This window comes from Biomphalaria glabrata, chromosome 9, assembly GCF_947242115.1.
Source record: "Biomphalaria glabrata chromosome 9, xgBioGlab47.1, whole genome shotgun sequence".
Classification (NCBI taxonomy): Eukaryota; Metazoa; Mollusca; class Gastropoda; family Planorbidae; genus Biomphalaria; species Biomphalaria glabrata.
In genome coordinates, this window is record NC_074719.1 from 34944764 (window position 1) to 35088942 (window position 144179).

At 36.2% G+C, this 144179-nt stretch overlaps 2 protein-coding genes across 2 annotated transcripts; one reads left to right on the forward strand and one right to left on the reverse strand.

The window, feature by feature from the left end:
• Nucleotides 1-68513: 68513 nt before the first annotated feature.
• LOC106067656 (adipokinetic hormone/corazonin-related peptide receptor variant I-like) lies at nt 68514-114595 on the reverse strand. Its single transcript, XM_056042615.1, has 10 exons — nt 114137-114595; nt 107759-107849; nt 98260-98720; nt 90609-90786; nt 89196-89372; nt 88440-88515; nt 73147-73236; nt 70371-70434; nt 70077-70179; nt 68514-68555 (listed from the first exon to the last, which is right to left on the reverse strand). Exons 2-10 carry the CDS (start codon nt 107771-107773, stop codon nt 68514-68516), a joined length of 1206 nt encoding a protein of 401 aa, XP_055898590.1. The 5' UTR covers nt 107774-107849; nt 114137-114595.
• A 21106-nt stretch (nt 114596-135701) lies between these two features.
• LOC129928391 (uncharacterized) lies at nt 135702-136349 on the forward strand. Its single transcript, XM_056042616.1, has one exon. The coding sequence runs from the start codon at nt 135702-135704 to the stop codon at nt 136347-136349; it is 648 nt and encodes a 215-aa protein (XP_055898591.1).
• Nucleotides 136350-144179: the final 7830 nt, after the last annotated feature.

The following is a 144179-nucleotide window of genomic DNA, read 5'->3' on the forward strand; positions in this document are numbered from 1 at the left end:
TACCGAAGAGGAAGACACACAGCAATGAGTCTGTCTAGAGATATCAAGCATGGAAGAAACATTGACGCAATTTTCCCAGTTATTTCCACAGCCACCTGAGCCAGGTAAAAATAGTACGCCCATGTCGCGTTAGCCTCGGTGTACCTAAATCCGTATATATCGCCTTGGGAGTACAAGAACATCGAGATATTATTGGCGCCAAGCAAATACATGGTGTCGGCTACAGCAAGGGAGAATATGAGGCAAGTTGAGCTTTTGTTCCAGTTGCCCTTGCTCAGAACGATCATATTGACTGTATTGCCCACGACGCCAACAAAAGATGTGATAGGAGTTACAATGTTTGCCATGGTCATCTCATAACCTCTCCACAATGGATCAGAATCATGGCCATAGGGTAGGGGGAAAAAACTCTCCACTGTCGTTTCACACACTGTTGAATTTTAATAAATATCCATTGAAGTATAGCTTAAAAATATAACACTTAAGAAACAAACAAAATAATAATTTTTAGTTTGTGAGTTATGCCTTAAAACGAAAGAATATAATACACTCGTAACTTAGCACTCTCAAATAGTGTATAGATTGCTAGTTCGATACATATTCACGACTGATCAATTTTATATACATCTTATAGTGGCACATTCCAAGCAGAATATTATCGTATAAATGCTATTGAATGTTATATACTTTAGCATGGCTGCTGGCACTTTTTCCTCACCTTTGTTCTAAAGCAATGAGAGCTTTTAACATAATCAATAAACATATTTAGTTGGCCAAAGTAACGATTACAATGTAAACAACAGGGACAAGCTTTTACTAGTTCAATTTCTGTACGTTCATACAGTTTATTTTGAAAGCGAGAGATTACAAACTTTTATAGCACAAGGACAGCGATACTAGATTTGCTAGATGTACTAGATTTTTTGTTATGTATTGACATCATGCAGTGATTATATCATGTTACACACATATGCAAACACACTCCCATTCGTTTGATCAGGATGTTTAATTTTCTCGCGGTGCTAATGCACTGGCTGATAAACTTTGTTAATGCTGCTTAATTGTGTGGGTACATAATGGCGTGTAGTTTTGTTTTTCTTTATTATTATTTTTTTTTTTTTCTGACTCAATCATGTTCTTTGTTAAATCAATTTAACAGAATGTAATTTTGCTATGTAAATATTGAATATCCAATAACAGTTTACGGATTGATATACTTTAGTCAATTCACTAGATTTTGAAAGTGTCAAGGTTTATTAATGGGGGTTTCGAATAATTAAACATAAGATTTTGTCAACAATAGAAAATATAGAAATCAATAAGAAATGGTCAGTGCTTGAGAATTAAATATACTAATGGGACACACCTTCAGGGGAGTTGTCAATACTAAACACTTCACAACATAGATAACTTAAGAGAGAATCTGGATTTAGCATAGGAAAGTCAGACACAAACAAGAGTATTCTTTTGTTTTAAAATAATATTTATCAGTAATGCAAAAGTGTATTCAACATGCGAGTCAATTTCATTTTTTTGTAAATTTGAAGTTGGTGAATGAGATGTTCTAATTATTATCTGAATGCAACTTGAGAATATCTTGCAGCACAAATGAGACACAAAGTTGGAGCAATGAACCAATATGTTCATCTGTTATCTGGCTATTAGGTACCATGAGTTTGTTGCCGTATTATCATGAAAAATTAAGTGTTCATTTTAACTTCCCTTTTTTTTTTGTTTATTCCAAGAAGTTTTTGCAGGCAAATTTGATCATTATTTCTTTTTGAACTTCAGTTACTGATCATGAAGTAGAGACACTTTCCAACCTCTGAATGACACTTTCCAACCTCTGAATGACAACCGTTAGGATAGAGCTAATGTTCTCGTACGCATTCAAAATCATCCAGGCTTTCCATTGTAGTTTAGTTTTTAATTCGATCAGATGTTATACACATAGAAATATACATAATTAGATTAGAAATAATGGAAATTTTTACATTTGATGAATATCGTTGGAAAAAGAACTACTAGCTCGATGGCCACACTGGGAAAACTCTAGTCTGACTGTTACAATTTTTTTAAAGATTAAAAAAAAAGAATGTATATTTGCCTAGAGAACTAGAAAATCTTAAACACACTCTACGTTTTTGGGAATTTTCTCATGTAGCCCTATTCGTTAAAGTGTAAAATGAATTAATGTTTAGGAACATTTTGCCTTGAGCACATATGCTCTAGACTTTTGCAAAACTTCAATGTCGATATCATTGACTTATATATTATACTAGACTGGAAACCGAAAATAAATTCTTATCCGCGACTGATCGATTCACAGGCCTATATATATATATTTATATATTTATGTACGTAAACTCTTTTTTCAGGCTCTAAGGGGTGTCACCCTTAATCAATCTTTTCTGTCTTTGAAAAGTAATGATCTTTAGTTTTCAAAGTTTAGAAATAATGCAAAATCATTTCTCTGATATTCACGCAAATATATGAAACAAAGCAATTTCCTTTTTGTTACCATTGAGATGGAAATAATTCATGTTGATTTAAATCATTTTATGTACATTTAAATAGACTGATTACCTAGATCTTTCTAGATTATGTATCTAAAAATTGCAAAATAAAAATTATGAGACGAGAGTACTCTTATTTTTGATGTTCAATTACTACATCTAGATCTAAAATTTAAATAATATGTTACATAGGTTAGGGTTGAAAAAAAAACTTCTTCAAACTACTTTACGAAACAACGCCTTGATCCAACTTTCTAAAAAAAATTTCACGACATTTTTGTAGTGTTAAAAAATCTCCATGGCCAGTCTTGTATAAGTCTATGGTCAATATCCTTCTCAGTCTAGTTTCTAACAGTACGCACTTTCTGTACTGGCTAGGATGGCATGTGCATGGCAGGGTTATAACAATACTATAAAGTCTAGTTGCACTAGATAGATAAATAAATAAATAGATAGATAGATAGATAGATAGATAGATAGATAGATAGATAGATAGATAGATAGATAGATAGATAGAATTTGACATTCCTCATTATTGCTATTAAGGACACAGAAATGTCACCTTAGAAATCAAGTACCCTAGAGCTATTGTAAGTTTTGTTTGTCAGCTCATTTGTAAAGCAATCAATGTTTGACCAGGAAGTTGTCGACCTCCTAAAATACTGTTTCACATCAAACAACGCTAAGCAAGGAAAGGGTTAAACATGTTATTTTCTCGTTGTTTGTGCTTTACGATGACACCAAATCTGGACATGACCTAGCGAGAAGTGACTTCTTCAAAATGGCATTGTCACGTTGACATCAATTTTACAAAACGCATACACAATTTCAATTCTATTTTATGACATAACTGTTTGATGTACTTGATTCAAGATTTTTGTTTAATAAAAATACAATTTTGAAGTTTAAAACATAGAATGCCAGACAGTAAAGGCTACTGGCAATGTCTTCGATTTCGAAGATAATCATACGTTAATTGTTTCACGTAACTACGCAAACCCTGTTGCGAACTGCACATTTCCACACACCTAATGCTGACAAAGCAATTGTTCGCCAGGGTTTAATAAATAAGAACTCGTTAAAAACAAACTACAAAAAAAAAAACAAAAAAAAAAAACACGAAAATGAGAACGATTTTCATTGCTTATTCTCTATCTCGGAAATATATTTTTAGAATAATGTCTTTGGTAAAAGCGTTAAAACTCTTTCTGTAAGGTAGAGAAACAAGAGTTTTAAAGTGAATCGTAATGTTGTGAAGTATACCTCAAGGATTCTACTTAATGCTTCTATGATTCTAGTTCCAGGTGTTTTGTATTTGCAGCTAAACATCCATCCAATAAGTTTTTGAATCCATTGGCAGAACATTTTCCTAAATGTTGCTTTGAAATAAAAGACGCGTATGTAACTGACAAGAAAACATTTGCCTTGCTATACACTACAGCAGTGTGAAGTAAAAGTAATTTATACAATAAGTTATAGAAATGTTTTCTTTCATATCTGTTTCTTAGCTCTCGGTAATCTATATTCTTCTGACTAGATCTAGTTTTCGTTAAAAGGAGAGATAGTAATTATCATGCAACAATGCATAAAATGTATGTAAAATGTAGTCAAGGGAGAAAACTTTAAATATAAAATTAAACAAAAAAATGGAAGGCTTAAGTAACTTTGATTTTAAACAAGAAGTGTGCATTTATGAAGATAAAAGTATGTTATAAAATTTTACAACCGTGAGACACTTAGTTAGAATTATTAGTTTGTATAGAGACGCACCATAGTTGACGGACTTTGAACGCGACATTTAGTAATGTCATGACGTAGTTGGGTTAGAGAATATTTATATAAATAAAGTCAGTTGGTGGTTGGACTATCGAAAGAGAACGTGATATTACTGACAGAGACTCGACCCCGGTCTTTTCAATATTAAAAATCATCAGAGTATATAAAGGTTTAGACTTGCTCGTCTTCTCTACTTGTTACATGTGTAGGTCTTGTTACTTGTTATATGTGTAGGTCTAGTTACTTGTTATATGTGTAGGTCTAGTTACTTGCTACATGTGTATGTCTTGTTACTTGCTACATTTGTGGGTCTTGTTACTTGTTACATGTGTAGGTCTTGTTACTTGCTACATGTGTAGGTCTTGTTACTTGTTACATGTGTAGGTCTTGTTACTTGCTACATGTGTAGGTCTTGTTAATGGCTACATGTGTAGGTTTTTTTTCTTGCTACATGTGTAGGTCTTGTTACTTGCTACATGTGTAGGTCTTGTTACTTGCTACATATGTAGGTCTTGTTACTTGCTACATGTGTAGGTCTTGTTACTTGTTACATGTGTAGGTCTTGTTACATGCTACATGTGTAGGTCTTTTTACTTGCTACATGTGTAGGTCTTGTTACTTGCTACATGTGTAGATCTTGTTACTTGTTACATGTGTAGGTCTTGTTATTAGTTAGTTAGTACGTCGAATAGAAGTACAAGAAACCCAGACATCTCCAGAGTAATTTGTTCAAGTCATACAGCCATCGACAACTACAAGGACAAGGCCGTTCACAGATTGTATTTATATAGCTTACATTTAGAGGTATTCATATAGTTTAGAATAAGAGGTAAGCATATAATTTATATTTAGAAGTAATCACATAATTTAGATTTTGAGGTAATCATATAGTTTTGATTTATTTATGGATGGATATACAGGTTATTATATAATTTAGAGATAATCATATCAGTTAGATTTAGATATGATCATATAGTTAAAATTTACATATAGTCATATAATTTAGATTTAGAATAAATAATATAGTTTAGATTTTGATGTAATGGTATAGTTTAGATTTAGATGTAATGATATAGTTTAGATTTAGATGTTATCATATAGTTCACATTTAGTGATTAATGGTAATCGAAAAAAATTATGAATATTGGCAATCAGATTGTTTAGATCTTGTGGTTATAAAATTGTTTAGTTTTAGTAGTAGTGTGGTACTTAGAAATACTAGTAATCAAAAACAATAGATATAGAGATAGATATGTTCTTTTTTTTTAATATAGTAGTAATATTTTACATGAATAAATCATGAAAAGAGTTAGATATAGTGTTAATTAACAATAGTGTTACTATTGAAGATAATATTTAAGGGTAATATTGAAGGTAATATTGAAGGTAATATTGAAGGTAATATTCAAGGTAATATTGAAGGTAATATTAAATGTAATATTGAAGGGTAATCTTGAAGGTAATATTGAAAGTAATATTGAAGGTAATATTGAAGGAAATATTGAAGGGTAATATTGAAGGGTAATATTGAAGGTAATATTCAAGGTAATATTAAAGGGTAATATTGAAGGTAATATTGAAGGGTAATATTGAATGTAATATTGAAGGTAATATTGAAGGTAATATTGAAGGTAATATTGAAGGTAATATTGAAGGTAATATTGAAGGTAATATTGAAGGTAATATTGAAGGGTAATATTGAAGATAATATTGAAGGTAATTTTTAATGTATTGAAGATAATATTGAAGGTATTAAACGTAACATTGAAAATAATATTAAAGATTATATTGAAGGTAATATTGAAAGTAATTTTGAAGGTAATATTGAATGTAATTTTGAAGGTAATATTGAATGTAATATTGAAGGTAACATTAGAGTAATATTGAAGCTGATATATATGTTAATATTGAAGGTAATATTGATAGTAATTTTAAAGGTAATATTAAAGGTAATATTGAAGTTAATATTAATGGTAATATTAATGGTAAGGGCTAGGTAATAAAGGTAATATTGAAGATATATTGAAGATAATATTGAAGATAATATTAAAGGTAGTATTAAAGGTGATATTAAAGGTAATATTGAAGATAATTTTGAAAGTATTAGGAAGGAAATATTGAAGGTATTAAAGGTAATATTTTTATTATCGAACAGCTCATGAAAACGGATTTGAAAGAAGATAACTTGATGAAAAGAAAAGAAAATTCCGATTAGAAAAAGAAATTAAACGTTATGGTCTGGCTGAGCGGTTAAGCGCTTTGATTCCAAACCAGGGTCCGGGGTTTGAATCATGATGAATACTGAGATCTTTAATTTCGGGAACTTCAGGCGCCTCAGCTCTAATGGGTACCTGACATTAGATGTGGAAAAGTAAAGGCGGTTGATTGCTGTGATGGACAAATGGCACCCTCGTTAACCGTAGGCCACAAAAACAGATGATCTTTACATCGTCTACCCTATAGACCACAAGGTATGACGGGGAAAACTTTACTTTCAAAAGTTTAGACAGGAATTAAAACCCCCCGTGCGTCATGTGTAATGAAGTTCAATAAGCCGCATCTATAAAGACGAAAGAAATGGAACCTTATTTAGATAGCAAACACCCAAGCTTTGCCAGCAAGGATACTTAGAATTTTATATGTAAGGTCTGTTATATAAATGGTTGCGATATAAAAGACAAACTTCTCTTTTCCAAACCTCTTGAAATTAATAGAATAGTACATGATGTATAAGGGAAAAAAAGACGGTTCAATTTTTTTTTTTTAATGTAAGTGTTGTCTGCACAGATGGTGCTCTAAATATGTTTGTCTAGATATTGTTATAAACCTGGTGGTGGCACAAACGGGGGTAGTGGTGTGTGTGTAGTCAGCCGACGCAAATTGCCCCAGGCCAGCGCTAGACGAGCGGTCAACCGTGACAAGTTACGACTGTCAGACGAGACGAGTGTCAACACGGCGGTTCGGGAAGGATCGACGGCGGTCCGGGAAGGATCGACGTCGTGAACAGAGCTCAGGAGCGTCACGAGAGTTGTAGTCATCTGACCACCTAGAAACGTCGAGCGGCGTTCTGTCCGGTTCGAGAAGGCCAGTAAGGACCCTATATAAGAGCGGAGGTGTCGCAGTCAAGACGGTTCACGGCAGGGGTTCAGAGCCCGGTTCACTACAGTCCGGTCGACTACAGCACAGTTCAGCGGTGTGGTTCTGTACGGAGCATTACGACGGTTCAGTGCGGAGTACTGTCAAGTACAGTTGAGACGGCTGGCGTCTTGATCTTGGTCTGCGATCGAGTCCGACACAACGAGCCTAGTGTGTGAAGTCAGTCCTGAACTGTTGAACCCAGTGCAAGCCCGGAACGAGACGGAGAGGCCAGTGCAAGAGTTGATTCTGCGGAACAGTGTTATCGGAGAGATATTTGTACAGTGTACGTGTTGCCAATTGTACAGTATTGGCTGTTATTTATTCAACTATTAAAGTGTTACGTTACTTTGGAGCCCTGAGTTGTCAAGTTCTTTACGTTGGTTGTGTAAGGTGCAGTTTGCAGAGAGCCTGAATAGTGAGATTCGTAACAACTGGTGTCAGAAGTGGGATCGGATCGGAATCGGATTGGATCGGATCTACTATGGCTCGTCTGAAACTGATGTACGAACTTGAATTTAGAGAACTGAAGCAAGAACTCCGTGGACGAAGACTGAAGGTATGTGGAAACAAGGAAACTTTACAAGCACGCCTCCGAGAAGACATGTTGGAAGAAAGAGAAGATCCGGACACATATCGTTTTGAAGTCGAACCTAACTTGCTGGAACAGCTCACCAGTAGTATGCAGCAACAGATCACCAGTACCCGTATCATGCTAGACGAGATGAATGTGACATTGAAGAAGAACACCGAGGAGTTCTGCAGAGAGATTAAAAAGATGGGTACCTCTGTGAAGGAAGTGACGACGATGGACGTGGTGGAAGAAACCTTGTACGACCAAGGAGACTTGAAAGATGAAGGAGATTCACAATCGTTGGACATTGAACAATTACCCACCCAATACTGTAATAATCAGTAACAATGGCAATGCTGATGAAGGTGGTGCTGCCTGTGAATCCGAAAACAAGGAGTACAGACTTGTGGAGCCGAAAGAGACAGATCAAGAGAACGCTGAGTTTGCCTACAAGCCTGTAGCTGAGGGACGTTTACATGATGAAAGCTACCGACGAGGCTTGGACTCTAAAGACGTTCGTCCAGATGATAAGATCAGCGAGAGAAGCCCTGATGGTGATCATGAGAACCCAATGATACCTGATGAAGTCGTTGAGAGACAATTGCAAGTCGGAAGATACCAGCCAGACCGGCACCCAAAAGACGTTGGTCAGGCTGCCAAGACTGGAGAGGAAAGTCCTGATGGTGGTGAAAAGAATCCAAAGAAAGCTTGACGTTGAAGTTGATGGACATTCGCACGATGAAAGTCATCGACCAGGTCTGAAACCAACAGGCGATTGGCCCGATACTGAGACGAGAGAGAGAGAGGTCCTGATGGTGGTGAAGAAAGCCAAATGGAGCCTGAAGCCGAAGACGAGGGACCTTTGCACGAGGAGTGTTACCAACCTGCCCCACAAGCATGCCCCCAAGACAAGGCTGAAGATGATGACTTGTCCCACAAGTCCCTGTCCTGTGGATTTGAAGCCCATCCCAGTCCTTCTTCGCAAAGCCCTATGAAGCCACCTCTTTGGTCAACAATCTTGGTAATCCCTGCCCTTACATCCTTTACCTCTCTATGTGTCAAGTGGCTTTCGTCAGTACCGACAGACAAGAGAGCGATGCAACCAAAACGTCACTGCAACAAGAGGACGATCAACTGGAGGAAAAAAAGAAGAAGGCGGCGTTTGCGTAGTCCAACGTGCATTCAACCAAGAAATAACTGCAGCCACATGAAGACCAACTGGCGGAGAAGAAGAAGAAGGCGACTTTTCCTGAGTGCAACATGGATGACGATGCGCTCACGACATCAATGCAACCAGATGAAGGCTAACTGGAGGAAAAGAAGAAAACGTTTACTAAATTCAACGTGGGTGGCGATAAAAGCACGCCGCCGAGGCAAACAGATGAAGGCCAACTGGAGGAGAAGAAGGAATTGACTGCAACATCAAGCTCAAGAGGCAAGCCAACTGCCACTGATCGACCCCCGCCTGCAGCGATGAAACTTTACAGCCAATGTCATGATGTCGATTCTGTCCGGGACGGACAGATCTAAAGGGGGGGGGGCAGTGTTATAAACCTGGTGGTAGCACAAACGGGGGTAGTGGTGTGTGTGTAGTCAGCCGACGCAAATCGCCCCAGGCCAGCGCTAGACGAGCGGTCAACAGTGACAAGTTACGACTGTCAGCCGAGACGAGTGTCAACACGGCGGTTCGGGAAGGATCGACGACGATCTGGGAAGGATCGACGTCGTGAACAGAGCTTAGGAGCGTCACGAGAGTTGTAGTCATCTGACCACCTAGAAACGTCGAGCGGCGTTCTGTCCGGTTCGAGAAGGCCTGTAGGGACACTATATAAGAGCGGAGGTGTCGCAGTCAAGACGGTTCACGGCAGGGGTTCAGAGCCCGGTTCACTACAGTCCGGTCGACTACAGCACAGTTCAGCGGTGTGGTTCTGTACGGAGCATTACGACGGTTCAGTGCGGAGTACAGTCAATACGCTTCAGAGCCCGGTTCACTACAGTCCGGTCGACTACAGCACAGTTCAGCGGTGTGGTTCTGTACGGAGCATTACGACGGTTCAGTGCGGAGTACTGTCAAGTACAGTTGAGACGACTGGCGTCTTGATCTTGGTCTGCGATCGAGTCTGACACAACGAGCCTAGTGTGTGAAGTCAGTCCTGAACTGTCGAACCCAGTGCAAGCCCGGAACGAGACGGAGAGGCCAGTGCAAGAGTTGATACTGCGGAACAGTGTTATCGGAGAGATATTTGTACAGTGTACGTGTTGCCAATTGTACAGTATTGGCTGTTATTTATTTAACTATTAAAGTGTTACGTTACTTTGTAGCCCTGAGTTGTCAAGTTCTTTACGTTGGTTGTGTAAGGTGCAGTTAGAAGAGAGCCTGAATAGTGAGATTCGTAACAATATTGACGTTTGGTAAAGAATGAGTCACCAAAAGTCATCGGAATTACTGCGTGATTCATCGATGAATGTGTGACGTATGGCTGAGAGACAAAACCCGCTTGACTAACTAATAAGAGGGCTTGAGTATGAATCCTGTGACCAGAAATTTCATCATTATTTCCAAATGTCTTGACATAACCTTGGCACTTGACAGAAGTCTATTCAAAGTCAAAGATCTTCTGTAGGCATCACTGAGAGTTTATTGAACGCAGAGATAGCGATGCAGCGAAAAATGCTTTCTTTTTACTGTCAGTAACACAAATTAAGTGTTTGCGACTTCATTTTCCATTAATATATTTTAAGAAAAACAATTTATTCAGCCTGTTAGTTATAAAGTCTAAATACAGAAGAAGAAAACAATTGATGCAGAAGATGAAATGAATTATAATATCTCCGAGACTGTCCCGAGATTTGTCACTCTGATGTAACAGAAAGAAGTGCAGACTGTCAACACTATTGTACCATCGACGTTTGTTAGTTCATGTCTCTGCTTCAAACATTTTTTTAAATTCTCACAAAAGTATGCACTATGTAAATGGTGCATTTAAAATTGAAAAGTAAACAAATACAAGTCAAATATTAAATTTCATTTCTTTATAATTTGATTATAATTAGGATTACAATTTTATAATATTACAAATAGCACAGTTAATTATCCTTGTGAACAAAACAGATTTCACGGTTAGGGTCGCCGCATAATGGGAAATTGTAAAAATGTGTGGCTGAGCTAAAAGGGTTGAGAAAAGCTGTTGTAAGTGATGGCACATTATTACAGGGGCGGACTGGCTAAATGCTCAACTGGGCAAATGCCCGGTGGGCCCACACCAAACCGGCCTGTCGTGTCTTGACATAGACATAATTTAGATTTATTTTTTATTTAAATACTGATAGCTTTAAAAAAATTGACAAGATGCCCAAATACGCTTTTTTTAGTTTTCGACAATTAACTCTTTCTCTCCTGATCAACGATGCCATCGTTGATTTGACTCCATTAAATTAATTTAATTTTAGGGTTTGTAAACTTTGATTCGTTTTATATAAAAAGGGCATGCAATCATCTATTCCAATGATAACATTTTCAGATTAGAAGAGAACCATTATTAAAGTTTAACCCTAACATGCTAGTGAAATACAAATATAAAGAATACTTCCTTCTGAACATGGAAAATAATTACGGTGAGATAGAGTTAATTTTTTTGAAATTCAACAAGAATATCAAAAATGTTTACACTATGTGCTGTACTGTTCTTAATTTGAATACTTTCAATTTCAAATTTGAAAAAAAAAAAGATTACAAAGTGTCGATATAGCAAATAGAATGTAGATAAAAGGAACAATAATAATGATGATGAAAAAAACTTTTATTTAATAAGTGACATCTAGATCTATCTCTCTAACCAAATAAATCAAACTCTAACGAAATCGATTAGCTTCTTCCGCCTTTATATATTTTCTATCCGAGATACTAGACATCACGTCAGCCCATAACCTTGGCTACGATTTTTTTTCTTTTTAGCAAATTATGTCCGGTATTATTTTCGCTCTTATATGGCGTGACGTTACTTAAATTGAGTGCAGCCAACCTTGAGCAGTCCTACATCTGTGACGGGCTTTGAACTGTCTATACTTCAAAGTGTGACAGGAACTAAGACCTAACGAAAACTGAGCTTAACAAAAGTTCTTCCTTCATGTTCCCAGATTTCTCGTAAGAATGGCAATGTTTCTAGAATTAGCAACACGTATCATCCTCAAAGTAACGCTTTCATTTAAAATAGTCGTTAGATAGACACGATTAGGCCAATAGGCTAGAAAACATAACTCCCGTTAGTGTGTCAAAAGATCGAGTCCATTTTAATGGCATTAATGGAAGAAAACATCAAAAAACGTGTTAGGACAATCACTTGGACAAGTAGAGAAAAGGTGGTGGGTGGTGAGGAAGAATGGGGTATCCGTAGGACTTGAATTCGGACCCAGAGACCAAGAATCCTCAAGGAGAGTAGTTCAACTTATACTACCACATCTGTCTAGTAATATTTATTTCCCTTGCTCCATACCAAACAATAAAATTATCAACAGTACATATTTTCTTCTAAACAAATAATGGACCAATAGTTTCAATCAAAAGCTAAAAAAAAAGGACTCGACAACGGCTTTCTAGACTGTAAAGTTTTATATAATCGCCATGTACACTTACTTTTGGAACACGTAGAACGTAAGGTCAACTCTTCGAATTGGTAAGTATTTCCCAATAGATCATTTTGATCATTTCAAAAATGTTCCCAAATATCTTCCATGCTTACCTAACATTTATTCAATCGAATTGGTAATACAAAATTACACCCATCTATATAAAACAAACTTATTTGAAAAAAAAAATTAATACCCCCAACTGACATATACAAGTTGTATATTTTTAAAAATGTGTTTAATTGTTTTAATGAATACCTACTTTATGAAACTGATGATGGTTTATAATATCTGTATTTATTTTATGTTATCCATCAATGTGGCTAGAAGTCTTTCCAGTGACCTCTGCACAATTAATTTTTTCTATTCAACTATTAACATTCAAGCTAATTACTTTACGAGTATATGTGGACGAGAACTTTATATCTAAAATAAATAAATTGATTATGTAAGTCTATTTAGAAGTCTATAAATGTATTCAGCTGTACCAAATACAAGAAACACGGGAATTGAGTGCAAGTCATACTGGCTGAAGCCGTGTTAAATAGAACTAAAACACATAAACATGTAGTATTATTAAAAAACAAAAACAAAAAAAGAAAAACTTTGTATACATGTTACAGTACTAATACAAAAGCAACCTATTATCGATAATAGGTTGGCTGCCTGGTCGTGCGGTTTGCGCGCTGGACTGTCGTTCAGATTTATCGATGGTCCAGGGTTCAAACCCTGCCCGCTACCATCCCCCGTCATTCTGCGGGAGGTTTGGAATAGGAAGTAATTATCTTCAACTCTGAAGGAACATCCGAAACATGTAAAACAAACAAATAACTTTTTAAAGGCGTATAATCAAGATTATTAAATATTCTATAAGTCAAAAGAGTTATTTCGCATCATTTTCTTTTACCATAAATGTTTTAGTAATCGAAAACAACTTTTTTTTTTCTCGACAATGACATATTTTAGCTAGAAAATAAAACATAAGTCAATTTCTAACAATGATTAGACGATAGATTATTCCATTGAAAATATGGAACAATTTTAATATCGATATTTAGATAAAATGCACTTCTTGCATAAAAATTTAGTGTTATTTAATATCACTCATCTAATAAAAATATATATGTTTAAAAACCTGGTTTTTCTATTCCGACAAAATACAAAAAAAAAAAAAAATACTAATAAAACTTTGAATCGTTCCAGCTTATCATTTACAATTATACAGTAGATTTTTAGTAGATGATATATACTGGACTTCTCAGCACCACAAAAATGTTTCTTTTTTTTTTTTTAGTTTTTTTTTTTCGCTTTGGTTGGTATAAATAGACAAGAATATATGATACTTTTATTAACATACGGCTCTATTAGAGAAAAAAAATATCAGCAGCTCTACTTTTATTGCCAAATATCAATTAATAATCTTGTTTTTTTTTCTACCATTAGCACCAAGCATTGCCCACAACTTTTACCCATTTTGTTTTCTTCCCTTTGAGTGCACTAAGGTTAAGACTTGTGAGGGGGAGGAGGAGAGGAGGAGAGTGAGGAAAAGAGAGGAGTGAGTGAATAACGGAAACGATTGTTTACATTTTATTTAATGATGAAAGTAGAGAGGCCCATGTTGTTCTCTCCCCAGCATCCCAAACTCGCTCGTCAGTCAATAGTCAGTAGTCTTGAGAGCAGGACCATTTCAGTCCAACAATAAAAAACAAGGATTAGATGGTAGCTCTCCACCAAGATAAGGTTGTGTCAATATAGTGTCATAAAAAATTAACGGAATGGGTTATGATGATTCTTGCAAAAATGTTATTTTCAAGGTCACATCCAACGTGTTATTAAGGTCACTGTCAAGTTTATTATCAACTTTATCTTCAAGGCCATTATTATGATTTATAATCCTATACACTTAAGCGAGCAATTCTTGTATATATATATATATATATATATATATATATATATATATATATATATATATATATATATATATATATATATACATTTATATATTTATTTATATATATATATAGTACCTGGTGACCAAGCCTTGCTCGGATGAATAATTTGTTAAGGAAGGATATATGCCCGAAGTTATTTTGGGAATATTTTTGTAATTATGAAAAGTCCTCCTACAGACTAGACAAACCACAACTCACGTCGTGTCGTTTTACAATGCATCTTTTGCGTCAAACTATTGGGTTATTATTGGCTTGGAAGAAAGTCTTTGCAGTGTAACTTCTAAAATGGTTATGTTCTGACATTTAATATTGCAATTAGTATATTCATTATGGCTTTAGTTCGAAGCCTCAAGTGATGCAGAATCTCTACGTTATAGGGTAAAACGTGCACCTTGTAACAAAGTAAAATAGCGCATTTTTTCCTTAGACACTTAAACACAACGCGTTAGTATTTTAAAGAAGTGTTATTGTGGGGCATCTCTGTTATGCTGACCACCTTTCAGCTCATTAAAAAAAGTGCCCTGCCCAGCGTGACTGACGGACTATAAGAAGTTCATACCATTTCGCAAGAATATCGCTGTTTTTTTTAGTGCGGCCTTGCCACCGTATGTCCATGATGATGTGCAATTATCTTTGGTGAAGGTGTTCTGGAACATGGTTTCCCCGAACTTTCATAAGCCACGCGCTAATTCTAGGTGTAAATCATTAAATTAAACCATTATAACTTATAATAGGGTTCCCGTGATCTCCTTGTTTTCAAGGAGCTCCTGGAAATCTCCTGAAACTCATAAAAATGTCCTTAAAATAGACAAAATTGTCATTTTGGGGTGTCAATCAATATGGTAAACGCCAGTCCTAGCCGTGATATAAACAAAACGGCATCGTCAGCTTTCATTTAATAAAAATGTAATGCAAATGTAATGCAAATACGAATTTATTTTCTAATTCAAAATCTTTATTTTCGCTTATTATCCTTATCCCTACCCTTACTGGTCCGCTCGTAATCCATTTGACATAGGGCCCCGCAAATGTTAGGGCCGGCCCTGGTTGTGCAAGTAAGGCGTAGATAAGCTGTGTTATGACCATTTCCTATGTTTTGGTATGGGACAGTAGACTTCGAAGCTTAAACACATTGCAATAATTCACCAGCAAAATAATAACAAAGTAAAAGCTACCTACGGGTGTACGCATTAAAGTGTAAACAATTTATAAAGCCTTTAAAACACAATAACTAATCATACATAAAGATATTTAATCTCATTATTTTTTTCCATAGTTTCATAATGGATCAATGTACAATATGATGGTGCGCAAATGTTTAATTACGCCAATTGAAAGTGAAAATACAGATTTTGTATTAGAAAAGAAATTCGTATTTGCATTACATCTTTATTAAATGAAAGCGGACGATGCCGTTTTTTTATACCAAACGTACGACTGGCGTTTACCATATTGATTGACAACCCAAAATGACATTTTAGTCTTTTTTAGGATTTTATGAGTTTTAGATTTCCAGGAGCTCCTTGAAAACAAGCAGACCACGAGAACCCTATTATAAATTATAATGGTTTAATTTACACCTAGAATAAGCGCGGGACTTTTGAACCTTCGGGGTCCACTGCGGCAGCATATGCCTAAGGCTGGCCTTGATGATATCCAGCTCGCGGTCAACGAATTTTCATCACGCTGCTGCTTTTTTTGGTTAACCTATAAACCTCGGTAAAACAGAAGTCATGTTCCAGAAGTCACCCAATAAAACCTACTCAGCCCAAAGATCACCTTAAAGTGGTAGATAACTTCACATTATCTGGGAAGTATAGTATCAAATGACGCATTGCTTGAAAGAGAGGTTGATATGTGATCAGGGATAGTCGTGCTTTTGAACGCCTCCAAGCGAGAGTGTGGCGAAATAAATAGCTCCGCCTGTCTACAAAAATCAGTGTCAACCAGTGATTCTCTCAACCCCTCTATGTGGATCTGAGACATGAGTACTTTATAGAAAGCAACTAAGACTTCTTGAACGACTTTACCAAAGACCGCAATACAAACAGCGATATTCTTGCCAAATGGTATGAACTTCTTATACTCCGACAGTAACGCTTTGCAGGGCTCTTATTCCGTATGGGGGACGAACATATTTTTAGCAATCTTTTTTTTCAGTAAGCTGAAAGGTTGTCGTAGTAACAGAGATGCCCACAATAACGCTTCTTTAGAATACTGACGCGATGTTTTTAAGTCTCTAAGGAAAAAATGCGCGATTTTACCTTGTTACTAGGTGCAAGTTTTACTCTATAATATAGAGATTTTGCATAACTTTATGATTCTTACTAAAGCCATAATAATAGGGCTTGTCTTCGAGTCCGAAGATTAGTGAGGAATGCAGTATTTCCAGTGGCTGCACAGCCCCAGCTGTGACCTACATATTTTGCCACATCCAGGGCAAGCATAACTATTGTCCGCAGATGGTCGATTTAGACTTTCTTTTCGCCGTCTGCGTTTGTCCTCGGCAGCAGATTTTCTTTTGGTCTCAAATGTGTATCCCGCGGCCTTCGTGAGTGACCTCCAGCTGTTTCGTTCTTAGGCCGCATGCAACCAGGTGCTCTCTTCTATGTCAGCCAAGGAAAGTTGACACCTAAGCTGGTCTTTGAAGCGTTTCCGTGAGGTGCCTCTGTTACGTCGACCACCTTTTAGCTCACCAAAAAAAACTCCCTTTGGCATACATTTGTCTCCCATACGGGATACGTGCCCTACCCAGTGCAACTGTCGGACCACCGTTTGTCCTTGATGGAGCGCAAGCATCTTTGGTGAAAGCACTCAAGAAGTCTCAGTTGTTTTCTGTAAAGTGTCCATGTCTCAGAGCCATAATGAATATATTAATTGCAATATTAAATGTCAGAAACTAACCATTTTAGAAGTTACACTGCAAAGACTTTCTTCGAAGCCTATAATAGCCCAATAGTTTTACACGAAAGAAGCAATGTAAAACGTTAAGACGTGAGCTGTGGTTTTCTATAGGCCTACTGTTGGGGGGGGACTTTCTATTCTAATCGCCATGTACAATTACATTGAGAACTGACGTAACGAAAAAGCAACTCTTCGGATTGATAGTCTTACCCGATCGTTCATTTTCGTAATTACAACAATATTCCCAAAATGACTTCGGGTTAATATCCTTCCTTAACAAATTATTCATCCGAGCGAGGTTCGGTCACCTGATATTAAGTATATTATCAAGTCAAGTTCCCCACTTTCAGACCTATTGATTTATCTGGCAGATCATGTAAAGCTCATTTGTTTCTGTGGCTGATTGATAATGAGGCAGGTATGTGTCAGCAACCGTCTTTACTTATCTCCAGCTTATGTCAGTTAACCCTTTAGAGCAGGATGGACTCAGATACACCCAAAGATCTCGAAATTAAAAATCACATTCTTCACCAGAATTCGAACCAGGGTTCCCATCGGGTTGGAAGCGAAGCGCCTTATCAGTTAGCCACCGCGCTTGGTATCAAGTTTAATTGAAATGTTATTATGAAGGTTTTTATTAAGATTATATTGAGCCCGAAACATTACTTGAAAAGCTTAAAGTGAGCTCCCGAAATGACAATTTCTATTGTTTCTCATTGCTAGCTTTCGAAATATGTCTTCCAGACCGTTATAATTTTGGAAAGATCGTGGGAACATGTTTTTCCTTATCCCTTATTGAGAAGTTGTCTCTCTGTTACTTCCTACTGTCAATCCTTTTTTATAAAAAGTTAAAATATGTAACATGTGAAATACTATACATAGATTTAGTCATTGGTAACATCATTTAATTACAAAACCTCTTAGTTAATTTTGTTTAATGAAAACAAAACAAATTCATTTGGTTTATACGTTTACACATTGTTATATATTGTAAAATATGAAATAATGTTTAAATGTTCACTTTAACCAATAGCCAATCTATATGTCAAAACTGTTTTGAAATAGTTTTTACTAAATGCTATTAGAGAACTATTTTTGTTTTCATTTATATGTGAATGAATTCTAGCTCAGAATAAGGTTGACATTAAATAGAAAACGTGGATTCATAAACAGTTCGCTATATGCTAAAACTCGGGTTGGGGGTTAGGGCATACTCTTGGGAAGTAAAGGCGGTAGGTCACTTCGCTGGCACATTCATTTTTCGTTGCCATAGAAACTGATGAGCCTTTCATCATCTGACTGTAGATCGGAAGGTCTGGGATAAGAAACGCTATCTTTTGGTCAAAGCTAAAATTAACTCAGATGTATTACTTATGGGTTCACTGTAAAGCATCAATAAAATCATTTCTAATAAACAGGGTACGGATTAGTTTTGGTCTTTCTAAGAGTCTTTAATAAGCTTTCTGGGATTCAATACAAGGAATCCAGTAGACTACAAGAACTGGGTACGGATTAGTGGTCTTTCTTAGAGTCTTTAATAAGCTTTCTGAGATTCGATACAAGGAATCTAGTGGACTACAAGAACTGGCTATCCTGTTGTTTATGTCTTTATCCAGTAGAGTGTTGTTGGATATGATGGAGCCAAGGTAACAAAAGTGATCAACAATTTCTAGTGGTTGGCCATTAATGCTTACTTGAGGTGCAGTGTTTGTGTTTTGGACAAGTATCTTAGTCTTGCTTTGACTGATGTTTAAGCCGAACTTCTGGCAAGCAGCAGATAGTTTGTCAACCATGGACTGTAGCTGAATATCAGAATCAGCCACAATAGCTGCATCATCAGCATACAGGAGTTCCCTGACGAGTAGCTTCCTAACCTTGGTTTTTGCCCGCAGCCTTGATACATTAAATAGTTTTCCAGAGGATCTTGTATGGAGAAACACACCTTCGTTTATGTCGCTGTACGCATAATGCAGTAGACAGGAGAAGAATATGCCAAACAGAGTAGGTGCGAGCACACATCCCTGCTTGACACCACTGCAAACCTCAAAAGGTGCTGATTGGGCTCCATTGAATTTGACAGTACATTTAGTTTCCTCGTGAAAACATAAACAACAGGATAGCCAAGGCAATGGCCACCATGTCACGGTTGCAGAAAAGAGTCTGGGACAACATATTGCTGACTAGCAGTACTAAAGCCCTAGTCTACCGGACCTGTGTGTTGAGCACCTTGCTGTACGGAAGTGAAACATGGTCAACCTACTCATGGCAGGAAAAAAAGCTGAATGTCTTCCACCTCCGATGCCTAAGGCGGATCTTTAAAATAAGGTGGCAAGATAAGATAACAAATGAGGAAGTGCTACATAGAGCAGGATGCCAGGACATCCGCTCTGTTATCAGCAGCAGACGCCTTGGCTGGCTTGGCCACGTTCGTAGAATGCCAGTAGGTCGACTTCCACAGGACATCCTGTATGGCGATCTAATTGAAGGCAGGAGAGCCGCTGGTCGCCCACTTTTACGTTATACGGATGTATGCAAACGCGACATGAAGCTCTTCAAAATCGACACTGGCAACTGGGAAGAGGTGGCACTGGACAGATCCACATGGAGAGAGAGCATAAAGGAAGGGTCACAGATTGCAGATGTCATACACAACAGAAGCAGAAAGAAGGGTGAAAATGCAACGGCGCCTGGTGATTTTATATGCCCAACCTGTGATCGCAGCTGTGTATCAAGGATTGGCCTCTTTAGTCACGCAAGAAGTTGCAAAGGGAAAAGATCGTCTCACGAGACGTAAAATGCCACAGACAAGAACTGGGTACGGATTAGTGCTCTTTCTAAGTGTCTTTAATAAGCTTTCTGTGATTCGATACAAGGAATCTAGTGGACTACAAGAACTGGGTACGGATTAGTGGTCTTTCTAAGCGTCTTTAATAAGCTTTCTGGGATTGAATACAAGGAATCCAGTTGAATACAAAAACTGGGTACAGATTAGTGGTCTTTCTTAGAGTCTTTAATAAGCTTTCTGAGATTCGATACAAGGAATCCAGTAGACTACAAGAACTGGGTACGGATTAGTGGTCTTTCTTAGAGTCTTTAATAAGCTTTCTGTGATTGAATACAAGGAATCCAGTTGAATAAAAGACAGTTAAATAATGCCCAGTATAGCTCATTAATGTCCAGTACAGTTCAGTAAGGTCAGGATTCCAGTTGTATACAAGACAGTTCAACAATGCCCAGTATAGTTCAGTAATGTCCAGTACAGTTCAGTAAGGTCAAGCACAGTGAAATAAGTTTCAGTAGAGGTCAGTAACTGACAGTAAGGTCCAGTACAGTTAGTTATTGCTCATCTATAATACAGTCTTTGCACATTGTTAACTTGTTCATTTGTCCTGTTATGAATGTTTTAATCTTTACAACAATAGTTTCACATATACACTTTTAAACTTCATTGTATATGTAAAATTACTTTTAGTAGTTAGAGATAATAAAAGAAATACATTTCAAACAAAGTAAAATCTAGTTAAAGGACCTAAACCATATGTTTTGAGCCATGCTCGGACGCACTATTACACCATCATGGTCACTTCCTGTTCCAAATGCCGTCTGTCGATAAATGAGATTAAGGGTCGTGAAAGATCGTCCAGAGAGATAAATGCTGGTCAGATTTCCAATGATAATGAACTGAAAGTCAGATTTAGATTTTCAGTGATGAAAAATAAAAAATGTTATGTAATTGCCATATGTGCGGTGTTTGGGTTTCTCGTACTCCGATCTAATGAAATAACTTTTCTAGGATTTTATTTGGTTACGTGAAATGTAAAAAAAAAATAGGAGAGAATAGAAACAACAATCCTTATAACTCTCCGCAATGTTAGAGATTTACTTACAACGTTTACCCTGTCTCTCTCTCTCTCTCTCTGTGTTTCTCTGTATCACTCTGCAAGGGCCCTGGAGGGGGGCTTGGCATCTTTAGAGGTCCCTGCATACTGACATTCGACATCTTGACATGTACTTAATAAGTATATAAGTCTTATGCATGAAATACATTCAACATGGTCACTAATTTACATTACAACATGAATAAAACCTATCTTTATCATGCGTGTTTCAAATTGTTCAAAAATGAGGTGATGACTTTTAATAGATTGCTCGCTTTCAAACTTTTACAAGTATTTTTTCTCACATTAAAAAAATCTAATGACAAGTATAGATCAGTCATTGTACTGATAACTGTAAACTTTTATCAAAATGTCATAGTCCTCTCTTGACCGTTGACCCCGTGACTGATAAGATCTGATTAACATAGTTCATTAAAAAAATCCTTAGAATTTGGTCTTTAAATCCAGTTGTCCAGTTTAAGTATCTTATGAGAATCAGTAAATATAAATATTTATACAATTGAATTTTTTTCACCAACTTGACAATTTGTTCAAAAACCAGTATCAATGTTTGTTCATAAAAATATTAAAATATTTAAAATATTTTTAAAAAAAACGCAGTTGGGAAAAGATTCAGATTAAGTTTACATAACATATTTTTCTGAAATTAATGGAAACCATCTGTTTTGTCATGTCATGTATTTAAAAGGAGACACATGTCTTAAGGTTTCACTACTGACGACATCGGATTAGAAGAAAATTGATTACCCTCCAGAAAACGTTTCAGTGATGCAATAAATGAAAGATGTTTCACCTGTTTCTTTCTCCTTCACCTCTCTTTTCTCTTTTTTCTATCTCCTTATTTTTCTCTCTTTTTTTTTCCGTTTTACTTTTATACCAGATCTCTTTGTCTGTTGCCTTTCTGTTTATCTTTCTCTTTTAACTAGTGTTCTCCCTCTCTCTCTCTCTCTCTCTGTTATTTCTTCTATTCATCCTTCTTTAAGAATTAGAAAAACTTTTTGCAAGACGAAAACCCAACAACTTTTATTTTATTTTATTTTATTTTGTAGTTTATTGTGTTTAATGTAAATCGATAGTTAAAAAATATTAATCAATCTACATCATAATATATATATAATATATATTATAATATATAATAATAATAATAATAATAATAATAATCTTTATTATCCGTAAGGAAATTGGTCTTACAATGTGTGCATTACACCAAACAAAAAACATTATAACTATAAGAAACCAAAGTGTACATTCACACCAGACTCACTCATAATTTACATGTGACAAAGTTTATACCAGATTGTTCTTATTTAATGATTTGATTGCCAGGGAAACAAAAGAGTGTTTGTGTCTGTTTGTCTTTGCTATCGGTTTCTTGTATCTCTTTTGTGTTGGTAAAATCACAAAATCCTGACACAATTGGTGATTGTTTATTTCGAGGATCTTGTTAACTTTTTTATAGATGTTTGTCTCAAACAACTGCCCAAATGGGGTTTGTTTTTTTTGCCAATGATTTTGCCAGCAGCATTTAGGATATATATATATCATGGGCGTAACCAGGATTTTTTTTCGGGGGGTGGGGTGGTTGAGGGGGGATTTTTTCTTCCCCCCCCCACACACACAACCCCCCCACACACACACAACCTTCCCCGAATTTTTTTTATATGTATTTATGCGTGTGTGTACATAATCTTTATTACATTCTGACCATTCTTTCGAAAGACGTTTATTGTGCCCTACAATAGGTTCTTCCATGAGTTAGTGGAAAAATTGTAGATTCCCCACAATTACTAGCAAGGGGGTCTTGGGGAGCTCTAGGAGCTCCCCAGCGCGCGCCGCCGCGCTATTTCTGGTATTAAAAGCTAACAAAATGCATATTCTGAGGTATCTACAGTGCATTTTTCTGCTATTAAAAAGTTTTATTTCAAAAACCTAATGTGCCATTCTTACTGACTTAGACCCTCCAGCGCCTTTCGGAGCATTTGCCGTCAAGCCGTTTCCATACAAATCTGTCCCTGGTAATGTCTGAAGCCTCTTCCCACCTGCTCTGAGGACCTCCATGAATATGTGGCGTTTAGTTGTACTAGGATATCATTGCAACTCTTCTTATGCGTAATTCATTTTGATGGAGAACATGTCCCTCAAACCTCTTGCTACGCTCTCTCACAATCTTACTAAGGGGTCGACTACCAGTTCGGCATAGGATTTCCTTGATTTAGACCAGATCTCTATAACTGACTCCTAAAATCTGTCTTAGCCATCTTTGTTGAGCCACATTTAGTGTTTTTCAATTTCGGCAGATGACTATTCACTGCACTTTATTAATGGAGCCCTGCCACTGGTAAAATTGTGTAACCTCCTTTGAATACGCTCTTGGAATTATGTGACTGTAGTTTGCTTTAGATTTTATATCGAAAAGAGATGTTTTATCGTCAAAATCATCTGTTGGGGGTTTTCCACTTCAAAATTCTCTGTAGCGGGGATCCTAAACTCAAAACCATCTGGAGGGGTTTTAAACTTTAAAAAAAAGCCATCTGTAGGAGAGGGGTTTAAACTCTAAACCCCCGATTGGATTGGCTATGCTCAAATAATTTTAGTGTGTAATTTTTCTTTTTTTTATGTTGAAGAGGTATTTTTAGCATCAAACCCCCCTTCAGAAGGGGGGTTTAAACTCAAAACCCCTTTTGGCAACGCTCATAGCATTTTGAGTGCGTAATTTGATTTTTTCTTAAACTCAAAACCCCTTTGGATACGCTCATAGATATCAGAGTGAGTAATTTGCTTTTATTTATATTGAAAAGGTACTTTTTAGCTTCAAACTCCACTGGAGGGGAGTTTAAACTCTAAACCCCTTTGACTACACTCATAACCGTTAAAGTGTATAATTTGCTTTGTTTTTATTATTAAAGAGGTATTTTTTACCTTCCAACCCCGCTGAAGTGGGGTTTAAACTCAAAACTGAGTCAAAACCCATTTAGCTACGCTCATAACATTTTGAGTGTGTAATTTGCAATATTTATATTGAAGAGGGGGTTTATCGTATATTTTGGAGGGGTTTAATAAATCAAAATCTTCATTAACTGTACTCTTGGAATTAGGGGATTTTCGTTTGCATTTTTTTTTTGTTTTATAGAAGAAGGGTAGGGGGTTTTAAACTCAAACCCCTCTGGTAGGGGTTTTTAAACTTGAACCCCCCTGGTAGGGGGGTTTTAAACTCAAAATCCCCTGGTTGTGCTGGGGCAAGTGATGGTTTCTTATTAAAATCTCACCTAAACTAAACAAAATCAAAGCAAAAAATCATTCAATAAATTTCGATCCCCCCCCCCTATATATATATTAAGATGTAGATGTAGTTTATAGTAGGCCTAGTAGTTATTTAGCGACGCACCATAGAAGTCGTATATTGAACGGGACTAGTGACGTTTGGGATATTTTAGGTTAGAGACTGGAGATTAGTTAGCGATAGAATTCTCTAGGGTAAAGACGTGTTTTATTTGACTGTGACATTTACTGTGGCCTTTTTTTGGAATAAATATATTATAAATTGTTCATTAGTGTAGACCACATCTCTTCATTCGTTAAATAGATCGTCTTGTTTATTCTGTATTGTTGATCAACTACATTGAATACACCCGAACAATAAAACTTAAACGCTTGCAGAGTAATTGATTCAAATTAAACAGTCATCTATACTCAGGGCCGGTCTTAGGCCACTGCAACCTATGCGGCCGCAGTCGGCCCCGCACTTTCATAGGCCCCGCGCGAATTGTAGGTGTAAATTATAAAATTAAACCATTTTACCTTATTGTTAAAGGGTTCCTGGAATTCTCCTGAACAACCCCAATCCTACTCGCGATTAAAAAAAAAGGCATATTCAGCTTTAACCAAAACAAGAAGTTCAAATACTTAAAATAGTCACTGGCATCTATCTCGACATCTTAAAAAAAAACAAGGTTACAAAAGACAGTTTGTGTTGAAACACAAACTCAAAATCGGCCCCCGAAGTGGTCTACCCAGGCAGGCTTCAATATTTTCAGAAAGAACATCCGAATGAAATTATATTAAAGACAAATGAGAGATAAGAATGGAGAAAGAAGGTTAACATATCTTGTGTAGTGCCCCAACGGTCCCGCAGATCAAAAGATAGGTGAAAGTGAATGTAAAGTTAGATGTGAACATGGCCTAACTAGTTCCCCTTTCAGACCTTGTGGTCTATAGGGCAGATGATGTAAAGTTCATCTGTTTTTATGGCCTACGGTTAACGAGGGTGTCATGTAGCCAGTACAACGACCAACCTTCTTTACTTTTCCCCAACTAATGTCAGGTACCCATTAGCGCTGAGTGGACTCAGAGGTGCCCAAAGATTCCAAAGTTGAAAATCCCAGTCTTTAACAGGATTCGAACCGGGGAACCCCGGCTCAGAAGCCAAGTGCTTTACCGCTCAGCCACCGCGCCTCCCCTGGCCTAACTGATGTCTTATAATTGATGTAATTGTTTTGAAAAGTCCCAATCTCTTATTCGAAGCCTAAAAAAAAAAAAGGAAAAAAAATCTCTTGGTAGAGGGTTTTAAACTGAAAACTCAAAACACGTTTTGCTGTGCTGGGACAAGTGATGGTTTAGTATTAAAATCTCACCTAAAATAAACAAAATCAAAGCAAATTATCAGTCACTAAATTCCGATGTGGTTTCATTTCGGGGGGGGATGGTTTTAACCCCAACCCCCCCCCCCCTTGGCTACGCCTTTGTATATATATATATATATATATACTTGTAATGAAACAACAGATATCAGTATACCAATAACATGGCTTTATTCGACTAAACTAGACTACAGTGAACCGTGAATGAAACCAACCCGTCTACTGATGAGGTACTATACACTTACACAGACACTGGACATGAAACAGACACACTGGACATGACCTTCTGACACGCTGGACACACGCAGAAAATAAACAATTCAGTTACAATACAATCACTACGCCTAAAAGTTATAGGAACATGAACATGTAAATAATAGTGAAGGACAACAATATAGGAGGCCCTAGTATCCCTACAAAATATTTACAGAGTTACTCTATTGAAATGCATTGTATAACTATAAACAAACACGTTATACACTATAAAATTATTATTTCCTAAGTGCCATATTATGCATACAAATATTAAGTTAGACAAGTAGAGAAAGTAGTCTTGAATAATAATGTAATAAGTAATACAATACAACTCAAAAAACAATAATCTATAAAATGATCAGTTCTAAGTGTCTCATATTAAGCCTACAGATACTGAGTTAAAACTTGTCATATGGAAAAATAAGTATACAAATGTTAGACCTTATAATTAGGTCTGCTTGTTCTTGCTCTTAGGTTATATCTATTAAGAACAATACTGCCGTCGCTTTGAATTGGTGACATCGGTGGCTCTCTAACTTGAGACTCAGCCCCTGCATTTATTTCTTCTTGATGTCCATTTTCCCCCTGTTGTACATATGTGTTAGGAGCAGCCATTGGTTCCATGGTCACATGGTCAGTAGGCACCTGCAATTGTGTGCTAGGGTTTGTCTCCGGCTCAAGGTCTTCATGTTCCATATGTTGATACACCTGTTATTCTCCCTCTCTAGGAGCGGGGCCAAATGTCGCATCAGGAAGTCTGACAAAGGCATACTGTTTGTTGCATGTGATTAAGTTTACAGCTATTGTACCATCGTCAAATTTTGATGTACGGACTCCCTTTTATAACAACACTTTTCCTTGTTGAGTTAACCATATCGAGAGTGATTTGCCGAAGGTGGAACTGCGAAGGATTTAAATATTCTTTCTTACGCTGTCTCGTTTGTAGCGGTACAAGGCAGAGAACGAAGAGAGTGCAGGGCTTGGTTTAACGCCTGCTCCCATTTGGAAACTGGGATTCCTTGAGTTTTTAAGGCCAGAGTTATAGCTTTCCATAATGAGCCGTTTAGCCTTTCTACTTGAGAGTTCCCTCTGGGATTATAAGCGGTCGTCCTGCTTATGGCCACCTCTCTCTCGTTGAAAAATTCCGGCACCTTTCTTGACATGAATGAGGTACCTCTATCAGAGTGTACATAGTCAGGCATTCCGAATAGTCGAAAAAAATTATCTAGACATTTGATTACTGTTGAAGCTGACATGTCAGGAAAGGCGTATGCCAACGGAAATCTTGAAAATTCTTCAACTATGGTTAGCAGGTATGTATTCCGAGATGTAGAAGGGATCGGTCCTATGAAGTCCATACTTAGTCTCTGGAAAGGCTGTATCGCCTTAATTAGAGTTTCATTAGAATTACTTAAACATCTGGGTTTAACTTCGGCACAGATTCTGCACTGGTTGACAACCAGCCTAACATCTTCACAAGAGAAAGATAAGTTTTTCGCTCTGCACTAAATGCCATAGTCTTGTTACTCCCGGATGATACAGATAGTCATGGAGCAGTTTCAATTCATTTCGACTCATAGCTGACACACACACATTTCTAGAAAACGTATCAGCCGCTACATTGTGTTTGCCTGGTCTATACAAGACATCGTAGTGGAAACAACTCAGTTCCAGTCTCCACCTTTGACTTCTCTCATTCTTTATTTTCCCTTTGCTCTATTTGTCGTACATGCCTCAAAGGGTTGATCCGTGACAAGGGTAAAGCGATTTTCTACTTAGTAGTGGTGCCATTTCCTTGAACATTCTACAATAGCGTAGGCTACTTTTTCTATTGCTGAGTGCCGCCTTTCACTTTTTGAGAGTGTTCTTGAAAAGAGCGTGATAATATTGATAAAACAATTTTAAAAAACGTATCATGTGACAGCCTTTATGGATTAAGTATTTTGTATAGAAAAGATAGAGAACCACGTGGCTAAATGTTGTTTGTTTACGATTAATGAATGAGGTCCATTGAGTTTATTTAATTTCCAAGATCAAATAGTATATCCACAGCCCCAAAATTCTCCAAACGAAGATCATTTAACATTTTTCAAATCTGCCAGGATTACAGTCTTGACATCACACCAAACATCACGTCACAAAGCCATCACTCTTCACTTTGTACTCTAGCAGAATCCTGAGTATTTAGTTGTCTAGAGTCCAGCTTTGTTTATAAATTCATTCAGTTTGTCTCAAGGCTAACTCTTGAATTAAAACGCTGGACATTGCCAACAGAGTGCAATAAAATACATTGACCTACTGACCTCTGTTACGTATACGGACTATTAATGAAAGTTCAATAGTTAAAGTAAAGACTTGTAGGACAGAAAACGAATATGTTTATTCAACGGATGTAACAATAAATATGTATATATTTATTTATTGGGGATATTCATAAACCAAAAATATATTTATTTTCAATGTATCATGTGTGCAGAAAGTATGACGTTTTGACTAACTTTATAATTTAAAAGGTTTACGATAAATTTTGTTAGATTTTTACAAAGTGTATATCAAGTCAATCTGTCTGCATGTCTGGTTAAAAGGTTAAACGCATGGTTTTTCCCAAACCCTATCTCAGATAAGTTGAAATTTTGCACAATTATTTCTTGTACCTGACAAAACTAGAATAATAAAAAAAAAATAATTGTTGGTTAGGCCTATAAAACCTTTTGTTTGGTATTGAACAAAGGAAATAAAACGTACACGACAGATGTGGTGCTATGCGTTGAAGTAGTCCACTTTTGCAGGCTTTAGGTGATTGGGAAAAAAAAATAGAGAATTAAAAAAAAAAAAGAAACAACAACAAAAAAAAAAAAAAAAGAAAACTAGGAAGATAGAGAAATGATAAAAGGCAACAACAAAGGAATAGATAAAGATAATTACAAACATAAAGAAGGTAAGACGGCAAAAAGAAAGATAGAGCTAAAGAAATCAAAAGAAAGAAATACAGAGATAAAGGCAACAAGAGAAAAAAGAGATAGAGATAATTACAGCAAGTGGAAGAAATAAATAAGGTAGGAAAAAAGATATATATGTATATATCAGGGAAGTAACTGGGGGGGGGGAGTTTGGGGATCAACCCCCCCCTCCCGAATGACATCCCTTCCCCTTTTGTGTGTGCGGGGGGGGGAGACGAAATTAAGTGATTTCGCTTTGATTTTGTTTATTTTATGTGAGGTTTTAATACTAAACCGTCACTTGTCCCAGTAATAAGGTTGAAAACTCTTCTTCAATATTATTCTAAAGCAAACTACACTCCCCAAATTCTATTTATAAAGTGCCGCAATTGAAAATAACTAAATGTGGCTCAAATAAGATGGCTAAGACGGATTGTAGGAGTCAGTTATAGAGATTGAAATCCTAAGCCCAAATGGGCTTCAACCCCTTTTAAAGTTGCTATAGAGCGTCGCATGAGGTTTAACGGACATGTTCTCCGACAAAATGAATTACGCATAATAAGAGTTGCGATGACATGGAGGCCATTACGAGGAAAGCGCAAACCGGGACACCCTAGTACAACTTGGCGCCACTCTTTCATAGAGGTCCTCATAGCATATGGGAAGAGGTTTCAGACATTGCTAGTGACAGATTTTTGTGGAAACAGATTGCCGCCCAATGCGCCGAACTGCGCGAGAGGATCTAAGTCATTAAGAATAGCACATTAGGTTTTTTAAATAAACTTTTTAATAGCAGGATAATGCACTGTAGATACCTTAGAAAATACATTTTTATTTTGGCTTTCAATACCGGAACGAAAATAGTGCTTGTAAAAAAGAGTAATTATATTTACACACACAAGCATATATATATATATATATATATATATATATATATATATATATATATATATATATATATATATATATATATATATACATTTACGGGGAGGTGGAGAAAAAATCCCCCCTCCCCAAAATAACACTGGCTACGCCCATTATATTTGTACATATAAAATAATTTTTAAAATCGTGTTTCTACTTTTAATTATGAATTTAAGAAAAACAACGTATCACTGACATATAAAAAAACGTCAATCTTAGAAAATCAATACAAATAAAATATGAGGAAACTGAAACCTACAGCGTTGACCCTCATCAGTAAGCCAGACGTCTAAAAGCAGCACTTCAGCTCTATTTCATTCATGATTAATGTACTACTGCTCGGGTCAAATCCAAAACCTTAAGCAGTCAGCAAAATCAATAAGAAGGCAAGTCATTAAAGAGACACAGGCTACACACGCATACAATAACAAGCCTTGTATTTATTTTGGAAATTGCAATACATCTAACACAATACGTTTTAATAAGCTTTAAATAACTATTGATATCATAATAATAATATTAATATTAATATTACAGATTATACTGTCATGCCCGATCCGGTTCTTTCCGTAGTCTTACCATAGCCAGTAGGTTTATAAACCTACACACAAAAGCTCTACCATCACAAATTATTATTAAGCCGCAAATAAAATATTTAGTTTGGATGGTTTTTAGCGGCCCCCGAAAGTGGAAAAGACGCTATTATCCGAATTATGTAAAACATTTTACTTAGGGGGCCGATTTTGAGTTTGTGTTTCCACACAAACTGTCTTTTGTAACCTTGTTTTCTATTGCTGTCATTTTGTTTGTGATTTCCTGAAGAGGGTAGAGTTTTTGGCTGTAGTTTTACGAACATTTTGAGAAGTTATAGAAGACTTAGAGGTATCTATCTATCTATGTCTATCCGTCAAGCTGTTTTCATGACAGTAGCTACCATATACTTGAAAGAGATAGGACTTCAACAAGGTATAATTGCGCTATTGATAGAACATTTCTTTAAGGCTGTGAGGTCTGACCAACTTTATCTATTTAATGTGAGCCTATGGGTGTATTCAACAAAAATGTTCTTCAAATACATTAGATTCTAATCTTTATTAAGAAAAAACAGTTTAAATCCGGTGTTTAAATACATTTCGACATTTTGAAGTAGTTTGTACTAATAAATTGACAGCAGTTAATTTCTATTTATAGACAAACAGATATAGTTATTATTTTCCTGTAAGAATTCCTAGATTATCGTCTTCTAGAACCATCCTATTCTTTAACCGTTAGCCAGTTCTAGTTTTTGACAACCAGCGTTATTAATTAAAAAAAAAACTGACTTTCAACCACGAAGGCTGAAAAAACCAATGCTGTCAGACATTTAGATATTAGTTAGTCGAAATCAGGGTACTTTGGTTTAATGGTACATCTGCTCTAAATAGAAAAATGTTCAGTCAAGAAAAGTGCAGAATAAAAGACAAATGAAAAGCCAGTCTGACAGATAGCGGTCTAATAATTGGCTAATAATTCGGGAAGGAAGAGAAGACTGTATATATATAAATATATTTATGATATATATATATATATATATATATCATGGGCGTAACTAGTGGAGTTTGGGATTCAAACCCTCCTCCCCGAAATGAACCCCCCCCCCCCCCCGCAGGGAGGAGAATAAAATTTAATGACTGATTTTTAGCGGCCCCCGTAAGGGGAAAAAGCCGCTATTAGGTTTGTGCAAAATGTCCGTCTGTCCGTCTGTCCGTCTGTACGTCTGTCCGTCTGACCGTCTGTCCGTCTGTCACACTCAGATCTCGAAAACTAGAAGAGATATGAAAAATATTATTTCATCATTAAATCCGGCTTGAAAAGTTTAATTGCAACGGCTACTTTTGGTTTTCTAAAAGCAAACCGTTTAATTTATAAAATTAATTATGCAAGCGATTTTTTCATAAAAATACACCAATTCTAAAACAATTACGTAAATGTAAGGGAGGCAATGTTACAATATGCTAACAAAGATGGACAATTTTTGTGTATTTTCTGTATCACTAAGTCAAATATATTTTTAAAATGTACAGGAATGTTTACAACAAATACAAATAATAGTTAAAGACGTTTTTTCTGGTCAACTAGCTGCTAAAATTAAAAGAAAACATTTCTGTTTGTTTATAAAGGCTAATAATGCAATTTGTATGTAAATATCACGCACATTTTTTTAAATGGACTTTTTATGCACCGATTTTCGTGCAGTAGCGTAACGTCGCAACATGACCAGGTGCTAAACCAATTCCTTAAACTTTTTTTTAAAAATCAGATTTTATTTATTTTTTGTTTAGTGCCCCCATCCGAATAAAAGAAGCTTATTTTTGTGCGTTTTGTCTGTTGGTCGGTCTGTCCGTCACGATTAGATTTAAAAAACTAGAACTCTAAAAGCTATTGAAAATCTGATTTACCCTTTAATGTTCCTCCCATAACATCTCAATAGTTTTAAGTATCTAAAATTGATTGTTCCGGATTTTTTTGTGCAAAACTAATCAACGCCAACAAATGTTTGTTTGCTCTTCTAACTTATATTACATTCAATTTCCATGCTTAAACGTTGCAAAAACACATTATCAATAATATGTTGTTCCGTTTTTTATGTAAATAGCATATTAATGCTAAATCATAATCTCTATACTGACTTATATTTCATTAAGTGTAAAAATGTTCCGGATATTGTTTTATAAAACATGAATTATGCCTAATGATTGTTTGAAATCGCATAAGGCTTTTAAAAAAAGTAATTTACTAGAATTGATTACTGATAATTACTTTTTAGACATTTCATTTTCTTCTAAAACATAACATAGAAGTTTTGTAATCGATAAAGAAAGTTCCGGATTTTGTTTCTTACAAATCGTCGCCAGAAATTTCCGAATTTATTTAAAAATCTACTAACGCCAAATAATTGTTTGAACTCCCTCTTCTAATTAATAAACAAATAATCTTCTCATTTACGAAATAATGTTTTTACGGATTTTTATGAAAAATATTTAACTCACTACTCTCTTACAGTACATTTAACTTTCTACCTAAAACATTAAAAAATCTAATTATCGTTAATATTATGTTCCGATTTTTAAGGAAAACAGAATCCAAACACCAAAGTAAGGTATGAAAATCTCTCCACGTGGCTGTAGTACATCTAATTTTTATACGAGACCATCCAAAAAATGTAATTAACGGTATTAGATTTATCTGAAATTCTCTTTTTCTTTTACTATTTATACAAACATCCGGAACACTCTATTATATAAACTTTTCAATTGTGTTCATACCTAAAAATTATTGCGATGTTTTGAAACGTAAAATAAAGGTTAATCAATTTTTAATAACTTTTAGTTGTTTTTTTTTATATTGTTAAGACGCCGTTCGTCTCAACTGTACTTGACAGTACTCCGCACTGAACCGTCGTAATGCTCCGAACAGAACCACACCGTTGAACTGTGCTGTAGTCGACCGTGTTCTGAACTCCTGTCGAGAACCCGCTTTCTGAACCTTGCTGTATTGAGCCCCTTTTCTCGACTGTCTTGACTGCGCAACCTCCGCTCTTATATAGGGTCCCTACTGGCCTTCTCGAACCGGACTGAACGCCCCTCGACGTTTCTAGGTGGTGTCTTGATCTTGGTCTGTGATCGAGTCCGACACAACGAGCCCAAGTGTGTGAAGTCAGTCCTGGACTGTTGAACCCAGTGCAAGCCCGGAACGAGACGGAGAGGCCAGTGCAAGACTTGATACGGCGGAACGGTGTTATCGGAGAGATATTTGTTATCGCAGAGCTATTTGTACTGTTCTACGTGCTGCCAATTGTACAGTATTGGCTGTTATTTATGGACATTAAACCTTTAAGTTATTTTGGAGCCCTGACTTGTCAAGTTCTTTAAGTTGAAGGTATATGGTAACAAGGAAACTTTACAAGCACGCCTCCGAGAAGACATGTTGGAAGAAAAAGAAGATCCGGACACATATCTTTTTGAAGTCGAACCTAACTTGCTGGAACAGATCACCAGTATCATGCAGCTGTACCTGATATGAGCACCTCAAACAGCAAGACAGATCAAGTGAACGTTGTGAACACGTCCATGCCTGTTGCTGACGGACTTTTGCAAGCCGAAAGTCACCTACAAAGGTTGGACCCTACTGACGTTTATCAAGATTCTCAGACCAGTGAGAAGAGCCGTGGTGGTGATAATGAGGACCCATTGAAACGTTATTTTGGAGCCCTGACTTGTCAAGTTCTTTAAGTTGGTGGTGTATGGTGCAGTTTGCAGAGAGCCTGGATAGTGAGATTCGTAACAACTGCACCATACACCACCAACTTAAAGAACTTGACAAGTCAGGGCTCCAAAATAACGTAAAGGTTTAATGTCCATAAATAACAGCCAATACTGTACAATTGGCAGCACGTAGAACAGTACAAATAGCTCTGCGATAACAAATATCTCTCCGATAACACCGTTCCGCCGTATCAAGTCTTGCACTGGCCTCTCCGTCTCGTTCCGGGCTTGCACTGGGTTCAACAGTTCAGGACTGACTTCACACACTTGGGCTCGTTGTGTCGGACTCGATCACAGACCAAGATCAAGACGCCGTTCGTCTCAACTGTACTTGACAGTACTCCGCACTGAACCGTCGTAATGCTCTGTACAGAAACACACCGTTGAACTGTGCTGTAGTCGACCGTGTTCTGAACTCCTGTCGAGAACCCGCTTTCTGAACCTTGCTGTATTGAGCCCCTTTTCTCGACTGTCTTGACTGCGCAACCTCCGCTCTTATATAGGGTCCCTACTGGCCTTCTCGAACCGGACTGAACGCCCCTCGACGTTTCTAGGTGGTCAGATGACTATAACTCTCGTGACGCTCCTGAGCTCTGTTCACGTCGGCGATCCTTCCCGAACTGTCCTGTTGACCCTCGACTCGGCTGACAGTCGTAACTCGTCACGCTTGACCGCTCGTCTAGCGCTGGCCTGTGGCGATTTGCGTCGTCTGACTACACACACACCACTACCCCTCTCTGTGCCACCACCAGGTTTATAACAATATCAAGATAACGGACAGACCGACTGACAGACAAAACGCAAAAACAATGTGGCTTTGATCCTTTTTAAAAAATATCTATTAGAACTCAGTGCACCAATGTCTATGAACCCTCGTTAAATATCTCGTGTAAATAAAGACATTTTTTTTTATGGTACCGGTACTAGCCTATTGTGAGGTAATGGAATTTTTTTTCTTTGACGTCATATGAATGGACTCTTTAAATGTAATGTTAAAAGAACGCACTCGGTGCACCAATGTCTATTAACCCTCGAAAAAATTGCTTGTATTAATGAAAACATATTTTAGTCTAACTAAGCCGTGTGACGTAGTGTTTTTTTTTCTTTGACGTCACATGGAATGAATTCTTTAAATGAAATGCTAAAAGAACGCACTCGGTGCACCAATGTCTATGAACACTCGAGAAATGGCTCGTGTTGATAAAGGTGATTTTTAGTCTAGCTAGGCCTTGTGGTGTAGTGTTTTTTTTTCCTTTGACGTCATATGGAATGAATTCTTTAAATGAAATGCTAAAAGAACGCACTCGGTGCACCAATGTCTATGAACACTCGAGAAATGGCTCGTGTTGATAAAGGTGATTTTTATTCTAGCTAGGCCGTGTGACGTAGTGTTTTTTTTTTCCTTTGACGTCATATGGAATGAATTCTTTAAATGAAATGCTTAAAGAACGCACTCGGTGCACCAAAGTCTATGAACACTCAATAAATGGCTCTTATAGATGAAGGCGATTTTTAGTCTAGCTAGGCCGTGTGACGTAGTGTTTTTTTTCCCTCTGACGTTATATGGAATTAATTCTTCAAATGAAATGAAAAAAGAATTCGGTATAGTAATGTTTATTAAGCCTCGTTATGTGACTCGCGTTTAAAAAAGGAATGATATCTTGATTTAGATCTAATCTAGATTTTTTAAACTAGATCTAGATTTTTATTACAGTATATCTAGATCTGGATTTATATTCTAATTAAAATTATTTTAGAGTCTAGATCTAGAATTTCTAGATCTAGTTTAGACTAAAATAGACTAGATTAAGATGTAGAATTTCAATTTCTAAACTTAAAGTGTAAAAAAAAAGGGGTAGATTTTCATTTCCAAACGTTTTGATCAATATTGTAATGTTTTAATATACTAAAATAATCTACTATTTTTTTATTAAATTTAAATTTAAATTTACGGCAAATGAATCTTTGAAACATTATTACTTTTGACCATCGGATGGCTGCCTGGTCGTGCGGTTTGCGCGCTGGACTGTCGTTCAGATTTATGGATGGCCCAGGGTTCAAACCCTGCCCGCTCCCATCCCCCGTCGTCCTGCGGGAGGTTTGGACTAGGAAGTAATTATCTTCAACTCTGAAGGAACATCCGAAACGTGTAAAACATTTTACATCAAAATTAAATCACCTCTTGAATATTATTTGCGAATATGAAGATCCGACAGGGATCCGACTTCGACGGGGGCCGCCTCTGAGTTTGTGTAACACAAACTCTCTTTGTAATCTTGTTTTCTTTGATTTTGTATATTTTAGGTGACATTTTAATACTACAATCACTTGCCTCAGCAAAGCCAATAAATGGTTTTTGAGTTTAAACCCCCCTACCAGGAAGTTTTGAGTTTATAACCCCCTACAAGACTGTTTTAAGTTTAAAACCCCCTACAAAGGGGTTTTGAGTTTAAAACCACCAAAAAGGGTTTTTTCCAGTTTAATTCTCCCCTTCTATAACACAAAACAACAAAAATTAAAACGAAAATCCTCAAATTTCAAGAGCACAGTGAAGGAAGGTTTTGATTTTAAAACACTCTCTAAAATTTACGATAAACTCCCACTTCAATATAAAAAAGCAAAATACATACTCAAAATGTTATGAGCGTAGGTAAAGGGGTTTTAAGTTTACCCCCTCCCTCTCTCTTTTCAGTAGGGTTTGAAGCTAAAAAATACATCTTCAATATAGAACAAGGTTACAAAAGAAAGTTTGTGTGGAAACACAAACTCAAAATCGGCCCCCGAAGTGGTCCACCCAGGCAGGCTTCAATATTTTCAGAAAGAACATCCGAATGAAATTATATCAAAGACAAATGAGAGATAAGAATGGAGAAAGAAGGTTAACAGATCTTGTGTAGTGCCCCAACGGTCCCGCAGATCAAAGGATCGGTGAGTGTAAAGTTAGATGTGGACCTGGCCTAACTAGTTCCCCTTTCCGACCATGTGGTCTATAGGGCAGATGATGTAAAGTTCATCTGTTTTTGTGGCCTACGGTTAACGAGGGTGTCATGTAGCCAGCACAACGACCAACCGCCGTTATTCTTCCCCAACTAATGTTGTAAAATGTTTTACATGTTTCGGAGGTTCCTTCAGAGTTGAAGGTAGTTTACTTCCTAGTCCAAACCTCCCTCAGGACGACGGGGGATGGGAGCGGGCAGGGTTTGAAACCGGGACCATCGATAAATCCGAACGACAGTCCAGTGTGCAAACCGCACGACCAGGCAGCCATCCTGTCAGGTACCCATTAGAGCTGAGTGGACTAAGAGGCGCCCAAAGATTCGAAAGTTGAAAATCCCAGTCTTCACAAGGATTCGAACCCGGGACCCCCGGTTCGGAAGCCAAGTGCTTTACCGCTCAGCCACCGCGCCTCCCCTGGCCTAAATGATGTCTTATAATTGATCTAAATGTTTTGAAAAGGCTCAATCTCCTATTCGAATCCTCAGAAAAAAAATAAAAAAAATGTCCGCATTAAAAAAAAGTTCACAAAAATAAAGTTTACAAGATTACTATTCTTTTTAAATTAGGTCTAACTTGTAATTCATACTAATTAGCTTTTTCTCATAAAAAAAAACTGCTTGCATAACTGATTTTAAAAATTAGATTTTTTCGCTTTAAGAAAAAAAAAAGTAGCCGTTGCATCAGAACTTTGAATGGTCTAAAATATTGTGATGTCCGATTTTTAATATCTTTTCTAGTTTACGAGATCTAAACGGGACGGACGGACAGACGGAAAGACATTTCGCACAAAACTAATAGCGTCTTTTCCCCTTTCGGGGGCCGCTAAAAAGGAAATTACGCACTTAAATTGTCATGAGCGCAGCTAAATGGGTTTAAACTAAGTTTTTAGTTTAAACCCCATACCAAGTTTTTACTTTAAATCCCGTTTTAGCGGGGTTTGAAGGTAAAAAATACCTCTTTAATATTAAATAACAAAGCAAATTATACACTCAAAATTCTATGAATTTAATCAAGTCAAAGGGGTTTTGAGTTTAAACTTTCTTCTAGTTGAGTATGAAGCTAAAAATTACCTTTTCAATATAAAACAATATAGCAAATTACACACTCTAAAATGTATAAGCTTAGCCCAAAGGGTTTTAATTAAAAAGCTACCGCCAGCGGGGATTGAAGCTAAAAAAAAATAATTTTAAATTATTTTACTTTAATATTATTCTAAAGTAAACTACAGTTACCAAACTCTATGACCGTAGCTAAATGAAATTTTGAATAATAAAAAAAAAAACACTTTTAGTTTAAAACCACCAGTAGATGATTTTGAAAATTCAACTTTCTTTTTTATATAAAATCTAAAGCAAACTACAGTCACCTAATTCCAAAAGCGTATTCAAGACAGTTTACACATTTCTACCAGTGGCGGGACTCCATTAATAAAGTGCAATGAATAGTCATCTGCAGAAATTGAAAAACATTAAATGTGGCTCTACAAAGTAGGCTAAGACAGATTTTAGGAGTCAGTTATAGAGAGCGGGTCTAAATCAAGGAAATCCTATGCCTAACTGGGAGTCGACCCCTTAGTAAAATTGTGACAGAGCGTCGCATGAGGTTTGCAGGATTTCGAGAAAACGAATTAAGCATAATAAGAGTTGCGATGACATTCTGGTAAAACTTGGCTCTACACAATCATGGATGTCCTCAGAGCAGATGGGAAGAGGCTTCAGACATTACCATTGACAGATATCTGTGTAAACAGCTGGACGGCAAATGTTCCGAAAGGCGCGGGAAGGTCTAAGTCAGAAAGAATAGTACATTAGGGTTTTCAAATATAAATAGCTGGAAAATGCACTGTAGATACCTCAGAATATGCATTTTGTTGGCTTTCAATAACAAAATGTGTGCTTGGCGGAGGGGCTCCGTCCCGCGCTGGGAGAGCTAATGGCGCTCCCCTAGAAGCCCTTGCTCGTAATGGCTGGGAGTCTACAAGTTTTCCACTAACTCCAGGAAGATTCTATTTTAGGGCACAATAAACGCATTTGAAAGAATGAAGGGTTAGAATGTAATAAAGATTATGTACATACACACACATACATACATATAAATATATTTATTTTCCCGTGAAGGGCGGGGGGGGGGGATGAGAGATAAACAAATCCCCCCTACAACCCCTGCCCGGAAAAAAACCTGGCTACGCCCATGATATATATATATATATATATATATATATATATATATATATATATATATATATATATATATATATATATATATATATATACTATCCTGACATTACCAGGCTGCCTGCGGGTCCTAGTTTGTGTTTACTAATCTAGTGGATTGGATTTAGATGTATGTTAAATGTAGCTAATGATAATTTTAAGTTTTTCTCTTTTGCTACGAAAATAAAAAATTAGTTTTGTGAAAATGGGTTTACCCGAAGACGATACATTCATATCTATTAAAAACGAAAGGAGCGATAGATGAATAGGATATAAAGTACAATTAAAACGAATTTACCTGATTCGTTAAATGAATGGGATTATAGTTAAGTCAGGACGTTCTGAAATCTCAGATATATGGAACTAATTTGTGTAAAAATGCTTTTGAAACACAAATTTGAAGCTTAAGTTTATTAAATAATGAAATCAATAGACTATATGATATATCTTTATGTGTCAAGTAAAAAACGTTATGTGGAAAGTGTAGTTCTTAAAATTAAATCTAGAACTAAATCTTTTCGATCTTTTCTCATGTCAACATTGTAAACAAAGCCTAGATCCATATAATATTATAGCTTTAATACAGTCGGTCAATTCTTTTTAAAGGGTTTTAAGTTTGTTTTACGGCTACAATACATACACTAAGGTCAAAGTTAGTACCCAAGAAACATTTCTGCCAAGTTTTATCAAGATTGGTCAAGCGGTTTTTATTTGTATTCCTAACATACATACATATGCCTTACTTTCTACTTGATAGTATAGATTTACCTTTGCCCGCGGGTCTTAATTTGCGGATAGCTGATATAGTAATAAAAAAAATTTTTAGTAACATTAGAAACAATTAAAGAAAATAATAATGTTATAAGTAAAGCGAATGCATGAATTCATGATTTTAAATATATTATGAATGGAGCTAAAAATAGCTAATTGAAATGAATTCAATTTTTTTATGAAAATAATTGCGAACAAATGTAGACCTATGTAAAAATGCTTTAGAAAAACAAATGTGAATGTTAATTTGAATAAAATATGAAATGAATGGACTATAATAGGGTTTATTGCTGAACATAAAAATTATATATGTGTCAGACGCGAATAGCCCAATTTTCAGTAAAAAAAAATTACAAAAGTCATTTCTCTATAGAAGAAGTTACGAAGGCTATATAAAATACAACTACAGACCTATATATACTACAATAAATATAGGTTTTTGATTGCTAGTTACGATTTATTTAGGTAGGTGCTGTTTTACTATTACATACCAAGTATTACCAAGTATTAGAGTTTAGAAAAACCAAGGTTTTTTTCTTGTGCAACGCTATTAGCTAACACCTCATATCATCTCTCCATTAGTATATTTAGATCTATAATCTAATTCTAGTCTAGATCTATATATAAATTGAATAGATCTAGTAATAGCAGACTTAGATCTATTATAGTTTATTAATAGATTTACTTTTCAATGCCTAGACCTAATAATAAAATTGCGAATGATGTCTTTAATGACTGATTATTATTTTTTTTTTTATAATAATGGGCCTACTAAATCTAGGTCTAGACTCTACTTAAATCTAGTCTAGAATAATGACTGTCTAAGACTCTAGATGATTGAGAAGTTCACATAGAGGTGTTTTTAATAATACAGCATGTCGGCTGAAAATATATAAAGTGCTTTTTTTTTTGTAAAAATAAAAAAGAGGCTCCAGTACTCATTGATAGATTGCCTAACTTTCAACTAATAATAAATTAACAATTAACGTTGAATTACTAGAAAAGTAATCATTTTTCCCGACATTAAAAAAAGGTGCCGGTACCCCCGTACCGGTGCGTACCGTCACAAAAATATATGTATATCTCAATCTTCTTTCATTTATTTTTTTTGCGGGGTTATTGCTACTTAATACATTGATACCGGATCGATTTAAATAGGGCCTAAGTATACAAGCAGGATTTCGAGCATTGGATAAATATATTAGTTGTTTGAAGATTGTAACTTCTTAAATTCAGGCTAAAAATATCGAAGCCTACATTTTTACACTCATTTCTAAATAGTTAGAAGAGATAGACTGACTCATAGTGTAGCTTCCGTACATCTGCAAAAACACAAACTCAGTTAGACTTTCAAAACTATTAAAAGAAAAACTTATTTTTACTGTATAATTTTATTATTATTCCTTTTTAGAATTAGGATATAAACAAAAATTAGCCATATGACTTTATCTAACAGAAAAGAACAATTAAACTTACATCTATTTATGGGTTATTTATAGTTACCTAGTAATATAAAATATATTGAACTAACACGTACATTCATCATAATGCAGCCATGCGATTTTTCGTTTATAAACATAGCATTATTTAGGACCAATATTTTACTAAGGCTGCTTGGAGAAATCAGGTATACCCATTAGGGGAAAAACGACCCCTTTACTCAAGAACAATTTAAGAAACTAGAACAGACACAAAATAAACAGTGACATTCATAACAAAATAATATTCAAATTGATTAGAGTAACATCTTTTTAAGTGATCATTTAAAGTTTAAAATCACTACAATTTTTTTCAACAATTACTTTGTGTATTAAATTGTGTATCGGAAAATGCCGGGTACATGAAATATAAGCTAGTCCAAAAAAAACAACACAGATCTTGGGTAAAATACTCATAAAATAAATAAATAAAAAAGCGACTTCCGGCCCAATACTTTTTAATCAAAGAAACGAAACGGACTAGTCCAACAAACCCTATTAAAATGTTCATGTATTTAATTATAAAACTATCTTTGCAAAGAGAAGTTCTATCATCTTAAAGTTGAATTAGAGTTTTAGAACTAGGAATAGAGAGAGGTGTAACATTTCGCGTAATGTCTAATGAAAGAATGTTTGTCAGGAATTCTAAATTCGGAGATATAAGAAACGAATTTATGTATAAATGCATTTGAACCAAAAATTTGAAGGTTAATTTTATTAAATAATGAAATCAATAGATTATATTTTGTATTTTCATGTGTCAAATTAAAAAAAAACTATCTGGGTAAAGTGTAGTTTATAAAATTAGATCTAGATCTATATCTTTTCGATCTTTTCGTGTAAATATGGTAAACATAGCCTAGATCGATGAAGTTATAATGCTTTCATAGAGGTTGACTACTTTTTCTTTGAGGGTCTTAAGTTTGTTTTAGGGCTACAATACATACACTACAGTCTAAAGTAGTACCCAAGGAACATTTATGTTAAGTTTTATCAAGAGTGGTCAAACGGTTTTTATTTCTATTCTTAACATACATACATACATTCGTCTTACTTTCTACTTTATAGTATAAGATATATGCGCCGAACGACGCGGGAGGATCTAAGTCAGTAAGAATAGCACATTAGGTTTTTGAAATAAAGTTTTTAATAGCAGGAAAATGCACTGTATATACCTCAGAATATACATTTTTTGGGGGCTTTTCTTGCAAGGCAACAGGCTTGATTTAGGTCCATCCAGGGTATTTTATTTTCCCGGTACCCACCATATCTGTAGGGCATTCCCATATCTGCCACCTGGAGATGCGCTCGATGGTAGATCAAAAACTCCATACGAGCTTCGACATGCATTGAAATAAAAACACACGTTGTATCCTGGACGTAACAAATTAAGCCTCTTAACCCTACGAGCCCTCAGGACAAAAATAAAGTATAATACTGTATGTCTGACTGTGTTGTGGTGTATTCAGATGTTGGTCTTCTCCTTCCTCTCTGCTATAAATATTCTTCATGTATCACACCGTATAAAATAAAAGAATCAGGTTCTTATCTTTTTAAATTTATTAATAATTTTAAATATTAGTAATATCCTATATGCTATAAAATATGTGTACAATACCTCTATTCAAGTCATTTCTTCATGGAGTGTGGACGGACGCTGATCTCGAAAATGGCTCTAACGATTTTCCTACAAATTTATTGCGATTGGGAATTTCCGAAATTGATTGAAGAGTTTAATAAATTAATGTTCAAGAAAATTTTGCACCTTGTCAAGTCTAGATCTAAACGCTTATCATCAAATTATTAAAATGTGTACCAGATCTATGCATTCGCTTAACCAGGATTCTTTCTCGGGAAGAAGGGTATAGGGGCGTGGTAAAAAAATATTTAAAATCTGACATTCATTAATTTTTAAGAGAAAAACAATCTCTGAATAAATTGCATAAGGGATGTATTGTCGTTTGAAAAAGAAGTATTTTAGCGGCCACCGAAAGGGAAAAAGATGCTATTAGTTTTACGTGGAATGTATCTCCGTCCGTTCGTCCAGTTTAGATATCGTAAACTAGAAAAGATAGTGAATAGCCGACATCATAATATTTAATACTATTTAAAGTTCTGATGCAACGGCTAGTTTTTTCTTTTTTGGAAGCGAAAACATCTCATTTTTAAATTCAACTATGCATGTAGTTTTTTCATAAAAATACACCACTTTTAGAACTATTCATTATTAATAGTAACAAACACGGGAGGCTCTTTAGTAGGGGTATTGTTCAGTTAGTATATTTTTAACATATTTATGCAAACAGTTTTAGATTTTTTTTTTAAATTTGTATTGCTAAGTTAAGTAAGTTTGGTTCTGTTTTTCATTCTTCAGGAATAAGAGATTGACCCTTTACAAAACAATTAGATCAATTAGATATTTATTATAAGAAATCAGTTATGCTAGGTTCACATGTAACTTCGCATTCACTTTCACCTATCCTTTGGTCTGCTGGACCGCTGGGACACAACACAAAATCTGAAAACACAAACTTAAAATCGGCCTCCATAGTGGTCCACCCATGCAAATCAAACGGCAGATTTTAATATTTTCAGAAAGAGCATCAGAATGAAACTCTATCAAAGACAAATGACAGAGAAGAATGTGGAAAGAAGGTTGACAGATCTTGAGTTGTGCCCAACTGATGTCATATAATGATCATCTAATTGACCTAATTGTTTAGTAAAGGATCAACCTCTTATTCAAACCCTTAAGAAAAAAAAAGTCCGTAAAAGAAAAGGCCTTAAGCTGCTTTAGTGCCTTCTGCATGAGAGATAATGTAAAAAAAAAACTACTTTTTAATTGTTGTTTTAAATTATGTTCACTTAGATGCATATTATCTTATCTTATCTTTTTTTTATTATTTTTTTATTATTTTTGTTTGTATATGTATATACATATGTATATGTTTATTATTATTGTTATTAAAATATTAAATAGATTGTTTCTCTTTAAGTATTACAAAACTTACTTAACAATACACTTGGTTAAAAAAAATATTAATTAAAAAAATTATAAACCGTTTGCGCAAATGATTAAACACTATGCCAAATGTGTATTAACCTGTGTTTGTTACTAAAAGTAGTGAATAGTGAAAATGATGTATTTTTATGAAAAAAACTGATTGCATAGTTGATTTTTAAAAATTAAATTTTTCGCTTTCAGAAAAAAAAGTAGCCGTTGCATCAGAACTTTGAAAAGCCTAAAATATCATGATGTCGGATTTTCAATATCTTTTTTTGTTTACGAGATCTAAACTGAACGGACGGTCAGACAGACTACACAAAACTAATAGCACCTATTCCCTCTTGGAGCTGCTAAAAGGAAAAAAATTCTACTGTAGCATGTAATGGATTTCACACAGATGAACATTGAAAAGCGTGAACCAAAGGTATCAGTAACTTGAGAAATACCTTAAAGGTGTTAGGACACTATTAAGAATTTAACGCGAAAAGATTTTTGTTACATCAAAAGGGTACAGTTTCGACTTAGCGAGAGTGACGTGATTAAAAAAAAAAAAAAAACTAAAGAAAAAATATTGCTTTAAATAAAAAACAAAGTATAGCTAAGGGAAATAACTGTTAATTATTACAGTTTTTCAGACATCGGGTAGGTTTATGCTCCCTTTCTGATATATAAATTACAATGGATTAACTAGTAATCGATTTACTAAATGGTTAATTTTTGGATTGATCGTCATTGGTTACGAATACTTCCCTAAATTTTATCGTGATACGAGAATTGGAAGTGGAAAAATAAACGACTCAAAAGTAAATAAGGTCATTAAATCCAAATATACATACATAAATAGCATTTATTTCCCATATTTCGATATCAAACAAAAAAAACCTAATCACTAATAAATAACTAATTGTTGTTTTTTTAAATTATTCTGTGTTCATGTCTTGTCAGGTTCAATAAATGAGTGTGTAAAGTTTTAACTTGATCCGAGAATGGAAAATGGGAAAAACAAACATGTTTAAAATTTTTTCCAACCAGCCTGACAGATAGACGGACATACAGACCAAGTGATTTGATAAAAACTTTGTTATAACAAGACTAGTGATTAGAGTGTAACGAAATTGAACATATAATACTCTTGGGACCTTTATGGAGAGATGGGCTTCAGTTTCTAGAGTTGATATATGAAATAACTACATTTGATGGTACCTTTCATTATGTGTTGAGCGCCTTATTTGCAAATCATTTATCAGAGTCGGGTTCTTTGTTTTTTGCTGCGAAGTTGGCCTTTCGCCTGCTCTATTAGATTTGGTTATTTGAATGTTACATACGTTGAGACTTATCTACTCAAGACACAGTACGGAGTTGCCTAACAAAGGTATTTAGATTCTTGTATTTATTTATTTTTTATTACTGTTTATTAATCTCATTGTTATTAAAATCCTAAAGCGTGTAGATATTTGTGAATAAAATCTAATAAATAAAAAGTTAAATCTATTCATATATAGGATTTCAAGGTTTTATTCAAATGCCTCCAGGTTTATGCTGGATTGGAAGTCTGGAGTTACAAGCCAAAACACATGCCAAGAAACATTAGACTGATTAAAACACATTTTTATAACCCAGTTTATTAATGGCATTTCGCCCTCGACTGGATCAAATTTAAAGTAAACTTGAAAATTCCTATAGGGCGGCCTGCGCCAATTGTGGCCTTCACTTTGCAACTTTTATCTCTGTACATTGAAGATTACATATGAGCTAGTGGATATAATCTGATGAACATTGTTTCATTCTTTTAAAGCTTGCCATCAAAGTTCAGATATTTAGTTTGAACTTAGCTGTCTGTCACAGTCTCGGTTGACATTGCCTGTTATATGTTCACCTAGGGTCATGAGAGTGAAAGACACGTGAATCCTCTGAGATAGAAAGAGGAAGTAAGAATGACTAACTTGACTTTTAGTCAGTAGTATCTTTTGGTCAGTCGAGGACAGTAATTGAGTTGAGTGAAGTAATTACTTAGAGTCGTTTATGGGACTTGAGACAGAACACGTATTTTGATAGTTATTTTCTGTACATACAGCTGGATTGTTATAAACCTGGTGGTGGCACAGATGGGGGTATTGATGTGTGTGTAGTCAGCCGACGCAAATCGCCCCAGGCCAGCGCTAGACGAGCGGTCAACCGTGACGAACTAGGACGGTCAGCCGTAGTGTCAACATGAAGGTTCGAGTAGGATCGGCGTCGTGAACAGAGCTCAGGAGCGTCATGAGAGTTGTAGTCACCTGACCACTCAGAAACGTCGAGCGGCGTTCTGTCCGGTTCGAGGAGGCCAGTAGGGACCCTATATAAGAGCGGAGGTGTCGCAGTCAAGACGGTTGAGAAAGGAGGTTCACGAGAGAAGGTTCACAACAGGGCTCAGAACACGGTCGACTACAGCACAGTTCAACGGTGTGGTTCTGTACGGAGCATTACGACGGTTCAGTGCGGAGTACTGTCAAGTACAGTTGAGACGACTGGCGTCTTGATCTTGGTCTGAGTTGTCAAGTTCTTTAAGTTGGTGGTGTATGGTGCAGTTTACAGAGAGCCTGGATAGTGAGATTCATAACAATATTATTGAAGTTTATTGTTACCCGCGTGATTCAATAGTAGTTATATATATATATACACATATTCATGAGGCCTTAATATATTGGTTATGTTTGGTATAGCTGTTAAGCCGACATAACTGTATTTCTATGCATTGGATCATTTTTGTAACTACTATGAAGTGCAGCATATTGTGTCATTGAATAAACGTTAGGTTTTAACTGCTACAAGTCAATCTATACCATTCATGTTTGTTAAGTGTAGCTCCAGGAAGCAGGAATCCAGTATTGTACAGCATTCATTGATAGATATACAAGTTTCTACATCTTAGTGACCAGTCCTATGTGTAATATTAATAGTCGTCAAACATAACGATTACACTGTCCAGGTCACGAATAAGTGAAGATATACTATGACGATTATAGATTCTATACATGAGAAACAAAATCTTTTGACTACAGTATTGTGTCATGTTTCCATATAGGTCTAACATTTTCCTCTTTATGTTATCTAAAATGTCATTAATCATTAATTCTGTTTGTTTATTTTTTGTTATTATGTAATCGTATACATTGACATAGTAAATAATGTATTACCAAAAGCAGTCGTTCCCAAACCTTTTCCTTAGCGGAACTGTTCGCACTTTCGGATAATTTAGAGAAACAATTTGAATATTTTTATGGTTTAATATATATATATATATATTTAACTCCATCATTGAAACCTAAGAAACAAAATCCTACTTCAACCAATAAGTTACAAGAAACTAAATTAAAGTAACACTATCTTTATTTGAAATAGTGTGGTACTCTTCAGAATAAATATAGGTCAATATCTCTGCACGGCTATCTTTTTTGGTATCTTTGTTTATAATTAAAGACAGTATCTATATTAGGTCAAAGTTCATAGTGATGTTATAAATTGTATTTGTTGCTCAGAATATATGTTTCTGCCTTTACTTAGAGATTAATTCCCGTGTAGGCCTAGTGTTTGATTATTCCAGTAGTTCGTGGAACACCTAGTGTGGCGATACAAGTGTTCCTCGGAACATAGTTTGGGAAACACCTAGTCTGGCGATACAAGTGTTCCTCGGAATATAGTTTGGGAAACACCTAGTCTGGCGATACAAGTGTTCCTCGGAACATAGTTTGGGAAACACCTAGTCTGGCGATACAAGTGTTCCTCGGAACATAGTTTGGGAAACACCTAGTCTGGCGATACAAGTGTTCCTCGGAACATAGTTTGGGAAACACCTAGTCTGGCAATACAAGTGTTCCTCGGAACATAGTTTGGGAAACACCTAGTCTGGCAATACAAGTGTTCCTCGGAACATAGTTTGGGAAACACCTAGTCTGGCAATACAAGTGTTCCTCGGAACATAGTTTGGGAAACACCTAGTCTGGCAATACAAGTGTTCCTCGGAACATAGTTTGGGAAACACCTAGTCTGGCAATACAAGTGTTCCTCAGAACATAGTTTGGGAAACACCTAGTCTAGCGATACAAGTGTTCCTCGGAACATAGTTTGGGAAACACCTACTCTAGCGATACAAGTGTTCCTCGGAACATAGTTTGGGAAACACCTAGTCTGGCAATACAAGTGTTCCTCGGAACATAGTTTGGGAAACACCTAGTCTGGCGATACAAGTGTTCCTCGGAACATAGTTTTGGAAACACCTAGTCTGGCGATACAAGTGTTCCTCGGAACATAGTTTGGGAAACACCTAGTCTGGCCATACAAGTGTTCCTCGGAACATAGTTTGGGAAACACTTCTCTTAAGGACATAGACGAAATTTTAGAGACACGATTTTAATTTTAAATATAAAATAAATTATATTCAACACTAGTTTTAAATCTTAACAATTAATTTTTTTTTCTAATGTGCAGGTGGTCTAATGGACCTGATGTAATATATGAACGGTCTAATGATTTTAATTCAGTAATTATCAATTAGCTTAAAATGATTCATGAGGTGAACTTAAGTTTAAAAGATACCCCTAAGACGTCAATAAGTTAAACAATTAACTCTTTACTCAGCAATTAACAAAATAATAATTACCTCTAGCGTATCATTTGTACTTAAAGCATGCACAGTGCGCTATGGTGGAATCTTTTTGTAGACCAGTGGGGGGAGGGGATAGCTGGATGAAAGTAAAGGGGCTGCCTTTAGGTGCTCAGCGAACACAGCTTAGCTCACGTCGGGATTGAAACTTGAGTCCCCTTGATACATAGCCAAAACATTAGTTGCCACTTGTCAGGTTCAGGAATTATTTGTGTTGTTAAATAGCTGTACACAATTAAGTTCCCGAGGTTCAACCTGACAAGAACATCATTCACACACTAGCGGATCCAGAACTTGCATTTTTTACTGGAGAGACGCATTTGCCTGACATCTACAGCCCAACATTCATCAATGGAGTTCGGGGCGAAGCCCCGACTGCAAAAGCGTTTTGTTGCATTTCCACTGGAGAAACGCATTCTCCTGACAACTACAGCTCATTAAACATCAGTGGAGTTCGGGGAGAAGCCCCGACGCCATAAGCGTTTTCTGGCATTTTTCATTGGAGAAACGCATTCTCCTGACATCTACAGCCCAACATTCATCAGTGGAGTTCGGGGCGAAGCCCCGACGCCATAAACATTTTCTGGCATTTTTCACTGCAGAAACGCATTCTCTTGACCTCTGCAGCTCATTATTCATCAGTGAATTTCGGGCAAAGCCTCGACGCCAAAAGAGTTTTCTTGCATTCTTCACTGCAGAAACGCATTCTCCTGACTTAAAGCTCATTATTCATCCTATTAAAAAAGGACCTTTTGAATAATGTTGTACTTAAAAATATTCTAATATGAATTTATAGGCTCTTAATACATTGCAAACAAAACCGATTTGTTCCTTGAAAGGATAAGATACCCCACATTTTTAGATTCAGGCGTTGAGGATCGCAGCCGAAAAAAAAAATTCGATAAATAATATTCAATAAAATTCAAGTATAAATTGTGAGTTATAGTCCCAAATTTATTTAAGTAGAAAAATATCAGATTGAGTAAAGGTTGGAAAAAGGCGACTAGGAATGCATTATGTAGGTTTAGTACTCATCTGAATCATGACTCTTATACTGAAAAATTTCGTTTGAATTCTAACTTTTCCAAAGCAAAGTCTTTCTTAAAATAATTATGATAAATTCATGTGAAATTACATAAACTTTGTCTGGAAAGGGAAGGGGCGGTAGAGTGAAAATGATTAATCCTCGCTCCTTTAATAATTTGTTCTATAGATTGCATTTGGCATTAAAGAATAGGGGTGGGGCGCGCGATATAAGAATTTAATTTATAGCATATATAAATTATATTAGTGACAGATTTTTTTAAATTTTGTAATTTCTTAACTATAGTACAAAAAGTAAATGTATTGATTTGTCCGGTGGGGAAAGGCGATTGCATGTATCGCCCCTCCCACCTGGTACAACCCTTTTTCATTTTATATTTGTTAATCATCAAATTTGAGATTAGAGTGTGGTGCGACATAATATACAAATGAGTTCACATATCAATACGTAGTTTATATTATATAGATACTCAACTAATTTTGTTCACAAACTTTGATTTCTCCATAAAAATAGGACGCCCCCCCCCCACTCAGACGGCTAGAGCGGGAAGGGCAGTACATGCAATTGCCCCCACCCCTTTACCCCTCCAAATCGGCCAAGATACCAGAAGGGGAGCGACATAATATAAAATTTATTTATTATTTCAACTAATTTTGTTCACAAACTATGATTTCTTCCTAAAAGTAGGACTTCCCCCCCCCCCCACTCAAAGGGTTTAGGTAGGAAGGGCAGTAGAGGTATTCGCCCCCCTCCCCACCCAACCAACAAGGGAACGACATAATATAAAAATCAGTTAAAATATCATTAACAAGTTTTAATCGTAGAGATATTTAATTAATTCTGTTAGCAAGCTGTGATTTCTACAAATTAAATTGGACCGCCCCCCCTCGAAAGTTTAGGGGGAGGGGGCGGGATTGATGCCATCGCCCGCTCCCGACCCCACCAACTCGGCCAACATATTAGAGGGGGGGGGCGAAATAATTTAAAAATAGGTTGAAATATAATTAGTATATATTATTAACATAAGTAATAAATTCGTATAGAAATTGTGCGATTTCTATACTAAAATTCGTCCGCCCCCCCCCCTTCGGAAGGGGGGGGGTCGGCCGACTGGGGGTGGGGCGATCGCCCATACCGCCCCCCCCCCCCGGGATCCGCCAGCGGTCGTACAAAGAGTGATCAACTACATTGATGGTTTAAATAACAAAAAAAAATTAATTGTATGATACTAATAGATGTATGTGTACAATGAGAATGATAGAATGATGAATAGATAATATATATATATATATATATAATATATATATATATATATATATATATATATATATATATATATATATATATATATATATATATATATATAACATATATAGATAGATATTATTCAATAATTCACATAAGCACCTTGCTACTGCTATCAACCTATCATACTGGTTTCATAGTCCACTAGACGCTGACCGAATGGCGTTACAAAAACTGCCTAGCTCGGCAATAATAAAGTCAGACCTCAGCTGATCCCAACTGATACCAACTGATGTGTAACTGCTCTGACACGCCGTCAATGATCGCCAATCTGACAATGACACTAAAGACTGTGATATATATATAATAATAATAATCGTTTTTATTCATTAAGAAATTTGTCTTAAAAAATGTGTTCATTAAAATAAAATACAACATAACTATAGAAACAAGATATACATTGAGGCTAGTTTCACACAAAACGTAACATGATGAAATGTTTACATCCGATAGATCCATTCAATAATCGTTCTCCTGAAACCCAGCGGCATTGGCCCGTTTGTCGTACCTTGTCTTCATCTGGTCACTGTTGATCTTGATGTTTCTGCGGGCTAGAGCGTGAGTTTTCTCCATCCGTTTTCGGAGATTTGCGACATAGTCTGTTGAGGAGGCTGGCACATCTCCCGGGATCCCGAATAGCAAGTCACATGGTAGTTGCAGCTCTCGGCCGAACAACATCTTTGCTGGAGTGTAACCGGTGGTGTTGTGAATCGACCCTCTATATGCCATAAGGAACATTGGTATATAAGTGTCCCAGTCCTCTTGACGTTCATCGACGACCTTTGACAGATGTTGTTCCAGTGTTCGGTTAAAACGTTCCACCATTCCATCTGACTGGGGGTGAAGAGGGGTTGTGCGTGTCTTTTCGATGCCGAGTACCTGGCACATCTCTTGAAAGATCTTGGATTCGAAGTTTCGGCCTTGGTCGGAGTGTAACTCCCTGGGAGCACCAAATCGGCTAATCCAATTCTCCACAAGTGTTTCCGCTATGGTGGTGGCTTCTTGGTTTGGTATCGCATACGCTTCAGGCCACTTAGTAAAATAGTCTATCACTACTAAAACGTACTTGTTTCCTCTTTGGGACTCAGGGAATGGTCCGGCTACATCGATCGCTATTCGTTCAAAGGGATTACCGACGTTGTATTGCTGCATACGTCCCCTCGTTCTCCTGTGCGGGCCCTTTGCTGCTGCACACGCATCGCACCTTCGGCACCATTCTTCTACATCATCCCGGTAGCCGAACCAGTAAAACCGCTGGCGTACTTTTTCAAGGGTCTTGTTGACACCTAAATGTGACCCACTAGAATTATTATGGATTTCTTGCAACACCTCGGCAACTCTTACTTTAGGCAGCAACAGCTGCAAGCGATTGCTTTCTCCATCTGCGGTTTCCCAGACCCTCTTGAGAACTCCGTTGTCAATTGTCAGTGAGTCCCATTGCGCCCAATATGCCTTGGTAGCAGCTCCTTTATCAGAAAGGTGATGCCATTCCGGTCTTTGTCCGTCTTCCTTCATAAGCAGAATGGGAGCCAGATCTTCATCGTTTAACTGGTCTTCTCGGATTCTTTCGTCGGACCATGATCCACAAGCTTGTACTCCAAGACGTTGGCAATCAATGATACCCCCCTTTTCTTCAACCTTGCTGCAGTGTTTACATTCCATTCTGCAAGGCCGTCGAGACAGCGCGTCAGCATTCTGGTGAGTTTGGCCTTTTCGGTGCTGTGTCTCGAAGTCATAGGTTTGCAAACGTTCAATCCACCTGGCGACTTGTCCTTCAGGATTTTTAAATGACAACAGCCATTGAAGAGCAGCGTGATCTGTCCTAAGGGTGAATTTTTGCCCATATAAGTATTTGTGGAAATGTTGTATGGCATCCACAACTGCCAGTAGCTCACGTCTTGTGACACAGTAGTTTCTCTCGGCTTTCGACAATCTCCGACTAAAGTAAGCTATAACCCTCTCAGTTCCATCTACCTTTTGAGATAAGACAGCGCCTATTCCAGTATTGCTCGCATCGGTGTCAAGTATGAACGTCTCGCCTGGTATCGGGTAGGCCAGAATGGGTGATGAAACAAGAGCCTTTTTAAGTCGCTCAAAGGCCTCCTGGCATTCCGTTGTCCAAATAAACGGCTGCTTCGGTTCTGTCAATTGATAAAGGGCGCTACAGAGGCTAGAGAAGTTTGGTACGAAACGTCTGTAGTACGTGCAGAGTCCAAGAAAGCTTCTTAACTCCTGGATATTAGCGGGGATCGGCCATTCATTTACGGCTTCAACTTTATCCGGGTCTGTGCTGACTCCTTCCTTCGACACGATGTGCCCAAGGTACTTGACGCTCCTTCTGAACAAGGAGCACTTCTTTGGATTCAATTTCATGCCAGCGTTTCTGATTCGTTCGAATACTTCCTTCAGGTTTGCGAGATGTTCCTCGAAGGTTCTGCCTATGACGATAATGTCATCTAAGTAGACAAGACACGTAGTCCAGTTGAGTCCTCTTAACACATGCTCCATTAGTCTTTCAAAGGTGGCTGGGGCGTTGCAGAGTCCAAAAGGCATCACGGTAAATTGCCAGAGACCATTACCAGCAGAGAAGGCCGTTTTATCTCTGTCCTCGGGGTGTAGTCCTACTTGCCAGTAACCGCTCTTCAGGTCAAGGGTAGAAAAGATCTGTGACCCAGCAAGTGTATCCAATGTGTCGTCAATCCTAGGAAGCGGGTAGCTGTCCTTGTGTGTGGCGTCATTTAATAATCTATAGTCGACACAAAATCTCGTGGATCCATCTTTCTTCTTTACCAAGACGATTGGTGAACACCATGGACTATTGGATGGTTCAACAACCCCTTGCTGCCTCATCCGTTCTATGATGTCCATAGCTTCTTGGTGTTTTGCTAGCGGCAGGCGACGTGGTTGCTGTCGTATAGGCCTAGTGTTTCCTGTGTCTATTCGATGCTGGATTAGATTTGTCCGCCCAAAGTCCATTTCATCAGATGGCAATATGTCAGAAAACTCTTTGAGGAATTGTTCTGCTTTGGTGTACTGTTCTTTCGACAATATCGTTTTGACTTCTGTCAGAAATTTAGTAACCTGCGGTTCACTGGACTCGAGTCTTTTGACGGGGTTTTCACTGCTACAGTTTCTTATCATCTCAAGAGCATGGCAACCAGCGATGGTGCTACCTTTCCGAAAGTGTTTCTCCCTTGCACCGAGGTTCATAATTCTTACGGGTACCATTCGGTCTTTCCCAATCGTGACTAGTGCCTTTCCTACTGCTATCCCGTTGTGGTTGGTGTCCAAGCTTTCTACCAGCGCTGTTCCTGTCGTGGGATAGCCGTCCTCAATTTTCCCCCAAATGATCATTTCAGACTTGGCAGGTAAGGTTGTATTTTCTACCAACTTAATCCTTCTGACTCGGCCATCTTCTTCATTCTCGTCGCCAAGTAAGGGTACTTCGAGGTCTCCACATTGTAAAGTGCCTCCGCCGATATTTAAGGAAAAGCCATATTTCAGCATGAAGTCGAGCCCTATTATGCAGTCATCTGTGACGTCAGCAATCAGGAATTCGTGTTTGAATGACTGATTCCCGATCTCGACTGTTATGTCGATCAGGCCTTTTATGGGCATCAGTTCTCCACTGGCTGTTTTCAACGAATAGGCCCTAACTGGCGTTTTCTTGCTATTGTCCACTTTATCCGTCCTGATGACTGATCGTGAGGCACCAGTATCTAGGAGGAAGTGATAGTTCTGACATCCAATTTTCCCGATGACCTTTAGACTCTTACTTTGCCCTAGCACGGCGACCGGGATGATGGTTGCAGGGGCTCTCATTCTCTGTGTCGCCGGGTTCCGCCCCTTGAAGCCGGCGCGTGCTAGTTTCCCTGGTAGCCCCGGGAACTTGGTCTTGCATACCTTTCTGATCTGTGATGGGTTCCGGTTTGTGAAAATCTTCTAGTGCAGCTTCTTTGTATATGACCGAGTTCACCACAATTCCAGCATCGTACAGGAACCCTAGGTTGACTTTCTGGTATCTGGTTTGTTCGTCGTTCATCTACAGATCTCGACCACGGAGCTCTTCCTTCAGTTCCTTCACAAGGAGTTGGTCTAGCGTTTTCGTAGTAGCCATAGCAGATCCGATCCCACTTCTGACACCAGTTGTTACGAATCTCCCTATCTAGGCTCGCTGCAAATTGCACCAAACGACACCACCAACTTAAAGAACTTGACAACTCTGGGCTTCAAAATAACGTAATAATTTAATGTCAATAAATAACAGCCAATACTGTACAATTGGCAGCACGTAACACAAGACTGTACAAATATCTCTCCGCCGTATCAAATCTTGCACTGGTCTCTCTGTCTCGTCTCGGACTTGTACTGAGCCGTTGTAACGAACTGTAGATCGGGAAGTTGTGACTGACTCGTCTCTGATACCTTCGCTCTTTATATAGGGTCCCTGCTGGCCTTCTAGAACCGGGCAGAACGTCGCTCGACCATTCTGGGACGCTCCTGAGCTCTGTTCACAACGCCGATCCTACTCGAACCTTCATGTTGTTAACTCGTCTCGGTTGACCGTCGTAGCTCGTCACGGTTGACCGCTCGTCAACCGTTGGCCTGGGGCGATTTGCGTCGGCTGACTACACACACACCACAACCCCCATCTGTGCCACCACCAGGTTTATAACAATATATATATTTCTGAGACGACAAGCGACGCCCACACTGGCATAGACTCGAGCTCAGTACCTACAACTCCAACACTGGCACCCTATACACGAAATAACACAAAATTCAACCTTTATTCCAAAACTAGAAACAGCGACAACCTCATATAACATACACTAAGAGATATCGCAACGAAGTAACTCACCCTAAGACAGGGGTCCAAAAATCCTACTGAATAATATAAGTCCATGAAACTAGTACAGACTAATACTCTTTTTACGGACTAACACACCGTACGTTTAAACCAAATTCAGAGGGTGAATTGTCTCAGGGTAATGAATGACCAATAAATGTCACAGGATTTTGTAACGTAGCTAAAACAATTTAAAAAAAAATAAACAAAAAACACTCTCGCTCCGTACAAGTAATACGAGTAGAGACAAAAAACAGAGTTTGGACAAAGCCAAAGACACTTGTCTAAACTACGCGACAACCACTCAGACATTCCATAATTTTCTTACCCGAAATACTCCACTGAACAAAGACTAGAACAACGGTCGATTGTAATGATGAAATTGAAACCTTATGGAATCAATTATTATTATTATAGCTTTTATATAGCGCTACTTTCATGCTTATAGCATGCTCAGAGCGCTATGGGCAAATCTCATTTGTGGACCAGTGTGAGGGGGGGGGAGGGGGTATCTAGGAGTTGGTTTTCCATGCTGCCTTTAGGCGCTCAGAAAACACAGCTCTGCCCGAGTCTGGTGTCGAACCTCGAGCCCCCTTTTAGGTAGCCAAGCCAATCCAAGTTCAGCGCACTTAGCCTCTTCTGATAGGGTATCAGAATGTATCATTCTACTATATGACACTAGTCTCACCACTGCATGTGTTAAGTGTTTTTACAGCTACTCTGTCAGCTCAGTAGCCAAAATCTGGTTAGAAGATATACTCTGTTACCTTTCTTCTTGGAGGGCTGTCATTTTGGTCTTTTAAGGTGACGATTTCATGTAGGAAAGAAATCAACAACAAACAGATAATCACTAGATCAGCTGAAAATGTTTTGTAACTGACACGTTCAGCGATATTATACGATTCATTCATTTTCTATGTTGGTTTACAATAAATGAATTAGGTCAAGTCAAGACTCGTTTGTTATGTTGAATTTTGAGTTTGGGTTTTAAAGGAAGAGACAATGACGTCATAGACTAGAGGAAGTAAATACAGTTTATGTTTAGGAGACATTTTTAGGAAACACAGTCTTTATGAGACAGTCTTTAGGAAACACAGTCTTTATGAGACAGACTTTAGGAAACACAGTCTTTATGAGACAGTCTTTAGGAAACACATTCTTTATTAGACAGTCTTTAGGAAACACAGTCTTTATGAGACAGACTTTAGGAAACACAGTCTTTATGAGACAGTCTTTAGGAAACACAGTCTTTATGAGACAGACTTAATGGGAAAGGCACAGACTTTATGAGACAATCTTCATGAGACAGTCTTAAGGAGACAGTAAAGTTTTTTAGAACGTATGTAGTTGGAAAGCGACGAGGTACACGTATTCCCGTCCTTGCAGAGTTTAACTCTGACTAGTCATCACTCTCAATGCTTCGTTTCATTGCTGGCCTTCGCCTGAGTTCAACTGTTAGGTGTAAGTTTAGATATTACCTCCCCTTGAACATAGTGTACTCAACACAATATCACAACAAAACCAAGACTAACGTATGCACACATACAGACTCACAAGCTGGTGATTTTAGCATAATTCTACAATACCTCATTTTTGGTAGCCAATGTCATAAAAATTTCTTGTATACAAATTAGAACACAATAAAGCATGACATTAAATGTTTTTCACGATTTTAATATTTTATTTACAATAATAATGTCAATGCCATTTCTATGAAGTTAACAACATTGTCATAGTCTGAGGAGACTAGGTTTTTATTACCTTTTCCGGTCTTTTCTATTTCCATTGTACTAATTGCCATCTCCGACCCGTCGCGCAGTGCTTTACACATATTCTAACAGCCAGTTACATCAGCATATTAAGTTAATGATCCAGGGGTTCTCAACTTGTGGATAGATTGACGATTTGCCAGAGTCGCCTTAGACGATCCAAAATATGGATTGTTATTGACTACTCTTCTATTGCTGTATGTGTGTGTGCGGGGAGAGGGGTCGAGGCAGAGTGGGAGATTGTAAAAAGGGGTCGCCTAGCATAAAAGGTTGAGAACCGCTGAGCTAATCAGATACAAATTATGAAATAGTACAAAATATTGAACAAAAGCTAACCTGTATCATTTAGTGCATTATGAGACCCCAAATGGATATACCATATCTGATTTAATGAGTATTTAGAATGGAACTAGTAGGGAAACTATACATATTATGTGTATTCTTTTTTCTTTCTTTTCAAATCGTAGATCTTGATCCACCTTTAAGAAAAGTTGTGCGTAGCTGCGGTTGCTTGTTTACATACATGAATACAACGCGACAAGTTTAATGTTTGCTCTTTCTGGATATATTAGTATTTTAGTGTTCCTCAGTGTTAATAAATTCTATTATGAAAGGTAATTATGTTGCCTTGTTGTACACTTAGCGTGTGTGTGAGAGAGAGACAGAGAGAGAGAGAGAGAGAGAAAGAAAGAAAGTTGGAGAGAGCGAAATAGAGAGTGAGAGAAAGAGAGAGACGTATAGGCCATTGAAATAAGGTTCCTATTTTCAGTTTGGAAGAAGCCTCTGTCTCAATCATGTGTTGATATATAATTGTTTAAATAATTGTGGAGGAATATGGGTGGGCTCTTATCGGGTCTGATATTCATCCATGTGACCAAGAATGTCGACAAAGCCTAGATAATCTTACTGACTTGAAGCGTTCTTTTATTAGGGCATATGATGGTAATGTCAGACTTTAGCCTGGTACCGTGTTGCTGCTAAGCATTTTGGGCCGTGCACTTGTTCTTGGTTGGAGTTCTGGTCAGAGCGTATCTATATTCAACCATATTATCTGACCTTATTTCCTTAAAGTCTGTTGTACTGTGCTACTAATATGTCCTACTTATCTAAAGATCTGCATCTACGTTTTGATATGAAACTATTTACCAGTTCATTATGGAATGCTGTCCAAAAAAATCTTAATTCTAAAAGTCACATTTAAAACACAATGATTTATAAATAAAGATTGACGCAGAGGAAAACTAAGAATCCTAAAGTGAATGATGTTATCACCCTTTGAGTAAGTGCAAAAATGTGTATTTCTTTAATTAAATTATTAAATTACCTTTAATGTTGTACGTTATTCTAATCTAGTACATGTAATGACAAGATCATTTTCTAATTCTTAACATAAACAATTACATATTTACTTAATGTTGTCGATATCTAATGTATAAAATTGAAAGTAAGATGTATGTTTGTCCCGCATAGAAATCAAAACCGTTTAACCAATCTTAATAAAACTGGGCATATATGTTCCTTAAATCATGCCAAATATTGTAGTGTGCGTTTAATGTCCCTCCCACCGGAAGGCCCTAAAATTTAAAATAATACCTATATTTATCTTTATCTACAAACGGGTAAAAAATTATTTTTTTTTACAGTTTTTTCATATTTGATATTATTTCGGCTTCAAGGCTAAACCCATTTTCACACTCTACTTTTATTTTTGTTGTAGAATTGTGAAAAAACGAAAGCTTAAAACCTTTGGCCACATTACAAGATCTACGGGGCTCGCAAAGACCTTTCTTCAGGGAACAGTGCCAGGAAAAAGAAGAAGAGGCAGACAGAAAAAGCGATGGGAGGACAACATTAAAGAATGGACAGGCCTGCCATTGAGAGAGGTTCTGATCAAGGCAAAAAAAAGGGAGGAATGGAGAAAGACGGTCGACAAATCTTGCCTGGTGCCCCAACGGTCCAACAGACTAAGGGATAGGTAAAGGTAAAGGTAAAAAAGAATTTTTTTAAAAAAAATTGATAGGAACCTTCGCCATAATTGACATAGATCTAAAAACAATGCTCTAGATGAGTAATAACTTAAGGACCGGGTCATATTCACCTTTTACAAAATAAATTGTGAACTTATGAGCCGACCCCGACCTTTCAGTACGCTGTTATATCCGTTTGCAATGTCCCTATCTTCTGTTAATGAAAAGAGAGTAGAATTTAGAAAGCATTGTGCGTGGTGTTCAGTATAAATTCATATGAGTTCTCAGCTTTGATGAATACATGTCCCAGATATCATTTACTGGGACCGGTGTCTGGAATTCTTCAAGTCCGTCATTAATCATTGAAACTCGCCTACGGTATAATCCACACAGAAGTACACAGAAAAACAAATTAGTTTGAAACTGATATTTTGGTCTATAATAAACACAAGAATAGCTTGAACTCTATCATATTGCGAGCCATTAGAATGATAATGACGCACAGACGAAAAGTGCTGCCCAGTCAGTCATAGGTGTCGCCACAGTTTCAATAAAAGTTAGATATAATCATCACGTTGTTATGGAAGAGTTCAGGAAGCGCCCTTTAGGAAACATCGGGGAGAGGAGCGCCCAGTGGATGGCTACTTCTTAATGCGAGACTTTACTTGTCTAACATTTGAGTAGAGATTCAAAATGCGAATACTGCCAGAGAAGTCCGCCTACGTGCTACATCTGGCAATACGAGATTTAAGTCTTGCCAAGGACAGATGTGATGAAACAATGATGAACTTAATAGATTTATGAGTCAGTGTCCAGTGTACATAAACTTATAAGATAGATTTCAACAGTCATGGCTGAGACCTCAACAGTTCAACGACTCTTTTTTTTTATTATTGAAAAGTTTCGCCACTCTTAATTTATTGTTGTGGAATGGACGGCGTTGAATTTCTGGTTGAAGTACTCTCGCCACTTTTTGAATTTTCTGTGAAATGTTGAGGTAAACATTCCTGTATTTAAAAAAAAAAGAAAACAAAGTGAACGTTAAAATAAAAAGTAAACAAGTCATTTATCCATTATTGAAAAAAAAAAGGAAAATTATTTCTTTTTGTACTTCATGACTTTTGTAATAGCGATTGAAATAAAAGCAAAAATCAGAATACTGCTAGGAAACAAATTCCATTCAGACAACTGTTGATAGAAACATTCGTACGAAGGTAACAAAGATTTTTTGAAATAAAAAAAACAAAAAAAACTCTGAGCACGGATTGAGATTTGCCATCACAGATGAGATACAATATATCGTTTACAAAAACAAACAGACCACAAAAACTAATTTGTTCCCCTGAAAATCTAACTATTGAATGGATCTATCGGATGTAAACATTTCATCATGTTACGTTTTGTGTGAAACTAGCCTCAATGTATATCTTGTTTCTATAGTTATGTTGTATTTTATTTTAATGAACACATTTTTTAAGACAAATTTCTTAATGAATAAAAACGATTATTATTATTATTATGTTAGAAAAGAACGAGTATTCATTCTCTGGTGAAGCCAGGGTCGAGTTGCGTTCACGGAAACATACTTCATTGTAGTCGCTTTATCAGTTTCCACCGATAGATTTTCTGGTGATGTGGCAGGTCTGCAGAAGTACCGCCCTCTGACAGGCAACGAGAATGTTCCTAGGAATGCCAAGGGCCTTGAATGTATCTGTGAGGTCAGTTGTTATTATTATTATTATTATGTTAGAAAAGAGCGAGTATTCCTTCTTTGGTGAAGCCAGGGTCGAGTTTTGTTAAAGGGAAACAAAATTCATCGTAGTCCCTTTATTAGTTTCCACCGAGGAATTTTCTGGTCATGTGGCAGGATGGTGGAAGTACATCCCTCTGACAGGCAACGTGAATGTTCCTAGGAATGTAGCGCATCGTCTTCTAAGTCTAGATCTAAAGACCTATCATTGGATTATTATTAAGTGTACGAGATCTACACATTAGCTTAAACAGAATTCTTTTTCTGGGGATGGGGGATAGGGGGGGGGGATAAAAAAATGTTCTATTGTGTTTTTATCTAACATTCATAAGTAATTAAGATAAAAAAGTGTCGCTCTATAAGTTTTGTAAAGGAGGAGTTGTCTTTTTCAAAAAAAAATTTTTTTGTTTTTATTACAAAAATGTTACTTTGATACGGAAGAGAAAGTTTGAAACTGAGGAATGAGCTGTATACTAAATATACTTGTTGTCATAAAAATTAAGCTCCTTCAAGAATTCAACTTTTAGTTTTGTTAGTTCAAATATAAAATGGAAAAAAAATGATCATAACAATAAAAGAGCTTGCACATATCAAAAGTTCAAGAAATCTCTTTACATTTCAGCTTATGGCAAAAACAGAAATCGTATACAATTGAAGCAGCAACATTTCATTTAGTAGCTCTATCTCATAATAACGTGAAGAAACTATACTCTTGGTAATGAACTTGTCCAGTTATACCAAATATATCATTATATATTACTATTTGTAGCTATATATAGTAGATTCTTTATTTTTCTTTAAAAAAATATTATTTGTTTGTTACGAATTCCCCTTCAGATTTAAAGTCATTCTAGCCCAAACGTCCAGTAGGACGACGGAGGATGTCGGTGGACAGGGTTCGAACCAGGAGTCATCGACATCGATGGACAATCACCTTTCTGACGCATTTCTAGGTAAGAAGTTAAAGGTCCTGATGCTCTTTTGCGCTTCAGTTTAATATTGAAACGGAGGCGACAAGTCATTTATCAAATTAAAGCTAACAAAAAACGAAACATAATTAGATCTTTAATGTCTTTATTATAACGAGATTTGAGCATTAAATTCCTAGGCAATTTAAACTTTATAATACATTTTCTCATTAAAAAAATACTTCTTTCTAAAAAAAACACTATATTTTAATCTAATTTTTTATGGTTTTATTAGTTTATAATAGGTTTTATTAAAGTCTACGCCAAAGGATAGAAACCTTCGTGTCCAAATTTTTAAGACAAACCATTATGTTTTGTTAACCATGAATACAAATCTAGACGATCTTACACCTATTCTCATCACACGAAATGGTCTGCCAAAACGATGCATTTTATCATCTCATCTCTGCATGTGGTCTTTTGGGGCATATGTCACCAACCAGCTTCCTCCAGGCATCTCGGTTCTGGGCTCTCCAACTGTCCCCACGTCTTGCCCATCTGCTTGGCATCTGCTTCCAAAGCCAAATAAAATTAAGCTTCTATATTTTTTTAACTTATTCATTCTTGGCGCTAAATCAGAAGCTCCACATTTTGTACTGGTCAGCCCAATGACCATCTTTATACAAGCCCAACTCATTCCAGACAGCATCCCTATAATGGATTTTGAGGCCTGCTAGAAATTCCAGACAAGGTATCAACTACAAGGACTAGTCAAAGTGAAAAAAAAGTAAAGTTGTGGTCTATAGCGCAGATGATGTAAAGGTCATCTGTTTTAGTGGCCTACTGTTAACGAGGGTGTCATATGGCCAGATTTTCCCAACTAACGCCAAGTAACCATTAGAGCTGGATGGACTCAGAGGCGCCCGAGGATCCTAAAAATTAAAAAATCCCAGTCTTCACCAGGATTCAAACCCAACTACCAGGTTCGGAAGCCAAGCGCTTTTCATTTTAGCTTAATATAATTGTTGCTTACTCTTTGCATATTTATGTTTTAAGATATCTAAAGTGTTTCCTGCAAAATGGCTGAAAAATATTGACTCTAATCATATTATACGATATCTAAATTATTTCTTTCAAAATGGCTAAAAAATATTGTTTGCTCTACTTTGTCGGCGCATTTTGTTTGCGCTATTTTGTCGGCGCTATTTAGTCGGCGCTATTTTGTCCACGTTATTTTGTCGGTCGTATTTCGACCACGCTATTTAGTCGGGGTACCGGGTCATACAGCTGACTTGACGATAAAATGTTTTCTTATAGTATACGTTAGGTAGAGCTTTAGGAGCGATGCAACAACATTAAAGAGTCTGCACCGAATAAAATATTTGATGTGGACATCAATAAGTGTTGATCCTTGTACTAGTCACATAATAAATAAACAGAACCGCATTTTATGATGTGACCTATATATAGTTTTTTAAACTAAATGTCACATTTAAGTTCTCTTTTTGAAGTATACACCTGTTTTTCGTAATCAGTTTAGAATAGGGAAGGAGTTGGTAAATATTTATTTGTAACGCGGCTTTTTGTAACAGTTTTTAATGGAATTCCTTAATAATACAAACATTATTTAATGTGTTTAAAAACATATTTTTTAGTTACCAGCCCTAATGAGAATATTATAGACGGTATAGAGATTGTCAATTGGTTGCAAGCGTGGACTGGGTATAAAAACCGGCCCGAGCATTACCATATAAACCAGCCCACAATTGGCATGTCTCTTGGGCTTAGTCAAAAGTCAAAATCTTTTATTTGTGTGTGTGTGGGGGGGATTCCTCCCCCGTTCCGCACTATAAATATAGATAGATATAGATATATAATACAGATATAGACATATGAGTGTTTGTGTGTTTGTTATTAATCTACATTATATACTGAACTCTCATTCTTTCGGATGTTTTTTTTATACCCTCTTCCTTTAGTTAGTGGAAAGACCGTACACACAGCGATTAACAGTTAGGGGGTCTAGGGGAGTGCTGTGAGCTCCCCCCCCCCAGCGGGACCGGGGTGAAGCCTCGGATCCAAACTTTATTTCAATTATTCTAAGCTTAAAAAATTATATTTTGAGGTATCTACAGTGCTATTAGCCTGCAACTCTTCCGCTAAAAAAAACAAACAAATCTGCTATTCACTGCACTTACTTAATGAAGTTCAGCGGCTGGTAGAAAATGGTTTTGCTTTAGTTATTGTATTGGAGGGGGAGGGGAACCACAAAAACCCTTTTTCGCTACGCTAATGAAATTTGGTGACTGTAGTTTGCTTAATTTTTTTTTTGTTTTATTGAAGAGGGGGGTATTAGCCTTAAATTCTCAAATGAGGAGGCTCAATCCCCCCCCCCTGCTGTACTGGGCCAGTAAGTAAAGTTTCCCTTTCAGACAATGAGGTCTGATGCAAGTGATGGTTTGAACCCCCCACCCCGGCTACGCCCATGTGTCATATTATAGGTGTATGCCTAATATTCTTCAAAATATATAAAGTTTAAAAAATTACTTAAAGAAAAAAAAAGGCAGACGCTATAACGTTTATAGACCGCTTATAACTATTGGGGGAGGATTTAGTCGTACGTGCAATACAATAGCCAATGATTTCACTAATCAAACACAAGAAACCGAAAAATTAATTTTAAAATGACTATGCTGACGTTTGATTCTGAAACTAATCTCTTTGGAAGTCATTTTCTAAGGCTGTTATTGATGAGTGGACTTGCGTAGTGATAAATTGAGTGCTTATAACATTATAACGTTAAAAACAAACAAAACATAACATTGAAAATACAAATGGGTTTGTAGTTATTATATAGTTTAATACAAACTGCTTTTTAAATAAAAAAACAAAAAAAAAACAGTCTTTTACCAATTTTAACACAGTATGCATATTTGAGTAGCATCTCAAGAGACTTTATTGATGCTACAGAAGGATCCTATGCACACAATTAAAGAACGCATCACAAATCAAGACATCATAGACAGGGTTACAACAGCGATATGACCCCATGGCACTGGCGGATCCAGGGGGGGGGGGGCGGTAGGGGCGATCGCTTCCCCACTCGGCCGACCAGGATGGGGTGGAAGAATTTTAGTATAGATTTCACAAAATTTGTATACGAATATATTATATATGTTAATAAAATATACTAATTATTTATATTTCAACCTATTTTTAGATTATTTCGCCCCCCCTCTAGTATATTGGCCGATTTGGTGACGTCGGGAGGGGCGATGGTATCAATCCCGCCCCCCCCTACACTTTCGAGTGGGGGGGGGGCGGTCCAATTTATTTGTAGAAATCACAGCTTGCTAACAGCATCAATTAAATATATGATTATAACTTGTTATTGATACTTTAACCGATCTTTATATATTGTCGTATTGTCGTTCCCCTATTAGCCGATTGGGGGGGGGGGGGCGAATACATCTACTGCCCTTCCAACCTAAGCCCTTTGAGTGGGGGGTGGGCGGTCCGTTTTTATGGAGAAATCATACTTTGTGAAAAAAATTTGTTGAATTAATATATAAATTTTATATTATGTCTCTCCCCTCCTCGTATCTTAGCCGATTCGGTGGAAATTCGGACAAATCATAACTTTTTCTTTTTTTTTATTATACTTAGGAAATTACAAAATTTAAAAAAAAATCTGTCACTAATATAATTTATATATACTCTAAATTAAATTCTTATATCGAGTCGCCCCACCCCTATTTTTTTCAAACTTTAGCAGAAATTATGAAAGGAGCGAATATTAATCATTTTCACTCTACCGCCCCTCCCATTTCCAAACAGAGTTTATGTATTTTCACATGAATTTATCATAATTATTTTAAGAAGGACTTTGCATTGGAAAAGTTAGAATTCAAACGAAATTTTTCAGTATAAGAGTCATGATTGAGATGAGTTCTAAACCCAAATGGTTTTTTCATAGTCGCCTTTTACCAACCTTTACTCAATCATATTTTTCTAGTTCAATAAATTTGGGACTATAACTCACAATTTATACTTCAATTTTTTGTTGAATATTATATATGGAATAATTTTTTTTTCGGCGGCGATCCTCAACTCCAAAATCTAAATATGTGGGGTATCTTATCTTTTCAAGGAACACATCGGTTTTATTTGCAATGTATTAGGGGCCTATAAATTCATATTAGAATATTTTTCAAGTACAACATTATTCAAAAGGTCCTTTTTTAATAGTATAAATAATGAGCTTTAGGTCAGGAGAATGCGTTTCTGTAGTAAAGAATGCAAGAGATCGCTTTTGGCGTCGGGGCTTCGCCCCGAACTCCATTGATGAATAATTAGCTGTAGATGTCAGGAGAATGTGTTTCTGCAGTAAAGAATGCAAGAAAACGCTTTTGGCGTCGGGGCTTCGCCCCGAACTCCATTGATGAATAATGAGCTGTAGATGTCAGGAGAATACGTTTCTGCAGTGAAGAATGCAAGAAAACGCTATTGTCGTTGGGGCTTCGCCCCGAACCCCACAATAGAACCTTATATCGCTGCCCTAGTTTTTTTTTTCGCCGAAGGTTGAGAAATGCTGCTTTTTGTATTCACATATATATATATATATATATATATATATATATATATATATATATATTTATATTTATATATATATATATATGTGTGTGTGTGTGTGTATGTTTGTGTGTGTGCTGTACATATGTTTATGCATAGGGTTAGGGTTTAGTGGGCGTTAGGGATAGGGTTTGAAAAAAAATCGCCCTCCCCCACTCCAAAGTTCTGGATCCGCTAGTGCCCCATGGTGACCTGCAAACTATTGTTAAAAAGCGCAAGCTAAAAATCTATGACCATATTGCAAGGTCTTCGGGGCTCGCAAAGTCCTTAAAAAAAAGGAAACAGTACCAGGAAAAATAAGATGCAGACGGAGAAATAGATAAAAGAAATGGACAGGCCTGCCATTGAAGGAGGTTCTGAAGTAAAAGACAGAGATAAACACGGTCCAACAGACTAAGGCAGTGATGCCCAAAATGCGGTCCACATCCGGCCAACGAGGTGGTTCAATCCGGCCCGGCGCAACGTCGGCACAAATTGTAGAAACCCATCGTCACAAAGAAAAAAAAAATTAAAAATATTTTCCTAAGTTAGGGTAAAAGGATTGGTACGTATAAAAAGCCAACTTAATTGTTGTATAAAGAAAGAGTATCTCTTTTGAAAGAACATAAACAGCTTTATGAAAATCATGAATTAATGTAAGGAAATGTGTCCACGTGTTTCTATTAAAAATGGTTTATTGTCTATTTCCTTTTTTTTTTCAACTTTTTGTTAATGTGGGCCGCGACACGAGTGTTTGAGATTAAAATGCCCCGCAGGCCGAATAAGGTTGAGCATCACTGGACTAAAGGATAGGAAAAGGTCAAAAGGTAATTGCATATTTAGTTGTTAAAAAAATTGCACGATTTCAGAGCATTTAGGCAGATGTCGCCATTGTATAGATAGATCTATCATTTCGTATTTGAATTGTATTCATTCGGTAGCGTGCTGGCTGAGTGTTATAGCGCTTGGCTTTCGTACCGAGTTTTTTCGGACTCGAATTTCAGCGAAGTCAATAGGAACCTGAATGTTCGTTAAAAAATTGGATGTTTTCGCACGTTCATTTAGAAAATTGTTTCGTTCCTGTCCAGACCTCCTGCATGACAGCACGTTTTGGATGTGAATAGGCTCAAACCTTTCACCGTCGTTATGACAGTCAGATGCGCATTCCGCAGCCATTGGAATGGGTAACAAACAAGCAATAGAAAAAAAAGAATGCTTTTAAAATCAAAGCTTACCTACTGGTAAATAAACGCCATTTATATAAAAAAATATAGGGTTTAGCTCCCATTCTGATATATAAAAGAAAATTAATGAATTAGTAATATATATTTATTAGCATGCTCAGAGCGCTTTGGTCCAATCTCATTTGTGGACCAGTGGGGGAGGGGATATCTAGGAGTTGTTTTTCGGTCTGCCTTTATGCGCTCAGTAAACACAACTCGGGTGTCGAACCTCGAGCCTCCTTCTAGGTAGCCAAGCCAAGCTTCTCGACAACGCTTCCCACCATGGTTAACTAATTGGTGAATCTTTGGATTCATTCGTGTATTGTTATCGACAATAAATAATTATGCAGAATTTCAAATTGAGCTGAGAATGGGAAGTGGGAGAAAAAAACAACAGTGTCAAACGTAATATAGAGAATAAATCCATATATATATGGATATATATATATATATATATATATATATAAGTAACATTTATTTCCCTTATTTTGAAATAAAACAACATAATTTAACACTAACATTTAACTGTTTCATTATCTTTTTATTGATTTATGTCTTGTCAGGTTTAATGAATAATTGTGAAAAGTTTTTACTTGATCCGAGAATGGGAAGAGGGTGAAAAAAAACAACATGTTTAAACTTTTTACCACACAGATAAAGTGACGATTAAGTTTGTACAGATAATAAGTATACTTAGTGCGCTCTGGTCCGATCTCTTAAATGCAAAAGTTGGGGAAGGGGAATCTGGGAGGTATCCCAAGGTGCCTTTGGCACTCTGAAGATTTAATAGAAGCTTGTAACGTGCTTTACCCTCTGCATCATGTTAAGTTTATTGTATTTTATAAATTACTTTCGAATTTTTTTTAAATTTTTTTTTTGATTATATGTATATAGAAATATTTTGAAACACATTGAGTCCTTCAATATTTTTAATGTAGTGTTGCTGTTTTTTTTTCTAATATTATATAAATTATGTTAGTAGCCTACATAACTTTCTAAGCATCAATATTTTTTTACCTAAGATTAAAAAAAAAACGGATATATTTAGAAAGCAATCTTTAACAAAACCAGACTATTACGGAATTGTGAAAACTGCAAACCAACAGAATCTTACCATAGACCAGAGGGTCCAGACAGGAACTCGAGACAGCGAAAATAAATAGAACACGCTTAATTTTGCTGTCCATCTGCACTGCCACATCTCTGAGGGACATACAAAAAAAAAGTTTGCTAGAAGTAACCATAATAACAAATACTGATGTTTTTCATGACTGACAAATGGATATAGCATATTAGCAATGCGTTATGTTGTTATAGACTTCTGCTAATGCTATGCATTTGATACACACACGCACACAAATTCTAATTTAATACAAAAAACTCAGGACACTTACTTGGCTAGCCAATGATATAATATCATAAAGAAATAAGGCGTCCAACATAAGATAAAAACACAGACTGAAACCATAAAAAAACTTGTTAGCACAGTATCGGGGTATCACGTGGTTTGGGGGGGTGTATACAATATATAGCTACATTTACATTCAGAATATTACAAAGATTGAAGTCTCATTGGATTTGAATCATTCAGTAGATGGATAGTTAAAAGTCGGCATGACCGACTTCTACTTCTAGAATCTGTATTTGTGAAAGAAAACAGTGTTCTATCTCGGTGAGATGCATAAAAGATTATATGGACGCTATTTATCACGTATTAATGTATAGAACAACACTTTCAACATTGTATGTCGCCCTGGGGAGACTGGTCTAATAACCCTGCCCCAGTATTATAAGTTTTAACAGAATAAGTTATCGTTGCTAAGTTACGCTTATCCAGTAAATTTTCAAGACGCCAACAAAGTCTCAATGGGTTCGAGGTGACTTAGTGGTTAAGCGCTCGGCTTTCGAACCTGGGGTTCTGAGTTTGAATCTCGGTGAAGACTGAAATTTTGAATTTCGGGATTTTAAAGGTAGCCCCTGAATTCACCCAGCTCTAATAGGTACCAGACCTTAGTTGGCAAAGTAAAGGCGATTGGTCGTTGTGCTGGCTACATAACACCCTGCTTGTTAATCGTTGGCCATAGAAACAGATGACCTTAACATTTTCTGCTCCATAGATCGCAAGGTCTAAAAGGGAAACTATCAAAGTCTCAGAGGTTCTCAAACTTTATTGAACCGGCGACCTCTTTACATAGTCAAAACTTAGCCACGGACCCCTAAGTGAAAAATCTACATTAAAGCATAGCATATAAATAAGTTTCTCAAAGAATAGTACGTCAGAGACATACAAAACATCAGTAAGGGGCGAGCAATTCCAATTATGGCTTTTAGCGAAGAGGTTATTTTAATTGTATACAATTTTCATATTTCTTCGGACCTCTTACAGTAGTCTCATGGACCCCAATGGTCCACGTACCACAGTCTGAGAACCACTGGTCTACAATGTTTTGGGTTCTAGATATTTTCCCCCAAAAGGAATTAAAGTTTTCTAAAAAAAAAATGTGAATATGCAAAAAAATAATAATAAAAAATAATAAAAAATTCCCATTTGATTATCAACATCAAGAAATCTTTTCATTTACGTAATTGTATTTTATTTGAGAGGCATGTACACTGCATAACAAAAAAAATATTGATATCAAATGTGCCACATATTCAGCTTAGTATTATAATCTAAATATCTTCAAAAATGTCAAATGATTCAGTTCATCAGCTCACTGATTACGGATACTTTAACCTTAGTCTAATTCTACAAAACAATTTACGACTAGAGGCTCAAGAAATGTTCAAGATATAAATGACGATTGAAAGGATTTCTCATTACCGTTTAGCTTTCAAATAACTTTTTTAGTCTCTTTTATGTATTCTGTCTGTTTCATGTCTGTTTCCTGCCTGTGATAAACTTTCCTGAAAGCCCATCCAACTGAAAGACCCACAACTCTCGCCCCCCCCCTGCCCATTGCTAAACAGACATGACTGACCCAAGTGAGTATGAACTTTTTGTAAGAAGGTCCTTTTTAAAGTTTCATTACAAATGTGAGTTCTTACGCACTTCCAACGTAAGAGAAAATTCTAAATGTCTCAATTTTTGTTTGTTTGAGTCTCCATTGCTGAACTAACAATAGTCCTAGATTAGCGTGCATTTCAAAGAGTGGAGATAAAAATGTTATTTCTTTTAAACAGAAACAATGTTACAGTTATAGCCAATGCAAAGAACAATTGTGAAATTTTAAAACAAATAATAGTACAAGAATTCTGAAAAAAACGAACAATATATGTATAATTATTGAATGGCTGCCTGGTCGTGCGGTTCGCGCGCTGGACTGTCGTTCCCGATTTATCGATGGTCCAGGGTTCAAACCCCGCCAATTCCCATCCCCAGTTATCTTGCGTGAGGTTTGGACTAGAAAGTAATTATCTTCAACTCTGAAGGAACATCTAAAACATGTAAAACATTTTGTATAGGGCCATATATATATATATATATATATATATATATATATATATATATATATATATATAGAGAGAGAGAGAGAGAGAGAGAGAGAGAGAGAGATGCAGTGGCTGAATAGTTAATCACTTGTCTTCCGAACCTGAGGTCCTGGGTTCGAATCTAGCTGAATACTGAGATTTTTAATTTCGGGATTTTTAGGCTCCTGAGGCCACCCAACTTTATGGGTATCTGACTTTAGTTGGGGGAAAGTAAAGGCAGTTGGTCGTTGTGCTGGCCCCATGTCCCTACTCGTTAACCCTTTATTCAAAGAAACAGAAAACGTTAACATCATCTGCCCTATGGATCGCAAGGTCTGAAAGGGGAAATTTACTGTCACTATTTAAATATTTTTGGGATTATTAATTCAAATGATAACTAATCACATTTCTTCTCTTCGTGGATTATTTGAATTTTAATATATCATTTTAGCTTCTAGCAATAAGATTCAGTAAAAGGGTAAAATAATGAAGACTAACATCTAAAAATATGCGATATAGAGTAACCTAAATAAAAACGTAAAAAAGGTACACAAAGAGATATTTTTCTCGTAGGCTAAATATAGCGATAGCTCTATACAGATAATTTAAACATGCTTTCTTTTTATGTGACGACATAAAATACATATTAATATTCATATAGTTCCATGTCTACGACACTGACTTAAATATATCACTTACCTATACATAGCGTCATTTTGAGTGTTCGTAATTTAGCTTTGTACAAGTAATTGGCCCTGGAGCAGCGCAACTGTGTGTGAATAGGCAAACCTTGATGGAAGAGAATATATTGTTCATTTCATCTCATCTATCTCTTGACTTTTATCATAGGAATGCTGTGACTAAGTTAGTTTGAGTAACAATGATTAACATTGAATGTGTAAGCTATGAGAGGTGTTAGCGAAATAAATACTTTCGAAATGATCTGGACACAGTACAAAGTTTCGGCAAAGTTTACATTGCCAGAAGTGGTAGTGATTCTAAATATTTCATTACCTACAAAATGTTTATTAATTTTGGCCAACAGTGAAGCAAAAACAAAACTTTATGTCGGGGTGTATAAACCCTAAGCATGTCTAAACATGTCTAAAGCCTAAACATGTCTAAACATGTCTAAAAATGTCTAAAACCTAAACATGTCTAAACATGTCTAAACCCTAAACATGTCTAAACATGTCTAAAAATGTCTAAACCCTAAACATGTCTAAACATGTCTAAACCCTAAACATGTCTAAACATGTCTAAAAATGTCTAAACCCTAAACATGTCTAAAAATGTCTAAACCCTAAACATGTCTAAACATGTCTAAACCCTGTATCTGTATCCACCCAACGTTTCCTCAAGTGACCCTTTCATGGCGGTCACCTACAAGGCTGATGTGGTTTAGAGAAAGAATATAGGTCTGGCATCTAACCTGAGTGTCCTCGGAAACGAGCGATCAGTAATAGAGATGTAAAAAAAAAATCTGCTTCGATCTTTCCCAGAGAGAATATTTGTTCAGACAGGCGGATGGAGGTGAGTTTCTGTGGGCCTAGAGTTCCAAGAGGGTTAAAGTCTTTGGACGATTATTTCAAACTTGTGACGCTAACGTTCCAGTGTTACGAGTCTGGTGAAATAAAACCCTAAGACTAAGACTGTTTTTTTAACGTAAATTTTAAAAAGTGTTAAAATTGTAAGACTGTCCCATAGAAAAACACTATACAAGAACAGGCATGAAGAAACACGTAGAGACTCATGGCGTAACTGTAAACGAGACAAATCTTCATAATAGGGCTAAGCTAAGAACTATAAAGTAGCAACCTGTGGTCAGTGTAACTGGTTGCCAAATCACAACTCTGTGTTTAGGTTCACAATAACGATTTGTCTCGCTACAACATGCAGTCAGCTTGATATTCTTCATGTTCCCCAGTCAAGGAGCAGTGTTGTAACAACCTCACAGCAACTAGCAGGGCTGTAATAGCCTCACAGCCAGGAACAGCGCTGCTACAATCTCACAGAGCCTAGCAGGGCTGTAAAAGTCTCACAGCAAGGAACAGCATTGTAACAGTCTCACAACAAGGAAAAGCGCTGTAACAGTCTCCCAGCATCTAGCAGCGTTGTAAGTCTCACAACAAAAAAAAACAGCGCTGTGACATTCTCACAGCAACTAGCAGCGTTTTAACAGTCTCACAGTTACTAGTAGCGTTATAACAGTCTCACAGCAACTAGCAGCGTTTTAACAGTCTCACAGTTACTGTAATAGTCTCACAGCCTTGTAATAGTCTCACAACAAGGAACAAGGCTGTAATAGTCTCACAGCAACTAGCAGCGATGTAACGGTCTCATAGCAAGGAGCAATACGGATTTTGTAGATTTTGGTTCTTGCCTTGATGGACAAATGTCAACTACTTGGACACGAATTGACGCAGTCATGATGAAAATATTGTGTTTCGTATTACACAATAAAGTTCAATGCCCCAGCCGTGGCTGGTATGTAGACAAACAAAAATACACACTTGTAATAATTATCTTGGTAAATAGTAACACCTAAGTGTGCCACATACGTTTAATGTTTGAGTTACAAACTTTGTTTCTGAATGTTACAATAACTTGAAACATTCTTTAATGGTATATAACACAAATACAACTCCTCTTGGCTATGTAAATGTGGAGTGTCTCTAGATCACTGGAGGAGTCGGGAGTTGTTTCATTGAGCAAGGTTTCAATGAAGCTTATGAAGGAGCAGTCTCGAAACAAATATCAATGCTCACTTCACAACACACTGTTAACTCCATAGTCTATTGCGTAAGAGCCTGAAGGCCTTGACGACGAAAGAGACTGTCCTTTTTTTTCACCACTAGTTCTCATTTCCGTTGACTTTTTCTGGAAATTGCGCGAGCAGATTTAGGTTTCATCATTTAATTCCAAGATGGCGGTTCTGCTGTTTATACTGTAAAGTTTTCTTTGTCAACTCTATTGAAATACACATTTCAAAGTAAATTCATAGACAAATTAGAATCCAGGTCACACAAAGCACAAACAAATCCCATGGAATATTTAATTATCACTTGAGTTCGGCATAATAAGGTTGTACTGCGGTGCAGCGTCCTGGTAGAAAGTAGAAACTGGTTTCAAATCAAAGTATTCAATAATTTAGTTTCCCAAACTTATGAGTATTAAAAAATGGGCAGAATAATTTCTCCACTTATAAATTAATTAAACCCGAGAATCTTGATATAAATTAAAATCGATTTGTAGCAGCTACCGACTATAAAAATATTTTTTTAATTAAATAATTGCATTAAGAGAACAAGGGAACCATAAATACTATGGAAAATCGAATGTAAGGGAAAGAGCTTAACACTTACAGCCATATATCTAAGACTAAGAGTAAGACTAAGACTAAGAGTAAGACTAAGAGTAAGACTAAGAATAAGACTAAGAGAAAGACTGCTTTATTGATCCTTACGGAAATTTGTTGTGATTACAAGGACTACTTTATCATATCAGACAACACAACAGAAAAATACACATTAATACACAAAAATACAACATTAATACAACAGACACAACATAAAGAGTTCTGTCAGCGACTACACACAGACATCTTGATGCTTTTTATTTTCCTTGATCAACGAGTGGCGGTGATGTAGTCTGACCGAGTGAGGTACGAACGAGTTTTGTATTGCTCTGCTCTTGTTTTAATTAACAGCAGTCGCCCACTTCGCGATGACCTAACGTAGTTCTGATAGATCGGGTGGCCGTTGTCTTCCAATATTTTTTCGATTTTTCTTAGACACTTCTGTTCAAAAAGTTCCTTTAAATATGGTAATTTTTGATGCCCTTTTTATGATGTTTTCTAGACTTTGCAACAGGTTAGATGAAGCGTTGCCTTGCCAACAAGTTATTCCTTATGTTAGCATATTTTTGTTTAGTTGCGCTGTAAAAAGTATCTAGGATCTTCTTGTTTAGTTTAAATCTATTAAGTTTCTATAGAAAAAAGAGTGGTATTCCCATGAAAGTTTGTTGTTGATGATAACGCCTAGATATGTAAATGCCTTTAATTTTTCTATAGGTGTAGTGTTTATTTGTAGTTCACGTATAGTTTGTTTTTTCTTTCTAAAATCTATTATAAGTTCTTTAGTTTTTGTTACATTCAGTTCTAGAAAGTTGTCGGTGCACAAGTTTGTAAACTCTTCTATCGAGTTTTGATAGTGAGTTTCGTCTCCTGAAATAAGACCGACTATGGAAGTATCATCAGCGACTTTAATGAGTTTAACTGAGTCATATATGCTTCTTATGTCATTAGTATAAAGAGTGTACAGTACAGGAGAAAGTACACAACCTTGTGGAGCACCCGTGCATAGTACTCGAGTTGACGATTTTGTGTTGTTGACTTTAATATACTGAGGACATTGAGTTAAAAAGTTTAGAACCCATGCTTGTACGTAAGGGCTGACATTTAAGTTACTGAGTTTGTTTATCATTAGATGTGGCTGTATGGTATTGAAAGCCTTAGGATAAGTCTACAAAGAGGGCTCACGCATATGTTTTTGGTGTATTAAAATACTTTTAAAGCTGGTCCAAAAGCAATAAAATTGCATCCTCAGTTCTTCTAGCTGCCTTATATGCAAATTAGTGAGGGTATAGGATGTTATTGATGTTATTCAATACTTGAATTTAATTTGTTACCATTAATTAACTAATTTTTTATCGGCCCCCGTAAGGAGAAAAAGCCGCTATTAGGTTTGTACAAAATGTCCGTCTGTCCGTCTGTCACACTCAGATCTCGAAAACTAGAAGAGATATGAAAAATATTATTTCATCATTAAATGCGGCTTGAAAAGTTTAGGTGCAACGGCTACTTTTGGTTTTCAAAAATCAAACCGTTTAATTTATAAAATTAACTATGCAAGCGATTTTTTCATAAAAATACAACAATTCTAAAACAATTACGTAAATGTAAGGGAGGCAATGTTACAAAATGCTAACAAAGATTGTCAATTTTTGTGTATTTTCAGTATCACTAAGTCAAATATATTTTAAAAATGTACAGGAAATGTTTACAACAAATATAAATAATAGTTAAAGGTGTTTTTTCTGGTCAACTAGCTGCTAAAATTAAAAGAAAACATTTCTGTTTGTTTATAAAGGCTAATAATGCACTTTGTATGTAAATATCACGCACATTTTTTTTAAATGGACTTTTTATGCAGCGATTTTCGTGCAGTAGCGTAACGTTGCAACATGATCAGGTGCTAAACCAATTCCTTAAACTTTTTTAAATAATCGGATTTTATTTATTTTTTGTTTAGTGCCCCCATCCGAATAAAAGAAGATTGTTTTTGTGCGTTTTGTCTGTTGAACGTCTGTCCGTTACGATTAGATTAAAAAAACTAGAATTTTAAAAGCTATTGAAAATCTGATTAACCCTTAAATGTTCCTCCCGTAACATCTCAATAGTTTTAAGTATCTAAAATTGATTGTTCCGGATTTTTTTGTGCAAAACTAATCAACGCCAACAAATGTTTGTTTGCTCTTCTAACTTATATTACATTCAATTACCATGCTTAAACGTTGCAAAAACACATTATTAATAATATGTTGTTCCGTTTTTTATGTAAATAGCATATTAATGCTAAATAAAAATCTCTATACTGACTTAAATTTCATTAAGTGTAAAAATATTCCAGATATTGTTTTATAAAACATGAATTATGTCTAGTGATTGTTTGAAATCGCATAATTTACTAATATTACACTTATATTATTTGACAATGCGTCACTATAATTTGGTTATCAATATCAAATTGTTCCGTATTTTTATCTTTAAACAAATTTTTAAAATATCGACAATAGGTTGTTCATGGCTTAAAAAAATTAATTTACTAGAATTGATTACTGAAAATTACTTTTTAAACATTTAGTTTTCTTGCTGAAACATAACATAGAAGTTTTGTAATCGATAAAGAATGTTCCGGATTTTCTTTCTTACAAATCGTCGCCAGAAATTTCCGAATTTATTAAAAAATTTACTAACGCCAAATAATTGTTTGAACTCCCTCTTCTAATTAATAAACAAATAATCTTCTCATTTACGAAATAATGTTTTTACGGATTTTTTTAAACTCACTTCTTTCTTACAGTACATTTAACTTTCAACCTAAAACATTAAAAAAATCTAATTATCGTTATTATGGTTCCAGGTCATTTCATCCCCGGTTACTTCATCCCCGGTCACTTCATCCCCGGTCATTTCGTCCCCGAGCACTTCATCCCCGGTCACTTCATCCCCGGTCATTTCATCCCCTGGTCACTTCAACTCCTGGTCACTTCATCCCCCGGTCACTTAATCCCCGGTCATTTCATCCCCTGGTCACTTCATCCCCGGTCATTTCCGGGGATGAAGTGACTGGGGATAAAGTGACCGGCAATGAAATGACAGGTGACCCTTATTATTATGTTCCGATTTTTAAGGAAAACAGAATCCAAACACCAAAGTAAGGTATGAAAATCTCAACACATGGCTGTAGTACATCTAATTTTTATACGAGACCATCCAAAAAAATTTAATTAACGGTATTACATTTATGTGAAATTCTCTTTTTCTTTTACTATTTATACAAACATCCGGAACAATGTATTACATAAACTGTTCAATTGTGTTCATACCTAAAAGTTATTGCGAGGTTTTGAAACGTAAAATAAAGGTTAATCAATTTTTAATAACTTTTAGTTGTTTTTTTTTTTATATCAAGATGACCGAAAGACCGACTGACAGACAAAACGCAAAAACAATGCGGCTTTGATCCTCTTTAAATAAGTTCTATTAGAACTCAGTGCACCAATGTCTATGAACCCTCGTTAAATATCTCGTGTAAATAAAGACATTTTTTTATGGTACCGGTACTAGCATATTGTGAGGTAAAGGAATTTTTTTTTCTTTGACGTCATATGAATGAACTTTTTAAATGTAATGCTAAAAGAACGCATTCGGTGCACCAACCAATGTCTATGAACTCTCGATAAATGGCTCGTATTGGTGAAGGTGATTTTAGTCTAGCTAGACCGTGTGACGTAGGTTTTTTTTTCCTTTGACGTCATATGGAATGAATTCTTTAAAAGAAATGCTAAAAAAACGCTCTCGGTGCACCAATGTCTATGAACACTCGATAAATTGCTCGTAATGATGAAGGCGATTTTTATGCTAGCTAGGCCGTGTGACGTAGTGATTTTTTTTCTTTTGACGTCATATGGAAAGAATTCTTTAAATGAAATGCTTAAAGAACGCACTTGGAGCACCAATGTCTATGAACACTCGATAAATGGCTCGTATTGATGAAGGCGATTTTTAGTCTAGCTAGGCCGTGTGACGTAGTTTTTTTTTTTCCCTCTGAAGTTGTATGGAATTAATTCTTCAAATGAAATGCTAAAAGAATTCGGTATAGTAATGTTTTTAAACCTTTTGCAACTCAACATCTTAGGCCTACAAAACAAGACAACAGAACTCCAACACATACTCAAGAAGCATGATATACACATAGCGCTATTGCAAGAAACACTACTGCCCAAGAAAAAAATAAACATCACAGGCTACACACAGTACAGATGCCTTTGCACCAACTGCCAGGGAATTATGACCCTCATAAGAAACGACACAAAAGCCACAGTAAAACAAATACAGAACAATACAGACATCGACACGCAGGAAATACTTGACACGCAGGAAATACTTCTTTGGAGAGGAGGAACAAAGTACACCATCAAAAACTACTATTGCCCACCATCATAAACAGCAGAAATAGACATACAACTACCACACTACACAAGGACAATAATAGCTGGCGACTTCAATGCACACACACCTTCCCTAGGCTACCCACACTACAACAAGCGTGGCAAAGAAATAGAGGATGTAACAAATGCCTCTAACCTACAATTTCTGCAAAACAAAACTTCACCTCCAACTTTCCTCCACAGAGCATACAACACAACTAGCAGACCTGACCTAACTTTTATCTCTACAGACATTACCGACTCTTCTAAAATAACAGTACTTGAAGACATAGGTAGTGACCACAGGCCTATACTCCTCAATATTGGAACGCCAGGTAGATACTAATCCAACAAAACAACTAGATGGAACTATAAAAAAGCTAACTGGGCAGCTTTTTCACAAGAAACAGACACAAGACTATCAAGCGTAATTGAGACAGACGTCAATTCAACCTACACAACTATAGTCTCCAACATCTTACAAGCAGCAAAAAAATACATCCCTCGAGGCCAAGTTAAGAAATACAAACCTTTTTGGACACCTGAATTAGATAAATTAGTAAAAAGAAAGAAACATGGCCAGGAAGACTATAGAAAAAAATCCTACTAGAGAGAACAAGACAACGTACAACAAATTGACTGGGCTTATAAGATACAAAATTAAAACAGAAAAAAAGAAAAAGTGGACCACAACATGCAAACAACTAGATCTAAAGAAGGATGGTCGAAAGGCCTGGACCCTTCTGCACCGGCTAGCAGGAAAGAAACAAATAACAAACCCCCAACCTATAAAAGACACTGACGACATAATAACAGAAAACCTTAAAAAGGCTGAAACCTTCAATAAATATTTTGCCAGCATTAACAAGTCAAAGCCAAGAAACCAATTGGACCAGGCCTTCAGTAATATCTTAAAGAAAGAAGAAAAAGCTCCAACAGTCAACTGTCAAATCTTTGACACTCCCTTCACTCTACATGAGCTCAATACTGCCCTAAAAAGCCTCAAGTCAAGAAAATCTCTGGACCCGATAAAATAACAATTGAAATGATTCGGGGACTAGGACCACAGGCCCAAAACTGTATACTTAACTTTATCAACCATACATGGAAAACTGGAGAAATACCACAGGAATGGAGAACCGCAAACATAATACCCATCTTAAAGAAAAATAAACCACCTGGAGACCCAAAAAGTTATAGACCAATATATCTAACATCCAACATTGGCAAAATGGCAGAAAAAATGATCAATAACCGACTTTATTGGTGGCTAGAAAGTACTTGCTCACTCCACAATGCACAAGCTGGCTTCAGGAAAGCAAGTAGAACAGAAGACCACCTCTTTCGTTTTATCCAGGACACAGTAGAAGGGTTTCATGAAAACAAGCACACTACAGCAGTATTTATAGATTTGCAGCAAGTCTATGATAGAGTGTGGAGAAAAGGTCTATTTTTGAAGATGAAAAAAATGGGCATCCATGGAAAAATGTACAGCTTGATCAGAGCATTCTTAAAAAACAGAACCATCCAAACCCGATTCGAAGGTGTCATCTCTAGTCAAAAAAGTTTGGAAGAAAAACTACCACAAGGTTCAGCCCTTAGCTGCACTCTCTTTCTAATCTTCATGAAAGACCTCCCGGACCTCATTTCAGTCAATAAGGCACTTTATGCAGACGACCTTTTAATTTGGACTACAGAGATATATCCAGTGCTGACTAGATCCAAACTAAATAGAGCCCTCACAACTATCTCCACATATTCAAAATTATGGAAAATGGGAATAAACAAAGAAAAGTCAGTTTATTCAATCTTTAGCCACAGAAACAAAACAGCAAAAGAAACAACATCCTAAAAATAGACTCTCAGCCAATAAATAAAGAAGAAAATCCAACATATCTTGGTGTAAAACTAGACCAAAGACTGTCTCTAAAACACTTTATGGCAGATTTAAAAGAAAAGGCATCACAAAGATTAAACATAATAAAACACCTAGCAGGAACATCCTGGGGAGCTGAAAAGAAAACCTTAAGACAGTTATACACTGGATATGTCAGATCTGTAATGGATAACTGTCTCTCCATACAAGTAGCTGCCAACAAAACCTATCAATCATCATTAGATACAATCCAAAACCAAGCCTTGCGTTTAATTAGTGGAGGTATGAAAACTACTCCCACAGCAGCCTGTGAAAAAGACTCCAATATTGAACCTCTTAAGTTAAGGCGCAACAGAGCAGCATTAGAAGCTATTGGGAGATACAGAAGGTTGGAGGACGATCATCCAAATAAATTACTAACACAGAGAAATAGGAAAAACAATCAAAAAAAGCAAAGGACTCTGATCCAACTTACTGACGAACTAGCCCTAAAACACCGCCTACCCAATAACAGAGAAAAAATTACCAGGTTTTCAAACATTACACCCGGACTAAATTACAAACAACCAACCATCAAAACACATTTACTAAATAACACCTTAACAAAAGAATCAAATCCACTGGAGCTCAAAGTAGGCACGCTTGAAACAATCGAAAGCTATCAAAAAACAGCTATCCATATTTATACAGACGGATCGTCTTTCAAAGCTACCATCAATGCTGGTCTTGGTGCCTTCCTGGTCTTCCCTAAAAATAAACACTTTGAGATAAGCGCACCTTGTGGTGATTACTGCTCAAACTTCCAAGCCGAAATTGAGGCAATTACCATAGCACTTCAGACAGTGGAAAACAAATTATATGAAGGAGTGCAACCACCATCAGATATTGTTGTCTTTACAGACTCCCAATCCACTCTGCAAGCACTTAACAGCAGCACCTCAAACAGCCCAAGAGAGTTGACAACACTCAGTGTGATAATCTACCAGATAATATAAAAATTAAATATCAATATTACACTACAGTGGATCCCTGGACACATTGGCATCATGGGAAATGAAAAGGCAGATAAGCTATCAAAGGCAGGTTCAACTATGGAACAACCAGATAGACCTGTTGACTACCTCACCTTAAGGTCAATGTTAGTCAACAATCACAAAGAGGAGTGGCTCAACCAATGGGCATCAGGAAACACAGGCAGAGCCATGTACAGAGAAATGACTACGCCTAACAAACTGGACAGTATTAACTTCCTCCCCCGCAAAGAACAATCTACAATCTTCCAACTAAGAACAGGACACACACCACTATTAAATTACCACCTGAACAAAATAAACTCCACACAACTACCCCTTTGCAGACATTGCGCCCACCCCTTTGAAACCGTAAACCATATCCTCTTTGAATGCCCCTCCCTAATCCACCTTAGGCAGACCCTACTTCCACTACAGCCCAACATAACCAACTCCCTGTACGGCAGTGCTGAACAACTGAAGAAAACAGCACACTTTTTTCCTTGGCACAGTCTGCAAAAGAGCTCACAGCTCAGCAGCAATAAAGCTGGCTAGAAGAAGAAGAAGCCTTGTTATGTGACTCGCGTTTAAAAAAGGAATAATATCTTGATTTAGATCTAATCTAAATTTTTAAAACTAGATCTAGATTTTTATTACACTATATCTAGATCTGGATTTATATTCTAATTAAAATTATTTTAAAGTTAGTTTTGACTGAAATAGACTAGATTAAAGTGTAAAAAAAAAGTGTAGATTTTCATTTCCAAAAGTTTTGATCAATATTGCAATGTTTTAATATACTAAAACTAATCTACTATTTTTTACTTAATTTAAATTTAAATTTACGGCAAATGAATCTTTGAAACATTATTACTTTTGACCATCAAAATTAAATCACCTCTTGAATATTATTTGCGAATATGCAGATCCGACAGGGATCCGACTTTGACGTGGGCCGCCTCTGAGTTTGTAATCTTGTTTTATTTATGTATCTTTTGTTAGGTAAATAAATAATTTCGCTAAGTTTCAGCTTGATCCGAGAATGGGATGGTGGAGCAATAACGTGATCAAAGTTTATACAAGACAGACAGACGGAGTGTGTTGATATGGTGCGCAAAGGTGCACGCGTTCAATATAATAAAGTATCATTCTCCGCCATGACACTAATGGTTGTTGTTTGTTTATTGCTGACTGTGAACCTAGATCATAATTAACATGGTGGCAGCGGTATATTAATGATCAGAGGTAATCATTAATCAGTATATAAAGGTTAATTGTTTGCATTAATAAATAGACAACAATTCAAGGCTACGCCGTGCAATGGCAGCTAGAAATTTCCTTCCTGTACCCGAGCCGCTCGAGGTAGAAGGAAACATGGCCGCTAATTGGCAAAAGTTTCACCGGAGCTGGCGAAACTATGAGTTAGCCATTAAATTGTCGGAAGAATCAGAGGAGGTCAGAGTGGCCACCTTTCTAACAATTATAGGAACAAAAGCGATGGACATATATGATGGTCTTGAAATTGAGAAGGGAAAAGAAAGAAAGATGGAAGAAATAGTGAACAAATTTGAAAGTTTTTGCATTGGAAAAACGAATGAAACTTATGAGCGCTATGTGTTCAATACGCGTGAACAGCAAGAAGGCGAGGACATTGAAAAGTACATAACAAATCTGAGAAGACTAGCAAAAACGTGTAGTTTTGAACGCCTGGAAGATAGCTTGATTAGAGACAGAGTAGTTCTTGGTATTAGACATGAATGCCTCAAAATGAAATTGCTACAAGATAGTAGTCTCACATTGGAAAGGTGCAGAGATATTTGCAGAGCATACGAGACCGCCAACAAACAGTTGAGACAAATACAAGCCGACCCTCCAATCATTGAGAAAGTATCAACACCTTCAAGAACAAACATTCAGAAAGGTAAATGCAGGTATTGTGGAAGGATTCACGAATACATTAAAGAAAAGTGCCCTGCATGGGGTAAAATGTGCCTAGCATGCAAGGGGAGACATCATTTTGCTGTGATGTGCAAAAAGAAAATTCAGCAGGTGTCAGATGATATGTCTAACGATGAAAGACAGCTACAGTCGGACACAAGAGATGATGTCATGATGGTAAAAAATGAATGGGTGATGTCTTTGGAGAACCACAAAACGAAAAGGATGACAGCAGTTATGACAGTAAATGGTCACCGTGTAAGGTTTCAAATGGATAGTGGAGCTGATGTAAATACCATCCAGGAAAAATACGTAAATAAGAATCAGATTGAAAAGGCAACGCAAAGATTACTAATGTGGAATAAGACTGAAATGAGACCCATAGGGAAAGCCACTCTAACGACGAGAAATGAGAAAACTAACGAAACATTTGAGGTGGAATATATAGTTGTACCAAATAATCTAGCATGCCTTCTAGGTCATGAAACTTTAACAAGAATGAAGTTAATCAAAGTCAATAAAGATAGGTTCATAGCATCAGTAGTGAATAACCAAGAAGAAGACTATAGTCCAAAGTTTACTGGTGATTTGGGTGACTTAGGAGAAGTGTCTTTAAAGATTGATAGCAGCATTAAGCCCAAGGTTCTGCCGTGTAGAAAGATCACTATTGCTTTACAAGAAAGAGTTAAGGAGGAGTTAAAGACCCTAGTGCAGAGAGGAATCATAGAATTAGTGAAAGAGCCTACAGAGTGGGTGAGTCAGATGGCAATTGTGGAAAAAGCTAATGGAAAAATTAGGATCTGCATAGATCCACAAGCCCTGAATAAAGTTTTACTAAGGGAATTCTATAATCTTACTACTTTAGATGACATATTGGCAGATTTGAACGATGCCAAAATATTCAGCAAATTGGATGTGCAAGAAGCTTTCTGGCATGTCAGACTAGACACAGCGTCATCTAATTTGACAGCAATGATAACCCCTTTTGGTAGATACAAATGGAAACGATTACCATTTGGACTGAAAGTGAGTTCAGAAATTTTTCAGAGACGATTAAATCTAGCACTAGAAGGACTGAAAGGCTGTTTCAATTACGTTGATGATATTATAGTGGTAGGAAGAGGAAGAACGAAAGAAGAAGCACTCAGAAATCATGATATTAACCTAAGAGAGCTGATGAAGAGATGTCAAGAAAAGAAGATTAAACTGAACCATGAAAAGTCTGTTTTTAGAACAGCTGAGATTAATTTTTTGGGTCATATTACTACAGAAGCAGGAATAAAACCAGACCCGAACAAAGTATCTGCGATTTTGAGTTTGAATGCTCCAAAAGATATTTCATCAGTCCGAAGATTCTGTGGCATGGTTCAATATCTTGCAAGATTTGTTCCAGATTTGTCGACAGATTTACAGCCCATAACAGAGTTGATCAGAAAGAACACACCATTTGTTTGGTCTGATCAATGCACACGAGCTTTCAACAAGATAAAACAGAAAATATAGACTCATGCACATTGATATATTTTGACCCTAACAAAGAGCTTAGATTACAAGCAGATAGTAGCCAAAATGGGTTAGGAGCAGCGTTATTACAAGATGGCAGTCCAATAGCATATGCTTCTAGATCATTAACTGATACTCAGAAAAGATGGGCACAGATTGAAAAAGAATTGTTAGCAGTGGTTGTTGGTTTGGAACGTTTTGACCAGTATACGTATGGCAGGACAGTTATAGTTCAGAATGACCATAAACCACTGGAAAACATCCTTCAAAAACCACTCAGTTCTGCTCCGAGAAGGCTACAAAGTCTAATGATGCGTCTTTATCGTTACGATATCCAGTTTCAATATGTCAAAGGCAAAAATTTGTTCATAGCTGATACTTTGAGTAGAGACCCATCAGAGGAAAAGAGTGATATCCCTGATGTTTGTGTCAATACAGTCGGACTGGCAATACCAGATGCAGTGCTGGAGAAAGTCAGAATCGAGACAGAGAAAGATAGAACAATGCAAACACTTATTCAGTATATCCTAAATGGATGGCCAGACAAACATAATAGTTTACCTGAACTCAAACAATATTTTTCACTAAGAGACATGTTAACATACGAAGACGGACTCCTGTTGAAAGGAGAACAAATAATCATACCGATATCACTTCGCAAGGAAATAGAAGAAAAACTCCATGCAGCACATCTGGGAGTAGACTCAATGAAAAGAAGAGCAAAAAAAAACAGTTTTCTGGCCTGGATTATCAGCTCGAATACAGGAAATAGCCAACTCATGCTACATTTGTCAGAAAAATAAACCAGCAAACCAGAGAGAAGAATTAATACATCACGAAATAGGTTCTAATCCGTGGGACAAGATTGGAATTGATTTATTTCAAATGTGTGACCAACAATATCTAGCCATAGTGGACTATTATTCAAATTTCATAGAGGTAGAAAACATGCAGTTGACAACAACACATGCAATTATAAAGAAACTGAAAGTTTTATTTGCAAGATATGGGGTGCCCAAAGTTTGTATATCTGATAGCGGACCTCAATTCACGTCGGAATATTTTTCCAAATTTATGATGGAATGGGGAGTGACTCATTTGAAATCTTCTCCAGGACACCATCAATCCAATGGAAAGGCTGAGTCAGCAGTTAAAATTTTGAAGAACATAATGAAGAAATCTAGAGAATCAAAGTCAGATGCTTATGAAGCTCTTCTGGAATTTAGAAATACTCCAAGGCAAGACACAAATCTAAGCCCAGTTCAGATGTTTTTTGGTCGGATGACTCGAACACTGATACCAAACAAAAGAAGTAACATTAAGATTTCTACATGTCAAGAGAACATTATGAGAAGGAAAGAAAAACGTCAGATGAGTGTAAAAACATCTTATGATAAGAGGTCAAGAAATTTAAGTCAGCTGAAAACTGGACAGTTTTATTACACTATATTATTATTCATATATTACACTATTATTTTACACTATATTTCCAATCTCCTAATGACCCTACATGGAGACGTGGAAGAATCCAGTCTCAAGTCAATCAGAGAGCTTACATTATTCGAGGTGACAATGGTGCAGTGTACCAAAGAAACACAGTGCATATTAACCCGAACAGAGAAACAGAAGAATATATATTACCCGATACTGGTGACAACTTACAGGACAATAGAACTCATGATCAACACGTTCGCCACTCATCAACTCATCATTCCCTGCGACCAAGGGATCAGTTGAAGAAACCGACAAGATTCAATGACTATGTGTCTTAATGAACTATTGAATGTTGATTTTTAAATGTGATATGTTTCATATTGATTGAAGCGTATACATGTATGTTACGTTTAGTTGTTTATGTTGTTGATTTAGACAAAAACAAGTTCGCCACTTACAGTTATGTTTCCATCGTCGCAAGTGTCTGCTGGATAACATTGGCCTTACTTCGTGCTTGTATTGTTGGTGAGACAACTGAGGAAGAGACCAGATGGCAAAAGGATATTTAAACAAATTATGTACATATTTCCAATCTTTTAATGGAAATCTCAGTTATAAAAGTGTATGTATTTTAGGTGAAACAAATAAACTATCTTGCTAGCTTGTTAGTCAAATCACTAGAACCTCAGCAGCGTGTTCTTTCTAAAATTAATTGTGTGTCCGCCTCAACTGTTCGTGAGGCCTGACATCTGACGAATTCAAAGAAATCAGATTTACAGGAATCTTATTTTGAACAGCGTTGAAGATCGTGACTCAATGATTTAAAAAAAAAACCCGGAATAAATCTAATCCTGACTGTTTCATAAGCCCAGAATAGAAGCAGATAATGGCATGGTCAGATGGACGTCAAACCTTTAAACTACTTCTTCTATCAGACCAAACAGAGCTGTCTCATTCTAGCCAATGGTAATGATTTTTTTTTTGTTTATGATATAAAAGACAATGGTCTATTAGCTTCCTCGTCATTAGACCTAAATCAAAGTAATTGGTCCATTAGTCAATGGATACTTTGGTCCTGAAGGGATGTTATAAGAAACAAGGACATTCAACTCGTTCATTAGCGGCAGGATAAGATGTATACACTGTTATGGCACGATTAGGAATTAATTATTTCTTTTATTAAATATTTTTTGTTTAATTTAGGCCAAACTGACCTTGACAAAGATGCGTGTGTACATCACAACCATTATAAACAGAGGCGTGACATACACGGCTGCACAGCTGAAGATGTCATAGGCCAGCTCATGAAAGTCACTTTCGAAGAAGTTGAAGGTCACGCACTGAGAGAACCAAGAGTAGACCGGATGGTACTCGACGTGGAAAATAATGCTCTGAAATTGAAAACGATTTGATCATTTGTCTTAGGAAGCATGTACATTTTATGTTTGCTGTTCAGTTGTTTTTTTTTAATGCAGAACTAGATAAGTCTGAGTCGTAAAAGTTTCTGTTTGAGGAGGGTCTAAGTTATGATGTAAAACAAAATAAATATATTTTTTTTAATCGATCCTCGTGTTGTCATCGACAATCAACTTGATCGAAGAATGGAAAGTGGAAGATATAACGTGTGATAAGACCGACAAACAGACATTTGGAGTGAGATTATATAACCGACGGGAAAACAAATTAATCTTGTATTAAAACAAAGTTGCATACGAAAAACAAACACATAATAAAAGAGGGAACAAAGGGGGGGGGGTATCTTGGTGAATGTTTACATGATTGTTTTTAAATGCATAAAAATGTTCACTCAGGGCTCAAGTGTCCTCAAGGGGAGTTATTCAACTTACAAATACTTACAACTAAATCTCTCAATAATGTGGAACTTATTGCCCTTATTTAATATTAAAGAACACAGTTAATTGATTAATTGGTTAATTTAATTGGTTCATGTTTTATTAGGTACAACAAATAATTGTGTACATTTTCATCTTAATACAATAAAAAGGTGTAGGGACAACAACGTGTTCAGTTATCTTTGGGGACAAAACCCTACATATTTAGCTGTATATTTGAATGCTGAAGGATTAATTTTCCTTTGTTGATATGAAAGGAAATTATTAATAATCAGTTATTGATTAACAAATTGGTTACTTTTTTAATTCACTCAGGCTTTGTAAAGTACAACTAATAATTGTGCAAAGTTTTAACTTAATCCTAGATTGGGCGTTGGAGAAATAACTTGTTCAAAATTTTACTAGACAGACAGTGTTGATATAAGCTTTGTAATGAAAAAAATAATCAGAGGATGAAAGATCATACACTAGAAAGAAATGCAGTTTTTATAAATGCATTTTCAAAGCTATCACCAAGATACTCCCTTCTTTCTTCCCCCCCCCCCCCTCCCAATCTCTTTGTCACTGGTCCAGACAAGTGAAAGGAGCAAAGCGTATTGAGAAAGTTAAAAGTATGAAATTGCGCTAAAAAAAACAATTAGTAAACATATTTCTATCCACATATTTTTTTATTGATAGTCTAGATCTATTACTAATTGATACACTAATATAAGTATTGTTTTTTTTAAAAGTACTTTTTGTATTTTGCTGGTTTAATGTTGAGCTTGATCTCACCTGAGGAAGACTGAAGAAAAAGCTGATGACGTAAGCTGAAGCCAGCATAAATTTGCATCTTTTAAAAGAGCCATGAAACACAAGAGGATGAACGATAGACATGTATCGGTCAATAGCAATGACCACTGTGATATAGGATGATAAATAGAAGCCAAAGGCCCGCAACAACATGCAGATCCTGTAAAAGACCCAAAAAAAATTTCTAGCATCAAACGGAACATTTGTTTTTATTTTTGAGATCTGAATATTTTCTTTACATTCTCTTTCATTGACCTAAAGATTTTCATCACTTTTGTACATTGTCAATAGCCCAGGAGAGTAATAAACAATATATATATATATATATATATATATATATATATATATATATATATATATATATATATATATATATATATATATATATATATATATATATATGTTTTGTATGTTTTTAAAAATAGCCACATTAAACCTATACTAGAAAGAGCTTGGTTTATTCATTGTGATAGAATCAAACGTAGAAATTTCAACGTTCTCCACACATCTGTCATTAATAAATAAACAAGAAGTCACTTGATTTCAACACAGTTCATCGATACCAGGTTCGGATCATTGATTTCGACAAGGCTGTGAAAGTTTAATGAAGTGATGGACAAACTTTGTTTAGGAGCAGGCAAACAATTTAAAGGAATACTTTTTAAATAATATATTCGGAATAAAAAGAAGATACTGACATGTCTCATTAAATGTAACGATATCCAAAGCTTATGCTATGTATGAATTCCAGCTGCTTGTGTTTTGATAATAGTTCCTCATAATTGTGTTAGAGATAGGAAATCTCTAGGTGGATTTACCTATAGGCAAGTAGGTCACACAAGCTATAACTTACGGGCACCAAGAAATGGTTAGCACTGGCGTTAAATATCTGGGCTATAAAAACGTCCCAAAAAGGTCATTTATCTCAAATACCTTTTGGCCTTACCAATTCTAAATACAGAGCAGGTTATTTTTAAGAGTAAACTGAGGGCTTCAAATGTAGTTCTGACAGATTTGTACAGGTTGATTATCAGTATAGGAAGATGGAAATTAACAACATTAAGGTACGTAGTTATTGTATCGTCATGTAAAGTTAAAGCTCGTTAGGTGTGCATGTTTTGGTATACTTCTAAATTAAGAGTTTCTGACTACGAAGCAAAATAAATCCCCAATAAATTGTATAAAAGAGGTAGTTATTTTATTTTTAAGATTTTTTATCAACATCATTTAACAATATTACAAACATTTAAATAATTTAATTAGAAGACGTTGTTTCATTTTTAAAGTCGCATAGTATAGACTGTTTACTGATTCCTTTAGAGGCGCCAGCTCCCCAGCCTCTCGTGGTACTGGAGTAGTTTTAAGCTCTTCCTAAGATTCGCGTGCTGATTGACTGTTAGGACAAAAGGGGGGGGGAATCTGGTCAAATTTCACAACAAATTCAAATAGTAAGTTTACCAAAGGGCGTGTTAAATATCCTCAGCATACACTTGTATTCCAAACAACATGTTGAAACATTTGGAAACATAAAAAATAAAATATTTCATCTTTTATTTTTTACCCGCCCCATTTCCCCTCTCTTTTCCCGATAAGCAAATGTATAAATTTACAAGACTGACAAATATTCCACTGATAGGCCTTAGATCCAGGCTTGGAAGACGTTGCACAAGATGTTACGGAACATTATTTTACAGTATAGCGCAACATGAGGAAATACCCGAAGACTTAGATTCAATGTAAAATGTTTCTCGCTCTACTTTTCTAGCCAAACTGAAATCAACTTCTTATGAAACTTAGAAAAAAAAAATTACAGTCCAACTTTAGCTTTCTCAGCGTTGTCAACCGACTGGCAATTATTTTCCCTACGATAAACTGCCACAGTCTAAATTCTAGAGCCTTTTTTGAGATCCATGTTGTCGCGTAGTTTTGACAAGTGTCTTTTTTTTTTTTTTTATTATAGCTTTTATATAGCGCTACTTTCATGCTTATAGCATGCTCAGAGCGCTTTGGTCCAATCTCATTTGTGGACCGGTGGGGGGAGGGGTATCTAGGAGTTTTTTTTCCGTGCTGCCTTTAGGCGCTCAGTAAACACAACTCTGCCCGAGTCGGGTGTCAAACCTCGAGCCCCCTTCTAGGTAGCCAAGCCAAGCCAAGTTCAAGCACACTTGGCCTCTCGACCACGCTTCCCACGCTTCTTTTGCTTTCTCCCAACTCTTTCTCCCAAGTTTTTTTTTTTCCGCTACTCGTATTCCTCGTACGGGGCGAGAGTGCCTTGTATTTTTGCTTTGAATTGTTTTCTACGTCACAAAGTCCGGGGCTATTTATTGGTCATTCTTTGTCATGAGGCAGTTCACCCTCTGAATTTGGTTGAAACAGACGGTGTGTTGGGCCGTAAAAAGATAATTTGTCTGTGACGTAGTACTAGTTCATTGGACTTATTATTATGTAGGATTTTTGGACCCCTGTTTAGGGTGAGTTATTCGTTTGTGATATCTCTTATTGTATATTGTATGAGGTTGTCACTATTTCTAGTTTTAGAGTAGAAGTAGTGTTTTGTTTATAGTGTGCCAGTGTTGGAGTTGTATTTATTGAACTCGATTTTTTGTTAGTGGATGCGTCGCTTATTTTCTCGGAAGTATATATTACAGTCTTGAGTGTCTTCGTCACACTGGTGATTGTTGACGGCGTTGAGTGTCAGTGGCCGTTACACAACAGTTCGTGCCAGTCAGGGATCAGTTATGGTCTAACTCTCTCTTTGCCGATGTCGACAGTATCAGTCAGCGTCTGGTTTACTGTGAAACCATGGAGACAATTTGGTAGTAGTAGCAAGGTGCTTATGTGTAATTATTGAATACATATCTATCTATCTATATATATATTATATATATATATTATCTATTCATCATTTTATCATTTTCATTGTATATACATATATCAGTATCATACAATTATAGTCCTAATTGTGTTATTTAAATACATACACTTTGTTGGCTACTATGTGTACGACTGAGTGTGAAGGATGTTCTTGTCAGGTTAAACCTCGGGACAGGGCCGGTCTTAGGCCACTGCAACTTATGCGGCTGCAGTGGGTCCGCACTTTCATAGGCCCCACGCGATGCGAATTCTAGGTGTAAATTATTAAATAAAACCATTTTAACTCATTATTAAAGGGTTCCTGGAATTGTACTGAATTATAAAATATATGAAAAAGTCATGAAAATATCATGGAATTATTAAAATCTTCTGAAAACTAATGCAAATCTACTTAAAATAGACAAAATTGTAATTTCGTGGTGTCATTCAATATGGAAAACGCCAATCTTACACGCAATAAAAAAAAAAACGGCACTGTCAGCTTTCATTTGATAAAAATGTAATAATATTATTAATAAGCCGAATTTTAACAAAACAAAACGTTCAAATACTTAATTTACGCTAATAGTCAATGGCATTCAAATATAGATCTAAATCTATCTTGACCTCTTAGAAAAACAACAAAAGCGATTTTTTGCTAGTCGATAGTAAATCTAAAAGGCAGATCTGAATGTTTATCAACTTTTCGTTGGAAAACTACTATCTACTGTAGATTTGACAGTGATTTTGTACTTAGTGAAGCATAGATAAAATGCAAAGACGAATTTATTTTCTAATACAAAATCTTAATTTTCACTTATTATCCTTATCACAACTCACAACCCAAATTAGGCCCCGCGCAATCAGTTTCTCATAGGGCCCCGCAATATGTAGGACCGGCCCTGCCTCGGGACCTTAATTTTGTTCAGCTATTGATCAACCTAAATAACTCCTGACACATGTGCCTCTAGGTTTTTGAGCCCAACCACACAGAAGAATTTAGTCTCAATGATGGTACCAGTTATATAGAGGTGTCATTACAAAAAATTGTGTAATGATTACAACTCTTTGCCTCTTTTCCATTACATTTCTATCATTCTCTAGAACCTAGCTGTGGAAGCTGAAGACATTTTTACTCCAGAAACTTCAGCTGAGTAAGGAAGGAAGGAACATTTTTGTTTTCTTCTAGGCAGAATTCAATGATAAGAGTTTGAGAAACACTGGCGTACAGATGTTTACAATAAAAATTTGGCATATGCCATTATTCTGCAAAATAAAAGGGAGTCAACATAATACAAATTACAGCGTGAACATTTAGCCTGTAGACATTATGTGATTTAAAGTTGTTAGCATAGACGAAACAAGAAAATTTAATTGCATTTAAGATCTATAATAACATAAACAATAATTCAAATGTTAGAGGTAATCAGGCTATTTTTTAAATAAGATGCTATTTCTTGACCTCCACGGATATGAACTAAACCTCTAACAAGATGTAGGAAGAATAATATTTTTTTCCCTTACAATTATAAAACATATGTCATACATACACTGTAATATTCATTAAATATGTAAATCAATGACTATTTGTAAATTATCATTTTGTATAAAACCGACGGACTAGTGAATATTGACTAGTCAATTGAACGGCTGCTGAGTCGTTTTGCTGGAAGGGAACTATTGAGATATCTTATGTTAGTTCTAGGCGCGGTGGCTGAGCGGTAAAGCGCTTGGCTTTCCAACCGTTCGAATCCTGGTAAAGACTGAAATTTTTAATATCGTGATCCTTCGGGCGCACCTGAGTCCACCCAGCTCCAATGTGTACCTGACATTAATTCGGGAAAGAAAACGGTGGTTGGTCGTTGCGCTGGCCACACAACACCCACGTTAACTGTAGGCCACAGAAACAGATGACCTTTACATCATCTGCCCTATAGACCACATGGTCTGAAAGGGGAACTTGACTTTTTTATATATTATTAGTTGTCAACGTTGTCATTTCCGGAAGTGATAACAAATATAAGCACTCTACTACCTAAAATCCTTCCTAATGACATGCGTCTCAAAAGTCTCTGTCCACCAGTCCAACTCCTGGCATTAACGTGTGGCTCAGATATTGAGTCCGGCGGAACTGTTTTCAATAACAGGAGAAGAAGCGTATGCGAGTAACAGGCGCCTAAACCAGTAAGCTTCGGGCAGGAAGGGCTCGTTTGCCATGGCTGGCTACTCACTTAAGAGAAAGAAAACTCTAAATTCAAATTTATGCTGCCTTGAGAGTATACCCAATTACGTGAAAGGTTTTAGGGAGTCAGCCCTGAGGAAAAATCAGGAGCCGGTGATCCTTAGGAAGTTTAAAGCACACAGCTTTACATCCTGCCAGAGGCTGCAATGCCCTGACCCCAAACTGAATCGGCACTTGCCGCTCCTTTGGATACATCAGCTGCATGAAGAGAGGGAATACTAATGTTAAGACGACATGCTTCCGACCATAGTCTATGCCCAGGCATTCATATCATTTCCATGAGATGATCCATAGTCATTTAGCGTGTGATGGAGCCTAGATATGTTTTTTTATTAAACTGTTGATGCTTCTTAACAACTCAGATGGTATTTAGAAATATGTAGTACTGAACTATGAGTGTTACTTAACGATTGAACTACTAAAGATTTTGAACAAATCCTTTCAGATCAGTAATCCTATTTCTGAGATGAACCGCGCAGTAGTTTCCAGATCAGGCAGTTCTCTGTATTTTTTCTCTTGTAGGAGGGTTTTGGGGTCATAGTTTTGTTCCGGCCTCTTGACAGAGTATGACGCTTTGAAGGACATGATCAGCAATCTCTGGTGATGCTATACAAGGGCAAGGTTACTAGTCCCAACTTTTAGCTTCCGGATCATATGTTGTCTCATTCTGTTTTGTCCTGTTTTGAGTAGAAAAAATATGCGTTGGTCATATCGAGATAGCCTATAATAGGCATGTTTTTTTCTTCTAATTGGGAACATTGCATCATTTTTATCATTTCTTCTGGGTAGAGAGGGATTTTATTTGTTTGTTCGTCCTTCCATCTTTGGCCAGTATGTCTGCTCTTTCATTGCCTTCTAATTCCATTTCTGCAGGAATCCATTGAAGAACAATTTCCTTGCTGTTGATGTTAAGTTATATAAGAGCTATCCTGAGTTGCTTTATATAGGAAGTATCTGAGTTTTTCAGGCTTTGAAGAAATGTTTTGGCCTTTGGTACTGTCAGTAAGACAATCTGGTTGTTTGGTGCACATGGGTAGCTTATTAATGTGGTGGCTTCTAGTTCCAGTGCTTGCCTTTCTGCTCTAAGGCTGTCTGAGAGATCGCCAGTAGTAATTGACTTTTTCAGTCTTTGCAGTCATGATATTGTACAATTGATGCTATTGAACACTTTGTGATGTTGAACATTAGATGGTGCCGAACAATTGATATTATTGTACAATTGATGGTACATAACTAGTTAGATATCATTTAACTTTCTGACGAAATTAGCCCTTAGGGGTGGTAGTAAACAACAAGGATGCAATGAAATTATTGATAACATTAAAACTGCTGTTGGTATTCAACTCTTGATAGACTAATTAATAAATTGAACTATTGGTTTGATACTGAAATATTGATGGCATGTTGGTATTCAACTCTTGATAGACTAATTAACAGATTGAACTATTGGTTTGATACTGAAATATTGATGGCATGTTGGTATTCAACTCTTGATAGACTAATTAACAGATTGAACTATTGGTTTGATACTGAAATATTGATGGCATCGTACTACCGGTGGCATTTTGCCACTAGAATACTATCGGAATATACTAAGAGGATATTACAGTGTTATAGTTCGGCTCTGTCCACGCCACTATTTTACTGTCATAAATTAAATGAAAAGACTAATTTTAAACTAGAAAGCTGCTATTCAACGGCTGACTCTTGCCAACTGCTGACTCTTGCCAACTGCTGACTCTTGCCAACTGCTGACTCTTGCCAACGGCTGACTCTTGCCAACTGCTGACTCTTGCCAACTGCTGACTCTTGCCAACTGCTGACTCTTGCCAACTGCTGATGGTATGACACTCAGTAAATATTGTGACATATATAGAAGAGAGCACGAAAAGAGTGTCGTCAAAAGAAAAACAGGCTGGACTAGTTCAAAGAATGGAATGTTATCTTGCTAAATACAGATGCTAAACGGGGAAAATGGAATTATTTGGTTACGCGAACTGTCACAGTAGGTCTATACGAAAGTCAACGGACAGATGATGCTGGTGATAATGATAATAATGTCAGATGACTACAACTCTCGTGACACTCCTAAGCTCTGTTCACGACGTCGATCCTTCCAGGACCGCCGTCGATCCTTCCCGAACAGCCGTGTTGACACTCGTCTCGGCTGACCGTCGTAGCTCGTCACAGTTGACCGCTCGTCTAGCGCTGGCCTGGGGCGATGTGCGTCGGCTGACTACACTCACACCACTACCCCCATCTGTGCCACCACCAGGGTTATAACAATATAGATAATATGGTATTAAACTGCTACCTCTTAGCTTCAAATTTTATTGGTTTTAGTTCATCCTCCACTTTACTTTTTCTCTCTCAATCTCGTTTTTGTCTCTCTCCACTTAGGCTACTCTCTTTCTGTCTCTCTCTTTCTTCATTATTTTAATTATTCGTAAACTTCTAAAAGAACGTTTTAATTAAATTTAAATAATCTTATTTATGCATGCCATTAGCTATATGTATATATGATATATCATTACTCACCTGCAGGCTAAGTCCCCAGCTTGCCAGGACACAGTGATATGCCAGGTAGTCTCCAGGGGTAAGAATACACAAGCCACATACAAATCCGCCACAGAAAGGTGCAGTATACACATGTTTACCCTGGAGCGCCTGCCGCCCCAGAGTGTGGTGAACACCATGATATTCCCCACCAGGGACATGAGGAACATGCAGCAGTAGGCTACCACTGAGATCATTGTGTCATCGGTAAACCTCAGGTCTCTGGGCAGCTCTAGCTGCTGGGTGGTGCACGACACGTTGGGGCCATACATGAGCTCATAGCTGACCTCCCAGTCCGGCCTCAATGTTGAGCTAGCCTGGCCTGTTACTGATTTGTTGACTATAACTGAAGAGCTGTTGTCGATTTGCGACACGTTAATAAACAGACTGGAGCCATTATTGGATAGACATTGTTGCTTCACTATAACCATTGTCGAAAATGGCTGAAACAGAAGATAAACATTTTTTTTACAAATCTTATATCAATTCACTCTGTTTGTCTGTCTGTCTGGTAAAAAGTTTGTACACGTTATTTCTCCCACATCCATTTTAGGATGAAGCTGAAACTTCGCACAATTATTTATTGTCATAGACAAGACATGAATTAATAAAAAAAGTAACCAGTTAGCCAAATAGTTACTGATATATCATTATTTTGATTTATAGCAAGAAGGGAAATTAATACTTCATTATTCACAGATATGGCTAAATTCGTTGGGTTTTGTCCACTAAAATAATTGTTAACGTTATTTCTCCCTCACGCATTCTCCGATCAAGTTGATACTTTAAACAATTATTTATTGTACCTAACAAAACATGAATTAATAATAAAAAATACTCAATAAGCCAATTAATTATTGGTAATTAATTATTTTAATTGATATCAAATAAAGGAAATAACTTGTACAAAATAGGTAGATATAGTTTTAAGGACGGGGTTCTTCACTTTTAGATACTTTTAAAGCACTTTTTATATTTTGCTTGTTACATATTGACACTTTGGTTTTATTTGATAACATCAATGATAAATTTTGATCTTAAGAACTTTGAAATGTTCAATATAAGCTCATTAATACGTTTATTTTATATGTTAATGCATTTACTTAGCTGCTACTCATCCTACTCTTTGATGCCTGAACAAAGTATCCCATATATCCAGGAGCCATAGCAAGTTATGGTTGGTATCCTTTACTCACAGAGTGACTGTGGTTAATTTTGTAAATGAGGTGAAAGACTGAGAATTGAAAAATAATGTCGGAACTATGTAGCCTGCAATGCAGTTATATCAATGCAGTTATATCATGTAATACTATGCACTGCAAGGGATTACATGCACTGCAAGGTTGTATCTGCTTGTATTAACTATAAAATATTTTCAATGACATGTGTCTCACTATGCCATTGACAGTCCAACCCCTGGCCTTTAAAGGGGGCTTATTTACTGAACCCAGCGAAACTGTTCTCACCAACGGTGGAAGGGGCAAAGAGCCTGCTACTGGTGACTATGCAAGTAAGCTTTGTGCACGAAGGAATCGTTAACCTTGTTTGGATAAATGAATGAAAACTTGCGGCTATTTCCTACACATGGGAAACGTTGTGGAGTTAACCCCGATGAAAAATAAGGAATCAATGATTCTTTAGTAAGTAAGTTCCCCTTTCAGACCTTGCGTTCTGTAGGGCAGATGATGTAAAGGTCATCTGTTTCTGTGGCCTATGGTTAACAAGGGTGTCATATGGCCAGCACAACGACCAACCGCCTTTACGTTTCCCTAACTTTAGTCAGGTACCCATTAGAGCTGGGTGAAAAGAGAATTTAAATAGCAAGTACCTAAGAGATTATATTTATTAAAAAAAAAAATCCAATGTGAAATTTAAATTTAAAAACTGTCACATCTCTACTTTGACGGCTTTCAATGGTTTGATGATGATGATGATAAGACTGTTAGGGCACGATGACGAATTTGGCTCTGAAAATAAATTATTTGTTTCACCAAAAGGAAAAAGTTTTGATGTGACCATTAAAATCAAGACTAGGTTTTGGAGTGTAACGAAGGTAAACACAGAATACTCTTGGCAGCTTTAGAGAGAGAACAGAGGTCGGATTTAATTTCTAGAGTAGATACCATAGAAAGCAGAAGCAGAAAGAAGGGTGAAAATGCAACGGCGCCTGGTGATTACATATGCCCAACCTGTGACCGCAGCTGTGTATCAAGGATCGGCCTCTTTAGTCACACAAGATGTTGCAAAGGGAAATTAATGTTTACTTGAGACTTAAATGCCACAGAGATTGACTTTAGCGACAATGGACGGTGTCCTTCAGTACGTATTATTACTCCTTATTCGACATCGTTTATCAGCGTCGAGTATTTTCTACATTGTTCTCCTGTCGCCTGTGTGAATTGGTTGGGTTATTTGAGTGTTATCTACTTATCTGCACAAGACTCAGGTGCCTGACAGCACATACAAATTGCGCGTATCAACTCTCTAACCGTCTTGTAATTATCTTCTCTTTGTAGTTTTGTAAAATTCTGTTATGTTAATTATCTCATTAATCTACTTGCTTTTCTCGAAAAATAAGTCGTTTAAAAAATAGAGGTCTAAACTATTTTCATATTTCCTTGTATGTATACATTTTTCAGCATATGGTCTATGTCCTTTTCTTTCTTCAACTAACTTTTTCTTTGTATTTTGTTTTCATTTGTTTTTTTCTGTTTCTCCTGTAATGTATTTACCAGTTTACAATTGTCTGTAGATGTATTGTTTTAGTTTCTTGTTAATGATGTCCCTCGACATAGATTGAACAGTTGTTTCGGTAGTGTTGGTTTCTGCTGAGTTGTTTGCTTACCAAGGCTGTAGAAGTAAGGACTCAGTTTGACAGGTGAAAGCCATAATTACTTCCAATAACAACTTTTTAAATGTAAGTTTGTTCTTTGTTATTAATTGCTGTCAAGGTAATTAGTAATGTCGGGGTTGTTTTTTTTTGTACGTAAGGTTGTTTGTCCTTTTTTTATATTTTGTTTGGTATTGTTAATATTACCTTTCTTGTATATTATCATGTTTACTACAATTTCTTTTTAGGATATTTAGGTGAAGAAGTTGAATAAGGTCGTATGCAGACGATTACAAACTCATTTTAATTCTCCAAAAAATGCTCAAAAATCATTTAAAACATATATAGCTCATGCCGATACTCCGGGCATAAAATAGAGAAAATAATTGAATGTGTTATGACATGAAGTATAAATCATTGAGTGTGTCATGACATCAAGAATACATCATTCATCCTGTATTTGTTATGACATGAAGTATAAATCAGTGATTGTGCATTTGTTAAAACATCAAGTATAAATCATTGTTCCTATATTTGTTATGACATCAAGTATAAATCGTTGAGTGTGTATTGGTTGACATCAAGTATAAATCGTTGAGTGTGTATTGGTTGACATCAAGTATAAATTATTGAGTGTGTATTGGTTGACATCAAGTATAATTCATTGAGTGTGTATTGGTTGACATCAAGTATAAATCATTGAGTGTGTATTGGTTGACATCAAGTATAAATCATTGAGTGTTTATTGGTTGACATCAAGTATAAATAATTGAGTGTGTATTGGTTGACATCAAGTATAAATCGTTGAGTGTGTATTGGTTGACATCAAGTATAAATCATTGAGTGTTTATTGGTTGACATCAAGTATAATTCATTGAGTGTGTATTGGTTGACACCAAGTATAAATCGTTGAGTGTGTATTGGTTGACATCAAGTATAAATCATTGAGAGTGTATTTGTGGACATCAAGTATAAATCATTAAGTGTGTATTTTTGACATCAAGTATAAATCATTGAGTGTGTATTTGTTGACATCAAGTATAAATCATTGAGTGTGTTTTGGTTGACATCAAGTATAAATCATTGAGCGTGTATTGGTTGACATCAAGTATAATTCATTGAGTGTGTATTGGTTGACACCAAGTATAAATCGTTGAGTGTGTATTGGTTGACATCAAGTATAAATCATTGAGAGTGTATTTGTGGACATCAAGTATAAATCATTAAGTGTGTATTTTTGACATCAAGTATAAATCATTGAGTGTGTATTTGTTGACATCAAGTATAAATCATTGAGTGTGTTTTGGTTGACATCAAGTATAAATCATTGAGCGTGTATTTGTTGACATCAAGTATAAATCATTAAGTGTGTATTGGTTGATATCAAATATACATCATTGATTGTGTATTGGTTGACATCAAGTATAAATAATTGAGTGTGTATTTGTTGACATGAAGTATAATTCATTGATTGTGTATTGGTTGACATCAAATTTAAATCATTGAGTGTGTATTGGTTGACATCAAGTATAAATAATTGAGTGTTTATTGGTTGACATCAAGTATAAATAATTGAGTGTGTATTGGTTGACATCAAGTATAAATCGTTGAGTGTGTATTGGTTGACATCAAGTATAAATCATTGAGTGTTTATTGGTTGACATCAAGTATAATTCATTGAGTGTGTATTGGTTGACATCAAGTATAAATCGTTGAGTGTGTATTGGTTGACATCAAGTATAAATCGTTGAGTGTGTATTGGTTGACATCAAGTATAAATCATTGAGTGTTTATTGGTTGACATCAAGTATAATTCATTGAGTGTGTATTGGTTGACACCAAGTATAAATCGTTGAGTGTGTATTGGTTGACATCAAGTATAAATCATTGAGAGTGTATTTGTGGACATCAAGTATAAATCATTAAGTGTGTATTTTTGACATCAAGTATAAATCATTGAGTGTGTATTTGTTGACATCAAGTATAAATCATTGAGTGTGTTTTGGTTGACATCAAGTATAAATCATTGAGCGTGTATTGGTTGACATCAAGTATAATTCATTGAGTGTGTATTGGTTGACACCAAGTATAAATCGTTGAGTGTGTATTGGTTGACATCAAGTATAAATCATTGAGAGTGTATTTGTGGACATCAAGTATAAATCATTAAGTGTGTATTTTTGACATCAAGTATAAATCATTGAGTGTGTATTTGTTGACATCAAGTATAAATCATTGAGTGTGTTTTGGTTGACATCAAGTATAAATCATTGAGCGTGTATTTGTTGACATCAAGTATAAATCATTAAGTGTGTATTGGTTGATATCAAATATACATCATTGATTGTGTATTGGTTGACATCAAGTATAAATAATTGAGTGTGTATTTGTTGACATGAAGTATAATTCATTGATTGTGTATTGGTTGACATCAAATTTAAATCATTCAGTGTGTATTGGTTGACATCAAGTATAAATAATTGAGTGTGTATTTGTTGACATCAAGTTTAATTCATTGAGTGTGTATTAGTTGACATTAAGTATAAATCATTGAGTGTGTATTAGTTGACATCAAGTATAAATCATTGAGTGTGTATTGGTTGAAATCAAGTATAAATTATTCAGTGTGTATTAGTTGACATCAAGTATAAATCATTGAGTGTGTATGAGTTGACATCAAGTATAAATCATTGAGTGTGTATTGGTTGAAATCAAGTATAAATTATTCAGTGTGTATTAGTTGACATCAAGTATAAATCATTGAGTGTGTATGAGTTGACATCAAGTATAAATCATTGAGTGTGTATTAGTTGACATTAAGTATAAATCATTGAGTGTGTATTAGTTGACATCAAGTATAAATCATTGAGTGTGTATTAGTTTACATTAAGTATAAATCATTTAGTGTGTATTAGTTGACATCAAGTATACATCTTTGAGTGTGTATTGTTTGACATCAAGTATAAATCATTGAGTGTGTATTGGTTGACATCAAACCTTGACTGCACTTCAAAATCTTTCTGTACATCGTGACAATAATTTTCAACTGTCAAACGTCATATACTTTAAAAGACTATTCATCTTTTTAATCATGTTCTTTTATTTCATATAGAATAATTTCCACATTTTATCTCTGTATTACTCTTTTTCCTAAATTGCTTGCATTTACATTTTTTTATTTTTTTTTATTAGCATATTTTTTCCTTTGCCTGAACCTCCATTAGATTTGTTGGCATTTAAAGGTTTAAAAGTTGCTATCATCAAATTTTTCCTTGGCTCTCTTTATAGCTTATCGGTTGATTTTTTTTCTTGTCCATTATTTTTTCTTTCTTCACAATCTTTTTTATTTATTTTATCTTCCTACATTTTCTAATGAACTTCATCATGTTCAAACTGTGAAATCTTATGCTAATTTTGTTTTGCAAGCAGCTTTTTTTTCAAACGCTTTCTCGTTGAGCTATTTCTAGTCGCATGAAGTTGTATTTTCTGATCATCAATCTTACATAAGTGTAAGTAATGTTGAATGGTGGGAGGGTGTCAATGGGGATAGCTCCAATGGTCTATACCATACCATACTCCTAGCGGCACGCGTCTTAAATAGCCTCTGACCACTAAGTGGAGCACCTGACCTGTTCGTGTGGATTAGATAGTAAGCCCGGGGAAACTGCTGGAACTAGCATGTAAAGGACTGAATACCTGGCGCCTGACAACCAGGAACTTCGGGCAGATGGAGCTCGTCAGCCTCGTAAGGCAATTTATCTAGGAGAGGTATTGACTGACCAGACTCCTGCTGCCTTGCGGTACTAAGCGTTCTGGAGAAAACCTCGAGAAAAAACCAGGACTGAAGCCCCATAGATCAAATATCATATTCCCTCTTGCAGTTTCTGGGATCACATCAGCAAGGGCGACAGCCGGACCATCACGCATTAGCCACCAGTGAATACTTTATCTAAGGTCCAGGAATGCGCCCCCGAAGATGAAACTCTGGTGCTCTTACCAAAATGGCTTATGTTACTGTTTAAATACAACCAGCAAACACAGATCCAGAAAACTTACGTTGTTTTACAGTTCATAAACAGTTAGTAAAAAAACAACAACAAAGTAGTCCTAGAAATTATTATTAGGCAAGTATAAGTAAAAATAAAAGTAAAGTTCCCCTTTCAGACCTTGTGATTTATAGGGCAGATGATGTAAAGGTCATCTGTTTCTGTGGCCTGTGGTTAATGAGGGTGACCGGTCATTTCACCCCGGTCACTTCATCCCCGATCACTTTATCCCCGATCACTTCATCCCCGGTCATTTCATCCCCGGGTCACTTCGTCCCCGGTCATTTCATCCCCGGTCATTTCATTCCCTGGTCACTTCATCCGCTGGTCATTTCATCCCCTGATATTTTCATCATCTGATCTTTTTTACCTAACAAATTGTAATTTGATGAAATGACCGGAGATGAAATGACAGGGGATGAAGTGACCGGGGATGAAGTGACCGGGGATGAAATGACCGGGAACCTTAATGAGGGTGCCGTGTGGCCAGCACAACGACCAACCGCCTTTACTTTTTCCCAACTTATTTTAGGTACCCATTAGAGCTGGGTAGACTCAGAGGCGCCCTTAGAACCAGGAATTAAAAATCCCGGTCTTCACCAGGATTCGAACCCTAGACCCCGGTTCGAAAGCCAAGTGCTTTACCGCTCAGCCACTGCGCCTCCATAAGCCAAGTACCATAATAAATATAACTTGCAAAGTACCTTCATAAATTATAACTTGCAAAGTACCTTCATAGATTATAACTTGCAAAGTACCTTCATAGATTATAACTTGCAAAGTGCCTTCATAGATTATAACTTGTAAAGTACCTTCATAGATTATAACTTGCAAAGTAGCTTTATAAATTATAACTTGTAAAGTAGCTTCATAGATTATAATTTGTAAAGTAGCTTCATAGATTATAATTTGTAAAGTAGCTTCATAAATTATAACTTCGAAAGTGTCTTTATTAGTTATAACTTGCAAAGTACCTTCACAATTTTAACTTGCAAAGTACCTTCAGATATTATAAGTTCCTAAGACAACCAAAAGATACGCACCGCATGAAATAGTCACTATTTAACTTCAGAAATGTGCTACGTATCCTTCTAAAAGTTATTAATGTCTGAATAGAAGCTTCAGAGGAAACAATTTTTATATAAATTTAAAACATTGGCATTATATTTGAGTAGAATATTTCTGTTATATCAGATGAACTAAAAAATATTGCTTTATTTCAACCTATTTGGACTGATATAAAAATGTTAAGATTAACGAGAGTTAACAGAACTAATCAGCTTCTGAATTCAACAGATAGACACAAAACAATACTAAATTCAACAATACTCTTACACGCCTCTGACAGCAACTATGTCAATATATAGCCACTTAACAGATCATTTCTTAGTACAGCTATAGATTAAAAACGAACATTCCCATTAAGCAAACATTCCCATTAAGCAACAATCCCATTAAGCAAACAATTCCTAAATGCGCTTCAGTCTTCCTTCAACTGTCTGATCTACATCTAGTGTTAATGCTTTGTTGTCATTTTAAAACCTGGCCATATTGCTTGCTAGATACACCGATGTAATAAAGATAATAAAGATACATGTTATTGTCTGTTGACTGGATATACCTGGCACCTAATGGCACCTAATGCGATGGGTATCTTTACGAGAGCTTTTTTTTTTAAAGGCATTTAAATAAAAGCTAACTTTTAAAGGATATTTTCAATTTTCAGTGTAGGCTAACCTTTTTGTGTGTTTGTGTGTGTTTTTATTATTATTATTATTTCAGTACCTGTAATATTTGCTGATTACAAATGTAAAATTTTAAATGCAAATTAGTGAGACATTGTACTATCGTAGCCAGGAATCAATGATTTCATCTATGAGGTACATGGATGGTATCTATTGGAAGAAAGCGAGCACTATCATAAACTTGAATTATAAAATAAAGTTTCACACAAAAATGTAAAGTATAAACTATGAAGGAACACTATAAATTAATTGACTAAATAAATCCAACCCTAAAATACCACAGGTTTGCAAAAAAAACAAACAACTATATATACCTCGAATTACAACTTTTGCTACTATTCGGAGTCCGGGTTACAAGAATACATTTTAAAAGTCAAAATCTAGTTATTGCAAAGTCTATTCAATAACTCTTAGCTCCCCTGGGTTTTTATAATACATTATTAGACTAAGAAGACTTAAGAGATTTAAATAACAAAATACTAACTATCTATTTTTTGTTAATACTTTCAAGCATTGACTAGTTCTGCATTGTTACAATTGCAAATATCTGTCCAACTCAAATGTGTAGTGTCATGAACAGAAACCTATCATGTTAACTAAAATATTCATGGGCACGACATGGCCTAAATTGTGCCGATGTACCGAAAAAATAAAAAAATACTAAAATATTCATTATATTCCCATCAAAAGAGTGGATGAAACAACATGCAACATAAACGTGAGAAATATTTTCATTGCTATATGCTAAATAACTGTAACATTTGTTTATAGAAGGGGGCATGAAATGTTAAGACACATGTTTGACAGATCTAGATACCACTCTAGAAGACGTGAAAGAGCTTATATCATTGATCACTTACGTTTCCTTGAAGCATATTTCTGTAGCTTGGATCTGTCCAATGTGGCCTCTATCTATACATCGACATTAACTGGTGTTCATAAGTCTGTGCCCTGAGGATGTTTTAACATATGACCGTATGTGAGTTTACATCTATCTGCAACGTGTTTGGCTGTGGGTTACATCAATGTAGACTATATATATATATATATATATATATATATATATATATATATATATATATATATATATATATATATATTTATATAAACATAACATTCAAGGTTTACGAGTTCTATATATGCTGTTTTATAACATTAAATTCAAATCATTTACAATTAAAGCACTTTCGTATGTCTAGTTTAATATGTATAACATGTGTAATACATAATACCTTCTGTTTTCTGCCTTTTAAAGTTTCGTATTTAAAATAGTTTTTATGTATGTGCATACAATATTTATAAATAATTACTTAGATAAAATAAAACTGTACACTTTGTCTCTGTTAAAGCCCTACGTATAATTAAGACATTTTAAATCTGTCTTTTTGTGTTCGCCTCTTAAAATATTTAAGATAAATTGCATATATTTCTTTAAAATTGTGATGTAAAAGATAATTATAGATCAGCAATCTTGTGCTACATTGAAAATTAATATAGAATGAGGTAATATTATGTTTTTCCTTTAACTCTACCACTAAGTAAGGTTTAGCACTAGGTAAGGTTCAGAAATGTTATGAACCACGTACGAGAATGATATGAATCATGTACAAAATAGTATGAGCCAGGTATAGAAATGTTATGAATTAAGTAGGGTAATGTCTTGATTTAAATATATAAATCTTATGAACCAGCACAGGAATGTTAAGAATTAGGTACAAAATAAGAAACAGGTTAAGGAATGTGAAGCAATAGGTGCAGGAATGTTAAAAAAAACAGGTACAGGAATGTTAAGAAACAGGTGCAGGAATATCTAGAAACAGGTGCAGGAATGTTATGAAACAGGTGCAGGAATGTTAAGAAACAGGTACAGGAATGTTAAAAAAAACAGGTGCAGGAATGTTAGAAAACAGGTACAGGAATGTTATGAAACAGGCACAGGAATTTTAGGAAACAGGTACAGGAATGTTAAGAAACAGGTACAGGAATGCTATGAAACAAGCAAAGGAATGTAAAGCAACAGGTGCAGGAATGTTAAAAAAAAACAGGTACAGGAATGTTATGAAACAGGTACAGGAATATCTAGAAACAGGTGCAGGAATGTTAAAAAAACAGGTGCAGGAATGTTAAGAAACAGGTACAGGAATGTTATGAAACAAGCACAGGAATGTTAAGAAACAGGTACGAGAATGTTATGAAACAGGTACAGGAATGCTATGAAACAAGCACAGGAATGTTAAGAAACAGGTACGAGAATGTTATGAAACAGGTACAGGAATGTTATGAAACAAGCACAGGAATGTTAAGAAACAGGTACGAGAATGTTATGAAACAGGTACAGGAATATCTAGAAACAGGTACAGGAATGTTAAGAAACAGGTACAGGAATGTTATGAAACAATCACAGGAATGTTAAGAAACAGGTACGAGAATAATAAGGAGACGCGGTAAATTGCTTGGCTTCTGAACCGGGGGTCCCGGGTTCGATATCTGTTGAAGACTAGAATTTTTATTTCGGGATCCTTGGGCGCCTCTGAGTCCACCCAGCTCAAATGGGTATCTGAAATTAGTTGGGGAAAAGTAAAGGCGTTTGGTCGTTGTGCTGGCCACATGACACCCTCGTTAACCGTAGGCCACAGAATCGGATGACCTTTACATCATCTGCCCTATAGACCACAAGGTCTGAAAGTTGAACTTTACTACGAGAATAAGGAAAGAAGAAACCTTGCTATCACATCCATTAAGTCTGTAATTTGATCAGAACTTTATTTATTTGAAATAGATTACTCCAATGAAAAGTTATTTGTAATGATACGAAGAAAAAAAAATGTAAATAAAAAAAGTGAATCCAGCGTTACACCGAATATAAACACATACAAACACACATAGATCAAGTTCACTCTCACGTGCACTTAGTAAACAAACACAGAGGTTTTCACGCAAACAAATTTGCATCTATAAGCATCAATAAGCATGCATTACACAAAATAACAGAAGAACATACACATAACACATAAGGACACCAACACCTAAATACTAATACACACACTTACACACTTAAACACAGTCATGTACGTATGTATGTTTACTGCAGCGTTTCTCAAACTGTTTGGCGCCCCCTTCCGTAGCGGCAAGACCAGCTGACAAAGATTGGCGCGTAGTTGGCGTCAGTGAGCTGATTACCTACTACTAATAAACAGTATTGCTAGTTAGTTCTTTTTGTTGAACAAATACAGTGAGCTGATTACCTACTACTAATAAACAGTATTGCTAGTTAGTTCTTTTTGTTGAACAAATACAGTGAGCTGATTACCTACTATAAATAAATACTATTGCTAGTTAGTTCTTTTTGTTAAAAAAATGCAGATTACCTACTATTATTGATTTTAAACAAATTCTATTATAAAATCCAACTTTTTCTGACATTTATTCAAGTGTTATTGCAAATTTTACAATGATATTTAATTAAAATTAGAAACAGGTATAAAATCACGTGAACTTTTGTTTTGTTATACTTTATAACAGAAGTGGTATAACGTTGTGCTTTGACATTTAAACTTAAACTACCGTCTAGACGTGTCGAGGCATGTTTGGGCATATATCTAGAGATTTTAATATAACTATCTCTTCCGATGTGTCTTCTTTGCCAAGATATATTTTTTTTCAGCTTGGTTGTCATCCCCAAAATGGTTTCATCCGGTGCAACCGCACTTTTCGTACCCACTAGTGACGCTACTGCTCCCAGATACGTCCCATTCCCCAACAATGTCGATTAATATATTGGAGTAATCTGGCTAGGAAATTAAAAAAAAAATGAGCCCACACAAGTAACTGGTTACCCATTCGAACAGCATAGTGCACTATTACCCACTATTAGGCCTACTTATCCTGAATGTAATCGCTCTATCTATTTTATAGGTCTAGACTCTAGGCTATAGCTCTAGAATATAGAATAAATAAATAGAATTGATACCTGTACCCTTAGATGCAAACTTTTTTGTATCAATGGCGAATCTATGAATGAAGCTTGAGTTATTAATAAAGAAGTCTAAGACATTTTTTAAAGATTTACCTCCCTTGAAGTTTATCATCTAAAAGTGGTGTATTTTTTTGAAAAATCTGCTTACATATATCATTTTAAAAATTAGATGGTTCACTTTCGGAAAAGAAAAAAAGTATCCGTTGCATCAGAACATTGAATGATCTGAAATATTATGATTTTCATTTTCTCTTCTAGTTTCTTCAATCTATACGGGACGGACGGAAGGACAAAAGGACTGACAGATAGACGGACGGACAGGTCAAACCACTAATAGCGTCTTTTCCCCTTTTCAAGAGGCTAATCACGGGAATGATCTTTAAACGATTAAGATCATTACAAAACATGTATGCTCAACTTCTTAGAATGTTCCTCATTCCAACCACTTCCTAATTCAGTTTAGAGACCTGCGCCATTCGTACACGTATTGTGAGTGTAGCAAGACCAACCGTTATAGAAGTCCTGTACACTCACCAGCAATATCACAACCTATGGGCAGTTTAGACACCAGGAGAACAAGCTTATGAAGCTAAAATAAAATGCAGAGCAATGCTTCGTGCCGAGTCTCCTACCCAGAAGCCAAGGTTGGAGCTAACAGTGCTCCATCATACCATGAAGCTGTCTAGGGAAGGGGTGGGGAGGTAAACCTTCAGGTCTATGATAAAAACTTGAGATTCACTGGTTTACTGGAATTTTTTTTTCTTTGTTTCAGCAGCGCCATGTGTCTTGTTTTATAATTCTGGGTCGAGCTTTAAGGGTGAAATTTAAATCTGAAGTAAAACAGACACGCACAGCGGAGACACACTTGGGGATCATTAGCATGTTCTCAGTACTCCTCAAGGCCAATAAATTCTCTCCAATGTTTTCCAAGAGTTACTTTTTTTTTTTAATTGTTTAAACAAGTGGCTAATGTTTTTGAAGCAGAGAAAAATGTGTACGAAAGAGATACGCAGAAAGCTAATGTTTACGTTGGTTGGCATTTAAATAGCATAGTGTCATTTTTATTCATATATTGTCATTTCTTTGTACTTAGAGTGAATAAAGAGCCTCTTGTACAAGCGCATTCCAAACTTCACTTATTAGGGATAATTGCGTTTAAGAGACTAGGGTCAACTACACTTCTTAATTGATGGAAATATTTAAAGATATTTTAAAACAAGCAATGTGATTAGAAGTTCTTTAACCACAGCAACCTGCAACAAGTTTACGGACCAAGGTTTGGAAAAATTAACACAATAATTGAAACCTATCTTAGTTTAATTAACCTTACTTGAGATTCGAGTGAAAACAGACATGACCCGGGTTATACTCTTCAAAACACATACCAACATACACACATCAAGCAACATATAACGTTTCTTTATCTCACAATTGAATATATACTAATGTAGACGTTTGCATAGAACACATATAAAAACTTGATATATATAGTAGACTAGTTATATCTTTCCAATGATTTGTTGGACAAAAATAAGTCGAATTAAAGACTTAGACTTAGGTCCTCCCGCGCCGTTCGGCACATTGGGTGGTAAGCTGTCTACACAAAGATCTCTCACTAGCTATTTCTGAAGCCTCCTTCCACCTGGTGTCCACTGTTCTGAGGACCTCCATGAAGGTGTGGCGCCAAGTTATACAAGGACATTTCTGTTTGCGCTTACCTCGATTAGCCTCCATGTCATCGCATTCTTGGTATGCGTAGTTCATTTAGTCGTCGGAGAACATGCTCCGCAAACCTCTTGCGACGCTATGTCACAACCTCACTAAGTGTTCGACTTCCAGTTCGGCATAGGATTTCCTTGTTTAAGACCCGAGCTGTATAACTGACTCCCGAAATCAGTCTCAGCCATTTTTTGTTGAGCCACGTTTAATCTTTTCTCAATTTTGACAGATGACTTCCATGTCTCAAAGTATATGTTGTTGTTGGAATGACAATTGTGTTGAGAAGGTGTATTTTTGTCTCAAGTCTAATGGTATAGCTTGTCCAAATTGGCTGCAGCCTTTGGAAAATGCTCCCTGCCTTTCCTATTCCTAGTGTGCCGAATTAAATGAAACATGCCAAATCTGTCAACGTGGCCAAGAACGTGGGTCAATCAAGGGGTAAGATCATGTGAGGTCTGTTATATTCTATGACCAAGTGTTCATGTAGATGACATGAGGCCAGCACACAGTAAATAAAAATAATATACACCGACAGCCAATAAAGACTAAAACCTTTTATAGGTTGTATTTAAATGTATGATATATTCGATTATTACCATATTGGAAAAGGTAAACATCTACGATTAATGAAACTAAAAATACGTATATATCTGCATACACAACTATATCTGTATATCAGCAAAAAAGGGCAACAAAGATTACGATTACTAAGAAAACTGTCTTCGTTTAACTTTTTCTCTCCTAACTGACGACACTAACGTTGATTCCACCAGAATATGGTAAATAATTACGGAGAGAAAGAGTTAATGTTAGCGAAAAGGGCTTGGCTATGTTTTATCACGCTTACATCTGATATATTTTAAGTTTTAGTATCACTGTCTGGTATGGCAATCTGAGCCTTAAAAATAAAAATAAACTTTATAGAATCCTAAATGCTGCTGGTAAATTCATTGGTAAAAAATTAAACCCCATTTGGGCAGCTGTTTGAGACAAACATGTATAAAAAAGCTAAAAAGATTATAGAAATAAAAAACCACCCTTTGGGTCAGGTATTGTGATTTTACTATCACAAAAGAGATACATAACACTGATAGCAAAGACAAACAGAAACAAACACTCTTTTGTTCCCCTGGCAATTAAATCATTAAATAGAAACAATCTGATATAAACTTGTTACATGTAAATTATGAGTGAGTCTGGTGTGAATGTACATTTTGGTTTCTTATAGTTATAATGTTTTTTGTTTGGTATAATGCACATATTGTTAGACACATTTCCATACGGACAATAAAGATTATTATTATTATTATTATTATTATTAAATACGAAGCAACTTTTAAACAACTATTTCTATTACTGAATCTATATCTTTAAATGTATTAAAATTGTATCATGAATGTATTTCAACGGTTAGGTAGTGAAAGAAGTATAACTGCATTTCTTACCACATTTACACATGAATTGATAATTAATGTTAGTAATGCATTCACAAACGAATTAGCAGCAACAGCTAGCACGCACTGTATACATAGTGTAGGCTTACCTCTAGAAACTGATGCTTACATTTGACCATCACAGAAACATTTATTTCCTTGTACGTTCATGTAGACATGACTAGGCCAAACAAAAAGTATTAACAAAGGTTTGCTTAAGGAGGTCTTAATAATTAATTACACTCCAAACTAATTAATTACGCCTTATTAGCAGAAACAAAAATTTATCAATAATTTCTTTATAGACTCCTAAGAGCATCAATACGTTCCATATGCATTCGGATGATAGTGCTAATCCAAGTGAATGAACTCAGTTTTATATGTATTGCCTTGTGAATTGTTGTTTTGATTGTTCATTAACTCTCACCAGATACCAACAACTGAATCCAAAAATGAGTCGTTTCAAATTAGTGAACTATATAAATCATAATTGTACAAGATACTTCGATTGAACGGCACAGATGACATTAGATTTGAAATATAATGTTCAACAAATCTTTTCATCTTAGAAACTCTCTCTCCAACCTCTTTCTCTCTCTTCACAAACTCGCTGGCGGACACAGAAATTCTATCCCTTTACTTAGCGGACAGAACTGTGATCAGATCGACCAGTTCAGCCTCTTGTCGTCCGTCGTTGATAGTAATTACGGTACAGAGCGGAAAACTAACCAGAAGTATCAACACCTCGCAAAAAATGTACACAAAACGCTGACTCAGTTGGAGCATTCGCAATGGTTGCTAAAAAAAGTGTTTATTTTAATTTAATTTGTTTAATGTACTGTAGTCCAAATCTAAAAAAAATAATTGAATCACAATATTAGAAGGTAACGCGTAATACAAAAAAATGTGCTTTTATATCATCTCTTGTCAAGTCTTACACATTAGACTTTGTCACATATAAATTATGAGTGAGTCTGGTGCACTGGCGGATCCAGGGGGGGGGGCGGTCTAAACCCTTTGAGTGGGGGGGGCGGTCCGTTTTTATAGAGAAATCATAGTTTGTGAACAAAAATTAGTTGAATAAATATATAAATTTTATAATATGTCGCTCCCTTTCTGGTATTTTGGCCGATTCGATGGGGTGAGGGGCGATTGCATGTACTGCCCTCCCCATTCTAGCCCTCTGAGTGCTGGGGGGGGGGCGGTCCTATTTTTGTGGAGAATCATAGTTTGTGAACAAAATTAGTTTAACGTCTATATAATATAAACTACGTATTGATATGTGACCCATTGTATATTATGTCGTACCACACTCTAATCTCAAATTGTATCATTAGTAAATTTAAATGAAAAAGGGTTGTACCAGGTGGGAGGGGTGATACATGCAATCGCATTTCCCCCATCGGACAAATCAATACTTTTTCTTTTTGTATTATAGTTAAGAAATTACAAAATTTAAAAAATCTGTCACTAATATAATTTATATATAATATAAATTAAATTCTTATATCGAGTCGCCCCACCCCTATTCTTTAATGCCAAATGCAATCTTTAGAAGAAATTTTTAAAGGAGCGAGGATTAATCATTTTCACTCTACCGCCCCTTCCCTTTCCAGACAAAGTTTATGTAATTTCCCATGAATTTATCATAATTATTTTAAGAAAGACTTTGCATTGGAAAAGTTAGAATTCAAACAAAATTTTTCAGTATAAGAGTCATGATTGAGATGAGTTCTAAACCCAGATAATCTTTTCTTAGTCGCCTTTTCCCAACATTTACTCAATCTGATATTTTTCTAGTTAAATAAATTTGGGACTATAACTCACAATTAATTTCATAATCTACTTGAATACTATTTATCGAATAATGTTTTTTTCGGTGGCAATCTTCAAATCAAAAATCTAAGTATGTGGGGTATCCTATCTTTTCAAGGAACAAATCTATAAATTAAATTCATATTAGAATATTTTTAAAGTACAACATTATTCGAAAGGTCCTTTTTTAATAGTAAGAATAATGAGCTTTAGGTCAGGAGAATGCGTTCTTCAGTAAAGAATGCAAGAAAACGCTTTTGGCGTCGGGGCTTCGCCCCGAACTCCATTGATGAATAATGAGCTGTAGATGTCAGGAGAATAGTTTCTGCAGTAAAGAATGCAAGAAAACGCGTTTGGAGTCGGGGCTTCGCCCCGAACTCCATTGATGAATAATGAGCTGTAGATGTCAGGAGAATACGTTTCTACAGTGAAAAAAGCAAGTAAACGCTTTTGGCGTCGGGGCTTCGCCCCGAACTCCATTGCTGAATAATGAGCTGTACTTGTCAGGAGAATGCGTTTCTGCAGTGAAGAATGCAAGAAAACGCTTTTGGCGTCGTGGCTTCGCGCCAAACTCCATTGATGAATAATGAGCTGTAGATGTCAGGAGAATACGTTTCTGCAGTGAAAAAAGCAAGAAAACTCTTTTGGCGTCGGGGCTTCGCCCCGAACTCCATTGATGAATAATGAGCTGTACTTGTCAGGAGAATGCGTTTCTACAGTGAAGAATGCAAGAAAACGCTTTTGGCGTCGGGGCTTCGCCCCGAACTCCATTGATGAATAATGAGCTGTAGATGTCAGGAGAATAGTTTCTGCAGTAAAGAATGCAAGAAAACGCGTTTGGAGTCGGGGCTTCGCCCCGAACTCCATTGATGAATAATGAGCTGTAGATGTCAGGAGAATACGTTTCTACAGTGAAAAAAGCAAGTAAACGCTTTTGGCGTCGGGGCTTCGCCCCGAACTCCATTGCTGAATAATGAGCTGTACTTGTCAGGAGAATGCGTTTCTGCAGTGAAGAATGCAAGAAAACGCTTTTGGCGTCGTGGCTTCGCGCCAAACTCCATTGATGAATAATGAGCTGTAGATGTCAGGAGAATACGTTTCTGCAGTGAAAAAAGCAAGAAAACTCTTTTGGCGTCGGGGCTTCGCCCCGAACTCCATTGATGAATAATGAGCTGTACTTGTCAGGAGAATGCGTTTCTACAGTGAAGAATGCAAGAAAACGCTTTTGGCGTCGGGGCTTCGCCCCGAACTCCATTGATGAATAATGAGCTGTAGACGTCAGGAGAATACGTTTCTGCAGTGAAAAAAGCAAGAAAACGCTTTTGGCGTCGGGGCGAACACAAGAGAACCTTATGGCACTGCCCCAGTTGTTTTGTTTTTCGCCGAAGGTTGAGAAATGCTATATATATATATATGTGTGTGTGTGTGTGTGTGTGTGTGTGTGCTGTACGCACATTTATGCATAGGGTTAGGGTTTACTGGGCGTTGGGGTTAGGGTTTGGAAAAAAATCGCTCCCCCCACTCCAAAGTTCTGGATCCGCTAGTGGTCTGGTGTGAATGTACACTTTGGTTTCTTATAGTTATAATGTTTTTTGTTTGGTGTAATGCACAAATTGTAAGACAAATTTCCATACGGACAATAAAGATTATTATTATTATTATTATTATTATTATTATGTATATCCTTCAGAAAGTTTGTTGGTCAAACGGACAAAACCCTACAAGTTAGTAATTCTTTTCTTAGTAATATATAAAAACAGTTTAGTTTAAAGAAATATTATTAGATTCTGACCGTCTATGTATTTATTAAACTCTTTACTGAAAACATGAGAAAATTTCTATCGACGCGTGTTAAATACACCAAATTAATCTTAAGATGATTATATTTTTAACAAAATTATGGTGGTCAAACCAGAGTTTCACCTGTGTGGCCAATTAGTAATATTTTTTCACAAAGATATAAATAGATAGATTTACCGCTCCAAAAATTTGAGTAGAAAAGAAAATGGAATATTAAAAAAAATAAGTATAACCTATTTCGTATTTGTAACTATGGTTAATAAATATAAATAAATGTTGGTAATTCTACTGTACAGAGTATAGGAAGTCTAGCGAAGCTTTGTATTGTGTTTCCACAAGGTTGTCATTGCCGAAAATGGTAATAGATATAAGCACTCCACTACCTATAAAATGCTTCCTAATGGCATGCGTCTCAAATAGCCTCTGACCACCAGTCCAACTCCAGGCCTTCTCGTGTGGCTCAGATATTGTGTACGGCGGAACTGTTCTCACTAACAGAAGAACGGGCAAAGGAGAGTAACTGGCTCCTTAATCACTGAGCTTCGGGATGAAGGGCCTCTTAAGCCATGGCTGGCTACCCACCTAGGAGAAGGAAAACTGAATTCAAACCTCCGCTGCTTTGCAGCTATACCCAATCATGTTAAAGGCGTCGGGAGTCAAACCCTGAGGAAAATTCAGGGACTGGGGGCCCTAAGGCAGTTTGCAGCACCCAGTGCTATACCTTGGCAGAACCTGCGATGCCCTGACCCCAAACTGTATCGGCACTGCTGTTCTTTTGCATACATCAGCTACGTAGAGAGGGGGGAACTGATGTGTGGGCGACATCGTTACGAGCACAGCTAATGCCCAGGCATTCATCTCATTTCAATCAGATGATCCATAGTCGCTTCACGAGTGAAGGAGGCCATGGATTAATATTTATGTATTGAACAATTAAAACTTGATGTTACAAATCATTAATTATAAAAGAAAGCGATTACGGTGCATAGGATGACATGAGAGTCAGCAACTACTGCCTAATATTCTCCAGAAAAGGTTCGGTCTATCAAATTGGTACAGAAGTTTGTGCATACTTTGTGAATGAAATGTTAATAAAAAATATCAAACATTTTAAAATAAAATCATTTTTACAATCCAGTTTATAAAATTTGTAATATTCAAAATTTAAAAATACATAAATGATATAAGCTTTTTTTTTTCATATTGATAGGATTTTTTTTCTTTTTGGTTGGGGTGAGGGGGTGAGGGGGATAAAATTGTAGAGACGTAGAAGAAATAAAGAAAGTAACAAAGGGATTCAAAATAGTAAATAGGGAGATTTGTTTTTAGAACTCTGCTCTAGATGTGAGGATACTTGGTGAAGGGGAAATAAAGCAATAGTTCTGACTTGTTCTGTAAGACATCTTTTAGTTTCAGTTGCCGGAAGGCGAAACCTTATTTATCCGTTATACATTAGAGGCTTGAGCTGGTCTAACGTTATTTGCTTGTCCTTTCTTTTCTTCGCTAGAAACAAAACACAAATATTTCTTTTAAACAAAAAGATTATCTAAGGGGACTAACCGCAACATCACTGTCGTATATCTCAATACAACACTAATATTATCCCTTATTTCCTATATAAAACAAATAAATAAATTACAATTTTTCTTTTTTTTCACTAATTTATTAACTAATTGGTTGATTTATGAATGATTCGTGTATCGTCATTGACTAAGAATACTTAAGTGAAATTTAAACTTGATCCGAAAATGGGAAGTGGGAAAAAAAAGTGTATACACGTAATAATGTGAAGGACTCCACAGCGACATCTCGCACTATCTAGTATAATTAATGCCTGTTTAATAATTCATTAATAAACTGTTATTATTGTATTGATTCGTGTATTTTTAGGTACAACAAATATCTGTGTGACGTTCCAACTTGATCCGAGAATGCGTGTGAAAGAACTAACGTGTACACAAATTGTACCAGACAGAGTGAGTTGATGTACGCTTTGCATTCAATAGTTCAGAAAATGATCAAACGTCATGGAGACGCTAGTCTAAATATCGTAAGACAATTAAGGTTTGAATACTATACAAAGAATGCCTAAAAGAGATTCTCAATTCCTGAGTCACTTAGTTCGGCTTGAAACATAGCATAACAGGAATATGACAGCACATTGAATATTTTTATTTTCTTAGCTATGTTATATCTTAGAGACGTTCCCTAAAAAAGAAGTTAATTAGGTCCTACGCTTTCATGTATTAATCTAGTCAAATATTTCAATCAATGACTTAAGGCGTTGGTTTTCCTGGCTGATTCAGGCAACCCATTCCCTTCTCTAATGGCACTAGGGAAGAAGGAGCACTTGAAATGTGCCTCTAGCTGTGTGTCTTTCTGAGTATTTCATTAGGTTTTGTTTTTCTAATTATAAGTTATGGTTTAGTGTTTTATGTATTATAGCTACTTTGCTTTTTATTCTTCTGTCCTAAAGTGTCTGTAAGCTTAGTGATTTTACTAATGGTGATTCTCTATCTCTTCTATACAAATTAAGATCTAATTTTAATATACAATGGCTATCACGTGACAGTTTTGTTTCTTTGTTTTATAAATATTATCACGTGACTAAATGTTGTTTGTTTATGATTGGTGAATGAAGTCCATTTCGCAACTATTCATTATCCTCTTGCCCAGTGGGTAGCGTCGTTGGTACATCTGGCTGACGGTATCAAAGTACGAGCTCAATAACTGGTTAATTAATATTTGTTAAATATTTTATTTTTCGTTTTACAATGAAGGCATTTTCTTTTAAACAAATGTATTTACTAATGTTTTTTTTTATTATAACTGATTTATAGAAGGTTTGCGTGAGCTACAAAGAATCTTCCGAAGTCATTGCAACGTTAAATAAACACAGAGGCGTCCTTAGCAGCGCGCGGGACCCTGGGTGAATGTCATTGTATCAGTGCCACGATTATTTATTTAAACGCTGGGCTAACAAAGACAAAATGACTATTTTCTTTAAAGAGCGGGTCGTTGGGTGTGTGCCATCTCCTAAGGCGGTCTCTGAAACACATAACATATGTGTTTCAAATAGGCCAAGACAAATAAATTTAGAGTTATGTTACAAAATAATCTTACTAGTACAATTATGCCCTAGATTGTTAATCAGGAATGAATGGGCGAGTTTCTGATGTAAGAATGAGTCGCACAATTGGATTCTGAATACATTCTGATGCAAACACAAGTAAGTCTATGGCAGTTAGTAGGAGAGTGAAAGTTAAAGTTAAAAGTAATTCGTATTGTGTTGAAAATGTTCAAGATATGAACATTTCATTCCGTGTTTTTACATGTCTCTACGTTCAAGTTGAAAGCTGGGTTATACACAATAGTAACACTTTCGTTTATTTGTGATTACAAGAAAGCTTGTTCAACATTTGGTCAAGTTTGACAGAAACAAATACGCCTACAACTTGGTTGGTCTGGTTGTCAGGAGCACTGGCGGATCCAGGGGGGGGGGCGGTCGAATTTTAGTATAGAATTCACACAATTTGTATACAAATTTATTACTTATGTTAATAATATATACTAATTATTTATATTTCAACCTATTTTTCTTATTATTTCGCCCCCTTCTCTAGTATGTTGACCGATTTGGTGGGGTCGGGAGGGGGCAAAGGTATCAATCCCGCCCCCCCCCCCCATACACTTTCGAGTGGGGGGGGGCGGTCCAATTTATTAGTAGAAATCACAGCTTGCTAACAGAATCAATTAAATATCTATATGATTAAAACTTGTTATTGTGTCGTTCCCTGTTTACCGTTTGGAGGTGGGGGGGGGGGCGAATACCTCTACTGCCCTTCCCACCTAAACCATTTGAGTGGGGGGGGGCGGTCCTACTTTTATGGAGAAATCATAGTTTGTGAACAAAATTAGTTGAATTAATCTATAAATTTTATATTATGTCGCTCCCTTTCTGGTATCTTGGTCGATTCGGTGGGGTTGGCGGGAGGGCAATTGCATGTACTGCCCTCTGAGTGGGGGGGGGGGGCGGCCCTATTTTTATGGAGAATCATAGTTTGTGAACAAAATTAGTTGAATATCTATATAATATAAACTACGTATTGATATGTGAACCCATTGTATATTATGTCGTACCATACTCTAATCTCAAATTTTATCATTAGTAAATTTAAATGAAAAATCAGGGGCGTAACTAGGGATTTGGGGGCCCGGGGGGATTGACCTCTTTGGGGGCCCCTTGCATTTTGACATTCGACATATGACATGAGATAATGTACGCAAAAATAAATAAGCCACTAAAAAAATTTGGTTCTGTATATCAGTAGACTTAACAAAAAGTAATCATCAAGACTCTTAATGAATAATACCGTTGTTTATTAGTTAAATATTGCACAAGTGACAAATCTAAATTGATATCGCTTCACGTCGTGCATTCTGTGCAGCAAAGACATCTATAACATCAACTACATCGATACTTACTAGTATTTGTAACTTCACTGACATTAAAACCATGATAGGCCTTTCTTGCGTCATTGTGCTCCTGAAATAGTTTTTGATGAACTTCAGCTTTGAGAATGATCTCTCTGTCAATGAACGTTGAATGGTGTAATACTGGGTTCTTGCTTCCTGAAGTACTCTAGGCACGTGACAAGACAAATAGTACAAACTGACTGACTCAAGTCCGTTCAGCAGACAACATGAAGTTTATTTTACTAAAATGATAATAATATACTGCACTCCTTGTTAGTGCTACAAGTCAAGAAATAATAATCCTATCCGCATAACAGCGGTATCAAAAGTATTCAATACGTTAACAACAAATCACGTCCGCATCTCAGCGGGCAACACTGTGTAGAAATATAGATTAACTAATACACGTCTCAAAAGACCACTGGCAACAACTGCCCACAAGTTACTTTCTAACTGAAATTACTACAGACTTTTCTAAGTCGCTGCTGTCCATCCCGGACCAAAATATTACTTGACCATCCGGTCTAAAGAATAACATTTGACTTCTCTTGTCTGCTTGACTTGACTGACTTGACTGAACTCAAAGTCAACTTTATTCATTCTACTTCCTGTTTTCTACATCAGGAATTCCACGTGTCTTTTAAACTCTTAACATGACGTGAACTTTAGATCATGCAATGTCAACTAAGACTGTGACACTCTCACATGACGTAATGGAAGTGGCCTGAGTTAGCGGTATTTGGTATTGCGAGCTTTCATTTGATACAAATTTATTACAAAGACGAAAGTAGGCCTATTTTCTAATTAAAAAAAAATAATTTTGACATTATGCTTATCCCTACCCAGACTAGGCCCCGCGCGATCCGTTTCGCATAGTGCCCCGCAAATGCTAGGGCCGGCCCTGCTAGTAGATATCACTCTTAAGAACTTTAAAAGGAAGGGTGTGATAATAACTTCAAAAGGAAGGATGTGTTAATATTATATGATATTACGTCATTATTTTTTTGTTTATGTTTTGTGTGAAAGCAAAAGGATTAGATGGAAATAAAAAGAGTTTCCATTGAATTGAGGAAAGACGAATAAAGGGGTAATAACTCGAGTGTGAAGTTTAATTCTGAAATTATAGACGCCAAACCCGAATAATGGACAATTTTAGCATTATTAAGAATAACTTTTAGATCTGTTATACTCGATTCTGTAAATTTTGCTTCAATGTTAATTAGTGTAGCCATATAATACTCGCCATTTAGCTCTATTATTTGTAAAGGTAACAAGATACCTGGAATTCGCTGTATATCATGCAGTTTTATTCGTGGAAACAAAGTTTAAAATGTAGGACTATTGTTTTAAAAAAAAATTGATCTCTGTGGGAAAAAAATATTTTTAAAATGTCAACAAAGTCAACGTACTGATAGACCTAGATCTAGTCTTTGTGATAAATTTAATCCATAAATGTTGAAAAAAAAGACACCCGTTGACACTATTTGTCAATCAAATATATTAATTTATGTATTTACAAATAAATTTCGGACACCCATTTGGGGGCCCCCCTAGGGGATTTTAAAATTCTCCCCCCCCACCCCCCCCTTAGTTACGCCACTGGAAAAAGGGTTGCACCAGGTGGGAAGGGCGATATATGCAATTGCATTTCCCCCATCGGACAAACCAATACTTTTTCTTTTAGTATTATTGTTTAGAAATTACAAAATGTAAAAAATCTACCACTAAGATAATTTATATATACTATAAATTTAATTCTTATATCGAGTCGCCCTACTTCTACCGCCCCTCCCATTTCCAGAGTTTATGTAATTTCACATGAATTTATCATAATTATTTTAAGAAAGACTTTGCATTGGAAAAGTTAGAATTTAAACGAAATTTTTCAGTATAAGAATCATGATTGAGATGAGTTCTAAACCGAAAAATATACATTCATAGTCGCCTTTTCCCAACATTTACTCAATCGGATATTTTTCTAGTTAAATAAATTTGGGACTATAACTCACAACTTATACTACAATGTTATTGAATATTATTTATCGAATAATTTTTTTTCAGCGGCGATCCTCAAAGCCAAAATCTAAATATGTGGGGTATCTTATCTTTTCAAGGAATAAATCGGTTTTATTTGCAATGTATTAAAGGCTTATAAATTCATATTAGAATATCTTTCAAGTACAATATTATTCAAAAGTCCTTTTTTTTAATAGTATGAATAATGAGCTGTAGATGTCAGGAAAATGCGTTTCTGCAGTGAAGAATGCTAGAAAACGCTTTTGTCGTCGGGGATTCGCCCGGAACTCCATTGATGAATAATAAGCGTAGATGTCAGGAAAATGCGTTTCTGCAGTGAATAATGCTAGAAAACGCTTTTGTCGTCGGGGATTCGCCCCGAACTCCATTGATGAATAATAAGCGTAGATGTCAGGAGAATGCGCTTCTGCAGTAAAGAATACAAGAAGATGCTTTTAGCGTCAGGCTTCGCCCCGAACTTCATTGATGAATAATAAACTGTAGATGTCAGGAGAATGCGTTTCTGTAGTGAAGAATAGAAGAAAATGCTTTTGTCGTCGGGGCTTCGCCCCGAACTCCATTGATGAATAATAAGCTTTAGATGTCAGGAGAATGCGTTTCTGCAGTGTAGAATACAAGAAAATGGTTTTGTCGTCGGGGCTTTGCCCCAAACTTTTTTCGCCGAAGGTTGAGAAATGCTGCTTTTTAAAATTCTCATATATATATATATATATATATATATATATATATATATATATATATATATATATATATATATATATATATATATATATATATATATATATATATATGTGTGTGTGTGTGTGTGTTCTGTACACACGTTTATGCATAGGGTTAGGGTTTACTGGGCGTTAGGATTAGGGTTTGGAAAAAAATCGCCCCCCCCCACTCCAAAGTTCTGGATCCGCTAGTGGTCAGGAGCAACAACCCAAACAACCGTGTATCAACAAATGTCCACCCCAGCGTAAGGGCGGGGGGGGGGGGAGGGGGTTAGTCTTACTCCTGTCTTGATGATAGCCTTCAAACTGGCATGTCCAGACAGTAACGAGGCATAATAGCACGTTCTAAAACACGGGAGGAATGTGGACGTATGTACCGAAACCGCAGACCTATTTTTATATGGTTAGTGGTACATTTATTTTAAAGGACAATGTACTCAATGGGGTGGGGGAGAACAGTGTAAACTGTCTAAATGTAGAAAGAAAATAATGGGAAAAGGTGACGCGGACGAATATAAATAAGCAAAAAAAAAAATAATTAAAATAAAATCCTGATCTAATGAAAAGCAATTAATTCCCAACAATTAAAGGAGTAATTGTTGTTTTTTTTATTGATTATTGAGTGCTGCATATTTTCTAGGGAAAATAAATACTTGTTCAAATTTATTGTGGGTGGGTCAATGAAGAATAGCGTGTTCAATTATCTAAGGGGACGAAACCCTTCATGTTTAACCGTGTCTGTGAATACTGAAGGATTAATTTCCCTTGTTGGTATCAAACAACATAATTAATGCAGAATCTAAAAATAAACTTAATGCAACAGCTGCTTTATGCTACGTAACAGTAACCTTTGTTGAGTTTGTGTATTGCTGTCATTATTGATCGTTGATATGTACAAAAAATAATAACAAAACATCTGCTTGTCTGTGGAATGTGTGGGTTAAGCTTAAATATATAAATGAATGTAAGATTTAAAATCAAATCTACGAAGCAGGACATACATTCGATTTAAATATCATTTTCAAACATAAATTGGGTGTTAATATTTCATGAAGAATGGTGCTTCTCAAACTTTTATAATTAAACATCCTTCCCATCCAAAAAAAAAAGAAGGAAAAAAAATTCGTTTGGATCCCCCATCTAGATAATCTGAGGTTTGGATTCTAGCAATTTGCTGAATTATGATCTGCACAAGAGAATGATTCTGGTGTTTACATTTCACTTGATGTATATCATAGTATATCATAGTAGGAGCGGTGGCTAAGCGGTAAAGCGCTTGGCTTCCAAACCTGTGGTCTCGGGTTCGAATCCTGGTGAAGGCTGGAACTTTTAATTTCGAGATATTTGGGCCCTCTGAGTCCCTCCAGTTCTAATGGATACCTAACATTAGTTGGGGAAAAGTAAAGGCGGTTGGCCGTTGTGCTGTCCTCATGACGCCTTTGTTAACCACAGTAACAGATGACCTTTACATCATCTGCCCTATAGAGCACAAGGTCTGAAAATTTCACTTTTCTTTTTTTTTATATGTACATTGACAGATTTTTTTCAATGATTATTGCATTGAATAATTAATAATTGTGCGAAGAATCTACTTGATCCGAGAATAGGTGTGGAAGAAATAACGTGTACAAACGTTTTGCCAGACAGATAGACAAACAGAGAGAGTTGATAGACGCTTTTGTAGAGATACAGACTGTAATGGCCAGGAACGAGTTATATAATGGAGAGAACAAAGTCTACACACAGAAACAAAAGAAACGTTCCTTTATGTTTTCTGGATGATGAAGTTACAATTAAGAAACAAATCAGAAAATAAAGAAAAACAAAGACAGAAATAAACAAAACAAAAAGGACAAAAGGAGAAAATTCGATAAAGAGATAAAAGAAAAACAAAGAACAAAGAAAGCGGAGATACAAAAAAAAAGGAATACTTCTTTTATCCTATTTGTAGGTTAAATGTAAAAATGAGAGCAGAGATTCCAAATAATTATCAGCCACCGCCGAGGATCAGGAATTTCAAGTTGAATTCCAACTAGTAGAAAACTAAAATTGAAATAAAGTTGAAAAAAAAGTTATTGAAATAAAGTTGTAAACTAACATTGGATTAAAGTTAATATTGAATTATGATAACTGTCTTAAAACTAATAATGACGTAAAGCTGAAAACTAATATTGAAGTAAAGGTGAAAACAAAATGGTTCGTAAGCTGAATGGATACAAGAGTTTACAACTTATGTCAGTTCGCCGTTATACTAATGTTGCAATTGAATTGATTGATGCATACGTCTTGGAAGTGGCCTTTCTGGAGGAAAAAGGAATGGGATCCGCCTCGGGTGAAAACACCCATTATTATTCCATTATTTATTATTATTCAAGTACATTGATATTGTTACCAAAATGTACTATGGACAGAACAGCTAGAAAGCGTCATACTTATGAAGATTAAGCCAATCAAAATATTACATACCCTACTGCTTAGCATTTCTTCACAGTATCAAACCATCCCACCAGTTCCTTAATATAATTTTAGTTAAAAGCTGCAATCTTCTTACAAGAGATAATGCACTGAACATCCAAGATGAATGCGTTTCTGAAACTCAGAAAAACAGGAAACGCCCGAGGCTTTTCCCCGTACCCCGCTGGGTAAGCTTTCAGTGCTCCTTTGGGCCCCCTAGCTGTCTAAGTGGTCGGTGGACATACATGTATTGATATAAGCAACTAGTAAAATTTGAAATATCACTGTCATAATGTAGTGCCATTTTTATTAACTTTAATCATCTCTAGAGTCTAACAAAGAAAATATGTTCGGTTAATACGTGTTTTAAATAAACTCGCATTTTAGTATACGTAATATCTATTGAAAAAATGCCATTGACGGTAAAATTCTATAATAGAATCGACATACATTTGTAAATCTAAGTAATAAGATCACTTTATATGGTTTAACAAACAAAAAAGCACACAAACAAAAAACAAAAAAAAAAAAAAAGAAACTAACACTAGTTTATGTTGGGAAATGTTTTCTAAAAGTTGTTGGAGGGATGACAATTTTTTTTTAACCGCACCGGGCAGGGCGGACTGGGTGTCAAAATCGGCCCAGGCATTTCTAGACAATCCGGCTGATAAATTGTATGTCATAAGGTTCTCAAAATATTTGATAGTGCAAATATAACAGTACAAGTGCATAAAGTGAACACTATATCCTTATAAGATATATAGGCCTTGTGTTGCTTTTTAATCGCTAAGTATGTATAGAATGAAGCCTACTAGAAGCACTGTCTACCGATGTAGGCTATTACATTATTTCGGAAAGTGTGTTAGATTGCAGTGTAATACTAATTTAATCTAACTAATGTAAAGAAGTATTACATTGCCAAGCCTGTTGTTTTTATAATAGGACATTCAAAGGGTTACTTTTATAAGAGAACTTTATAAAACCTTTAACAATACGTGCCGTAGTGGCATCCATGCGGCCCTCTCGGTGGCCCTACCGGCCCATTAGGGTACCGGCCCACCGGGAATTTTCCCAAATGCACATATTGAGCCAGTCCGTCCCTGGCACCAGGTGACACCAACCTTAGTGCCGCCAATAAGACTTTTTATCTTCTGCAAGCTAGTTGTTCAAATAACTAGCACACAGAACAAAATGGCTTGAATAATGAGCTTTAAGACAGCGAAAATAAAATGTGTAACCAAGGCAGGGCCGGATTTAGGGAGGGCAAGCAAGGTTACATCCCCTGACAAGAAAGGGCATCCACAAAACAAAAATATCTCCGAATTTCGACGGGCCAGAATCTTTTAAGCTTGTTTTTTTTTTCGCATTTTTATTCTAGCAAATATGTCGCGATTAAAAAGTGTACGCTTGTAGCATGCTTGTAATAAGTAAACACAGCTTCGGATCTACGACGTAGCGTCATCCAAGGTTCTTATCCCCCAAAAACTCAAAAATATACACTTTTTAAAACTCAAATTTGCAAATTAAAAATTCTTTTAAAAGGCAAATTAGATTAAATTTACAAAAACTATATTTCTTTCTTCTAAAACAATGCCAGACCTTACATTTACATTTTTCCATTCATTCATTTAATCAATAAAGGTTTTGAAAAATTCGAGCGAACCCCACAAACATCCAGCCCCGGTACCACCATATACTTAAATCCGGCCCGGAATCAAGCTATAAGATACGTCGCTGTCAGAGCTTGAGTAGAAGATCATAAAAGTCTAAGATGGGATTATTTCTAAGCAATGGATGTTAAATAGTTTTAGCCGGAAAGGGAGGGGAGTAGATTATTTCAGACTTATGTTTGTTGGTCAGCAGTGCTACAATAAGTCATACTGTACAATCGAGCGGACCGTCAATGGCTTCATTATGCATTAATGACATTACGTACATAACTTTCGAAGGGCCGGATAGCAGTGTGTGCGGGACGGATATGGCCCTGGGGTCGAATGTTACGCTTCTTACTTAGACTTGTATCCTCACGGGCCGCGAGGTGGGCGTCAAGCTGTCTCCTCAAAGATCTGTCACTGGCAATGTCTAAAGCCTCTTCCTCCCTGGTGTCCACTGCTCTGAGGTCCTCCGTGAAAGTGTGGTGCCATGTTATACGAGGATATCCCAGTGTCCTTGTATTGGCCTCAATGTCATCGAAACTCTTGGTACGCGTAATTTAATTTTTCTGAGAACATGTCCCGCAAACCTCATTCGACTGTCTTTCACAACCTGACTATATGGTCGACTCCCAATTCGGCAAAAGATTTTCCTGTTTGAGACCTATCTCTATAACTGACTCCTAAAATCCGTCCTAGCCATTTTTTATTGAGCCACATTTAGTCTTTTCTCAATTTCGGCAGATGACTTCCGTGTTTATACCGTAGGCCAGGGATAGGTCTTTGAAAGGGTAAAACTAAATGGGCAACTAAGTAACTAAGTAACTAAGTAACTAAGTACCTTAACGTATTTCAAAGCTGGTACAAATCATGTACACGCTATTTCTCCCATTTCCCATTCTTGAATTTTAAGTTTAAACTTTGCACAATGGATCTCATTCATCAATCGTAAACAAACAACATTGAGTCAAGTGATTCTCTATCTCTTCTATACAAATTATGATATAATTTTAATCAACAATTTGTTATCACGTGACGGTTTTTTTTTTCCGTTCTTCTATCAATATTATCACGTGACCGTTCGTTTTGGTGAATGAGGTCCATTATTAATTGTCAATGACAACACATGAATTAATATATTTTGAAAAAAAATATATGTTCCTATTTCTTGACTCTTGACAACGTGATACGCCATTTGTAATTTGTCTAGACTTTAATAAAGGTAAGCGTCAATCATACAATATTAAGATTTTAAGTAGCGCCTTACAGTTAAAGCTATAAGAGAATAATGCCATGTCACGTGTCTCAGCCTTAGAATTTGTCAGGTCACGTGTGGTACGTGATCCAATGTGATTACATCCACGTCGTTGAAATAAGATTCCCTTTATTTTCACTTCCTCAGCCGGTTATCCATGGTCTTTTCCTGATTGGCTGACATTTTTTTTAAACAACAAATTTACAACGCTGGTCGAGTGACCTATCTTCAGACTAGTTGGTGTACGAATTAAATAACGTGTGTAAATATTGATGTTGATGCTTTTTTTTTAAAGTTACATTGATTAATTTCTAAGAAATCTTGATAATTATCCTGCATTTGCTTCATTGTGCCTAGCTATTACTCTTACCACCTTTTGCAGTTGATTTGTATTGTTGTATTGTGTTGTCCTTCTAAAGGAAACTATTTTGTTTGGTACAGCAAAGAGCACGAAAAAAAAATCATATATAGTTAAAATTGATGTTATTAAAAAAGTTTTCTTTCAGACCTTCCGATATATATGGTAGATGATGCTAATGTCAACTGTTTCTAATGCCAACGGTTAACGAGCAGGGTGTCTTGTAGCCATCATAACGACCGACTGACTCTACTTTCCGCACATTGGGTGGGGCTCAGGGCTGCCCTGAAAATCCCGAAATTCAAATCCCAATTTCCATCGAGATTCGAACCCAGGAGCCCAGGTTCTAAAGCCAGTACGATCGTTTGCCACTATTTGATCTCAAAAGCGTTTGTTTAAGAACATAAGTCAACTAAAACGCGTATTTTTCTTTAACAAGGTCTTACAAGAATCAAGGATTTCGAAAACAGCTCTACATACTTTTCTAGAAAGATTAATATCTTTTGAAAAGAATAATTATTTTCTAATTGGCCAAACGTGAAAAATTCTTAATCGTCATTTAAAATAACACTATGAAAATGTTTATCATAATTTGTGTATTTTTTTTTTGCAATTTTGCGTAGCACATGTTCATTGTCACAAAAATGTTTCCTATTGAATCGTCAAGAGAAGCTCTACAATATATCAAACTAGTCGACCGGTGACTTAGCATGCGCCGCTATTTTGTATGGCTGGTCTTAGGCCACTGCAACCTATGCGACCGCAGTGGGCCCTAACTTTCAAAGGATCCGCACTTTCATAGGACCCACTCAAATTCAATGTGTATAAATTATTAAATAAAACCATTTTATAACTTAAAACAGATTTCCCGCGTCGTCCTGTCGATTTACCAAGAACTCCTAGAAATCTCCCTGAATTGCAAAATATACGAACAAGTCCTTAAAATATATGGAAATATATTTTAAAAAATTGTCATTTTGGGGTGTCATTCAATACGGAAAACGACAATTCTACGCGCGATAAATAAAAACGGCATTGTGCATTAGCCGTAATTGTGTAATCTAGTGAAAGAAGCTTCTCGCGCTTTAAACTAATGAAGAATGAACAATTCTCAAAGATAGATTGAAACATTTGGTAATTATTGCTATTGAGGAAACATAATTATTATGATATATACTATATGACTTTGCTACACGCAAGGCTCGTAAAGTAATTTTGTATGTTGTAAAGAATGAATAAAATGCATAGATAAATTTATTTTCTAATACAAACTTTTCAATTTCACTTATTATACATTATATTAAATTATACTTATTTTTTTATTATTATTATACTTTCCCTTTTTATACCCAAACTTGGCCCCGCGAAGTACGTGTCGCAAAGGGCCCCACAATGCAGAAGTTCAACCCTGCTACTTCATGACCCTTCAGAGTCGAAGATTGTTTAATTCTCAGTCCAAACCTCCCGCAGGACGAAAGGGGATGGGAACTGGCACGGTTTGACGGTCCAGCGCGCAGCCATCCGTAGCGACGTGTGAATACGCGCGTGTTCTCTCCCCACCCCTATTGTTTTTTTTTTTCATGGGATAGCTCTATGCGCAGAAATAAGAGAGTGATATTTCCTTTACTTCTTGCTCGTCCAAACTCTTGAGAGGAAGAAAAGAATTATATTTATAGATATCCTTTTTCGGCAAGTTGCTTTCTCTGGATCTTAAATGTGTGTCCTGCGACATACATAACAGTTCTCTAGCTATCTCTTTCACAAGCCATTTGCTCCCAGCTGAGTTTTTGTTCTGTACCAGAAGTCCATTAATGAAAACGCAAAAGAAAAAAAAATAGAGTATCGCTTTCATTGAAGAGTTTAATTAATTAAATTTCATGGAACTTTTTTGTATGGCCTTCTAAGTCTAAGGTCTATCATTGAAATATAAAGTCTAGAAATTCTGTCATCTATACATTCACTTAACTAGGCTTCTTTCTCGGGGCGAGGGGGAGGGGGGAAGGAAACGGGGTGGCTAAAAATAATACATTGATTTTTAATCTATTAAGAGTAAAAGTAAAGTTCGCCTTTCAGACCTTGTTGTCTATTGGGTAGATTGATGTAAAGGTCATCTGATTCTGCAGCCTACGGTTAACAAGGATGTCATGTGGCTAGCTCAACGACCAACAGCCTTTACTTTTCCCCAACTAATGTCAGGTACCCATTAGAGCTGGCTGGACTCAGACGCGCCTAAAGATCCCGAAATTAAAAATCCTAGTCTTCACAAGGATTCGAACCCTGGACCCCGGTTCGGAAGTCAAGCGCTTTACCCCTCAGCCACCGCGCCTCCTTTTAACTAATAGTCATTAGTTATGAATGGAGAAATGTGTGCCTATCACTCTACAAGTTGTATAAAGGAGGTTTTGTCTTTAAAAAAGTATTTTACAATGTTTTTATAATTTTAGGTTTACGATAAGAAACGAAAACTTGATGCGTGATTGATACACGGCCAGTGTCACTCTCTTCAATAACATGACAGTCTTAGCCCACTCTCGGTCTTACATAGTGGACAGTGATTCACAGAAATTCCCATCAATCTATTTTTACAGAAGCCTGAAAACTAAAAGTAAACAATTCCTCCTAAGCTAACTCAAGTACAGATGACCTAAACATGAGGTCATAGACCTTGCTAGAAATCGTGATCACTTCTTCAGTGAAGAAAATTTTGCAACCTCATCTAATGATTATTTGACCAGCCAAGCTTGGTGTGAGAACCCTTAATCTTGTGTTTTCTCACTACAAATAAATCAACCAGATGGTGTAATGAGGTCGGAAGTATAGAAGTTGGCCAGTTATGTTCGCTATCACACTAATGACATCAGAATCCATTTCAAGTCAGTCAGCACTGTGAAATTGGCGGACCACAAGTCAGAAGTTTCAGCATTGGAATGTGGCAAAGACATTAACTGACTAGTGTGTGTCTCACATTCAGGGCATATCCAATGTCACAAGTAAATTTATTTTTTTTTTATTATCAAAATCCTTGACTCTAAAACTAACTTTCATTACGCTGTCTCAGAATGAAACAGGACTTAAGAACCTTTCGGTGCTTCAAACAAACTTCATTTGTTGAATAGTTAAACGGCGGGACGATGTCTTAATAGGAAATACAAATGACGTTTAAGATTTGACTAAACTCTCTGAATTGATTTTCAGTTGTATCGTATGCTGCTGATTTCTTTCATCGTTCTTGAGAACATTACGTCCCCTTTTGTTAACATGTACACACAAAATAATTAAATAATCCTCAAAGTGGACGACTAACACCTCGTGTTTCTTGCAGTTACTTAAGTTTTAAAAAATCAGCCAATGTATATTAAACAATTTTTAAAGCTCATTAGCTTAACTGATATATGAATACAAATAGTATTTCTGTCACCATTGCATTGACTTGTCTAAGAAAAAAACAAAAAAAAAACAGGACATTCAAAAAGAATGTAGAGAAAACAAGACTAGATTCTGCTACTTCTATCTTGAGCACACTCCATTGGCTTCCTGTGAAAGCGAGAATAGACTACAAGGTGGCCACACTTTGTTATCAAAGTATCTATTATAAAGAAATGTCCTTGTACCTAAGCGAACTAATCACTCCAGATGTCCCTCAGAGAGTCCTGCGCTCAATGGACTCAACGCTTCTACTGGTGACATGTTTCTCCCTCAAAAGCTACGGTCTGCGGGCTTTTATAGTGCACTGGCTCGTGCATCATTATCACAGCACCATGATCCTACATTTAATTTGGTAACAGTGCTTTATAAATTGAAATATTAATTATTAAAAATGATTAATTACAGACGTAAGGTGTTATAATAAAGGAAAAACTGTCATGGAATCCCCATACTGATAAAATTATAAAAAAATCAAACAAAGCATTAGGTTTATTAAGAGAAATTTCTATAATAAGAACATAAACTAAAATGTTATTTAACATTATTTAGGCTAATTATAGAATATACATCCTCTGTTAGGACTTGGGACCCATCAACTCAAGAAAACATTAAGAAACTGGAACAGACACAAAATAGAGCAGTGAGATTCATAACAAACGAATATTCACATTTGACTAGAGTAACACCTTTAGTAAAATCAATAAATTTAGAAAGCCTTCAGGATAGAAGACTCAAAAGTAAAGTAGCAATTGATGCACTAAACCATAACCTATAAATACAAAAACAAAACATAACAAGGTTACAAATACAAAGACAGTTTATGAGTTAACACAAACTCGAAATCAGACCCCGGAAAAGTTCCGATCAAGCAGTTAAAAAGGCAGGCTGCTTTCAATAGCTTCTGAAAGAATATCAGAAACAATGAACTACAAAATATCAACAACTACAAACAGATACAAAAAACAAAAGAGACGTGCTCGTGTTGAAACTATTAGCGATTGTGTTCTCCTTTGTTTAGCGATATAGCGGTATAATATGAAACAATATTTATTAATTGTTGTTTTGATTTGTATTTTTTTGTATTTCACTTGTGTGCATACGAAATAGATTTGTTTTTGTTTATAATACAAGTAAACTTTTTTTTGTGTTTTAAATAAGCTTAATGCAACAGCTGCTCTATGCTACATGACAGTCGCCCTTGTTGATGGTGTGTATTCTGTCACTGTTGGTTGTTAAAAGAAAATAAGGGCAAAACATCTGGCTTTGTCTGTGGAATGTGTGCTTATACTTGAGTACAAATAAATGTAAGATTCCAAATCACATCTACGAAGCAGACATACATTTTATTTGAATGTCATTTTAAAAACATTAACCAGGGGTTACTACTTCATCTAAAACAAAGCTTCTCAAACTTTTACAAGTGATGCCTCCAGCCGACCCTTTCCCTGAAAAAAAAAAACGAAAACAAATTACGTTTGAGTCGCCCATGTGGGGCTCGGATTCTAGCAATTTCATGAATTATGAGCTGCAGAAGTGAATTGTCCTGGTGTGTAGTTCACGTACAGTTAAGTCCAAGAAAGAAAGAAAGAAGTGGCCAACATTCCAAGAAAGAAAGAAAGAAGTGGCCAACATTCCAAGAAAGAAAGAAAGAAGTGGCCAACATTCCAAGAAAGAAAGAAAGAAATGGCCAACATTCCAAGAAAGAAAGAAAGAAGTGGCCAACATTCCAAGAAAGAAAGAAAAAAGTGGCCAACATTCCAAGAAAGAAAGAAAGAAGTGGCCAACATTCCAAGAAAGAAAGAAAGAAGTGGCCCCAACATTCCAAGAAAGAAAGAAAGAAGTGGCCAACATTCCAAGAAAGAAAGAAAGAAGTGCACATTCCAAGAAAGAAAGAAAGAAGTGGCCAACATTCCAAGAAAGAAAGAAAGAAAGAAAGAAGTGGCCAACATTCCAAGAAAGAAAGAAAGAAGTGGCCAACATTCCAAGAAAGAAAGAAAGAAGTGGCCAACATTCCAAGAAAGAAAGAAAGAAATGGCCCCAACATTCCAAGAAAGAAAGAAAGAAGTGGCCCCAACATTCCAAGAAAGAAAGAAAGAAGTGGCCCCAACATTCCAAGAAAGAAAGAAAGAAGTGGCCCCAACATTCCAAGAAAGAAAGAAAGAAGTGGCCCCAACATTCCAAGAAAGAAAGAAAGAAGTGGCCCCAACATTCCAAGAAAGAAAGAAAGAAGTGGCCCCAACATTCCAATACAATGGACATGGACATACAAATAGCAAACGTACACTTGTGAGCTTAGTAAGAATAGTTCCTGTTGAACAAAACACTTTGTAACGGGAATGTTTGATCGAGTGAAAGTCATCAACTGAACAGAAAGTCATCAACTGAACAGAAAGTCATCAACTGAACAGAAAGTCATCAACTGAACGAAAAGTCATCAACTGAACAGAAAGTCATCAACTGAACAGAAAGTCATCAACTGAACAGAAAGTCATCAACTGAACGAAAAGTCATCAACTCACTAGCGGATCCAGAACTTTGGAGTGGGGGGGGGGGGCGATTTTATTTTCCAAACCCTAACCCTAACGCCCAGTAAACATTAACCCTATGCATAAACGTGCATACGTCACTGAAGAAACGCATTCTCCTGACCTAAAGCTCATTATTTATCCTATTTAAAAAGACCTTTTGAATAATGTTGAAAAATATTCTAATATGAATTTTTAGGCCCTTGATACATTGCAAATAAAACCAATGAATTGTTCCTTGAAAAGATAAGATACCCCACATATTCAGATTAAGGCTTTTGGCGGGGGTCGGCCGAGTGGGGGGAGGCGATCGCCCCTACCGCCCCCCTCCCCCTGGATCCGCCAGTGCATCAACGGACATGAGAAAGTTGACTAAGCGTAGAAATATTAAAATGTCCTATCATGTAATTTGATTAAGTTGACCTTGTTACAGATGTCTGTAACGAAAAAAAGTTTTCATTCTCAAAGGTCCTACTCAGTTATATCCATATTCTATATCTGTTTATTACATTTTTTAAACCTCGTTTTTAGTGTTCTACACGATTACATTTCAGATATCTTACAAAAAAATACACAACGGAAATTCAACATTTTTGTCCCTAAAAAAATTAAGTTTACTACATTCGTGCCTCATTTCGAGGACCCCCTCAGCAGAACGCCTGTCGCGTCACACAGTTTAAGAAAGACTTACCGAGAGTTATTTAATGATGAAAGTATTGCTAAGAAAAAAAAATTGTTTAGATCTAGCATCTAAGTTTTTTTTCGCCATTAACCCATTTATGAGATCACGTGTCTCTTTTGTCTGGATTTTTTTTTAATGTAAATTTTTTTTCTTTAACCCCAACATTCTAATAAAGCACTTTACATCAGTTGGGTTTTCCGGAGTGTACAATGGACCCCATTCACCAAAACGAATGGCCACGTGATAATATTGATAAAACAATGAAAAAAAAGTGTCAAGTGATAACCATTGTTCATTAAAAATAGATCGTAATTTGTATAGAAGAGATAGAGAATCACGTGGCTCAATGTTGTATGTTTACGATTGACGAAAGAGGTCAAACCTTTTTTAAAAAAAATAGACCCACGCCTAGTTCATGCAAGTGCAAACAAACTATAAACTATAAGAACAATGGCTGCTGATAAGATGGAAGGTCTAATTGTGAACTACTGGTCCACTTTGGATGGCATTCTAAATTGATTTTCCCCCTAGGAAGATGACAACTAATTGTGTACTAGACTTGTGCTTGGAGAAGACTTAATTTGAATGATCAAGAATGATTAGTTACCAGGGACACCTCACGTGTTTGCCTTGAGCTAAAAAACTCTTTGAAAAAAAAAAAAAACACTGGTTCGCTGCTTATTAGTATACACACAAAAAGATGAAGGCACTGGACAAAGAAACCGTCATATTAAATCATTGTTATGCCTATTTTTAAACTGACTCTGTGGAAACGTTTGTTAAAAACGTGAGCTAATTTGAAATGTATGTGGCGTTATGTTTTAAAACAGTCAATTAAAGAAAACTAAAGATTTTGTTACCGAGTACATCAAAACACTCACTGGTTGACGCCATTTCCTTTAAAAAAAAACATAAATAAAAACTAAGTAAAAAAAACAACAACAACATAAGATATGAATATCATATGAACGCTAACTTTCTACAGTTATTTAGTTTTCTATAAACAAAAAAAAGAATTATGTAAAATAAAATGTAATATTTTGCTACGACATTCTATCAGGATGTCTGCAAACAGTGCATAGCACGACATAACCAACTCAAGAACTAGACTACTTGGCATCCAAACGAATAAACCTTATTGGTCTTTCTGTCTCGTTCTAGACTCGTACTGGATTCAACACTACCGGACCGACTTTATACTGGACTCACTGTACCGGACCGACTTTACACTGGAATAACTGTACCGAACCGACTTTATACTGGACTCACTGTACAGGACCGTTTTTATACTGGACCCAATGTACCGGACTGACTTTATACTGGACTCAATGTACCGGACCGACTTTATACTGGACTCACTGTACCGGACCGTTTTTATACTGGACTCACTGTACCGGACCGTTTTTATACTGGACTCACTGTATCGGACCGACTTTATACTGGACTCACTGTACCGGACCGACTTTATACTGCATTGTCTTGATTCTGACCATCTTGAATTTTTTGTTTAGGTTCACCGAATGCCTTCTGAAAAGCGATAGAAACGCCACCGACGTGTCGCCAGTTCATTCTAAATGATCACATGACCATCTCACGGGTGATTTGAGCGAGAAGTGTTCAGGTCATAGTGCCCTCTTGAAGAGTCACCCGTCTTTGCTCGTATCAGTTGACTTTGCACAAGACGCTGGCCTGTTTCACATGTCGCCACTACAGTTATTACAATGTTAAAGAATGGTTTAGCCTGTTCTGGTTTGAGCCCCACAGCGGCTTTGATGTTTCCAAAGCACTAACAATTATTGTGTCCATAGTCAAGCAGAACATTTTCAGTTATATTAAGAAATGTAAATGTGAATTTTTAATGTTTGTAGAGGTTGAAACATTAAAAAAAAACCATAGTTCAATAAAAAGTTGAGAACCTAATTTAAGTTCGTCAATTTAAGTAGCTAGGGATGTCACGCGTGTCTGTATAGTGTCACGATTGACAGCCCACATAGCGGCTAACCTGCAGTAACCAGTATTTTGAGTGTACGATATAAAATTCAGCAGATTTTGCTAAACTACAATTAATTTGCATAAGCATTAGGTAAGGTTTAGGTAGAAGCTAGGATAATGTACTATGGATGATGTCAAGGTAGAAGCTTAGATAATGTACTATGAATGATGTCAAGGTAGAAGCTAGGATAATGTACTATGGATGATGTCAAGGTAGAAGCTTAGATAATGTACTATGGGTGATGTCAAGGTAGAAGCTTGGATAATGTACTATGGATGATGTCAAGGTAGAAGCTTGGATAATGTACTATGGATGATGTCAAGGTAGACGCTAGGATAATGTACTATGGATGATGTCAAGATAGAAGCTTGGATAATGTACAATGGATGATGTCAAGATAGAAGCTTGGATAATGTACTATGGATGATGTCAAGATAGAAGCTTGGATAATGTACTATGAATGATGTCAAGGTAGACGCTAGGATAATGTACTATGGTTGATGTCAAGGTAGAAGCTAGGATAATGTACTATGGATGATGTCAAGATAGAAGCTTGGATAATGTACTATGGATGATGTCAAGGTAGTAGCTTAGATAATGTACTATGGATGATGTCAAGATAGAAGCTTTGATAATGTACTATGGATGATGTCAAGGTAGAAGCTTAAATAATGTACTATGGATGATGTCAAGGTAGAAGCTAGGATAATGTACTATGGATGATGTCAAGGTAGACGCTAGGATAATGTACTATGGATGATGTCAATGTAGAAGCTAGGATAATGTACTATGGATGATGTCAAGATAGAAGCTTGGATAATGTACTATGGATGATGTCAAGGTAGACGCTAGGATAATGTACTATGGTTGATGTCAAGGTAGAAGCTAGGATAATGTACTATGGATGATGTCAAGATAGAAGCTTGGATAATGTACTATGGATGATGTCAAAGTAGTAGCTTAGATAATGTACTATGGATGATGTCAAGATAGAAGCTTTGATAATGTACTATGGATGATGTCAAGGTAGAAGCTTAAATAATGTACTATGGATGATGTCAAGGTAGAAGCTAGGATAATGTACTATGGATGATGTCAAGGTAGACGCTAGGATAATGTACTATGGATGATGTCAAGGTAGAAGCTAGGATAATGTACTATGGATGATGTCAAAATAGAAGCTTAGATAATGTACTATGGATGATGTCAAGGTAGAAGCTAGGATAATGTACTATGGATGATGTCAAGATAGAAGCTTGGATAATGTACTATGGATGATGTCAAGGTAGAAGCTTGGATAATGAATTATGGATGATGTCAAGGTAGACGCTAGGATAATGTACTATGGATGATGTCAAGGTAGACGCTAGGATAATGTACTATGGATGATGTCAAGGTAGACGCTAGGATAATGTACTATGGATGATGTCAAGGTAGTCGCTAGGATAATGTACTATGGATGATGTCAAGGTAGAAGCTTAGATAATGTACTATGGATGATGTCAAGGTAGAAGCTTGGATAATGTACTATGGATGATGTCAAGGTATAAGCTTGGATAATGTACTATGGATGATGTCAAGGAAGACGCTAGGATAATGTACTATGGATGATGTCAAGATAGAAGCTTGGATAATGTACAATGGATGATGTCAAGATAGAAGCTTGGATAATGTACTATGGATGATGTCAAGATAGAAGCTTGGATAATGTACTATGGATGATGTCAAGGTAGACGCTAGGATAATGTACTATGGTTGATGTCAAGGTAGAAGCTAGGATAATGTACTATGGATGATGTCAAGATAGAAGCTTGGATAATGTACTATGGATGATGTCAAGGTAGTAGCTTAGATAATGTACTATGGATGATATCAAGATAGAAGCTTGGATAATGTACTATGGATGATGTCAAGGTAGAAGCTTAAATAATGTACTATGGATGATGTCAAGGTAGAAGCTAGGATAATGTACTATGGATGATGTCAAGGTAGACGCTAGGATAATGTACTATGGATGATGTCAAGGTAGAAGCTAGGATAATGTACTATGGATGATGTCAAGATAGAAGCTTAGATAATGTACTATGGATGATGTCAAGGTAGTCGCTAGGATAATGTACTATGGATGATGTCAATGTAGAAGCTTAGATAATGTACTATGGATGATGTCAAGGTAGAAGCTTGGATAATGTACTATGGATGATGTCAAGGTAGAAGCTTAGATAATGTATTATGGATGATGTCAAGGTAGAAGCTTGGATAATGTACTATGGATGATGTCAAGGTAGAAGCTTGGATAATGTACTATGGATGATTTCAAGGTAGAAGCTTGGATAATTTACTATGGACAAGGTCAATGATCTAGAAAGATATACGCTACTATATAAATAAGGAGCCAGATATCGGAGTCAAACAGTCATTGGTCAGTCATTGGTCACTGACAGTCGCTAGTCCTAAGGGCCTGTAGGCAGCTGGAAAACAACATATGCGCCCTTCACCAAAAGTGCTGAACTAAACTATTGTGCTAGAGCGAGGAAACGCGATTTAAACAAAAAAAAATAATGAAAAAAAAAGGGGGGGGGATGACAACAAAATTCATTGAGACCCTAAACATTTCTAAAAATATTCATGGAGACCCTAAACATTTCTAAAAATATTCATGGAGACCCTAAACATTTCTAAAAATATTCATGGAGACCCTAAACATTTCTAAAAATATTCATGGAGACCCTAAACATTTCTAAAAATATTATTGCTGCCTGTCATAGAGCGCTACTTTGTCGACCTTTAACATTATCAACAAATTATTTATTGGACACTTTTAAGTGACAACAATAAATGTGTTGGATTATCTCTCTCTCTTTAATATACATCGTTCTCTGTCACAGAGAGAAAGAGAGAGAGAGAGAGAGAGAGAGAGAAAAGAGAGAGAACTGCTTATCAAAGGCTAAAATAGAAATGTAAAAAAATATTCAAATATTTTTTTTTTTTTTTTTGAGTGGTTTTTAGCCTGAAACACATCGTGCTTGGAGATCAAAAATAATTTTTTTATTCAATACTTAAAAAATGATCAGTGTCTTTATTTTTAAATGAGAAATATTAATGAAAGCTTATTCTTTTTAATATGCGTCGTTTAAAGAAACTGATTAAACTGCATTTAAATATCTACAAAATTAAATACACAAAATAACTAGTGAAAAGACAGTGATAAGAATGACTTTCTCTAACTTAACACTAAATTGGCACTAATTAGCCTAGTCCCAAAACAATCGATCACGAGTATTTTCGTGATTCGATTTTAAAATTCTTTCAAAGAGAATCTAACTTTTAAATATTATGTATTAAACTGATCTCGTAGAGAGGTTACCTTAGTGTAGGATTCAAGGATAATTGGAAAGAAAAAAAAAACCCAAAAACTCAAAATATAAAAATTGTGGCCAGCATCCTGCTGGTCTCGGTTTGAAACAGGAAATTCAATTCCGCCCTGAACTCTTAAGTGTAAACTAAGTCTAATTGGGACGCGTATACTGGCCAGCTCTTCTACAGAATCTCCTTAATGCCACCTCCTCCCCCCCATCTCTCTCGACCTTGGAGTTGGACTCACGTGCTGGTTGCAGTTGTTGCTGTTACGAGACTCTAAGCGTGTGTTTTTTTTATCACAATAAGTAAAAATTCAAAAAAAAAAAGGATGAAAAAAACAACAACAACAACAACTACAACGATAACATAGACATTTTATTATTTCCTTTTTTTTTATTCAAGAGTCAAAGTAGAATGTGTTGTTTTTTTTATATATATAAAAAACTTATGTCAACATAGAATTTATAATTTTATAAAACTTCACTGAAGAAGTTCCTCGTGGTAAGCAAGTTAAGGACGTCGAAAAATTTGAGAAAACCAACTAAGAAAATCCGGAAACCTTGTGTTGGAAGAATTCAATTACACTGACTTCTTAAAAACAAAAACAACATATGACAAGAATTCTCTAGGAAACTACATTATATAGAGTTGCCCAAAAGTAACTATCACGTTGACTATAGGACAGCGGGGAACTCGTTACACTTGTGAACATAAACATTAACAGATTAATCTCTGACATACTCAAAGGTATCCTCCGACACCAATGAAAACAATCTTCCATTCTCTTCAGAACACTCTGACACACAGTGCTGTAGTTTAGTAACTGTAAACCTACTTTTGGGGCCACACAGCATAGATGTAGATATAGAGGGACTGTTCAAAAGCAACGCTGGATAGGGTACCTAACACCGTATGCCAAAGGCAATCTTTTTTGGTGTGCTGAAAGGTGGTGTGGGTAACAGGTCTGAATGTTTTAAATATCATCTTAGGCGCCAACTTGTTTTAACTAACTTGGAAAAGAGCACTTGGCAGCAGGCGACTTCCGAACGAGACACCTGGAGATTTCTTACAAAGCACATTTGAGACCAATAGAAAGTTAACTGCCGAGGTCATAGGTTAAAGACAAAAAGAGTTCCAAAATGACTACAGTGGACAACGATTAGGTCTACGCTGGATATGGCAAAATATTGTTGTAACCCTGTTCCTCCCTGACTAACCATTTTTTCCAAGTGCGAAGAAGGGTGGTCTTTGCTTATGCTGTTGGACGTAAATGACCTGAACAAGTGTGTAAATGTGTTCAGAAACTATAGTTATGAGTTTGGATTTCTTGACTGAGGATAGAGGATTGTTTTCTTTAATTTTTGTTAGTGAATCAGGATTTGTAAATTTGATTTTGAGATTGTTGCATTATTTCTTTTTACCGGGGATATTGATTGATCCTAGTTGGATTGTGCTTCTGCAATCAGAGAGATACCAGAGATCTGAGAATCGGTGAGCTATTTTCTTTAGTATAAGTCCCACGTCTGAACACTATGCAGGTTTCGACTAGTGCTGCGTAGCCACGTGAAATTCGAACTCCTCATTGACCTTTGGACTTGAAG

Bases quoted from the DNA above. Each gene is read 5' to 3' on its own strand.
- LOC106067656 (XM_056042615.1), bottom strand. The intron at 89,373-90,608 runs GTGAGATCAAGC...TTTCAATTTCAG, and splicing joins TTTTCTTCAGTCTTCCTCAG to AGCATTATTTTCCACGTCGA. The intron at 73,237-88,439 runs GTAAGTGGCGAA...TCTTCCATCAAG, and splicing joins GCGACGATGGAAACATAACT to GTTTGCCTATTCACACACAG.
- LOC129928391 (XM_056042616.1), top strand. From the start codon at position 135,702: ATGGCCAACATTCCAAGAAAGAAAGAAAGAAGTGGCCAACATTCCAAG.